General features: G+C 42.8%; 2 protein-coding genes across 2 annotated transcripts; one reads left to right on the top strand and one right to left on the bottom strand.

Moving 5' to 3' along the window:
• Positions 1 to 100: 100 nt before the first annotated feature.
• SIX6 (SIX homeobox 6) lies at positions 101 to 5045 on the bottom strand. The gene is made up of 2 exons (XM_074957197.1): positions 4474 to 5045; positions 101 to 638 (listed from the first exon to the last, which is right to left on the bottom strand). Exons 1-2 carry the CDS (start codon positions 5043 to 5045, stop codon positions 470 to 472), a joined length of 741 nt encoding a protein of 246 aa, XP_074813298.1. The 3' UTR covers positions 101 to 469.
• Positions 5046 to 20465: 15420 nt separating this feature from the next.
• On the top strand, positions 20466 to 69372 carry C6H14orf39 (chromosome 6 C14orf39 homolog). Its single transcript, XM_074957198.1, has 17 exons — positions 20466 to 20514; positions 21084 to 21140; positions 23995 to 24121; positions 31521 to 31610; positions 41398 to 41585; positions 42065 to 42107; positions 43591 to 43711; positions 47560 to 47654; positions 51940 to 52079; positions 52601 to 52680; positions 55914 to 55999; positions 56110 to 56174; positions 57939 to 58009; positions 63080 to 63243; positions 65269 to 65404; positions 67058 to 67115; positions 68922 to 69372. Exons 1-17 carry the CDS (start codon positions 20466 to 20468, stop codon positions 69122 to 69124), a joined length of 1773 nt encoding a protein of 590 aa, XP_074813299.1. The 3' UTR covers positions 69125 to 69372.
• Positions 69373 to 144179: the final 74807 nt, after the last annotated feature.

Raw genomic sequence — 144179 nt, forward strand, 5'->3', positions numbered from 1 at the left:
AATAATAAAATAATAATAGAAAAATCTACCATAGCAATCCCTTAAATAAGTAAATAAACATTATATATATAAAAACCCTTTAAAGTAAAGCAAAAAAGAAAATAACAATAATAAAATAAAATAATCATAATAATTAATAACAGCGTCTTTTCAACATGAAATACCCACGCGGGATACAGGGCAGGCGCTCAAACATTTTGCAACTTGGCATTTTTGTTTTTGAGGCATCGTTTCAGCAGATCCTTTTAAATAAAGGCGACAAAGATTTCTGTTAATAGAGTCTCCTACGGGTCTAAGACGGAATGCGCCCGCCGTTTACACGGGAAGAGGGCATGCTCATGGATCATGGCGCCCTGGCAATTTGGCAGCCCGGGGTAGGCTCCGAGTGGGAACGCGAGCCAGGGTGGTCTGTAGGCAGGCACTGTGTTTAGCTCGATCTCTCTCCCCCTGTTTTGTCTTGGCTGTTGTGTCAGATGTCACATTCGCTGTCGCTGGATGTGATGGAAATGGCAGAGGTGGCCGCTTTGCTGGACAGGCTGGCTGCGGGACTGGAAGCGGCCCCCAGCGGCTCCCCTGCGCTCTCCTCCTCGGTCTGCAGCGAGCGCACCGAGCCTTGGGATAAGACCTGCTGCTGTAGCCTGCAAGGAACCAGGAGACAGACACAATCACAGAGCAGCAACAGCCGTATATCCCACCCCAGTCATCTATTCCATCCACCAGCTTCCCCCACCCCAGTCACCCATCCCAGCCAGCAGCCACCAGCTTCCCCCACCCCAGTCACCCATCCCAGCCAGCAGCCACCAGCTTCCCCCACCCCAGTCACCCATCCCAGCCAGCAGCCACCAGCTTCCCCCACCCCTGTCACCCATCCCAGCCAACTATACCCCAGTCACCTATCCCAGCCAACAGCCAACAGCTTCCCCCACCCCAGTCACCCATCCCAGCCAACAGCTTCCCCACCCCAGTCAGCCATCCCAGCCAACAGCCAACAGCTTCCCCACCCAGTCACCTATCCCAGCCAACTATACCCCAGTCACCTATCCCAGCCAACAGCCAACAGCTTCCCCCACCCCAGTCACCCATCCCAGACAACAGCTTCCCCCACCCCAGACAACAGCCAACCAGCCCCCCACCACCTATCCCATCCACAGCCACCTAACCCCCACGCCAGCCATCTATCCCTTCCAACAGCTCCCACACCCCAGTCACCTATCCCAGCCAACCGCCAACCAGCCCCCCATCATCTCTCCCATCCAACAGCCAACAGTTCCTCCACCTCAGTCACTTATTCCAGCCAACTAGCCCCCATCACCTATCCCAGCCAACCCCTCCCCCACCCGAGTCACCTATACCAGCCAACAGCTCCTCCACCCCGTCACCTATCCCATCAAACAGCTACCCCACCCCCATCCCAGTCACTTATCCCATTCAAAAGCCACCCACTCCAGCCCAGTCACCTATCTCATCCAACCAGCTCCCCAGTCACCCATCTCATCCAACAGCCACCCCACCCCACACCAGCCACTTATCCCATCCAACCACCAACCAGTCCCCATACCCCAATCACCTATCTCTTCCAACAGCCAAACAGCCTTCGCACCCCAATCACATATCCAATCCAACCACCACCCCACCCCACACCAGCCACCTATCCCAGCCAACCAGCGCCCAAAACTCAGTCACCTATCCCATCCAACAACCAACAGCCCCCACTCCAATCACCTATCCCATCCAACAGCCAACCAGTCACCCCACCTCAGTCACCTATCCCATCCAACAGCCAACCAGCCACCCCACCTCAGTCACCTATCCCATCCAACAGCCAGCTGGTCACACCACCCAACCACAACCTCCTATCCCATCCAAGAGCCTACCAGCCACACTACCCCAATCATGTATCCCATCCACCAGGTAGCCAATCACCCCAATCACCTACCACATCCTAAGAGCTAGCCAGTCACCCTACCATTTGCAATCAAACTAATTCCAGCAGTTAACTCGCCACTCCATCCAGTCTATCCCCATCTCAACCACCTATCTCATTCCAACAGCTAACCAGCCTCCACCTATACCTCCCACCCCCATGCCTAATCACCTATCCCAACAGCTAACCAGCCTCCACCTATACCTCCCACCCCCATGCCTAATCACCTATCCTACCCCAACAGCTAACCAGCCTCCACCTATACCTCCCACCCCCATGCCTAATCACCTATCCTACCCCAACAGCTAACCAGCCTCCACCTATACCTCCCACCCCATGCCTAATCACCTATCCTACCCCAACAGCTAACCAGCCTCCACCTATACCTCCCACCCCCATGCCTAATCACCTACCTCAACAGCTAACCAGCCTCCACCTATACCTCCCACCCCCATGCCTAATCACCTATCCTACCTCAACAGCTAACCAGCCTCCACCTGTACCTCCCACCCCCATGCCTAATCGCCTACCCCAACAGCTAACCAGCCTCCACCTATAGCTCCTACCCCCAGGCCTAATCACCTATCCCAACAGCTAACCAGCCTCCACCTATACCTCCCACCCCCATGCCTAATCACCTACCCTACTTCAACAGATAACCAGCCTCCACCTATACCTCCCACCCCCATGCCTAATCACCTATCCTACCCCAACAGATAACCAGCCTTCACCTAGACCTCCCACCCCCATGCTTAATCACCTATCCCAACAGCTAACCAGCCTTCACCTAGACTTCCCACCCCCATGCCTAATCACCTATCCTACCCCAACAGATAACCAGCCTTCACCTAGACCTCCTACCCCCATGCCTAATCACCTACCCTACCCCAATAGCTAACCAGCCTTCACCTATACCTCCCACCCCATGCCTAATCACCTATCCTACCCCAACAGCTAACCAGCCACTCCATACTGCCACCCTCGCTGGCCAAACCAGCCCCAGTTCCCCAGTCAGCCAAATCTAGCCACGTTGGACCAGTCATTTAGCTTTTGGCTGCAAACACACAGCCAGGACCCCCGGTTCCTGATGCTTCAGCCTGCGCCCATGCGTTGCCCCCACTCCCTTCCTGAAGTCTTTCCAGCAGCTTTAGTTCTTTTGAAAGGGGATCCCCGTACAGAGCATGATTTTGCCATTCACACGGGCGGTGTGTCCTGCCCATGTTTAGAAAGGCTTAAATTTTTTCTCTTAAACAATTCCAGAAATAGGGATTGCGGTATTTTTATTTAATTCACAGCCGTCAGGCAATATTTATTTTTTAATTATGTAGTCACGTCTTTTCAGAACTCTTTTTGAATCAGTCCAGGGTGCGACCCATGCACTTTACCTAGTTATCTTCCTGCTGACTTCTGAAAAAAACAACAACCCAGGAATCACTGGCAGGAATTTGATCCATAATTTGGAGAGTCGTTTCCGCTTTCCAGGACATTTGCTTATGTCGCCAATTTCAGATAAATAATACAAAACAATAACATTGCAAAGGAAAAAAAAACCCAAACAAACCATTTTCTATTGAAAACAACAACAACCAAAAATAATCAAGAAACGATTCCTAAGGGTTTAAAAGCGCCCGCAACTAAACAAAATGAAAAGATTGTGTCTTGTAAATAATAAGGCTATTTTAAAACCAGATCTTGAAATATGTGTACAACATTGTTTCCTATTAGAACAATTGATGATGTTTTCTGAAAGGAGCCTGCAAAATTATACTAATGGCGAAATAGATGGGTCTATTTTATGTAGCTTTCTAAATACTTTAAAGCAAAACTTGGAATGGGGATAGATTTTTTTAAAATATATGTTTGGTTAGCTTCTTTATATTTTTGATATTTAAACGGCAAAAGGCTGGAAAATGAGTGACTGAGCGAATGTTCCCCATCTCTGTATCATATTCATTATATTAACTATTAGAAACCGTGCAGAAAATCCTTTTCTGATGCCCCACCTAAGGCGCTACTTCTTCAAGGGAAATACAAATCGTTTCTTGCAGCTAATCTATTAATTTAAGCTTCCCCAACACAGAGAATATTTCAAGTATGTCATTTCCTATGTTGCAATCTGAAGAATAATGTAAAAGGCAAAGCCATCCTCATAAAACAAAGCATCCCCGAAATGGCAACAAACCCCATGTCTTCCGCAATGGATCCAAGACACAGAAATATCGTTCAGAGCTTTAATATTTGACATGGGGACAAAAGGCGAGCAAGTACTGGAATTGGGGAAAAGGCGCAGATTTTAAGGGACTAACTGCATTAATTTCCGCCTTCCTTCTGTATTTATGCAAGTGCCAGTGAAAGCCAGCAGCGTCCATGGTACGCATTGCAACCTTTCAAAGTATTAAAAAGCAAGTCTATCGCTCAGCTGGAGGGAAATGCGGCTCTGCCAGCTTTATTCCAGCCGCCAAGCATCCCCTGCTCAGCGCGGAGGAGAAGAACCAGGCTAGGGGCAGCTTGTTCTAAACCGAAAAGCAGGAAAACAGCAAGGTACCGACCTGTTCTTAGCGGCTGCTGCCCTGTCTCTTTGTCTGCGGTTTTTGAACCAGTTGCCCACTTGTGTAGGGGTAAGTCCGGTAGCCTGGGCCAGTTCTCGCTTTTTGCTGGGGTTGGGGTAAGGGTCCTGCAGGTACCACTCCCGCAGCAAGTGCCTCGTCCTCTCCTTGAAGCAGTGCGTCTTCTGCTCCCCGTCCCAGATGGTGCGGGGCAACGGGAACTTCTTCCGGACCCGGTACTTGTCCACGGGCCCCAGGGGCCGGCCCCGCAGCTTCTCGGCTTCCTGGTAGTGCGCCTCCAGCCAGAGGGCCTGCAGCTTGGCGTGCGACCCCTTGGTGAACTTGTGGTTCTCCAGGATGTGGTAGAGCTCCCGGTAGTTGCCCGTGTGGAAGGACACTATGGCCCGGGCTCTCAGCACCGACTCGTTCTTGTTCAGCGCCTCGCATGCCGCGGGGGCCACCGGCAGGGACCAGAGGAAGCGACCCAGGCGCTCAATGTCCCCGCTCTCCTCCAGGGTCTCGCAGACCCCGGCCACTTGCTGGGGGCTGAAATTAAGGGAGGGCAGCTGGAACATCGAGGCGGCCGCGGCAGCGTCTCCGCCCGGCTGGAGAGCGACGGGAGGAAGGGGAGGAAACCCACGCGCGGAGGAAGGACCCCGAGATCCCCCCCCCCGCCCCGCACACCCACACGGGAATCTGGGGTACTGGGCGGATTTGCGGCTCCGCGTGCGCCTTTCCCCAGGCTCGCAGGGGCACTCGGGCGGCGGCGGCGGCGGCTGCAGCGGTGGAAGTGGCAGGGAGGGGAAGGAATTGGGAGCGCTTAGGCGGCGGTTTCCAGGGGGGGGAGGTGTGCGCGGGGGTGGGGGGATGGAGGAGGATGGCGTGGGGGGGGGAGGGGGAGAAGCGAGGAACACGCTGCTGTTCAGATGCTGGAGGGAATCCTGGTTTGCTCTTGGACTGGGCAGATTGGCTCCCCGGTTTCCATGGAGGGGCCTGCCACTCACTGTCAGCCTCTGCCCATCAAGGCGGAAGGCAGCGCGCTGGAGAGATTTCAGCACCTCCCAGGACTCGACAGCGCCCAGCGCCCTTTGGTGAAGAGTTTGACTTTCAAAGGTATTTGCAAAAGCAGGAGGAGGTGCACCCACCCACCGGCAAGGGGAAGGACTCACACCGGCAGAGACGTGGTGGGATGCTGTCTGCAGCTTTCCCCAGCAGCCCGTTGCTCATGCGTCTCCGCGGGCGGAGGGCTAGATCTTTCCCAAATCGCAGCCTGAAAAAAAAAACAATCCCCCGCCTCCTCCCATCCCCACTGGCACGCGTGGGAAGGCTTTCTTCCGTGGAGCGGGCACCCTAACAGGGCCGCGAAAAGGAAAATAAACAGGGCACTTTGGGGAGCGGACAATATCAAATTGCAATTGGAGTGAAGTATGCGAATGTCACCCCCACCCACCCCCACCCAAACGTACACCCCCCGCCTCTGCTGGGTTCCAGTGAACCAGGGGACTTGTCTAGCTTCTTTCGAAGGCTACTGCGCCCACCCCTGTCTCCTATAGAGCCATCCAATCCAGGAGTGAGCTTTGCACTGCCTCCCAGACAGCTCTGCACAGTCTACTGCCAAGGAAAAGATGAGATCAGGTCCAACCAAGAAATCAGATAATAAATGAAGCAGGCAAGCAACCATAATGGAATATTGTCAGAAGCACTAAATGGGCAGCCAATATTCGACAGATCAACCTCTCCCTCCAGTGATCTCCCACCCAGGGCCCTGTGACCCCCCTCGGTAATTAGGGCGAGGGATTCATTTCGGGGAGTCCAGCTCCCTCCTTTGCCCAAATAAAGCTTTATATGTTTACATTTACAACCTAATTGGTTTCGGTTGAGTGGCCCAGAATAAACACCGAGAATAACCATCGAGAGTGAGAAGTCATTTGTAGGTCAAGTCAGCAACTTAAAGCAGATTTTAGGAATCTTTTAAAATATTGATGGCCTTCTAATAATCAGCTCCGACTGTTCCTGAACTGAGGGTGATGATTCTAGTCCTGGGAGAGAAGCGAATTTATTAATATCCCTTCCACTCCTTCCCAAATAAATAAAGAGATGCATTATTATCATGGCTGCCAGGAAAGAAATGAAATCACTTTCTGAACTGTTAGGATCCGTTGTGTTTTCTGGAGGGGGATGGGGGGAAAAAAGCAGCCAAGCTTTATTCTAGGTGGGGCTGTTCGGTAGCAATTTCTTTGTGGGAACATTAGGAGCCAGGCTTGGAAAGGCAGCATATATTCGGAATTAAACTCAAGATGTTCTCTTACGCCCAGTGCGATGCATTTTTTCCCCTGGAACAGTTGTCAAAAGAAATGCCTTCCTAATCTGATTTTCTTGTGTTGTTGTTTCTTAAAAAAACAAAACAAAACAAACAAAACAGGAGGGGATCCTTTGCCAGTTGCCTATAGACTGAAATTAACCAGATTTACAGTTTCTCCCATCATCTCTCCGCAGAAAGGCCCTGGACCGGAGCTCGCCGTCTTTTCTTTAGTATCAAGTACAGTTTGTCTTTTGCTTGTGAAGATTTGGTAAATCAGAAGGCGGATAGATAGCGCAGATGGTTGGAGGTGTCGGGTCAGATTATGGCATGCCTCAGTACCGTGCTAAGCTCATTCTGACGGAAACCCCTGATATTATTTTCACAGATCTACACAGTTCACTTGAAAAAGAAACCTCGGAGCCATTTACATCATTTATGTGAGGCTCACAGCTAGCGGGATGGAAAGGCTTTCAATACTGCTCATTTTCATAAAAACCGACAGCGCAGGGGCGGGGGCGGGGGGGGGGAAGAGGGAAAAGAAGAAGAAGAGAATGAGAAGGAAGAGGAGGAGCATGCACACAAAATCCCAAGGTCCGAAACGCGCCCTAGAAACTTTTGAAATAGAAGACTTTTCGGCTTCAACCTTCTACACCAGTGTTTAATTTGTGAGGATGTGTATAAGGACAGGCCTCGGAGAAGACCTAGCTTGTAAACGCTTCTGAAACTCAGAAATCCAGGAAGAGATCCCCCTCCCTTCCCCTCCCCTCCAGTGTTGTGCAGGAGAATTAAAATGCGTGGCACAATTAAGGCAATAGGACTCGGTAAATGAAAAAAAAAATCCCCCAGACACCCCCCAGCACAAACCATCATTCAAAAGAGCATCGGAGGGTGTGAAAATATTGCCGAGCAAGCGGGGGACAAGGTGCTCGAGTTTATAGAGCTGGCAGGTTTCCTGGTATTATTTTCAGCTTTCCCCCACTGTACCTAAAGCGCCGATAACTTGCCCCAACGATTTATCTTCCCTGTCTTGCCATTGTACGTTGAGATATCTCCAGACCCTAAGTTCATCGTAAGGTGAACGAGGCAGGCTGTCCTAGGCAGGTATAAGTGACCTTCGAGCCTCATTTACCGCCGCTGAGACCTTCCTGCTTCGGTGTGGCCGGAAAGTCTGTCTGGTTCACGGTGCTAACGCGATAGTTATTCAGACTGGTCAGATTTTTAAAAACAAAACAAAACGTAGGTAGGCTTTTAATGTGCACATGATCTAACAAGTGAATTACTGGGATGCAGTGTAATGACCATGAACAGAGTGGAGGCAGTCTAGATAATGAAAGTCCAGACCGTAGGTTAAGGAAATTCTAATGAAGAGATCCGATACAGCTAGAGAGGACAAGAATCAGCACAATGTTTTGGAAGGCTTCTTCCCTTTGTCCCAGTTTTGTTTCCCAGAGCCTGGGCTGGGTGAGAAAATGCTAGCAGCCCGAAGGGGACTTTCAGCACCTCCCTGAGGGGAAATAAAAAGCACTGTACATATATAAACCCAAATCGACCGGCTTAAATACGGCACTAGCTTCCAAGAAAAAGTTCGGGTCTCCAGGGAAACTTCTGAGCATTCAGTGCCCACCCGCCATGATTAGTGGGTCTTAAATCATGAGAATTAAATGCAAACCTCTGCGTTTAAATATTGTTACAATCTGAGACAACCCGACACGGTTCTGAACTCGGTTGTGACTTTGTAAAAGAGGAGTTAAAGACGGCGCACGGAGGGACTGCTTCTTTCTTTCTTTCTTTCTCTCTTTGGCTTGTGTCACAACTGAAACACTACTTTAGAGGTGCATTAGTTTATTTTCTAAATAGATAGGACTTCCCTGATCCCTTCCTCTTTTAGGGGATTTTTTTGGGCAACTTTCTGCGAAAGAAAAAATTAAGAGCTGAATGGTAAAAATCTTCATTCTCATGCTGGGAACCCCCACAATATTTGCTCTACAACTGTCGGGGCAAAATGTTGCTCTTTGGAAAGAAAACTTTGCATTATAATAGAAGAACAATTCTGGGGGATGTATGTGTGACCAAGGCATTGTAATACAGCACATTCGCCTGCCTTTGGATTTGGCTGCTGGCACGGCTTCTAAAGCGCACTTCTCAGTACCAAATAGAGTTTTTTCATATATGCTTTTTATGTGTACCGTGTGTCTTGTTCGGTTTTCTAGTCTGATCAAGTAAATCACCTCGATGTAGCAGATAATAGATTCGCGTATCTATGAGTAGCTTCTATGAAAAACAAACGATCTTTAACTCCATGATATGTATGACTAGGAAATACCATCTCTCTCTGTATGTACTGTTTGTGATATGTAGGCGTATATATACACACACACAGAGGGAGGGAGACAGAGAAAGGTAAATGACTATTACATTTATCCATAGTTTGTATATTACATGAATATTCTCATTTTTATTATTACATAACAATAACGATAATGATTTAGAGCCCAGTTCTGAACTCAGATACACAGGGATGGCTGTGGGGAATTATCCTTGTGTAATTGAAGTCAGAATTGGGCCCTACATGAAGGATATTCTTGCATATTAGAACTGAAGATTATTATCCCTATTATATCTTTCACAGATGAACATAATCCAATCATTGGCCTATGTGAGCCAGACATCCATGAGGAAGTGCCACAAAGCCAAATTATGCTAAGGAGTGATTTTGCTGTTGTATCCTTAAATACTTTCACATGCAGAAGCAACTGTATCCCAAGGACTAGGTGCCTTAGTCTGTATCCACAACACCAACAAGGAGTCGGGTGGCACCTTAAAGACTAACAGATTTATGTGGGCATAAGCTTTCGTGGGTAAAAAACCACTTCTTCGGATGCAAGGACTGTTAATCACAGTCACTAGAGATGTATAGAATTTTAAAAATACATATGATGAGAAAATACATTTTGCCTTTCAGTGGGCCAGATGACAGCAAATGATAGGTATTCTAATATAAAAAAATCTTGGGGGAGGAATACTCCACTTTCCACTTCAGATTACACAGTATGATTGAGGGGCATAGACACACTACAGGTTGAGAGGAGAAAAATCTTCCAGAGATGCTAAACAATTTTATGTTTACTGTTCTAGAGAAAGGTAATAACATTCCATTGAATATCACAGAAGTTACCATTTTACTGTACCACATTAGCTGGCATACATTCTTTTTAGGAGCAAAACTTTAACCATAGTTAAAAAATAAAACTATATACACCACTCCTGCACAGCACATGGCAATCACATAACAGTAGCAAAGCAGTTACATGAAATAACACAAAAGTGACAGAAAAAGAAAGTTATCAGGTAACACATTTTCCATTCTCTTTCATAACATCTCTGTTCTTTCATGATGAATAAGAAGTAGCAAGCAGTGAAAAAAGAAGAGGAAGGGAAATCAGAAGGGAAAGGTGCAAGGAGAATCCCTAATGCCAAGAGGACTTCGTGTTATCTAGGGACCACTAACTGAAGCACCTTCTTTCCAAATATACATCTGCAGGCCTATCTGATAGTATCTCCTGAATTTAGTGTGGAGGACCACATTCCTGTTTTCCATATCTCCTCTGTGGATGCTGAAGTTCCTTCTGTTCAGGACCTGGTAGTTGTGGACCTGGTGGAATGCCCTCAGAAACTGGTTTGTCTCTCTTTTTATAGCAAATAATAAATCTTGATATTGTTGGTTTTGAAGGCTTGGTACCTTTACATTTTGGATGGAAGGAAATGAGAAGTACACAGGTTCTCCTTATTTGCTTCTATGCTTCAGGTAAATCTTTACTGCTCTTCAAACTTGTAAGTTTATGCCAAAGCTCCCCTTGAGGGTCATAAGAACTGCCATACTGGGTCCATCTAGCCCAGGATCCTGTCTCTGCAGTGGCCAGTGCCAGGTGCTTCAGAGGGAATGGACAAAACATGGTAAATTTGAGTGATCCATCCCCTGTCCTCCAGTCCCAGCTTCTGGCAGTTGGAGGCATAGGAAGACCTGGAACATGGGCTTGAGTCCCTGACCATCTTGGCTAATCGCCATTAGTGAACCTATCCTCCACTAACTTACCTAATTCTTTTTTGAAACCAGCTCTACTTTTGGCCTTCACAACTTCCCCTAGCAGCGAGTTCCAGAGGTTGACTATGCATCCTGTGAAGAAATATTTCCCTTTGTTTGTTTTACACAGGCTGCCAATTAATTTTATTGGGTGACCTCTGGTTCTTGTGTTATGTGAAGGGGTAGATAACTCTTTCTCTACACCATTCATAATTTTATTGACCTCTGTCATATTCCCCCTCAGTTGTCTCTTTCCCAGTCAGAATAGTCCCTGACTTTTTAATCTCTCCTTATATGGAAGCTGTTCCACACCCTTAATTTTTGTTGTCCTTCTCTCTACTTTGTCCAATTCTAATATATCTCTTTTAAGAGGGGGCAACCAGAACTGCATGCAGTATTCAAGGTGTGGGAGTATCATGGATTTATATAGTGGCATTATGATATCTTCTGTCTTATTATTTATCATTTTCCTAATGGTTCCTAACATGCCGGTAGCTTTTTTGACTGCCACTGAACACTGAGCAGATGTTTTCAGAGAACTACCCATGATATTCCAAGATTTCTTTCTTGAGTGATAACAGCTAGATCCCTCATTTTGCACGTATAGTTGGGATTATTTTTTCCAATATGCATTTCTTGGCATGTATCAACATTGATTTTCATCTGCCATTTTGTTCTTTGGATTTGGACAAAACAAGAGGAGAACAATTTATGGGGAATTGTGGAATGAAGTGCTACCTTAGAATGAAAGCAAGGGATGTACAGAAGACTTTTTTGTCTTTATGAAAAATACAATATGGCTCTTCCACGGATAATACTGAAGTTACTGATATTCCCTTGCTGGAGTTGTGGGCTATAATTAGGAAAACATATTTTAATAGAATATAGGGCTCTGCAGAATTCATAGGTTTAAAGGGGGTAGAGATAGTTGAAGAACCAGATTTAAATCCCATACTGGGAGAATATGGTATCTATGTGGTTTTACCTAGTTTAATTGCTTTCTGCATTCTAAGTATTTGGGACTGTGAAGTCAGGAAGAATAGCATTTTTTCCCCAGTATTAGAATGTTTTTGATTTCCAGATACTCTTTTGGAAGTCAGTAGGATTACATACATGAGATCATGTGTATATCCTGTTTCACATAGAATCCCCATTTCTGTTTCAATACAGTTAGATCGAGGGAGGATGGTGCAGAATGGAGCTCTGGGATAGGAGGGTTGATCTGTGAGGTAGAAGAATGTGCCAACTGGGGCATCTTATTAAGTCTGAGTACCAAGGTCTTCTTGGCCAGGCTGGAGTGATTAATATGATTGCTGCTCTTTCTGTTTGTTGTTGTTTGCAATTTGGGGAACTAAAGGTATAGGAAGGAATGCACACATGGGATTTTGACTATTGATGAAATAGGACATCTACCAATACAGATTTCTGGGATTATTCTCTTTGTTATTGCTTTATTATAAAGGAGGATATGTAATAATGGAAATCCCCTTCTGAAGGAAACACCATTTCCTCAGACAATGTGACTGCTGTGTCTATTTTTGGGATAAAAGGTGTGGAGCTAAGGGGTGCCTTAAGTTTGTAGAAGTGTAATGCCTGGTAGCTTAGCTTCTTTCCATTATCTGGGCATTCTCATTCTGATTTAATTATGTCCTCAAAAGAGGAGAACAGAGGCATGCAGGATTCTGATTTGGATTTAGAAGGAAGGTATTTGTCTGGGACATTTTTACTTACCTCTTGTTTCATTAGCTGGATGCCTATGGTGTTAATCACTTGTCTGCATATAATTTCTACACACTCTGGGGGGGAATAAAGTTTCTATTTGTCATGGTATGATTGTTTAGCTTGGGAGGCTAATAATTCTTCCTCTTCAGGAGGAGAAATAGGAGAGGACTAAGAACAGAAGAAAGATGATGCTTCCTTGCTTTCTTATAGGATTTAGATTAAATTTTCTTGGTCTTTTTCAGCTATTTTTTTATCTTTTTAGACTTTTTGAGAGTACCAATGACCTATAGACTTCCTCAGAAACAAATTTCCTATTACACTGGGATTGCACTGGATTTGGTTTTGTGTTTCCTGATCATCTCCACCATCTTGAGTGGAAGGGAAATGAAGATCTGAAGGCAGCTTTCCAGAGGACAGCTTGCTGAGGAGACAAATATATGTATGTACTCCAAAATGAGAGGGAAAGGGCATGAGTAATGAAGAAAAGAAAATTTAAAGAGTGGGTGTGTTAGAACAGTCTAACTGTCTGGTATCAGAGGCAGAACTTCTTCTGGTCATTTGCCAGATATGTGGGATGGGATCAGGTCCTGAGGACCTTTTCAAAGCACTGAACTGCCCACATCTCTCTTCAGAGGAAGTAAACCTACTCCTCATTGATTAGTGAAGATATTATGAAAAAGAATTAACTCTTGCTTTCCCACTGATAATTGTTAGTTATTTATTGCTAAGTAAAGAATGGCATTTAAAAAATATCAGGTGCACATAAAGCTTAAGATATTACAGTTTTAGAAAAATGTCTATTAGGCTTGCAGTAATGACACCTGGGTCAGGCATTTCCAAGCAATTAGTGAATCCTAGGTTAAAGGAACTCTTGGGCCATCAAAACTTCCAGTAGGGAGTTGATCCAGAAAGTCCTTACTTAAGCAAAATTCTGACTTCAGTGGAGGTCTTTGGAATCTGATCCAAAGTTTATTGAAGTCAATGGTAGTCCAATGACTTCAGGCCCTGGACCATTAACTTCAGAGAAATGCCCTTTCCGGTGACCACTGTTGTTTACATATAAAAATCACAGAGATGTGCAAACTAACATTGCTATAATTGAATGTGCACTACATTATTTGTATTACAAACTCCTATTTCTAGAAGTTTATAAGATTCCTGTTGACATTTGAACCAACACTGAACAAATCTGAAGCAATTTTTAGTGGATTTCAAATTCTAAAGCATTTTAGAGCAGTGATGTAAAATTGGAATTACTGATGCTCTAAGATCACCTACGGAGTAAAGAGCTCAAAGATGGACAGGTGTTACGGGCTACTTAAGCCCTCGTGAGTATGGAGACAAAGTCCTGGCATGATGCTATAGGCAGCAGTGATTCTTGTAGGTGACTCCGGATTAAATGGATGGACCGAAAGAGTGAGAGACTCTTAGGTAAGAGACTATGTTTACTGTAAGTTCTGAATTCCAGATATAAGGGGTGTTGGATGGTAACTCTCTTAGAAAGTTTTTGAATAGATACATCTATAAATATTTTATTTCTAGAAGAAATTACTGTCTTCTATTTTGTCCCTCTTTTTTCCCTTCATTTTTGACTGTAGGCCAGGTAAGTCAGCCCTTCCACTTTGCACCTGCGTTTCCTGATGCTTGGTTTAGTTTTATTTGAGTCAGCATCTCCTGTTTGTAATTGACAAGAGGTGCTGTTTATGGCAGAATTAATTCTCTGCCTTTTTCTTCTATCTTAACATCTGCCTTTTTTCAGTTTTTAGTGTCCTTTCTTCTTTTCCTGCTGTGTCTTCTCTCCTCCTATCTGTTTTATTTCTTCTATTTATGTTCAAGCATTTCCCCGCTATTTCTCATTTATTTCCCTTACTGTCAGTCTTGTTTTCAACCCATCTCTGCTCACTCTCTATATGCTCCTACCTTCCTTCACCCTCATTCCATCCATTTCTTCTATACTCCTGTACTCTCTCTGCTATATTTTTTGAGCACCAATCACCATATTACCTTGGTGAGTAATTCACAAACTGCAGTCCATGAACTACTGTGATCCACAATGATCACATGATGCGGACTCTCCTCTTTATGTATACTGCTTCTACTATAGGTGTAAAGGATTTTGAGGACTGATAAATGCAGCTTTTGCTCACATGTCATTGACTTCAATGGGACTGTTTGCATGAATATGGACTACTCATGTGAATAAGGGCTGCTAGATTGCATCTTATGGTTGTCAATACTCATAATACCCCAAACAGCTTTGATTTAATGTAAAATTACTGTTAAGGCACTAGCCCATGATGTAAGCTATGATACTTTAATGTATTTTTAAAAAAATCTTTTAAACTTTTTGGGCCAGATCCCTGGGTCTTGCCATGATGCACTATTGTGTAGGACTATGGTTAGGGGTGGAGGGATAGCTCAGTGGTTTGAGCACTGGCCTGCTAAACCTAGGGTTGTGAGCTCAACCCTTGAGACGGCCATTTAGGGATCTGGGGCAAAAATTGGGGATTGGTCCTGTTTTGAGCAGAGGGTTGGACTAGATGATCTCCTGAGGTCCCTTCCAACCCTGATATTCTATGAAGGTGGCCCAATGGAACCTTTCTGCTTCTCTCCTGAGGCTGCCGGGGGGGCATTTAGGACCCTGGTGTAATTAGAGCAGAATAAGGCTTGCTCTAATTTAGGGACCCAAGGCACTCCAGCCATGCTTCCTATGCTGGGCAGCAGGCTGGGGGCAAGGGAGCTAGGAGCAGGTAGCATAGGCTCAATTGTATCAACTTTTTGCCACCAAATCATGCTCATATACAAATTATAGGGCCTGAAGATACGTGGCTATTCACTTTATCTATGGAAAATATACAGGGCTTGAATCTCCTGTCATGTATACTCCATTCACTTCTCTAGAGTTACTCCAGATTTACACTGATGGAAGTGACAAGAGAATTAGGCCCTTTGCAGTAAAAGGCCAAAAGTACCACCCACAACCAAAAGCCAGTTTATCATATTAGGTAATAGCTTTTACATGTGTTGGATCAGAAAAGGAGCCCAATCCTGCAACCTTTATCACATGTGTAGTCCCATTGGAATTACTCCAGGAGCAAGGGCTACAGGATTGTACAGTCGTGTGTGTGTGTGTATGTAACATTTTAGAAAACAGATTGGATTTCAAGAAAAGATTTGTCATTGTAAATTAGTTTAATACCTTAATTTTACAATTTATCATTATGTCTTTTGTATAGTGCACCAGTACTTTCTAAATCTTTAATATCAGTCAAACCTTTTTATTAGATATTACTTTTTCAGAAAAAAAATATTTTCCTTTAAAAATGACTTTTTATTTTTGCCTTGGTCATGAATCTTATATAAGTTGCATAAAACACCTGGAATAACTTGACAACAGCAAATATTAAGGTGTACCATATGGAAATTTTTTTTGTTTACTTTTTCAGTTTTTGTTTTGAGATATATTGCACAACCTCTCCAGTAGATGGAGCATCTTCATTGCTTTTCTTGAAGTACTTGCAATAAGCATAGGGTACTCAAGGCAAAATATATTCCCCCCCCCAATTTTTTTTATCTTTTCCTTGTTAGTTAACATTCGCTGTAAGAAAACAGAATTTCTGTTTTGGGAACTCATAGAAGCTGATCTTTCAGGGTTTCCACAGGCTGGAAACAACGGGCTATGTTGTAGGAGGACTAATCCTGCATTTTCTTAACTTCTGTTACAATGGGCATACTGTGACTTCAGTGGGAGCTGGTCTGCTTAAGTAATGCAAGTTCAGGCCTTCTGTTAGTGCAGCCTTCTGTGTGTATCTGTACTTTTTTGACCTGCTCATATGAAAAATATCCTGCCTTTTGTTTTCAGTCAGGTGGAGCTCTTTCAGAATTCACAACTCAAAGCACAACCCTGTGTTATTGCAACCTTGCCTCTGGCAAGGAGGATTGGAAGCAGCTTCTTCCAGAGCCTGTTAAAGCTGCAGTGAAGGGTTACATGGGGTGTTTTGACTTCCTGGGGGCAGTACTCCCAACCAAGGATCCTGCAGTTGTGCCAGTCAGTAACCAAAGGACATGAACTTGGATTCTGTACCTGAATACCTAGCGTGGCAGCATGCTGCATTAATAATGGATACAATCCCAGTAATCCCAACCCCGAGCATTCAAAACCAGGAGTCAGATCCCCCACACTAATGAGATTGGCTTAAATATAATGCGGTTTTTAAATAAAAATAATGCATTTGGAGTTCTTTTTTATGTACTCTTTTAAAAAAAGACCGTCCGAGGTACCTTTAGGCCTCACTTTCAAGGCTTTCCTGTGCAACCATGAGGCTTAGAAACGTCTTTTCGCGACAACCCAAAAGTCGGGGGGGAGGGGGGGGGTCTCAGGTTCTGGCGTGCCGGTAGGCGCCCCGATGTAAAGACTCCCCCCACCAAATGTCGCCGGCAGCCCCGCAGTTCTTGCCACGGCCTCGACGGCGGAGGGCACCCGGGGAAGAAGGGAGCAGACAAGCCGCGGGCAAGCGCCACCGGCGTCAGTAGGTCCGATCCTGCTCGCCTTGGCCGCCCCTAGGGCTAGCAAAGGGCGGGGGCCAGAGAGAGCTCCAGGCTCGGGCGGGGCTCGCCTGCAGGCAGAGCTGAAGGGTCGGGTCGGCGGAGGGGAGATTTGGATGAAAATGGGGGAGGGGAATCCAGCCCAAACCTCAGGACTCCCGGGTCTGGATCCTTGCCCCCCAGTTTGTCTCGTCCTCTGTCCAGAGCCCCTGCCCGGCTGCCCCCCTTCACCCGTCAACGGGCAGCCGCCGTCCCGCCTCCTTCCCGCGCTCCGCAGGGGCGGGCCGGGCTTTGGAGGCAGCGCTGAGGCGGTGCCGCGGCTTGGCGGGAGCTGCCCTGGGGGTGCCTGGTACTACCGCTCTCAGCCCCCTCTCTCCACGGTGCCCTGGGGCGGGTGTTCGCCTGCCGGATCCCGCCCTCAGCGTAGTGCCTGGGATGGGGCAGGCCTGGGTATTTACGCCTGTGACCCCCCCCCCCCAGCTCTTCCTCACCGTGCCCCGAGGGGGGGGGCTGGGGTATTTACCCCCGTGATCCCCGCTCACTCCCCACACTGCCCCGAGGGGGGGGGCTGAGGTATTTACCCCCGTGATCCCAGCTCACTCCCCACAGTGCCTCGGGGCGGGGGGGGACTGGGGTATTTACCCCCGTGATCCCAGCTCACTCCCCACAGTGCCCTGAGGGGGGAGGGGCTTGGGCAGGCCTGGGTATTTACCCCTGTGACCCACCATCTCTTCCTCACGCCCCGAGGGGAGAAGGGTGGGTGTATTTACCCCCATGATCCCAGCTCACTTCCCATAGTGCCCTGGGGGGCAGAAGGGCTGGGGCAGGCCTGGGTATTTAACCTGCTTCTCTGTCTTGTTAGTATGCAGGAGGGTGGGTTTTTTACTGTATTTTATTTTTATTCTCATGGAAGTTGTGGTTTTCTATAGCATCCACCATAGTATCACCATTCCTGGGTCTCTTGTCAATACACCTTGGGTGAGGGGGCTCCCTATAGGTTTATTTTTTAAGGCCATTACTCCCTTTTATTATCACTCTTCATTAAGGCCCAGAACCCCCATTGTCTCCCCAGTGCTGGACTCAATTCATGGGCCTCCGATGAACAGTATTGTGGTGTCACCACATAAAAGTGAGGCTTCAAGTTGCCGGAGGTGGAAGATTGTATCTATACAGTGTCTTCCTCCCTCGTCTTGCTGACGGGAAGACTGGGGGTAATGTGTGTGTTGAGGAGTCTCCCCTAGGTGCCAAACATTTATGTTGCTTCTGCCTAAAGGTAAACCACAGGTGGTGCCTGCTGCTTGTGAGCAGCTTTTTGTTCCATCGTCTCTTCTGTCTTGTTCCTGAAATTCTTTCAGAGCCTGTTAAAGTTCTTTAGTGGACCACGTCCTGCTAATTTTTCAACACAGGGCCTAATAAGTGCTCCTCAAAAGTATATACAGCCTTAGCAGTTGCACCTGCAAAAAAATGTAAAATTTTGGGCCTGCAACTGGCATCCAGGCACACATTTTTGGGGGTGCACCTTTTCTATCCTGCTTTGAGAATTTAGCATAAGATGGTTAGTATTTTAGTGCTTATGCACAACCAACAGGGTGGCCTGCAAGATTTTCTTTCTAATGCTTTGCAGACAGTAGATTCGGTTTTCAGTCCAGGGAAACTTCTTCATCAAAATCCTTCTATTTGGCACATTTCAGCAGAAATAGAGCATGTCAATCAAGTGATCATTCTGATTTTGTGAGGATTTTAGGGATATGTTGTGCTGGCAGATATTAATAAAGACATTGCACATGAATGCAAAGAAAATATTTGTTAATGAAATACTCGTTTGAAAATATAAACGTTAAAAGTTGGGAAGTTCATAAATCAAGGTATCCTATAGTAATGGTTGCTCTGCCACATTAACTGTAATTATGAGTAGTCATATGAATACTATGAGGACTATCATTAACTGTAATTAATTGTAATCCGTCAGCAAAAGGACCTATATGTCACTATGGACAGCTCAGTGAAAACATTTGTTTAAGGCAAAGTGGTGATAAAAAAATCCCCACAAGATTCTAGGGTTGTATTAAGAAGGAGACAGAGAATAATACTGAAAGTATAATGCAGTTACATAAACAGATGACATGGCCCTTACCTTGAATATTATGTTCAGTCTTATCTCAGAAAGTATATGAAAGAAATAGAAAAGGGTTGGAGAATGGCAACAAAAATTATTAGACATATGAAAATAAATTGAAAAAAGATTAGAACTACTACATTTAGAGAGATGTACAAGAGAAGATATAAAAGAATCAATAATTAGCAGCATAGAGTAGGTGATGCTACCATCTCCTATAATATACAAGGGATGTTCCAATGAAATTTAAAGGCAGCATAGTTAAAACCAATAAAAATAAATACTTTTCACAACACAGAAGAATCTGTGGAACTCAGTACCGCAAGATATTACTGAGGCTAATATTGTAGTAGGATTTTAAAGAATAGAGCATCATATGAATACTATGAGGACTATCCATAGTTACTCTAGCTAGGATAAATATGTGTAAGGGATGTTATTTCTCGTGCTTCAGGTCATAATCCAACCACTAACTGCTAGAGATTAAGAAGAAACTTGTCCCATAGCCATGCTATCCACTATGAGTATTTTTCACCTTTATCTGAAGCATCTAATATTGTACTGTGCTAGTAGTTAGATAGTATATAGGGCTACACTATTCGTATTTATTATGAGTATTATGGTGGTGCCTAGAGACCCCAGTCAGGCTAGATGCTATATAAACATACTGTTGGTCTGATCCATTATGCCATTTCCTAAGTATACATTGCAAGTACAATATATGGTGTTTTTATTACTGCTTATCGTGCTAACTGGGGCCTTAACTATGCTGCAGCTTCTCCAAGAGGTGTGAACAGAGCAGGGAGTAGCCTCTTCCCTGTTGGGATGACCTTTGACAGAATGGCTAAACTGGGGGGAACAGTGGCTGCACCTTTTGTACAGGTATAACAAGGGGCACCATTCCGTGCACTGTCCTAGGCCTCTGAAGGTAGATATGTGTTTTAGAGGTATAATTCCTCCAGACAGCTTTGCTCAGGTGATGTACCTCCTTCTCTCCTCAACGTAGCTCAGAGTCATAATGGAGTCCATTACCATTTGAATGAAGTACATGTGAGAGTTCTATCAAAACAGTTTAGACAGTTTATAGTTTTTAAAATATTTATTTTCTTTTTATCTTAAATATCTGTTATTTTCTTATAATTTTGTCTTGTTTATTCTATTAATATGAGCTTTTGAATTTCTTTCTGTAAGTCCTTGTATTGTTTTTTTCTTTTGCTATAGTCCACACAATGAATGACACTCTCTTAAGCAACTTAGACAAACTTCTGCTAGAGCTTGGTAGGTCACTATATATTATATTGAGAGTTCTGGAATTGAGTAATATTTTATGTGAGGACTGATTTATAATGAAGATTTCAACTTTAAGCAGTCATTCTTCATTTAAGTAATCAGTTTTTATTTTTGTCTTTATTTTATTCTGTTATGTATGGGGTTTTGTTGGAGGTTGGTGCTAGGAGTTAGTTAATAACTGGGGCAAAGAGTCCTGTGGCACCTTATAGACTAACAGATGTATTGGAGCATAAGCTTTCGTGGGTGAATACCCACTTCTTCAGACATGCATCTGAAGAAGTGGGTATTCACCCACAAAAGCTTATGCGCCAATATGTCTGTTAATCTATAAGGTGCTACAGGACTCCTTACCGCTTTTACAGATCCAGACTAACACGGCTACCCCTCAGATACTTAATAACTGGGCCACTTGTAGGGGGAGATAATGATTATAGGTAACTCTTGCTAAGATATAATATTAAAAAAGAATAAGTTGTGTTGTGAAATGTTAATTGTTTAATCATTCAATTTCTGTTTAGAAAATGATAGTAAACAAAAAATGAATATTTTTATTTCAGTTTTCCAGCTTGAGAAAACTTCTTATGCTAAGGAACATGTGAAGCACCAGATAAATTGTGAGTAGTCTTACATTATAAGACTTTTTTCAGACATTTGAACATATTGCATTTAACCCATTAGTCCTAGTACATCAGAGCTGTTTTGAGCTCAAAGGGTGGATGAATGAATAATGAAAGCTGCCTGCAGCTACTCTTATTCCTCCAGCAGCCTTTACTTTCTCCTTTCACTATTATCTCGTGGTGCTCAGTTTCTTCTGTACATCCAGGGGCATGCTGCTCAAACACCTGCCCCTGCCCAGTTGGCTGGCACACAGCTGTAGCTCCTCAAATCTGGCTGGCATTTCTTCCGCTCAGCTTCCCCTGCTCAGCTTCTAACATCTCCCCTACCTGCCTCTCTTGTTTTCTCCAGCCTCTTTCTAGAGCTGGTGAAGAATTTTTTTTTTGATTGGTTGGAAAATGCTGTTTTGTTGAAATCAAAACTTTTGAAATGTATCAGTTTAGACATAATTTTTGTCAGGAATGTTTCTCCAAAATGGAATTTCTGGTCAAAACCAGAAAGAGATACCTACCCCAGAACAGCCAATAGCCTGGTTAGTGTGCTCACGTGGGATATGGGAGACTCAGATTCAAGTCTCTGTTTTGAATCAGTGAGGGTAGATACTTGAAGTGTGTGTGTGTGTGTGTGTGTGTGAGAGAGAGAGAGAGATTCTTGATATGATATCCTGTGGCACGTTAATTCATAATGGCTCTCTCCATTTATTTTCTACCCTTTTTGGGGGGGGGGGGTTCAGAATTTTTAGACTCCTTGCAAACCCCAGCCTCAGCTGCAGGAAATAGCCTATTCACTGCAATATATAATCATTTATCCAACCTATCTACAAATACATCAGGTTATTTCTCCACAGCTATCTTTATCAGTAAATTGTGCCAACAAGCTTACTGTATTTTGCAGAATGTCAGAACAATACAGATTAAAAATGATAGAACAGACAAAAGTAAAACACTGGAAATATTATAACTACATGAAACCTCTCTTATAGACCTTCCTCATGTCTTAGAAGACTTCTTTAAAGAACCCCTAATGCATATGGGGCAGTTCCTCAACTGGGGTAAATTAATAAAGCTCCTTTGCTCTCAGTGGAGCTACGTCAGTTATATCAACTAAAGAGTACAATTTTCCTCCACCTTTATTGGGAGACCACCTCCATTAAGCAACTTGTTTTTGTCAGTCCCTTGAGATAGGTTTTGCTATACTATGAATTATGTGACAGCAACTTAAATCTGCACCTCAACTTAAATATCACACTTTTTCTGAATGTTTACTTGCTGTTACAAGAAACACTTAAGACGACTATAACTAACAGATTAGAGTAAAATATTTTGCTAATATTTTTATCTATTTTTTGTTTGTTTTGCTTTGTTCATTTGTTATTCTTTATAGTCAATGTCACCGTTACCCCTGTACAAACAGAGTCACATTCCCCTGTTTGTGTGGGTCATTCACCCAGCAGCAGGGGAGAGAAATGTGAATGGAAACCCACAAATACTGACATGAGGATTCAAAGGAAGCTGTAATATGTGAAACTACTTTTTGCTTAATTTTAAAAACTGACTAGATTTTAAGTTGATGTAATCCATTTAAATTCTCTGCCAATTTATGTAACCACAGAATAATGGGAATTCCTTATTCATATTACAGTAGTACCTGGATACCACAGTCAGGATTGGAGCCTGATTGTGCTAAGATGATTCCTAATATAAGAGCTGATTTTATAATTAAATCTTGTGTACATAACATGCAGAAATACTGCAGCTGGCAAAACCTCAGTTTATATTTTATTGACAACCCTCCCCCCACAAATAAGGGAAGAACAGAAAAAGTAAAAAAAATGGGAAACGAGGGAAAGGTAAGGAAGGGGAGAAGAAGAGCAACATTTCAGTTTCCACCCACTAGGAATTAATCAAAGGTTTCTAAAAGGTTAGACCAAATCTTTTCAGATTTGTCTGATGTCCCTCTTCTTCAAGATTTTACCCGATCTTTAGCTGCTAGGTCAGCCAGGTCTCGGTGCCAAGCTTCTGTCTTTGAAGGCAGTCTGCTCTTCCATCTAAGCAACATGAGTCATTTGACTAAATGCACCGCTCTAGAGAACCAACTTGGAGAGTTTCCAAGATGATGGAATATATTCCAAAATACAGTTTTGGGACATAATTTTTAAGGAGATATCTATTATCATATTAATTCTTCTGTCTACTTTTAGCCAAAAGGATTGTATCCTGAGACATTCCCAAAACACGTAAGCCAATGTAACTCTGGGAGACTCACATCTCCAGGAGCAGTCTGTGGCCCATGCACTTTAATCTATGTGAGGACCAGTGTGAATGAAATATAATTTTCTGCTAGATCAGCCTAACCTCAAATACTTCGTTGTAATTGTTGGTAATTTCAGTTAGTACAACATACTGTTTCTTCTTCGAGTAGTGTCCCTATGGGTGCTCCATTTCAGGCATGCATATATGCCCCTGTGTCTTTCATAGGAGATGTGTGTCCCTGTGTGTGCTCCACTATCTGTCCTCCTTCCTCTCTGCTTCAGAGTTTTCTTTCAGGGACTTTGCGGTAGAGAAGCAACTGAAGGCAGTCCACCTGTGCAATCCTATGTATCCTTGGTAGGGGGCACAAGGATGTGTAGGTTGCATGTGTGGACCAAAAGGACTGCTGTGCTACTGAAAATCTTTGATGAAAGGTGCAGGGGCACATGCACGTTTGAAGTGGAGCATCCATAGAGACACAAATCTCAAAGAACTCCAGATACTGCACAAGGCCAGATCCTAGTATTATGTAAATCCAGTCTATTATTTTTTGTCTATTGTGAGTGATATATGGTAAATAAAATAAACGTATTCTTTATTTCAGTATATACTGCAAGTATTGTGGAAAGAAAGAATGAAATCTGTAGATTACATGAAAATATAAACAACAGTAATGATGCAATTGTTTATTTGCACAAGCATAACAAGACTAGTAAGGACAATTGCAATGTGTAAGTATGATATAAGCTGAAGTTTTTAATTACAGATGGTTGTAATCATAGAACCACAGGGTTAGAAGGGAGTGTAAGGGTCACTGAGTCTAATGCGGCAAGAAGCTTTACCAAACAGTAGTCTAAAAGTGTGTGTGTGAGTAATGGTCTCTAGTTGCAAAGGGGGAGGTTTAGGTTGGATATTAGGAAAAACTTTTTCACTAGGAGGGTGGTGAAGCGCTGGAATGGGTTACCTAGGGAGGTGGTGGAATCTCCTTCCTTAGAGGTTTTTAAGGTCAGGCTTGACAAAGCCCTGGTTGGGATGATTTAGTTGGGGATTGGTCCTGCTTTGAGCAGGGGGTTGGACTAGATGACCTCCTGAGGTCCCTTCCAACCCTGATATTCTATGATTCTATGATTCTCCCTGGTACAATGTCCTGGTTTAGCTCCTATGTAACCTAATTGATGTTTTATAAAAAAAAATCTTGTTTCTTTTGTTAATATTTTATACTTAAATAAAAATGTTGGAATAAAAAAGTATACAACATATATTTGAAAGACTTTTGATACTAGAAAAATTAGGCTTTAACTTCAGCCTTTGAATGAAAAGTGTAAGTAAAAGGAGAAGTGATGAGAATGTGAAAGTTCTTGTTATGCCTATTAGGAAAGAATAAATTAGTGCTAGAACTATCTAAAAGCCTAGAGAGGAAGGGGAAGGAGTGGAGTCATTGGTGACTGGAGAAAGGGAAGTGACTACTTGGTGGAGTTAACTGTCATTGGATACTGAGCCGCGATTATGCCATGAAAAAAAGGGAAAGGAAAAGACTTGAACTTGACAGGAAAGTTGTAGCCTTCTTTTATATTAACAATTCACCTCTAACATAGTACACAATGAACAATTTTAATGAACTATTGAAACATTTTGCTTTGAATGTATTCCTCCAGACAGGTTTTAAATTCTCAGCTCCACTACTGGACACAGAAATAGAGACAAAAGTAAAGGAGGAACTAAGGACCTGATTTAAAATCCATTGATCTTCAGTGGTCTTTGGCTCAGGCCCTAAAAAAAAAGAATAAACTTTGACATTAACACAGGATGATTGGTTGAAAATGAGAAGTGACCTGTTAGTGGCTATAGCATCCATATAAGGAAAATGTATTCAGAAAACTTCAGAATATTGTGTTTTAAAATGATGAAGAAGGCATTCAAGAATGCATTGAAAAGTATAATAAAGAAGCCTTTTCCATTTATTCAGACAATAAAAATGAAATGAAAGAAATAAGAGATCTGCTCAGTTAGAATCCCTCTAAACTTCTGAAATGTGGTCAGCACACTATTTAAAGATAATTGAGAAAGTAGGAACACTCTGGCCTCCACTGTCCTGCTATACAGAGTGAAAGTTCCTCAAGATCATGCTCATGGTTGGTTGACGTAAAAAGGAGGATTAATATACTAGCTTGTAAATAACATTCAGAGGAACTTTCAAGAAGATAGTCTCTACATTTGTATCCAAATACCATAAGCAGTGCTTAATTTGTAATGAAAGAGGTGCCAGGGCTCAAGCAATTTTTTTTTCTTTCATAACTGACTTGGCAAGCCCAGAGGAGCCGGGGCTATAAACTGCAAAGCCTAGAGGTGCTGGGGCTCAGCCCTGGCAAGCCCTGGAAACAAATTAAGCACGGACCATAAGCATATTGAAATTTGCATTGAGTATTAGAAGACTTTGAACGCAACACCGGATTCATTTTACACAATGGAATCTACAGAAAAGGAGGTCTCTGAGAGCTTTGACAGATTACAGGTAGATGATACCTATTGTCAGATCGCTGTGGAAATCTTTCTTGATCTAATTAACAGGAAAGAACTGGAATCATACAAGGACAAAACTGAAAAATTATTTAGAAACCTTAGGTAACTTTTCCATTACCTACCCACCATGGGTGATCACAAATACAAAGGTTGAGCCCAGAACTGAAAGAAGAAGATGAAACAAGGTTGATGGAATCTAATCCTGATCTTCCTCCTCCTCTTCTAGCATTTAAATTTGAAAATCCAGATATTTATCCCAATTTTTTGTTTGAGAAGGAGACTATATCACAGTGTGTTGCATCAGAGAACTTGTAGAAGTAAAATCATAGAAGACAAGACAGATCAATCCAGAATTTCATCAGTTTTTAAAAATCTCTACTCTCATTCTGCTGGCTAACTAACAATCAGATGTATTTCTAGCATATTTGGACTGCTTTGGTTGAAACTTTATAATAGGCTAAGTGATGGAAAAGCAAATAAATGTGGTAACAGTGTAGTAGTATTTAAGGGAAAATATGAAAGTGATAAGCCTAACTTGTTAGACTGGTGTCTTGCATATTGCATTCCTGTGTTTTACTTCAGAATTCCAACTCTTCAGTTTGAACAGTGTGTCTTTTTTTATATCTGAGGAATAAATATGCTTGCATAGTGAGTTTAATAATAAACATTTTGTGTTTCATTTAATAAAAGCTTCTTGTTGTTTTTTTTTTCAGTGTTATTTTGTTTTCTCCAGAAGAAAAGCAGGGTTTTTGGTTTTTGAATTGAGGAAAGTCACAGCAATCCCTGTGTGCCAGTGGGTTTTTTGTGTGTGCACCATCAGTCTCTGCTGTTTAAAAACTTGGCCCTTTTTTAATGTGGCTTTTTGTCCAATTTGCAATACATGTAGTGAATTAGAATTTTGTAATTACATTTTTAGTCATAAATAGTATCAAACATTTATTACAGTAATATTAAGTTGCCTGGATGGATATTGCATTTTTTGTTCACTTTTTATTTGCAACTTTAATGCTGTGGTGAATGTTGATTATATCTTCTTGTGTCTTCTCAGCACCTGGAATATATTATTTCTTATTCAAGGTTTTTGCAGTCCTGTTCAGCAAATTAAATGTCAGGTCTTTGTTCTTTAAATATTTGTCTTCTTGCTAGCAATTACACTAAATCAGCCATTATTGAAGTCACTATTTTGGTAACAGTCATGAAACCAACTATTTTTCAGGTTTTGGTTATATCCTCCATTTTTAACATTATTTATATAGTGGTATATGTATATATGACAATGTACAATAAGTGAGTTTCTGCCAAGTTACAGGATCTTGCCCCAAAGACCTTACAACACAAGCAGGAACAATACAGCACAATACAAATTGGGAAGATTCTTTGAATAGATGGATATTATTGTTTTTTGAAAGAAAGGCAGGGATCTTGATATATGTATATTATTCAGAATAAAAGAATCTAATTTACTGATTATATTCCTTAACCTAATATTTTTACAACTAGTAAACAATTAACACAAGAAAAAATGAAACGGTCCAAAATATTTTAAAGAATTAATTTGTGATTTTACAGACTATCAACAGGGATAAGTTCACTCTGCTGTTCTGGAGCCACAGAATCTGCTGCAGAATCTACTCCTGCTGCAGAATTGTGTAGCAGAATATCCGCTTTCATTTAAAAAAATAAGTTTCTAACTTTCTGGTTGTTAAGAAAATTTTCATTGTGGGAATGTAAATGGATGGGATGCTGTTTTCCTTTGTCTGCAAACAGAGCGTGGATCAATACCTATTTGTGATGTGAACTGCCCCATTTATGTCACTAAGGTGTTACCTCTGAAATCTAATTACAATGACATAATTCGCAAAAAGAAAAGGAGTACTTGTGGCACCTTAGAGACTAACCAATTTATTTGAGCATAAGCTTTCGTGAGCTACAGCTCACTTCATCGGATGCATACTGTGGAAACTGCAGAAGACATTATATACACAGAGACCATGAAACAATGCCTCCTCCCACCCCACTCTCCTGCTGGTAATAGCTTATCTAAAGTGATCACTCTCCTTACAATGTGTATGATAATCAAGGTGGGCCATTTCCAGCACAAATCCAGGTTTTCTCATCCTCCGCGCCCCCCCCCCCCCACAAACTCACTCTCCTGCTGGTAATAGCCCATCCAAAGTGACCACTCTCTTTACAATGTGTATGAAAATCAAGGTGGGCCATTTCCAGCACAAATCCAGGTTTTCTCACCCCCCCCCCCAAAACACACACACACAAACTCACTCTCCTGCTGGTAATAGCTTATCCAAAGTGACCACTCTCCCTACAATGTGCATGATAATCAAGGTGGGCCATTTCCAGCACAAATCTAGGTTTTCTCACCCCCCACCCTCATACACACACAAACTCACTCTCCTGCTGGTAATAGCTCATCCAAAGTGACCACTCTCCCTACATTGTGCATGATAATCAAGGTGGGCCATTTCCAGCACAAATCCAGGTTTTCTCACCCCCCACCCTCATACACACACAAACTCACTCTCCTGCTGGTAATAGCTCATCCAAAGTGACCACTCTCCCTACATTGTGCATGATAATCAAGGTGGGCCATTTCCAGCACAAATCCAGGTTTTCTCACCCCCCCCCCCCACACACAAACTCACTCTCCTGCTGGTAATAGCTCATCCAAACTGACCACTCTCCTTACAATGTGTATGATAATCAAGGTGGGCCATTTCCAGCATAAATCCAAGTTTAACCAGAATGTCTGGGGGGGTGGGGAGGTAGGAAAAAAACAAGGGGAAATAGGCTACCTTGCATAATGACTTAGCCACTCCCAGTCTCTATTTAAGCCTAAATTAATAGTATCCAATTTGCAAATGAATTCCAATTCAGCAGTTTCTCGCTGGAGTCTGGATTTGAAGTTTTTTTGTTGTAAGATAGTGACCTTCATGTCTGTAATTGCGTGACCAGAGAGATTGAAGTGTTCTCTGACTGGTTTATGAATGTTATAATTCTTGACATCTGATTTGTGTCCATTTATTCTTTTACGTAGAGACTAGAGATTATGTAGAGACTAAGATTCTTTTACATAGAGACTAGAGATTAAGGATCTACAACCTATTTTGAAGGATGACCCAACACTCTCACAAATCTTGGGAGACAGGCCAGTCCTTGCCTACAGACAGCCCCCCAACCTGAAGCAAATACTCACCAACAACCACATACCACACAACAGAACCACTAACCCAGGAACCTATCCTTGCAACAAAGCCCGTTGCCAACTGTGCCCACATATCTATTCAGGGGACACCATCACAGGGCCTAATAACATCAGCCACACTATCAGAGGCTCGTTCACCTGCACATCCACCAATGTGATATATGCCATCATGTGCCAGCAATGCCCCTCTGCCATGTACATTGGTCAAACTGGACAGTCTCTACGTAAAAGAGTAAATGGACACAAATCAGATGTCAAGAATTATAACATTCATAAACCAGTCGGAGAACACTTCAATCTCTCTGGTCACGCGACTACAGACATGAAAGTCGCTATTTTACAACAAAAAAACTTCAAATCCAGACTCCAGCGAGAAGCTGCTGAATTGGAATTCATTTGCAAATTGGATACAATTAACTTAGGCTTGAATAGAGACTGGGAGTGGCTTAGTCATTATGCAAGGTAGCCTATTTCCACTTGTTTTTTCCTACCCCCCACCCCCGACGTTCTTGTTAAACCCTGGATTTGTGCTGGAAATGGCCCACCTTGATTATCATACACATTGTAAGGAGAGTGATCACTTTAGATAAGCTATTACCAGCAGGAGAGTGGGGTGAGAGGAGGTATTTTTTCATGCTTTGTGTGTATATAATAAGATCTTCTACACTTTCCACAGTATGCATCCAATGAAGTGAGCTGTAGCTCACGAAAGCTTATGCTCAAATAAATTGGTTAGTCTCTAAGGTGCCACAAGTACTCCTTTTCTTTTTGCGAATACAGACTAACACGGCTGTTACTCTGAAACCTGTCATGTGGATGGAGTTCTCTGCTTACTCGCAAAGGTCATTCTTTCAGGTAACGTTTGAGACTGAGCAAGGTTTGAGACATTAGCTATCCCTGGCATCATTCATGTTGTACCTTTCTATGGATAGATTTTATTTGTGCTAGTTTATAAAGATGCATTTAGCCCATGTTCTTGAGAACTTCATTGTCTAGTCCTGTCAGTCAGGTTTCTTTTCTTAAGACATTGGAGATCAATTAATTATTTTAGGTGGTGCAGACAAGTAGTCTGGTTTGATTTTTCTTTGGAAAAAGAAACTAGGAGCTAGATTCACAAAAGCCCCTATGTCCAACACTTAGGTACCACTCACATTCACAAAATCACTGTTCAGCTGCCACTTAAATCCCCTTAGGTGCTTAAGTTTCTGCTGGTGGGAATGCACAATACCACCAAAGTCCTGACATTACTGAGCTGCTGGATAGCCTAGCTCACACTTGAGTTTGGGCGGGATTCTCAAACTAAGCATTCCCAAGCCTGTGTCACCTGATCTGGTAGGCATGCTCTTGAGCAAGCCTAACCTGCACAAAAGACAGCTGGGAGGCAGGTGGTGTGTACGTGCATGCATCAGAATTCCCAGCAGCTAGGGCACTTGTTACTTAGAACGTGTGGGAGAGACAGGTTTGAATCCCCACTCTGCTTGATTTAGTTTAGGGACCTGAACCCAGGTTATCTACGTCCTAGGTGATTGCCCTAACCACATGCTCTTGGCTATTCTGGGGTGGAGATCTCTCAATCTCTTCTGTTGAAGCTGTTCAACTTTATGTACCTAATTAAATAGTCATTGGAGCAGAGACTTGAACCTGATTTATCCCCCTCATAGGGGAGTTCCCTAACCACTGGACTATTTGGTTACATTGGGAGTGGTATATCTCTTCATCCTCTCCCCACCTTCCATCTAAGCCAGGTCAGCCCTAACTCCAGGAGAGGGTTCATGGCTGAGAATCCTGAGCAGAGATAGGTGCCTCCCTCTGGCCCGTCAGTCATGTAAGGCCTAGATCAATGGGAGTTAGACACCTAAGGCTCTTTGTAGATCTGGGCCCTAAGCCCTGGCTTTTTCCTCTGCATTTCAGTCCTAGGCAGGAGGGACTCCATACTCAGCTTGGTGGCTTCTGCGAATCCCTTTCTTAGGTGCCTAACTTTCCCCATGCATTGTATGGGAAGCCTGGATGCCTAACTTAGAGCTGTGAATTCCACTGCATAGAAGGCTTCTAGGAGTTAGCATTGCAACGCCTACGTCCCCTTTGTGAATGTAGCCCTATGTTTTCTTTAAATAATGAGACTCATCAAACAGTAATCACTGGCAGGTTTTCTGAGCCATGTATGCTTTTGGACTCACAGCTGTAAAAGCTTTGGGAAAACAAATTTCTGTATATGAAAACCTTTACAGAAAAAATCCTCGCTTGATTTTCAAATAATAAGATGAATAATTCGTATGAATTAGCCCCAGTTAAATTGATTGATTTCATTAATCTTCTTGATGTGCTTAATTCTGAAATGACTTTTAATTAATAAAAAAAATCATTAATACACTTTTTAACTTGTGCCATAGCTGGAAACCAACATATGTAGTTCTTAGCAAGCATGAAGAATATTTGAATAACCAACTCAAAAACTGCCAAGAAACTACAGAAAACGACAAGTAAGTATGAGAATTTGAGATTGTTTTATGTTAAGAACACTTTCAAACAATGATAATAAGCACTCTAGCCGCTAAGTGTAGAAGTCTGCAAACAGCATTGCAGGGGAGCTATCATTTTTTAATCGATACTTTTAATTTTCCGGACAATAACAAATGTCTTCATAATTGAAAGAATATTCATTAGAGATATATGAGTTCATGCATATTCAGAACGTTCTGTCTTATACTAATTTTGGGACATATTTTATCCTTATGCTTGTACAGCTCTTCATGTAAGTATACAAAAATTAAGGGTCAAATGTGGCCCTTCATTAGAAATGACTCCAACTCCTCACTGCTTTTCAAGTACATATTGGAATATTTCAAACCCTTGCTCTACTGTATGCAATTTAAGGAAAAAATTCCTCCTTGAAACAGAGACCAATAATAATTCAGGTTTGGCAGGCATATGTGGTAAAAACCAGTGAGTACTAATGAGAAACCATTTAAATAGTGTTAGCCTGATGCCTGCCGTGACTTATCTGTCATCACTATGACATATTTCTAAGTATACTGCAGTGTCAATAGTTTTAGGATAATACAGTAGAATCTCAGCGTTACAAACACCTCAGGTATGGAGGTTGTTCATAACACTGAAATGTACGTAATTCTTTGAACAAAACATTATGGTGGTTCTTTCAAAAGTTTACAACTGAACATTGGCTTAATACAGATTTGAGACTTTTTACTGTGCAGAAGAAAAATGCTGCTTTTAATCATCTTGAAATAAATCATAAATGAAACAAGCACAGAAACAATTTTTTACCTTGTCAAATCTTTTTTTTTTTAAATTTCCCTTTTTTTAGTAGTTTACGTTTAACACAGCATTTGCTTTCTACTTTTTTTTGGTCTTTGCTGCCTGATTGCATACTTCTGGTTCCAAATGAGGTGTGTGGTTGACCGGTCAATTCATAACCTGGTGTTCATAACTCGGAGGTTCTACTGTAGAGAAGTAGTTCAAGTAATCTTTTTAAAAAGCATTCAGTTTTCATTTTTTTAATGAGATACATCACTTGACTGAAGCCAGTGAAGTGGGGCACCACATTCAGATAATGATAATTACAAGTACTAAAATAATTCTGCTTCACTTTAGTGTGACTATTTAAATGTGATCATTATATTGCGTAGTCAAATCAACTTTTGTATACTTTGGCTCTGTATTTTTCAGAGTGCCCAAAGAGCATGCCAAATTGAAAATTGTGTCTTGAAGATTAGGGGATGTAGGTCAGGAAGGCCATTTCTGATGCCACGTTAAAGTTTGCTGGGGATGAGATTCTGGTTAGTTGTAACTATGCACACTGTTGAATGAGTAGTGTTCCACATAAGTTTCACTTTCACTTAATAGAGACATTTATACCTTCTGAAGACAAGAATTGTGTAGCTGCATAAAACAACTTTCATGTGATCAAGGACTTCTTTAAGTGGATCTTAAGATTCTGGCCAAAATTTACAAACCTGAGTGCCCAAAAGTTAAACTCCTGTATCTATATTTGGGTACTTAGGCTACATCTACACTACAGAGTTAAGTCGATGCAAGTTACGCTGACGATTACAAACTGTTATAATTACATCAGTTGTGCATGTTCACACAACACTTCACGTGTCAGCAGAGTGCGTTCACAGTTGACGCTCTAGCATTGACAGTGAGAGCAGTGCACTGCGGGTAGCTATCCCATTGTGGAACTTTCCACCTTCTGCAGCTAAGAGTTGTGGGAAGGTGGAGTGGATTGCGTGCATCATGGGTGGAGGCTTAATGTCCCATGATGCATTTTTTCTGTCCCATCATTCCATGGCCTTCCAGCTATATTTTTCAGCAGCCCCTATATATTGCATCCCTTCCATCTCTGCCTGAATGCATGGATCCTGCACTGCTCTCCTGTCTTGTGGTCAGTGTTATGAACACGACATGGCTGATCATGCAGTATTTCATGAGCTTCAAATCTGAACAGGAATCCGTGGTGACTGCCCTGCTGTGTGTCATGGAAAGAAACAATTCCAAGCTACTTTTAGAATTCATGGAGCAGCTGCACATAGTGGACCATTGCTTTTGGGCTCAGGAAACAAGCACTACGTCGTGGGATTGCATCTTTATGCAGGTCTGGGATGATGAGCAGTGGCTGCAAGATATTTGGAAAGCCACCTTCCTGGAACTGTGTGTGGAGCTCGCCCCTGCCCTGCCCCAAAATGAGAGCTGCCCTCTCCGTGGAGAAGCATGTGGTGATCACTGTGTGGAAACTGGCAACTCTGGACTGCTTCCGGTCAGTTGCAAATCAGTTTGCAGTCAGGAAGTCCACCGTGGGAGTTGTGTTCAAGGAAGTGCCCAGGGCCATTAATCGCATCCTGCTATGAAGGACTGTGACTCTTGGAAATGTGTGTGAAATAGCGGATGGCTTTGTGGCAATGGGATCCCTAACTGTGGTGGGGCTAGAGATGGCATGCAGATCCCAATTTTGGCCCCGGACCATCTTGCAACGGAGTACATCAGTAGAAAGGAATACTTCTCTATGGTATTGCAGGTGCTTGTGGATCACCGGAGTCGTTTCACTGATATCAGCCTAGGGTGATCAGGAAAAGTGCATGACTCATGCATCTTCAGGAACATTGGCCTGTCCAGAAAGCTGCAAGTAGGGACTTTCTTTCCAGACCAGAAGATTCCAGTGGGGAATGTTGAAATGCCCATAGCGATCCTGGAGACCCGGTGTACCTCTTACTCTCATGGCTCATGAAACCTTACACGGGAAACCTGGACAACAGCAAGGAGTGCTTCAACAATAGGTTGAGCAGGTGCAGGATGACCGTTGAATGTGCGTTTGGCAGATTAAAATCTTGCTGGCGCTGCCTTTATGGCAGGTTAGACTTCAGTGAGGAAAATATTCCCATGGTCATAGCGGCCTACTGTGTGCTGCATAATATTTGTAAGGCTAAGGGAGAAAAGTTTCCCCAGGGGTGGCATGCGGAGGCAGATCATTTAGCAGCTGATTTTGAGCAGCCAGATACCAGGGCTATTAGAGGGGCACAATGGGGGGCTATTCTAATCAGGGAGGCTTTGAGGCACCATTTTGACACTGCACACCAGCAATATGTCTTTCTATAAAGCAGTGGTCCCCAAACTTGTTCCGCCGCTTGTACAGGGAAAGCCCCTGGCGGGCCGTGCTGGTTTGTTTACCTGCCGCGTCCACAGGTTCGGCCGATCGCAGCTCCCAGTGGCCGCGGTTCGCTGCTCCAGGCCAGTGGGAGCTGCTGGAAGCAGCGCAGGCTGAGGGACATACTGGCCGCCTCTTCCAGCAGCTCCCATTGGCCTGGAGCAGCGAACCGCGGCCACTGGGAGCTGTGAACGGCTGAACCTGCAGACGCGGCAGGTAAACAAACCGGTGCGGCCCGCCAGGGGCTTTTCCTGCACAAGCAGCGGAAAAAGTTTGGGAACCACTGCTATAAAGCATTCTGCCATGTTTTCTTACCTTGCCGCCTTGAATGAAAATTTTGATCAGTGCTTCCTGACTATGATTTGTAGTCTGCAAATGTGCCAGTTGCCATTGTGTATTAATTCCAGCAGCAACCACCATGTATAGGAGACAAATAAGGATTGATTATCTTTCAGAGAGTATTTTTTTATTAAGCAGCAATAACCAACACGCAAAAAACGTTTTCTTGAAAGGGACATAGCACTGAGAGGAGCATTTTCCTGATGGAGGCTTTCATTGCTGTGTGTAACTCCAGCTATCATTTGGGGTGGAGTGAACAGGGTACTGCGATGGGCCAGGAGGATGCAAGGAATATGTGGCAGAAGTTTGGGGAGGGCATGGCAATCAGTTCTATATAGGCTGTGGGGGGAGTGGTCAGGGAGAGTTGGGGGAGCACGCATGTGTTCTTCCTGCTGCACAATTAGGGATTTCAGCATCTCCTTTTGGGCCTCCATCACTTTTATCATCTGCTCCTGGCCATCTAAAATTCGCTCCTGGCCCTGCTTCCTCTCCTGGCTATCTATTTTAAAGTTTTCATTAATTGTCGCTCTCCACACCCTCTGTTTTTGATCTGCAGCATCAGAGGATTGGAGCACCTCCCGAAACATGTCCTCCTTGCTCCTTCTGGGTTGGTTCCTTATCTGGTGGACATGCTCTGCCATAGAGTAGAGGGTTCCCCTCAAGGGCACATCTGCAGAAGCACAAGAAACAATAAACAGAGGCAAGATTGTTAGTGCACTCACAGCATTAAATCATAATAGTAAACTACACCTCTTTCTCACTGCCCCTTGGCAAGCACACAGCTTGGCGGAATGCCCTAAACATGGTGAGTTTCGCCTGGGGTCGGGGTGGGAGGCACAGTCAATATGGGGAAAAGGGTCTAGGTCAGTGGTGGGCAACCTGCGGCCCGCGGTCCATATGTGGCCCATCAGAGTAATCCACTGGCCGGCTGCAAGACAGTTTGTTTATGGCCTCCCAGTGGCCATGGTTTGCCGTTCCCAGACAATGGGAGCTGCGGGAAGTTGCGCGGGGTTGAGTCAGCTGGCTGCTGTCTCCAGACCCCCCAAAGTATTCACGGAGCTCTTGGCGGGGGAGGTGGGGTCGCTACCGAGGATGGAGTCCGGCTCCTTATAGAAGTGGCAAGTATTCAGTGCAGCACCAGAGTGATCGTTTGACTCCCTTGCCTTCTGATATGCCTGCCTCAGCATCTTGATCTTCGCACAACACTGATGCCTGTCCCATTCGTAGCCTTTATCCAACATGCCACGACAGATCTTCCAATAGGTATCAAAATTCCTATGGCTGGAGCAGAGCTGAGATTGCCCAGCCTTCTCTCCCCACCAAGCCGGTAGATCTAACAACTCCAGTGTACTCAAGGTGGAAGATCGTTTAGTGCATGGAGCCATCATGGTCAGTTGGAAAGATGTGATATGAGCAGTCCACACCGAGCAAACAGAAAGTGGAATTTCAAAAATTCCCGGACCTTTAAATGGGGAGGGGCGGATGCCTGTGTACCTGGGTGCAGGGCAGCAAAGTTTGAATGGCTGAGCAGAGCAATCAGGATGGGTATACCTCCTAGGGGCCATTTACAGTGACATAACCAAGCGCAGTGTCTACATTGACATTGTGTTGATCTAACTTTGCCGCAAAAAGCTCTATGCCTCTCGTCGAGGTGGTTTTATTTTGTTGGCTTAGCAAGAGAATTAAATCAGTGGGCGGAGCATTGTAGTGTGTACACCTCCACTATTTTGTTGACAAAAGCTGACTTTTGTTGCCAAAACTATGCAGTGTAGACAAGACCTTAAGTAGAACTGGGCTTCTTTTTCAAGGTGCTTTCAAGTTCCCTTGAGTATCAGCAGAAGCTGAAGTTGCTTAGCAACGTAGAAAATCAGGTCAGATCTATTTACTGCCTAAATACAGATTTAGGAACCTAAGTTTAGGCACTCAAGTTTGAAAATTTTGGCCTGAATTCATATCTTGTTGTAATTGTGCTTTTTGCCAATGGAGTCTATGATTACCAAAATAACATGATGTGCCTGATAGCCTTTAATTAACTCAGCTAGTAGTTTATCTGTCTTGTTACTCTTCAGAACTGTGTATTTGGTGAAAAACAAGTCCAAACTGGCTTTCGGTGAGTTTTTGATTAAGCCATTCTAGCTTTCATTAATTTAAGGTGACAAGCTGGAGAAGCATTACTTTTAAATTGCTTGTTTAGTTGACTAGTTTCAATTCTAATATAAAAGTATTTGATTTAATTTATTATTTTTCTGTGTCAAATTATAAGTATTGTGACTATTTGTAAATTATAAAATAAATGTAATGGATTTAATAAGTATTCTTTAAAAGTGGTCCACAATTTAAAAAATATTCCATTTATAGTTGTATGTGAGGAGTGATTCAGAGTCACATGATGGGCATTCAGCAAATTCTAAAGAAAAATAAGCACATTTAAAACTTAATGTGTTGAATGCCCCACTTAGCCTGGCTGCTGGAGGCATTCAGCACATATTTGTACAGTCGGAGGAAATTTAAAAAAAAAAGATGGCTAGGTCAATTTGCATTTTCAGTTATTACAAAGTGAACATTTAATTAGGCTTGTCGTATGAAGGCTCTCCATTCTAAAAACGTTGCATTCTAAGAGAGTGTCTCTAATAGTGTTATTGTTGTCTGTACAAGTAATTTTGGAATTGAAAAAATAGTCTGAAAATTAGTGATATAAAGCAGGAAAGAAGGAACAATCATAGAAATGTAGGGCTGGAAGGGACCTTGAGAGGTCATCAAGTCCAGCCTCCTGTGCTGAGGCTGGACCAAGTAAACCTAGACCATCCTTGACAAGTGTTTGTCAGACTTGTTCTTGAAAACCTCCAATGGTGGGGATTCTACAACCTCTTTTGGAAGCTTATTCCAGAGCTTTACTATCCTGATAGTTAGAAAGTTTTTCCTAATATCTAACCTAAATCTCCCTTGCTGCAGATTAAGCCAATTACTTCTTGTTCTGCCTTTAGAGGACACAGAGAACAATTGATTCCTGTCCTCTTTATAATAGCACTTAACATATTTGAAGACAGTCATACATATAACTTTAAGGTTTTTGATGGGTCCAATCTATGCCCATTGATGTTAACTGGGTGTTTTGTTACAGACTTCGGTGGGAGCAGTATCATGCACTAAATGGCAGCCTTTAAATCACTGAGTCTGAAAATTTGGATTATTCTTAAGGAATATTAAAAACTATGACAGTCTTTCAAGGCTACTGGGGATATACTGCCAGAAATATTCATTTGGCTGGTGGTATTCTGGGAAATGTAGTCCTCTAAGGATTTGTGGGGATGGCTGAGTATTCTGACATTATTTTCAACAGCTTGCAATTTAGTTTTCTGAGTTATCCAAAATCTCTTTATTTTTATTTTATTGGTAATTTTTAAAATATCTCTGGGAATCAATAATTGGCTTGTCAACAAATTATTTTGTTGTTCTGCTACAGTCATCTTTATTTTTACGGGCATCTATTATAATAAACAAAATAGTGTTTTATATTATTTGTAATATTATTGATGTACATTTTCCAACATACATTTTCTAACTGTCACATCCAGCAAATCTGATACAGAGCCCAGAAACATTCAGTGAATCAAAAATGTGTTTGTAACCAAGATTCAAAACTATTCATGTACAAGATGGAAGGCTTAAGGATTTACACATCAGATTTGAAATACCTAGCTTCCCTAGATTCACAGATTTGAATCCTGGAAGGGTCAATTTATAGCTTTAGTCTTAGACTCATAGACTTTAAGGTCAGAAGGGACCATTATGAGCAACTAGTCTGACCTCCTGCACATTGCAGGCCACAGAATCTCACCCACCACTCCTAACCTCTGGCTGAACTACTGAAGTCCTCAAACTTAAAGACTTCAAGTTACAGAGAATCCACCATTCATATTAGTTTAAACCTGCAAGTGACCTGTGCCCCATGCTGCAGAGGAAGGCGAAAACCTCCTACGGTCTTTGCCAATCTGACTCCGGGGACAGTTCCTTCCCGACCCCAAATATGGCTATCAGTTAGACCCTGAACATGTGAGCAAAACCCACCAGCCAGACACCTGGGAAAGAATTGCCTGCAGTAACTCAAAGCCCTCTCAATCTAGTGTCCCATCACCAGACATTGGAGATACTTGCTGCTAGCAGTTGCAGATCAGCTACATGTCATTGTAGGCAGTCATCATGCCATCCCATCCATAAATTTATCAAACTCAGCCTTGAAGCCAGATAGGATTTTTACCCCCACTGCTCCCCTTGGAAGGCTGTTCCAGAACTTCACTTCTCTGATGGTTAGAAACTGTATACTTTCAAGCCTAAACTTGTAGATGGCATTTGTTCTTGTGTCCACACTGGTGCTTAACTTAAATACTTTCTCTCCCCCCACGCCACCCTCGGTATTTATCCCTTTGATGCATTTATAGAGAACAATCATCTCTCTCCTTAGCTTTCTTCTGATTAGGCTAAACAAGCCAAGCTCTTGAGTCTCCTCTCATAGAGTAGGTTTTCTGTTCATTGGATCATCCTAGTAGTTCTTCTCTGCACCTGTTTCAGCTTCAGTTCATCTTTCTTAAAGATGGGACACCAGAATTGCACACAGTAGTCCAGATGAGATCTCACCTTCGTATAATGGTACTAACACGTCCCTGTCTCCACTTGAAATTTCTCGCTTGATGCATGCTAGGACTGCATTACTTTTTTTAACAGCTGCATCACATTGGTGGCTCATAGTCATCCTGTGATCAGCCAGTACCCCCAAGTCTTTCTCCTACTCTCTTGCTTCCAACTGATAAGTCCCCAGCTTATAGCAAAAATTCTTGTTGTTAATCTCTCAATGCATGACCTCGCACTTTGCACTCTTAAATTTCATCCCATTTCTTTTACTCCAGTTTACAAGGTCATCCAGATCACATTGTATGATATTCCAGTCCTCTTTTGTATTGGCAATATCTCCTATCCGTGGCAATATCATAGCCTAATTCATAATTTTCAAATATAGGAGGAAATGTGAAAGCATTGTTAACTCTGCATCTATATATGCACTGCTTTTTATTACATTGATTTTTGAAGGCCGTACTAGTGAAAATTTTATCTTTGTAACAGTATAAACTTCCTGTAGACCCACAACTTGTATTATTTGTGGGTGGCCTTAAGAAACTAGAACTAGTTTCTAGTTTGAAAAATTTGCAATGGAAATGGTCTGTAATACTTGAGATATATTCAGCCAAATTATTGGCATACATTAAAGACTTATGCCAATGAGACAGTTGGAGATATGATCTGTCATTAGCCATCTATCCTATAAATAACTTGTAAGGATGAAGAAACAGACCAAAGTTAGTCATTTGCAACGTGCTTTACCTTTATTGATTTAACACAGGATGATTACCTTTCTATGCAACGCTCCTTTTCTTTCCTGTGTTTTCCAAAGATGATATGGATCATGTTAGCACTTTTTGTGCTGAATGCTTCCAATGACATGTTTTCTATATTGTGTTTATTTTCTGTTTGTAGTAATGCCTACAAAAGCATTCCCAAACATTGCTGGTTTAAATTTAGAGAATGAAATAATTTTTTAATGTGGCCTTTTTTACTGATGCTATGTATTTTTTTAATTTTGGGGATGTGTACTCAGATGATTTCACTGGATTTATACCAGCATAAAATTGATTTCGGGGTCAGTCCTGCCAACTGGTGAGTGTTCTGGCCTTATCCAGCAAAATGTTTAAGCAATGTGAATAGTTCCATTTAATGGGACTAATTTGTGTGCTTTCAGAGTGCTCAGTACCTCCTAAGAGAAAGCCCTTAAACCAGTTATGAACTAGGCCCCTGTTTGTTAACATAGAAAGCTGAGAAGCACTTAAGGAAGCTGGGCCATAAATTGGTTCAGCTCCATTGAAAGAGAATTTGGCCTCCTGTATGTTTTATGTTAAGCCATATAAAAATGAAACCATCTGAATGCTGCAAAGCTGTCTTTGAACATGTATATTCTGCATCACTTTCAGAACAATGAGAACCTATTGTTTTCATTTCACAACTGTGTACTCTGTTTTGTACTGCATAGTATTCCATGAAAGGGAATAATTACAGCCAGATAAGGTTGTACTAATTATAACCTGACCTTTTTCAACAGAGTAACAGATCTAATTTTGTTGATTTTTTTTTACATAATTAACTTCTTTCTTCTTTCAACTTCTTTGATTCAGAAATATTCTGAATCAAAACATTATTCCACTTTGTTGTTTTAACAGGAAAATGTATCAGGATCACATGAATCAGTATAAAGAGATTTTGAAACAACACAAAGCAAAATATTCAGAAAATGCTCTTGCTCAGGAATATTATATGAAAAAAAAAGAGATTGAAGAAATCCAGAATAGAGTTCTGAAACATTCTGAACAATTTAAATGGAAGGAAGCTACCCTTTTGGATATTTTAGGTACCAGTATTACCATATTAATACCAATACGGTCCAATCTAAATAATAATAATTTATAGTGCATTGCAAATTAAAAGCATTGTACAAACATTAACTAATTAATCTCCTTCATAGGTAAGAATTATTTTCTCCATTATACAAATGGAGTCAGTGGCAAAACCTGGATTTCAACACAGGGCTTTCTGAGTGCTCATTCCTCTAGGCCACATGTCCTTTGGCTTGTGGTAACAGGTCCTTAGAGTATTCCATTGCACTGGAGGCTTCTTTTACTATTTTGAAGCTAATTTTCAAACATTTATTTTATGCTGTTCCTAGTATTACTGTTATTCTGCATGTCTGTATTATATTGCTCTTCTGTACAGCACTTCAGCACAAATGCAAAGTGCTTCCCCAACCAATTAATATTATATATTAATTGTCTTTGCAAAGAATATGACATTAGTGAATGAACATCCTAAAATGCAACTTTATTTTTTCAGAGCCTGCTCCTTTTAGGTCACTTTCTGATTGGGCATTACAGATGTATCCATGACACATTCTCTATGCATTCTTTACTGGCTGGTTGGTAGGAAAGTTTGTTTGGTTTTTTCACTGTCTTTGTAGCCTTGAATGTGATAATAGCCACAAGAAATTACTGTAATTAAATTACAGCTTTACACTTAGACATTATTTCTGCAGGAGTTTTGACCTAGGGAAAATTGAGGGCCAAATAATACCCTCCATGAGTGGGGCCCCTGGAGGAAGAAAACTGAGGTTCCTTTCATGAAGTTTTTATCAAAATGTTCCAATAGAGAAGGGTGGGGCTTTGCTACACCATGGAAGAATAAGAAGATTTAGTCTCCAAACCTTGACTCAAGAGTCTGCTGAGGCTATCTGCACATATAGCATGTGCCTCTGCACTGGCTCCAAGGCCCCCGAAGCACCCAGCTGCATAACTACATTGTAGCTGCACTACAAGGTAACCTCCAGAGCAGCTTGGGGGAGGAAATGCTTTTCTCCAATCCAAAAGGGTTCCGCTGAACCTCACTGTCTCTCCACTGTGGATCTGGAATCCAAAAGGGCTCCAGGAAATAGGTGTGTGTGCGCACACATGTTGGAAACAGTGCTGTGTAGCTGGCTGGACCCCTCTTCCCACTTACTGGTCAAATACTGCCATTTCTTACCCATTCACACCCCTTTTTAGTTAAAATGGCAGTTACATGCATACAATTAAGGAAACCTCTGGCCCTCAGAACTTACTCATACAAAACTCCCATTGGCTTTAAAGGGAGTTTGCCTAAGAATTGAGTAAAAATTCTGGGCCAGATCCTTACCTCAGAGGGGTTGCCCTTTCATGAATCTCCCCATTTCTGCACATTATGGGAGATCAGCCAACTCTTCAGCACCCCCACCAGCACCTGGGTGTGGCAGAACTCTTTCTGTATATCCAGTGCCTGCACTGAGGGGATAAGGGTGTGATTGGGTGGGCTGGGACTCCATGTACCTTATCTGGAAAAGGGAATACAGTCCCAGAGTACTTCTAGTGCCCAGTCCCTTACTGTGACCAGCAGGGAGTCCCTGTTAGTGCAGCTCCAGTGGATTCAACACTAATGTGGAGGCACATAGCCTGCACGTAGATGACCCTGGTCTCCTTGATTCTGCAGGCTTGTGGGTGGCCCTTGTACCCTTTTTTGTGAGTGGACACACTCTACTCCCCTGACAGACAATGTAGGAAAATCTCCAAAAACAAATCATCACTAAGATTTCCTCCCCCAAATCTCCCTACAGCAGATTTTAACAGTGCAGGTGACATTCAGACCCTGAGTATAGGACTTCAGCATATGACCCAGTGGGAATTTTACCCCTGATAGGGATCATATAGGTGTAATTCATAGACTGTGTAGATAGAAACTTTTTCAGTATAATATACATACAGATTTAATAGTTTAATGTCTGTATTCTTTGACATGCCTGTCAAACATGTCATGTCATACATACGATACTCACTGATTCTTTAACATAAAAGTGCTTATCTGAGGGAAAAAACACAAGACGTCTTCAAGCATGCTGCAGTTTTTACCCAGAAATCTTTTGAACTAGAGAAAGAAGCAGATGAAGTAGAAATGAAAATTAATTATTTCAAACAGGTAACAGTGTATTAATATATAATTTAATTATATACAATTGTATTTTACATTTGTATATGCATGGATATACACTAATATGTCACTGTGTCTTTCTGTAGTGATAACAGTATATTGTGTTTCTTAGCACACAGGATGACTCCAGAATGAGTAATTACGGTATTGTTTCTGTTGCATTGTAAGTGTTCTATTTAGGAAAGGGGGTAATATGACTCCATGAATTTATGGACTCTTGAGGATTCCCTTATATTGATCTCAGCTTACACCATCATTTTCCTCAAGGCACAGTGTCATGGTGGCCTCTCTTCCAGCTCAAGAAGGCTAAACCTATCAGTGCCATTCCTAAATGAGTCACAGTGCTCCCAGCTCCTGCTGGCATTTAAGATGTTTCAAGTTAACCTTGTGAATATGAATGCATTGTACCTAAATATGGAGTTCATTGTCAGAATGGTAAACATTCCTGTTCTCTTTTGAATAGATGTAATGCTAGATAATTCTCAGTCTCAGATGATCCTCATCTCCACAGCTTGTGCCTTTGCACCAGAGATAAACATAATCCCGTTGGGTAGCAGAAGCACTGCTCCCAGCTAGGACCGCCTTCTGGACGAGTTTCAGAGTAGCCGTTGTGTTAGTCTGTATTCGCAAAAAGAAAAGGAGGACTTGTGGCACCTTAGAGACTAACAAATTTATTTGAGCATAAGCTTTCGTGAGCTACAGCTCACTTCATCGGATGCATTCAGTGGAAAATACAGTGGGGAGATTTATATACATAGAGAACATGAAACAATGGGTGTTACCATACACACTGTAAGGAGAGTGATCAGTTAAGGTGAGCTATTACCAGCAGGAGAGCGGGGGTGGGGTGGGGAACCTTTTGTAGTGATAATCAAGATGGGCCATTTCCGGCAGTTGACAAGAACGTCTGAGGAACAGTGGGGGGTGGTGGGGGGGAATAAACATGGGGAAATAGTTTTACTTTGTGTAATGACCCATCCACTCCCAGTCTCTATTCAAGCCTAAGTTAATTGTATCCAGTTTGCAAATTAATTCCAATTCAGCACTCTCTCGTTGGAGTCTGTTTCTGAAGTTTTTTTGTTGAAGAATTGCAACTTTTAGGTCTGTAATCGAATGACCAAAGAGATTGAAGTTTTCTCCGCGGGTTTTTGAATGTTATAATTCTTGATGTCTGATTTGTGTCCATTTATTCTTTTATGTAGAGACTGTCCAGTTTGACCAATGTACATGGCAGAGGGGCATTGCTGGCACATGATGGCAAAAATCACATTGGTGGATGTGCAGGTGAATGAGCCTCTGATAGTGTGTCTGATGTCATTAGGCCCTATGATGGTCACATAAACACCACCCTATACCGGAAACCTACTGACCGCTATTCCTACCTACATGCCTCCAGCTTTCATCCAGACCACACCACACGATCCATTGTCTACAGCCAAGCTCTACAATACAACCGCATTTGCTCCAACCCCTCAGACAGAGACAAACACCTACACGATCTCTATCAAGCATTCTTACAACTACAGTACCCACCTGCTGAAGTGAAGAAACAGATTGACAGAGCCAGAAGAGTACCCAGAAGTCACCTACTACAGGACAGGCCCAACAAAGAAAATAACAGAATGCCACTAGCCATCACCTTCAGCCCCCAACTAAAACCTCTCCAACGCATCATCAAGGATCTACAACCTATCCTGAAGGACGAGCCATCACTCTCACGGATCTTGGGAGACAGGCCAGTCCTTGCTTACAGACAGGCCCCCAATCTGAAGCAAATACTCACCAGTAACCACACACCACACCACAGAACCACTAACCCAGGAACCTATCCTTGCAACAAAGCCTGTTGCCAACTGTGTCCACATATCTATTCAGGGGACACCATCACAGGGCCTAATCACATCAGCCACACTATCAGAGGCTCGTTCACCTGCACATCTACCAATGTGATATATGCCATCATGTGCCAGCAATGCCCCTCTGCCATGTACATTGGTCAAACTGGACAGTCTCTACGTAAATGAATAAATGGATACAAATCAGACGTCAAGAATTATAACATTCAAAAACCAGTTGGAGAACACTTCAATCTCTGTGGTCACTCAATTACAGACCTAAATGTGGCAATTCTTCAACAAAAAAACTTCAGAAACAGACTCCAATGAGAGACTGCTGAATTGGAATTAATTTGCAAACTGGATACAATTAACTTAGGCTTGAACAGAGACTGGGAGTGGATGGGTCATTACACAAAGTAAAACTATTTCCCCATGTTTATTCCCCCCCACCACCTCCCACTGTTCCTCAGACATTCTTGTCAACTGCTGGAAATGGCCCACCTTGATTATCACTACAAAAGGTCCGTCCGTCCCCCCCCCGGCTCTTCTGCTGGTAATATCTCACCTTAACTGATCACTCTCCTTACAGTGTGTATGGTAACACCCATTGTTTCATGTTCTCTATGTATATAAATCTCCCCACTGTATTTTCCACTGTATGCATCCGATGAAGTGAGCTGTAGCTCACGAAAGCTTATGCTCAAATAAATTTGTTAGTCTCTCAGGTGCCACAAGTACTCCTTTTCTTCTTCCTAACAAGGTGTGTGTAAGGACAGAGCCATAGCCCCGCACTCCTAACACACTGCCCAACTGAGCTGGCTTGGTGTGGAGGAAGGCACACTGTATACCTGTCAGTGGATACTCCAGCATGCACTGCCCAGGAGGCATTTTGGCTAACTTAACCAAAATTCCTTCTGTTGCCCTGTGGCTCCTCTGGACCCCGAGAGTGTGGGCAGTGGCAGTAAGGCACAGTATGGCCCATAATATCCAGGTTAGCTCACGGTCAGTAGTGTTTCATCCAGAATACTTTTAGCATAATAAAATATATACTGTATGGGAATTTGGAATTCCTTAAATGCTTGGGAAATTTTCTCCAGTCCAGGACCTCTTGGTGATATCTTCCTGAACAGTTTATCCTGAGTTCTTCCTGAAGACTTCCAAAACTTTAGAAGCTGGGAAATTAGTCTCCAACCTGAGTATAGCATTATGTAGTTGATGCCTTGTTGGAATTATTGTAATACATTTATGCACGTTAACCAAAAAAGAATTAAATGTTAATGAATTTTTAATATAGACTCTTATAGTTCCACTATGAAGGTGTGAGAATTGGAAATCACATAAAAGGATCGGATTATCTAAAACATACACATCTCTTTGTAAATGTGGAAGCTATGGGAAGAAAGATTATTCTCCCATGTAAAGATTTAGCATTAGGACAGATATTTTTGTTTCATCGGATATTGGTTTCATGTTTCCTGTATATATTAGTCCAATTCTTTATTATTTGCTCTTCTTTTGATATATTTCTATTAATTTGCTACTTGCTGGCTTGCTGCAGATTGATAAAGGATTTTGAAGGGGAACAATAGCCTTAAACTGATCCATCACTGAAACATACTTCATTGTATCAAAGGCATAAAAATGATCAAGAAGCTGCACTGCAGTTCTATAAACTAAGGGACAGTCCTGATTCCATTAAAGTCAATGGCAAAAATTAAGTCAAAACTGCAGTAGGAACAGAGTCAGTCCCTATTTGAGTTTTAATTATTTATTTATTTGTATTACCGTAGTGCCTAAGGACCCCAATCAGAGAAGGTCCCACTGTGCAAGGCTCTGGATAAACACTTAATAAAATGGCTTAGGGACAGTCATGTTATAATAATTAAAGAGCTAAAGAGCTCCTAACTATGAATGGATTTAGCAACATCAGCAGACGTCTGTGGCAGGCAGTTAATATTTTTCAACTTTTGACATTTATTTTATTCATTAATTTTTAAGCAGTTTGGAAGGAGTACAGAAGATCAAAATCATTCTAAAATTATTGAAGGAAAAAATAAAAAAAATCTAGAGAAAAGGAAGGAGTTTAAAGAAAGGTAAACTTTTAAACTCAGTTCTACAGTCTGTAGATAAGTGTGATGGGGCAAAGCCTGGAACCCTGTATAGAGCCTGGGATCTCTGTGGCACTAGAATTTTCCCTCAGTCCTGTGCAGAGAACCAGCTCAGCTTCTCCACAGTGGCTTCACCAGCCCATTGGTGTAGTCTGACTTCTATCTATGGGGGGGCAGCTCCTGTCAGGCAAATGGGGCTATGCGTCGGGGAGGGGGGGGGTGGAATTCTGTGCCTGCCTGAGGCTTGCACTTTCAGGGGACAGTACACCTCCTGCTCCCCAAACTACACCCATGGTTGTGGCTATGACTGCTGCACATCTCAACACAAAGGGATTTAATTATTTAATAAAATTTCGTATATCTTGGGTTTTTAGTAAAAGCTGGGGAAAACTTGATTTTAAAAAGCTGAATCTGTCTGAAGACATCTTATTCAAATCTGTTAGGTGTTGGTCTTTGATTCACACCACCGCTGCTTAGATTTATGTATACATGTTGCAGCTGTTGAATATTGCTGCAGTTATTGTGAAATCAGAAGTAACAGCCACATCTTCTTTACCACACAAAAAGAGTTGTAAATATTTGGTGCATAACTAACAATCCAGGTTTTATAGGCTTCCAAATGTCATCTGTGATCAGTTCATTTTTTGAGCCACTTAAGAAATCTAAACCCTAATTTAATTCTTAAAAAAATGCATGATTGAAAGCTGTATAGACAGGATTAATGGCTTAGTAAATTAGTCAGTGGTCATGTACACCTAGTATGTCTTAAGGACTTGGCCTGATCCTTGTGCATTAAAGTGTCTTGCATTATGATCTCCTTGTAAAATGAACATGATATATTTTTAAAGCTTTTAAAGTAGTGTTTATGAGGCAAAAAATGGAAGCATTTATCATTTTTACTATCCTTGAAATCTCTTCCAGAAATCTCCACTCATTGAAGTCTCTGTTTATGTCTTCTCACAGACTTAGGATGTGTTCAAATGTTTGATTTCTGATTATTTGGACATGTACATCAGTTGCACCTGAATAAATATGTTAGCGTGCATCCCTGTCTCCTTTTCCCCCCTTTTGTTGGTAAGACTTCAGGAATAAAGGGAAGCAAAAAAGGCTAACGGTAGTCAAGACTAAATAAGAACGAACTGAAACTCTTCAGGTGGGATTGTCAAAAACACTTAAGATCCAGATCCTCCAAATTTCTCTCATTCATTTAAGTGTGAATTAGGTACCTAAATACCTTTGAGGACCTGGACCTAAGTAAGTTAGGAGCACAGATTCCTTTGATTTTTCAAAGGGATGTGTGCTCCCAAGTGACTCAGTCTCTTTTGAGAAATCCCACCCTCTGTTTATCAGTTATAGATAATGTGCTATTGCTCAGAAAGGTCAAAGTATTAAAAAATGACACTGACACATGTAGTGTTCATGCTCTAGGTCAGGGGTCGGCAACCTTTCAGAAGTGGTGTGCCGAGTCTTCATTTATTCACTCTAATTTAAGGTTTCGCGTGCCAGTAATAAGAATGAATACGATCCACGCTGAGCTGCGCCCCCTCTTGGCCCTGTTTGCACCCCTCACTGCCCCAGGCTGGGGCCAGAGGGCCACAGCTGGGGGCGGCTGCAGAGCCCCGGGCCAAGGCCAGGAGCAGAGTCTCGGGCCAGCGGCCGGGACACCAGGCCGGCAGCAGAGTCCCCCAGACTGGTGGCTGGGACCTGGGGCCGGGCAGCGGGCTGAGCGGGACCAGCAACCGGTACCCCAGGCCAGCAGCAGAGCCCCCCGGACCGGGCTGAGAGGGGCCGGCAAACCCCGGCTAGCAGGGGGCCGGCGGCCGGTACCCCAGGCCAGCCGCAGAGCCCCCCGGACTGGTGACCAGGACCCGGAGCCAGCAGCAGGCTGAGCGGGGCCGGCGGACGGAACCCCAGCTGGCAGGGGCTGGCGGCTGGTACCCCAGGCCAGCAACGGAGCCCCTGGGATCGGTGGCCGTGACCTGGGGCTGGCAGCGGGCTGAGTGGGGCCGGCGGACAGAACCCTTGCTGACAGGGGGTCGGTGGATGGTACCCCAGGCTGGCAGCAGAGCCCCTGGGACTGCTGGCCAGGACCCGGGCAGTGTGAGTGCGACTGAAAATCAGCTTGCGTGCCGCCAAAAGTGTTTGAGAGACAAAGTGCACAATTGTTTCCCAATTTGACTAGAGATTTTAATTCTCCCTTTGAGTATCTACAATATTTGTTTCCCAAATAAGAGAGTTTTGCCAAAGCTGTCTGGAAAGCCTATTCCATTGACTGTAATTGTAATTCTTTCATCCTCTCTAGATCATGACTGATTAGATTTTATTTACTAGGAAAAAGGAAAAAGTTCATGATATGTTCCAGAATAAAAATATTCATAAGGGGCTTGTCTGTACTATGAAATTTAGAACATGACCTTGAAGAGTCAGTGCCAACCATGAAAGCACAGGCGCTGTAGGTAAGGACAAGTCATGTTCAGCATCATGTCAGCTAGTCATGGTTAAAAATACTCAGCACTACTTGTCTTTGTCTATGCTGACTGCAAAGTCACCGTGAGCATTGTGTTAATGAGGCTCTTCAAGGTTGTGTTCTAACACAATAAATATTGTAGTGAAGACAAGGCCATGTTCACTGATGTCTCACAGCTTCATCAAGCTAGGATAAAGAAATTACTGCTGTGGACATGAGATTTTATTTTGGCTTTAGAGCCTCTACTTTTGCCATCTGCAAAAAACCAAAAGAATTATCTGTTTTGCAATTATGGTCAAGATAAAGATTTCTTATCTACTCAGATGACTAATAACAGTATAGCTGAAGTAGATACTGAAGAAAAATTATCCTTTTTGTTTGTGCTGCAATTTTGAACCTTTTGAACTTCAGTCTGTAGTTTGATTTTTCATTTAATGATTATCAATTAAGTCGGAGAGAAGGAAAGACCATATGATTCCTATGGATTTTTCAATGGCATTTTTAGGGGGGAAGTATATAACCACCTTGTATATGTGTTAAGTTTAACTCCAAGCTGATTTGAAGGTCTTTATTCCTAAGACTTCATTTAAATATTTATCTTTGTCATCTTAAGAAATTATGACATGTCACTGAAGTCTTGTTTCAGTAGCTGTGATTGAAAGATGTATTTTCCTGGAATGATAAATAATGTAAAAATACTTTATTCCCATAGGGCCGGAGTGTTAAAGGTATTTAGGCACCTAAAGATTTCAAAAGCACCTCGATGCCTAGCTCCCACTGGCTTTTGAACATCCCACTAGGCACCCAATTGCATCTTTAGGTATCTAAATACCTTTAAAAATCTGGCCTGTAGTATCAGGTAGTTTTTGCTCATAACCACCATTATATCACAGCCTTGTTCAATTCAGTGCAGAATGAAGGCCTCAACAAGGTGTCACCAAACAGACTAGTCCTGAACAAAATGCAGCTAAGTAGTCCTAGCAAAAGCTCTCAGTTTATCTCCAACTTTATCCATGGTTGCTTTTCATCACTTGCCATGCATTGATTTCTATGGCATCTTAAAATGACACCATCAGCTTTAATATCACACTTCTTTTGGAAGATTTAGTATCCACTATTGCTAGAAGTAATACATATGATTACTATAGCCGAAAGATTCTTCTCTTTTCCCGCAGTTTGTTTATTTTGTGCATTAGACAGCACTTGGTGTATGGTCACCTGTTTAGTTCGTTATGCCTCAATCCAGCAAAGCAATAAGCATATGCGTAACTTTAAGCCTGTGAGTAGTCCCATTGACTTCACTGGAGTTATTCACTTGCTTAAAGTAAACACTTGCGTTCATGTGCTTCAGTGCACTGATAGATCAAGTCAGTTTCCTCTTTTGTGTGTTTGTTGCTGTGTTATGTGGATCTTTCAGACAGCAACAGGGAAAGAAAAACTTTTGTTTTTAATTAGGAAATTTTTATTTCAAAATGACAAAATAATGCAAAGAGGACTTGAGGGCAGGTACCTGAAACTACTTTTATTTTTTTCTTTTATAATGACATACTTTCAAATTGACTGTGTCCCTTTAGTTATGATCAAGCCATTGCTACTTTCAGCTTCTGCTGTCTTCAAGACCTCTTGATGCTTGGTTTGCAAGCTTTAAGGAAAGTTTGAAATCTGATGGATTTCTGGGCTAAAAGGGTTTGGATCTTTCTTGAAGTGTGGCTCTTGGGAGGAAAACACCTTTGAAAACTCCACTTAGAATAGTCATGTTTTACTAAATTTCATTTTTAATTGTTAACTCCATTTTTAATTTAGGATGTTTGAAGAGATTGGAAATCTACATTTATTAAATGGGAAACATCAACAGTATAAACCATTACATCTGCCTTGCATTCCTCAGAAATTAGTCCAGTCTGTACAGACCTTTAGACTGTCTTCGCAAAGGACAGAAACAGGTGCAGTGTGTGTTTCTAATGATATTCTTTCTTTTATTTGTTTTGTGGGGGGGCAGCGGTGTGTGGAATTTGGTTCAAAAAGTAATGAAAATATAGAAACCATAGTAACTTATCTAATCAACAGTCTCTACTATGGCACTAAATTTGGACTTTCAATGGGAGTTGGACGCCTTACTGCCCTTTGTGCTTTGAAAATCTCCCCCTACCTCTGATTCTTGTCTCTTCTCTGCCATAAGGGACATGATAGTATTTTACTCATTTTAGGTAAATCCAGTACAAAGTATTGAAATATTTGAAATTTTGCACTGATAAAATTTTTCAAATACAAATAAAATACAATAACAGCATACATTAGTTTACAGTAAATCGCCTGGTACTTCTATACTGTGCAATACATTTCCCTCAGATCCATATTAAATGCCAAGTTGATTAGTTTTATTCACAAGTTCAATTTAATTATGGCACACTGTTTAAATATAATACTGCTAACAATGTTAAGTAATGTTTATTGAATAATGCAGGTGGAGAAGAAAGAGACAATTCCATGGACCATTCAGGCATTGCTAGTATTTCCTTGAGCCAAATGGACAATGAAATACAGGTATGCAGTTCTCCACTTGAGGACATGATGCCACAGAATGTGTTTTATTTGTTTAAATTAAAAGCACTTAAATATTTCCAGGGATACTGTATCTTAAAACTAGATAACACAGGGAGGTAGATGGCTCAGGATTTGGTAATAGGGTAGAGAATCTTTCCCCCTAGGGTTGCTATTTCAAATCAAACTCAAGTCACTAGTGACTGAATGCTTTTAGTCTCTGATGGCCATTATGAAATGAGATTGGTGATCATACAATGCATTCTACCATTGCTCTCTTTTTCAAAATCCAGGTCTATGACTATGCCTTACCCACTCATACATGGTATCCAAGTCTTTTAAATGACATCAGAAGATTCACTTGGGCATGTTTAGCAAGATCTTGGCATCCTAAAACAGGGGCATGTTCCTGACTCACTGAAGAATCATCAGTTGGCTACCCCAATAAAGAATTTAATAAAGAACTGACGCCAAGACGCATTAGACTCTGTGGTTGACAGCTCAGTTTTGAAGATCAGACAGGGAAAATAAACCAGGGCCCTATATCTTAAAGGCACAGACAGAGCCTCTCCATACACTGGAACAACCTATACTTACATTTTGTCTCTCCCTCCCATGCCCAGAAAAACAGATTTTGTGGTATATTGAAATATATTACAGCTTAAAGCACATCCAGTAACTTATTTTTTATGGAACTAAATATTAAAATAAATAGCAATCAGTAAAATGTACCTAGCATTCATATTTATATTAAATTGTGAATACAGGCTTTTCATTTGGAAAGCTGCTTATTTTATGCTGCCCCCGAATGTCGAAGTGCTGCTGCAGAATTTAATATTAATAATACATAACTGCAACAGATATACATTGAAGCAATTGTCAAAGGAAAAGGTAGACTTATGGGCAGCTAGGTGTGTGGTGAGGGTGGCTTTTTGCATTTTTAGAAGAGTGAAAGAGGAGTATCTTTCAGCACTAGAAGGGTGATGGGGGCTTTCTTTTCCCTACTGCTTGTGGCAGTTTTCTTACCTGCAATTCTTCCTTCCAGGAGAAAGGAGTATTTCCTGTCTCTCTGTAGAGGGAGAGGTATACATGGCTCTTTTCCCTCCTCTTCTTATCAACCCCAGCATTCTCTATCCCTATAGGGGAGTGGGATTTTCTATTGGCTCCTTCTTTCAATTCAGGCCCAGAAAGCTCTCATACCACTGGAGTCCACTGTCTTATGGTATGTCTGCACTGCAAAAACAGGGTATGTTCTTAATTTAGGTTAAAGCAGCAATGAAGACATGGCAACTTGGCTTTTAACTTTGGTTAGCAGCTACAGTCAAAGCCTGTAGAGGAGCCCGGTATTAAACTGTTAACCTGAGTTAATAGCCAAGTTGCTGTGTTTTCACTGCTATTTTAACCTGAATTAGCTAAACTCTGGAGAGCTAACCTGATTTAAGAAAGACATTCACACGTGCATGCATACACACACACAATGATCCTAGTGTTTTGAGGTTTTTTTCAAGCCAGTTTATAATTCAGCCCTCAGATCCACCTACTTCCCATCGTGTCATTCCTTCAAGGACCATGCAAAGTATTATTCCAATTATAGTATTGATTTCTGGATTTCATATATGCCTTTATAGAAGAGTGAAAACCGCAAATGCTGAATAATGATTGTTTTTGTTTTCTGTCAGCAAAGGTTTACACTGAATCAGACTATATACAGTATTGTAGCATTATGAAATCAGTACAGATTTTTTTTATATTCTATAAGTTTTCTCTTCATCAATTTTCTGTATTTAATGAGTTAAGTTCTATTCCCATTTCTCCAAACATTAAGATAATTGACGGAATAGCTGGAACAATACAGTTAAACTAGTTCTTTCCTGGGTACAGATTAGTTCCAAATACATATAATATTAATTAAGGCCCTGTTTATGCAGAGGCTTAACATTAAGCATGTGAATAGTCTCTATTGACAGAGTTGAGCAAATGTAAATGCTTTTGCATGATTGGAGTCTAAGAGGTCTCGGCATAATTTAATACACCATAATAGAACAAAGGGGGCTAAGCAGAGAAAAAGTCCAGTTAGTTAGTAGAAACACAGTATACTGATACTTAACATAGGGTGTACTTTGGATTCACTGTTCACTTTGAGTCTAGTGAATCAGTTTTGAAAATGTCTCATAGCTAAAATATTTCAGATAGTGAATCTAGAGGTACGCTGAACCACAAGGCTATCTAACCCATGAGTAAATTAGGTGTATTTTGGCCCCACAGCACTTAGCATCCACTAAACTACCTGGTTCCAGAATTATGAAATACTTTCTGGAAGATTTTAATGATCAGAATATGTAAAAGTCATACATCAGTTGCAGGATAATGCTTCACAGGGCAAAAGATGTAGAGAAACAGGAAACACACAAACTTAGCCATATTCTGCCATCTGTTACACCTGTACAACCTCACTGGTTTAAAAAGTGTTGCCCAGGAGTACCTGATCTTAGAATTTGGCCTATTAACTGTATTCTCTAAAATCCCAAACAGGTGAGATAAGTTAATGAGTGTCCTCTATTTGGTGCTCAGTTCATTTTGGTATGTGCTTTGCAAATAAAAAAAAGGCTTTAAGCACCTTATAAAGTACAGTGTTTCTGCTACGTAGGCATTCCATTAAGGCACAGACATGTGCTACACACAGCGTGTAGGACCACCCCAGGGGGAACTCTGCTGGGCGGTATTAGTTCTGCTTTCTGGAACTCCCCAACACACAGGAACTGCAGGCTCACTGTATCTCAGCTTAGGAGTGTGCACACATCGGCCTTTAGAGATAGAGGCAGGCTATGGCCCCACTCTCTCCATGGCTGTGAAGGAATAACTACCAAGAATGATTTGGGTTTGCTAATAGACAAATCAAACGTGGGCATGGAACATGATGCTGCCACAAAGACGCCAATGAGGTTTTAAGAGGGAAATTATAGTATTACTTTAGGAACCAGGAAATATTCCCCTCTATACAACATTGTTGAGGTCATATTGGCAAAAGGACATCATTTGGGAATCCATACTGTAGAAAAAATGCTCATCTGGAGGTAATCCAAAGAAAAGCAGCAAAACAACAAGGTTTGCATGTTATGACCTATAAATAGAGGTTAAGAGGACAGAATTTGCACAGCCTAAGGAAAAGTCAAAATATCATTGCTGAAGTAACAATTTTGTAAATGCCTTCATTTGAAATATTTCCTGTGTTCTAGAAATTTAATGAGACTGCAGGGTCTAACAATCCCAAAATTGCCAAAGTTCCATCCATAGCAAGCTTGCAAAACCAAATGCAGTTCAGGTAACTTTTTTTAGTAAACTTGTTTTCATAGCTGAAATTATAGATGAAGATGAATTGCATGGAAATAATCCACATTCAGACAAACAGCAGCATTATTTCTGTTTTCTTAGATTGCTAGTTCCTCAGAAGCAAACAACTTGCAAGCAATGGTTTGAAAATGAAGCTACGGTAATAGGTAAGGGGCTATTTGAGATTTTTGGATGGAAGGTGCTATCAAAATGCAAGCTCCTCTATACCCGGATAAAACATATGACATAAAAAAAGATGAGAGGCCAAATTTTCATCCTGGAATAAATTGGGCCTCCATTTTTGCACCTGCAATTTGGTTACTTAGGCAATTTAGGTTTGAGATGCAGTGAGGTTCTGAGACATCCAAGTGACTTAGAAATTATAGACACAAATTGGCTGCATAAAAATGGAAGCCAGTGTCTAAAACAGTGGCCAGAAAGGTGTAAGAAAATGGCAAGTAAAGGGCTGTAACAAATTCAGTGATTTTGCTGTCAAGAATGATCGAAGTAAGATCTGATAAATAACTTATAAATAGAAGGGAAACAAACACTAAATAAGAGAATAAAAGACATAGGAGGGCAAAGAAGAATTGGGAGAATAGGCACAGTAACTGTAGTTTTTTTGGTAAATTGTAAGGGAATAGGAATTTATTTGTGGGATACATGCTGAACAGGTACAAAATTAGAACAGAAATAAGAGAAGATAACCAATAATTTTAAAATCACAAGTCTGAGTTTTGGTTTCAATTGTATTTCCATGGTATTGTCAGGTTAAATCCTTGTCAGAAGTTGTAGTGCAGTTTGTATATGTGAAGATCCTACCTAGACCTCCCAGTACTGCAATGTGGGATCAGGACCCACAATATGTGGGACACTGCAAGTCTCACATTGTAAATCCTGAAATTTAGGACAAAAAGTCTGATAACATTTCCCATTTCCCTCTGTATCTTTTATCTTTCCCATCTTGTTTTTTCCCTTTCGCTAGAGATTCCTCCGTCACTCCTTGTATGGGGGTGCTTCCACATCAGCAGATCTGCTTCTATTCTTGTGTCTGCTACTAACATTCTCAGAGAGTAGTAGCATCAGTCAGGAGGAACAGAGCAAACCAGGCATTATGATAGCAGCCTAAGCAGTGCTTCCGTAATATTGGAACAAGTGGCAGAATGATGGAAAACTACTTGGAAAATGGCCACAAAGTGGGATTCCATTAAGATTACAGGACACTTGAAAAGCATTGTCATGGAATTTGAATTGGTTTGATCATCATCAAATGCTTTGCAGAATCAGTAAGATGAATATACAAATTCAGCAGCTTCAATACAAATGTTACCCAAACTAGTGTAAATGGTGGAGTCTCTGTAACTTGAAGTCTTTGGCTATGTCTACACTACAAACCTTACAGTGGCACAGGTGTACGGCTCCAGATGCGCTGCTGTAAGATCTCCTGTGTAGCTGCTCTATGCCGACAGGAGAGAGCTCTCTTGTTGGTATGATTAAACCACTGCCAATGAGTGGCAGTAGCTATGTCGATGGAAGAGCATTTCCTGCCAACATAGCGCTGTCCGTACTGATGCTTTTGTCAGTGAAACTTATGTCAGTTAGGGATGTGTTTTTTTCACACCCCTTACCAACAAAAGTTTTACTGAGAAAAGTGCTAGAGTAGACATACCCTTTCAATCATGATTCAGTAACTCAGCCAGGTCTATTCTAGGAGTGGGTGGGTGAGGTTCTGTGGCCTACAATATGTAGATCATGGTGGTCTCTTCTGACCTTAAAGTCTGCGAGTCTATGAATAGCAATATAAAGTTAGTAAACATTTTCAAGTACCCTTTTCCCATATCAGGTTTCTCATTTAGCTACAAGAACTATCTTTTTTAAAATAAATGCTATTTTTTATTTGTGATACAAACAATGCCAACTTCTTTGTATAGGAAACAAAGATGCTGAATGTGCAGATAAGGGAGCAGCAAGTAAGTCAAAAGATTCTGCATATATATCTCAAGTAAGTTAAACATTTTTCTTGTTTAACTAGTTATTTTTTTTAGAATAATGAGATTACTCTGCCTGAAATGAGACTACTGGCAAGAACAAGGAGAGCAGGATTTAGTCCTTGGTTTTTACAGCCTTCAGTACAATCATTTATCTGCACATTAAAGATTTTTTTTCAATTTTAAAATGATATGTTCCTCCAATATCCAAGTCACCCCTAAAGATAGCTTAAGTTCACTACACATCCTCCAAGATGTGACAATTTTTTAATTAATATACTCATGATACTTGTAAAAAGTAGAGCTTTCTGTCAGGGCAAGAAAGTTTTTGGATAGTGGTCAGATCGCTATGAAATACCATGCATTCTTTTGGCACAGTCAGCTTGTTCGTGACTCTAAGACCTCAATGAAATGACTTACTTCTGTAGTTTTATCAGGGAGGAGAAAACGTGGTTACTATAATATATGAGTGTCCCTGAGATTCTGTTTTGTGGCTGATTGAACAAAGGAGTTGTTGCTGTACCAAGCAAGTTTTAGTGTCTTCTTTTGTTTTGGATTATTAAAGATTAGTCCTCCTGGAGGGAATTTTTACTGAAAGCCATATCAGCTGGTAGTGAAAATTGTGCATTTTATATCTATAAGAGCTCTGAACCTTTCTGTTATAAAATTTTTCTTCAGGAGGCTATGGGTTTTTTGTTGCACAATGAATTTCAGGTGGCTGAATAAAGAACTTTTATTAAGAAACCAGGGACTTCTTTAGTTTTTGTTTGTTTGTTTGTTTGTTTGTTTGTTTGTTTTTTAGAAACAACAAGTGGGCCAACATTAACTTGTGAAATTTTCTGGTACATGTTCGTGGATTTTGGTATTAATTAAAGTCACTAAATAATTAGAGTGTTACCTAATATGAACCTATTTTGATTTATTACTGTATTTGTATTATGGTAGAGATGTGCTACATTCAGATTGCCATTGGACTAATAGTTTGGGAATTAATTGTATACAGAGCCTGGTTCAAATAAGGTGGTAGAATGAGGTACAAATTATATTTCCATATAACAGTTGATTTCTCTGCGCAATACAGGAAATTTACCTGGTGTAAGGACAGATGGTGATACTTCCTTGTTCCTTTTGCTGCATGAAGGCCATTTATTTTCTACAGAGGGTAGATGTTGAGAGGATGCACTGATTCATCACATACCTCAATCATCCTGCCTATATGCCCCTTCCTGAGCCAGCACTGGCCAATTTTTGGGCTATACTGACTCCTATAGTCCCACAGCTGAGTGGTGCTTGTGGCAGCTTTCAGCCACTTCAACCTCTTCCCAGAAACTTTCTATCTTGGGGCCCCTGTATCTACACTGGCAGAGGCTCAGAAGCTGTCCTATAAAATAAGATATTAAACGTTTTTGTCCTTTCTACTTCATTATGTACAGACACATCACAGTGGCACCTAGAAGCCAGTGCTTAATTTGTGCCAGAGCTTGCCAGGGCTGAGCCCTGGCACCTCTAGGTGTGGCAGATCATAGCCTGGTGCCTCTGGGCTTGCCACATCAGTTATGAGAGTAAAAAAATTGCTTGAGCCCCAGCACCTATTTGCTTGAGCTCTGGCTGGCACCTCTTTCATTACAAATTAAGCACTGCTAAAGGCCCCAGCTGAGATCAGGCCCCATTTTCCAGCCATGCCAGAAGAAAGACAGGAGGCAATGCATGTGGTTTAATTAGGTTGCAGCTTTATTCATTTAAAACATCTGGGCGCATCTGACAGTAAATTGTACAGTGCAGGTCATCATCATTTTCTTAATCATTGGCACATAATCCCCAACCTGGTACCCCGCCCTCCCCTTGTTTGAGGCAAAAAAGGAGCTAAAAAAGAGGTGGGACATCTTCCCACTGTACCAGACATAGGAGCCCCAACCCCCGCTTACTCAGATCTCTTTACAGAGAATTCCCTTCAGATCCTCTTCTAGTCCCTTTTGTCCGATAACCATATTCTTTCCATAATGAGTACATGCCTTGGACCTCCACCATGAGTTTTACTTACTGAGATGCTACATTATAACTTATCCCCTCAGCCCCAGCCCACCGGGTCCCAGAACTGCTGTGGGGAAGGCAAAAAAAATGCATTCCGCCTCCTCCAATCACGAGGTGAGGGAAAAATTTCTTCCCCACCTCCAGAAAAAAAAGAGTATCTAGCATAAGCACACAGCAGGTCCTGAGGAAACATGGTCCCTAGGCAGATTTTATGGGTGGGTGCTACCAGCCCAATTCAGGTAAAAGAGAGCGTCTCCAGGGCTGCATTGGGTATAAATACCACCCTCATATACTCTTCCAGTCAGCAGATCCCCTGCCTGGTCCAGTCCTTTCCTGCTTGTCCCTGCTCTGTACAAGTAAACTTTCCTCCCTTTCTCCATCTTTGCTATTAGTTAGGTAGGGGACCCTAATGGGACAACAGCCCTTTTATTTGAGACAGCTGGACAGGGACGCACCACATCAAACTGAGATGAGCACATTGTGCTAGGCGCTATAAAAACACATAGTAAGAGACAGGCCCTGCCCTAAAGAGCTTGTAGTTTAAATACACAAGATACACAAAGGAAGTGAAATGACTTGTTTGAAGTCACACAGCAAGTCAGTGGCTAATCTAGATCTCCTGATTCCCAGTCCATTGCTCTGTCCTCTAGCCCATATTGTATCCCCTGACTCCCTACAGTACCTTAACTATGCGGAGTTTGTGGCAGCTTTCTGCTATATGTAAAATCTCTCTCACACACATTAAATATAGCTTTATAAAATTGGTGCACATCAGCTTTTCGTCAAAGTGAATTACAATTTTTAAATATATATTTTTTTAGAATTGCAAATAAACTGGAGTGAAACCCTAACCCTTCCCTGTTCCCACAAAGCTAGAGCAAATAGACTCTGTGCAGCCCATGTGAGTGAGAGTATGGGGCAGCTTCACAGACCCTGCACAGCTTCTCTATCATTGATTTCAATAGGAGCAGGATCCAGGACCGCTTTCTCTTGGCTTCATTCGATGCATATCCCTTTGTGGTGTGCTGTGTACAGGTGGTCACTTCTGCCATGTACAGAGGTTACAGAGCCCCGTTCACCCCCATGCAGGGGAACAGCCATGTGCACGGGCAAATTTCACCCACTCAGAATAATTAATAATTAAGACATCTTCTACCAGATTAAACTAAAGTGCTAAATCCTCAGTTGTAATGGACAAGGTTGCTATAGTGAAAAGCAGCCACAGCCTCCATGCCACTAGATATGCTCTAGATCAAATAGGAATTATTTATGGAAGTTATATTGTCTGTGTTATGCAGGTCAGACTTGGTCCCTTCTGGCATTAGAACCTATGAATTTCACTGGGGTCTCTGGGAAGAGCCAGCACAATCTAGAAGAGCAAATAATGCTGACTGTGAAGGAGGTATGGCCGGGTGGTGAAAGGATGTGCTGATTCAGTGTTTTGTACACAGATCTAAAAAACAAAAGAATTTGGTTGCTGAACACCAGGACTGCTTATTTCACTGAAACCACCACAGCCAGATAAAGGAGTATACCATATTCAAATATATATGTGCTAACAACCATCCCCCAACCAAGTAATGATCATCCACAGGTTTCTGAATCCTTAAATTGCACAATCTAGACAAAGGTGGGGAAAACTGAACTTTAACTGTGTTAAACTACCAAGATTGCACTTTGCAACTTGTCATGGTAAAGCTCATTGAGTTTTCAGATAAATGCAATTTTTGCCTGAGTAAGGACTGTAGGATTTGGTTAATTAAGGACAGGCAGCAAAGGCCTCGATTCGTGGGAAAAGAGTTACATAGTAGAGGTCAGCTTTAACTAAATAAGCCAAATCCTGGAATCCTTAATCAGGTTACTGAAACCCGGAGTGTGTTTGTACCTTTTTATTTCATAACCAACGTCCCATACAGTTATCACAGTAGAATTTTTGTAGTTATTCCACTTGACTCTGTCTTCCAAATATAGGATTCCATTTATTGAGGTTCATAGATTCCAAGGACAGAAGGGACCAAGTCTGATCTCCAGTATAACTCAGGTCATAGAACTTCCCCAAAATAATTCCTTTTGACTAGACACAGCATTTAAAAAAAAAATCCAGTCTTGATTTAAAATTTGCAGAGATTTAGATTCCACCATGACTATTGGTAAATTGCTCCAATGCTTAGTTACCCTCTCTGTTAAAAGTTTACACCTTAATTTCAGTCTCAATTTGTCTAGCGTCAACTTTCACCCATCAGAACTATGTTTTAAGTTCTATTAAAAGCTCTCATTTTGAGTGCTGCTTGTAGAGAAGGATCTCCTTTACAAAAATATCACCTGTGTCCTGGTGGAGATTTCCTGTTCAGAGTTCAAGTGTCCATTCTCATCTAACCTTTCCTTTGGGAAGAGAGAGTCTCGGTGAACTGAAGTATGTTCTCATGGTGATGTCCCCTAATTCCACTAGAGAGTATTGAAAGGTTATCCCTTTCCACTGCTATTAAAAGCATTAAATCTAAATAGTTCCACTGTGAGAAATATAGTGATCTGTTAGAGATGGGTAAGGTTGAGGTGGCTCTTCCATTCTAAATCCCTATTTTCAGTCTTTTTATAAGTTTTCCCAATTCCTTTTTGTGGTGCAATTTTTAATGTATGGTCTCAATCCAGTTGTGATTTTTTGTAAACCACATAGGTTAATATGCAAAGGTAACTATAGTGTGCATATGTAGTGGTGTTGGTCCCAGGATATTAAAGATACAAGGTGGGTGAGGTAATATCTTTTATTGGACCAACTTCTGTTGGTGACAGTGAAAAGCTTTTGAGCCCTGTGTAAACTTGAAAGCTTGTCTCTCTCATCAACAGAAAGTGGTCCAATAAAAAATAAAATATATTAAAATGTTAGCAGTTTATTAAAGTCTTCCCTTATTTTTTATGAATATTAAACTTTTTACCTAAACAAAGGAGACAAAAATACAGTCAATATATTTATTGATAAAAGGACTATTGACATGTTGTAAAAGATGAAAATGCCATAAGCTTGTTTTTTATTATGTGACATTTCTTTTTAACAGAATGTACACACAGAGTGTTTTATTAAGTCAAGTGAGGATAATCCTGAAGCAACAGAAGGAAGTAGTGAACATTTTCTGCAAACCCCTGAGATGCCTTTATTTATAAGAACACCAAAATCTAATGGGAAGAAGGCCCAGTTCCCTAAAACTCCTCCTTTTGAATTGTAGGGTTTTAATTTTATTGATCTTTTATGAATCATGTCATGTTGATGTGCATTTTATAAACATTTTAATTAATTTTGCTATGCAAAAACACACTTCTTTTCCTGCAAGACAGTGCTGAACAATGTTCGGGTTTTATTTAAATTATTATGATAGCAAATAGAATTTTGTTTTAGAGGGACGTTCATACTGAAGCAGACTTGAAAGAGAACATTTATACATTCAACAGTGTACTGGGCACTTATTCTTTGTTTTTCTTTTGCTTTATTTGAGGCATTGATACCTAAATAAGGGCCTTCTACCCCAGAATCTAACTTCTTACTCTCTTTGATACTGAAATGATATCATAATCCTGCATTTATGATCTCACACTCTATTGCCATAGAAATGATTGGGAAAACATAAATCTGATATTATTTCTTAACTACAGAATCTGCAGGAGAAAAAGATCTGCCTGTTTATAGGTTTCAGAGTAACAGTCGTGTTAGTCTGTATTCGCAAAAAGAAAAGGAGTACTTGTGGCACCTTAGAGACTAACCAATTTATTTGAGCATGAGCTTTCGAAAGCTCATGCTCAAATAAATTGGTTAGTCTCTAAGGTGCCACAAGTACTCCTTTTCTTTCTGCCTGTTTATGTAGCCAAAAATTGCACTGGCTTCTTTTGCTGTCATGTTAGATTTGAAATTCATGTCTAACTAGCTCTCCAGCACACTAAATCTTTTTCAGCATTATTGCTTTCCAAATAATTCTCTTGTTGAGAATTTGTGTATATGAGATTGTATTTGATTGTTTATTTTTTTGTTTTTTACTTCCAATTTCTTGCCACATATTTGTAACAAGTTTGAATGTTTCCCCTGGTATGAAAGTCCTTCTGTTAAGGGATATTTTTACAGTATATTATTGATTTTAGTATTACAGCATTTATCTGTAAATAAGAACCAATGTTTGATCTTTTGCTCTGACTGGCTACAATGAGCTCACTCTGCTTCTCCTGGTGGAGAAAAGCTCCATAGACAGGGGTTATTTATGACTGTGGGAAACATTCAAAGGCTGAACGTTTTTTTTTAATCTAGTGAAAAAGTTGCTAGACTGTGTTTTTTCTTTCTTAAACTCTTTGCTTGGGGCATCTGTTCGGGGGAGAAACATGTGACATGCTTAGAGTTGCCCTGTCTCAAAAAAGATATATTGCAATTTGAAAAGGTTCAGAAAAGGGCAACAAAAATGATTAAGGACATGGAACGGTTTCCACATGAGGAGAGGTTAATAACACCGGGACTTTTCAGCTTAGAAAAGATACGACTAAGGGGGGATATGATGGAGGTCTATAAAATCATGATTGGTGTGGAGAAAGTAGATAAGGAAGTGTTATTTACTCCTTCTCATAGCACAAGAACTAGGGGTCACCAAATGAAATTAATAGGCACCAGGCTTAAAACAAACAAAAGGAAGTATTTCTTCACACAGTGCAGTCAATCTGTGGAACTCTTTGCCAGAGGATGAAGGCCAAGACTACAACAGGATTCAAAAAAGAACTAGATAAATTCATGGAGGATAGGTCCATCAATGGGTCCAGGTTCAGGAATGATGTCCCTAGCTTCTGTTTGTCAGAAGCTGGGAATGGGTGACAGGGAATGGATCACTTGATGATTACCTGTTCTGTTCATTCCCTTGGGGGGACCTGGCATTGGCCACTGTCAGAAGACAGGATACTGGGCTAGGTGGACCTTTGGTCTGACCCAGTATGGCTGTTCTTATGTTCTTATAAGTAATACTGTTACCTGCTTGCTACAGGAAGCAATTGTTGGTGTAAGGGCCAGGAATTAATGCCTGGTTTTGATTTCACATAGGTGTAAATCAGGAGTAACTCTGTTAAGGTCAATGAAGTTACACCAATGTAAAACCATTGTGAGATCAGAATCAAACCCAGTGTACCTAGGGTCTTTTATTAAATCATAGGGAGGACTCTGTTTTATAACTCTCAAGATAAAATGCTTTCTTAAAATGTTTCTTCCTTTCTTTCATTACAGGAGTCATAATTTAGGTTGTGAAGGAACAGCCCCCAAATCACCTGCTTTTTCTTTTCTTATGCCCTGTACCCAGAAGTCACCTGGCTTTAATTTATTTGACTCATCTGTATTTGGAGCAGAAAATTTATCAGACCAGGTAATATTGAATCTTAAAGATATGATCCGTTGATTTTCTCAAAGTGAAGTATTCTTAGAAAAATTCATTGATTGCGTAGAAGGTTTCCAGCATCCTTTGTGTTCACTTATATTGTCACTTGTTTACTAGCTTGTTTACTTTTATAAAATATAACCTTTGGCACTGCTTTTCTACTGCTAATTCCAGTATGAGAATTTCAGTTCAGGTATGAATTTTTTCTCGCTGGGGCTGGCCCTTGTGCATTTGGTACAATGGAAGGCAACAGGGCTCAGATTCTCAAAGGTATTTAGGTGCCTAATTCTGATGGAAATGAGGCACTTAAATACCTTTGAGAATCTTGGCCAAGGACCCTTCTGCAACTTTTGGCTCCTAAACAGGGAAAAGAGGAGATGGTTCCGCTACTCTTCCCTTCCTTCAGCCTTCACTGTTGTGTCCCCCTCTTCAGTGCATAGCTCCAGTGCCAGCCTCTGCTTAGGTTTCCTAAGAGGCAGCAGAAGGAAATTGCTTAGATTCTTATCAACTTGAAAAACAGCAGTGAAAACTGACAGGACTTTGCAGATACAAGCAAACAATGCATTAGTAACACTCAGTTCCAGTTTAGAAAGTTTACTTTGCAACCATATATTCGGGTTTTGTTTTTTTTTTTTAATTATTTTAAAGAAAGCTTAGTTTCTGCAGAAGGTGATATCATTTACATGGGAAAGTTTCCTACTCATGCAGAGCAAATGGATTTTTCAAGCCCTGAATATGAATATGATGTCACCCCAAGTTATCTTTTGGTTGAGTTTCTGTTGTGTAGGCCCACTGCCACGTGTAAGCCTGGCAGATCAGGCTGGGGCAAAAGGACATGGCTAGAACTCCATGGAGTACTTAGGCACTGGGAGCTGAACCAGCCCCCTGCTGCTCCCCAGGATGGAGAGTCACAAATGTAGCATTGAGCCACTTTTACCTTCCTGTTCCCCATCTTCACACCTCAGCTGCATAGAGCATCTGAGGATTGATCCCCTCATGTTGTCTGGTCTATAGAACTTTTCAGAAGCCATAAGGAAAGATTAGTAATTAATCGGAACATCTGTATAAGATGGCTTACAAGAGTAGTGAGTGCTTGTGCTCAAACTTCATTTAACAGAAGAATTATAGAATTGTAGAACTGGAAGGGACCTTGAGACCATCTAGTCCAACCTCTGCACTCATGGCATGGAGATCAACAACATTTTACTGCAGTAGCTCTTTGCAGTGTAGGATATAGCTTCATACACCAAAGAGTAGTCATATAAAGGCTATCCAATAGGGTGACTTTAGATGCCATCTTTCTATGAGTTATTGATTACTTTTTGGAATTAAAGATGGAATGATAATGACAGTATTAGCCCTTTGCAGGCATATGCTGCCGGAATTAGAAGCTGGTCAAAAGTTGATTTTTTGGACTGTAGTTTTACTGGTTACCACTGCAGTGGTTGAATCATCTGTATCTTTAAATATTGACTGAAGAGGTAAAACACACTATTTGAATGTCTTTAAATGTAACAATTTAGCTAAATTAAAAACTTTAATCATTATGAAATTATGTAAAATTAATCAATACTTACATCAGTATTATAGTTTATATTGTAGTTTTCTCATCTGCTAAACATAATGGCTTCTATGTTTCAGACTGATGAAAGTTATTCTGCAGGAAACATAAACCCTATTTCCCCACACAAAGATATTGGTAAGCTTTGAAAGTGAAAAGTAGTTTTATATTTCATATTCATGTAATTGATAATTTAACTACATGTGGCTCTGTTCAAAAAGAGATCCCTGATTAATAGAAATGTTGTTCAATAATGGTGCAATGGTAAAACTGTGACCCTGTAATTAGTGGCCCATTGTATATATGTGTATTTGAAACAGCACAAAATATGTCCCTGAATATTACATCAGAGAGCTACAAAAACTGGACAACATTTACATGAAGGAGGAGGCAAGAAGAAGTGGGAGGAGAGAGGGAGGCAGTGGAGGGGCTGGGGGAAGTCTGGCATTAGATGTACTTGGAACAATCCATGAGATAGAACACCAAGGTGAAAGGAGCAATTCTGAGAGCTGTGTCACTCATTAAAAAAACCTCATTTCTGTCCTATTAAATGTAAAACAGCCATAGCACAGCTAATGCCTATGGGTTACCCCAAGGCTTCCACTTAATTGTAAGTGCACGTTGGTTCTGTTAATAACATTTTGGGTTATCAATGTAAGAAGGAGAAGTTGTGTATCTTTGGGCATCTCTTTCTAAAGTGCAAGTAATGTTTCCATGTTGTTAGCGAAATCCTTGGACCTGACTCTGCTTTCACTTCCTGCTGTTTAAATCAATGTAAAATTGATGTGAATGAGAGGAAAATCAGCCCCTCTGGGCCAGGTCCTCAACTGGTGTAAATCAGCATTGCTCCAGTGAAATCAAGGATGCTATTCTGATTTGTACCCTCTTGTTGACATCCTGCCCTCACTGAAGTCAATGGAAGCTTTGTGCCAGGATTTCACCCTCTCTCTCTCTCTAACCTCATAGTTGGGAATTATAATCTCATCTCATTTGGAGCACTAGAACTTCAAAGGCCAGTCATTATCTGTTAGAATATAGCGAAGCAAGTATATATAATTATATACATATGTGTGATACAAGCTCATCTTTATCACATTTCTGTATGTGCAGGGGTCCCCTTCACCAGCCCTCAGCAATCCCTCTTGCTAGTGACAGGTGCGTCAGACTTGGGTTGGGGAGCACATTTGGGAGACCTCAGAATACAAGGCCTCTGGTCTCAGGCGGATCTCGCGCTATACATCAATGTCAGAGAGCTGAGAGAAGTGCGCCTGACATGCCACACTTTCAGAGCCCACCTAGCAGGGAGATGTGTATCAGTCATGACAGACAACACCACAATGGTGTTTTATATCAACAAACAGGGGGGTGCATTCTCCTCTCCCCTCTTCCAGGAAGCCCTCATTCTGTGGGACTTCTGTATAGAGGACTCCATATACCTGCAAGCATCGTACCTCCCTTGAGTACAGAACAAGTTGGCGGACCATCTCAGCAGGTTGTTCCACGGCCACAAGTGGTCCCTTCACCCGGACGTAGTGAACTCAATCTTAGAATATCATAGAATCATAGAATAGTGGGGCTTTTCATTTTGTGACCACTTTGTAAGAAAAGAGATCTTTTTACAGAACACCTCCCCTCTCAACACCCAATCCCTCTACAGCTTGTCTCAAAATATTTCATTCTGTGGACCATCAGGAAGGGCTCTATAGAACGCCATGAAAGACTCTAATCAATTAGATGCAACTGTCTTGCTAGCCTTCATTGAATACAGTGTCTCGGTAATGGGAGCTCCATTTCTAATGCATGAATAAACATGCCATTGTATGCTGATATTCAACAGGATGTTAAAATACAGTACATTATTTCAGAAATACAGTCAATTGCAGTTGTCTTAAAATAAGATTTCATCTAATTTAACAGATTAATTAAAATATGTATTCCCTCTAGGAAGCTTATTTGGGAAATCGGAAAATGAAGATGTATTTACATTTTCCTTTCCGTCAGAGTCGTCTTCTCATGCATATGGGGATGGAAAAGATGACTTCAGCTTTCCATTTGCATTTGGACAGGATCAGAGATCATCACATTCTTCCTCTCTGAAAGGTTTTCACTCTTCATCACAAAATACAAAGCCATTTACACTCTTTTGAATACATTTCTTGACTTCCTTTTGAATATTTTTGCTGCTTAGCCTTGACCCTTGTTTTCAGCAACTTAAGAAAAATTCATAACATTTCACTTCTCTGTCATTTAATGTAAGGTGACATTACTGTACTTGCATCAAGAGTATTTAAATATTTTCCACTGATCATACATGCTCTTAGATGTTTTTATTTTTTTTATCACTTTTAATGATTTAATGTATTGTTTGCATGAAACCTTTTGATAAGCTCTCCTTTAACCTGCACACGTTAACATAAACAGAAAAAATATCAATGGCAATAGCATATTCCGTTTATTCAGTACCTCTTACTGAGTATTAAACCTCCGTGTTGAATAAATTAAATGTACGATATCAAAAAATGGAGGCTGGTTTTGGTGTCAGTTATAGCAACAGAACACTTGTTGTCAGTGGTATAAATACTGTTTTGTATGGTTTTAGTTAACTCATTTATTGTAAAAAAAAAATAACCATTTTACTGCAGCATTATACACTGTTTGAATTTGTTTATTGGGTTAAATACAGCATTCAGAAATTGGCTGATTGTCTCATTTAAATTAAAAATTTACACATTTTTAAAATAAACTTGTTTGTCAATTACCGTATATGTTTTTGTGAATGAGTGTTTTAGTCAACTTTGCAAACTGAAATAATTCTGTAATTAGAGTATTTGATATTTTGGCCAGAATGCACAAAAGGAGTTAGGTGCCTAAATCCCAGTTTTGGTACCACTGTGGTGCACAAAACACCCACTTTAACCCCAGAGCAATTCACAAACCCAGGGAAGACAGGCATTCAGCCACCTAAGTTGTGTATGAAGTTTGATGATTATCTAAGTATTTATCCACAGTGGAACAGTTGTTGGGCCAGAAAGAGAGAGAATGACTGTGTAGCCCAGTGGTTAGGGTACCCACCTGTGAGGTGGACACCCAGGGTCCAGTTATCCTGCTCCACACACTCTTTCATTATTTTTCCACAGTGGAACAGTTTCAACAGGAGAGACTGATGCAGTCCCACATCAGAATATTCCATAGCTCAGTTGTCTGAGCACTCTCCTGAGAAGTGGAAGACCCCTTTTCAAATCCTTGCTGCCCCTCTGGCAGAGAGGGGGGAACTGAACCTGCGTTTCCTACATCCCAGTTGAGTGCTCGAACCATTGGGCTATAAGTTGGGTAGCAGCACCACCTCGTCCAGTGATCATATTTTGAATGAGACCTGGTAGGCAGCCTCTCAGCACACCTATGGGAGTGGGTCCAGCACACAAGATAGGCATTCATCTGCCTGCCTTCCCCCAGTTTGTGGATCGCTCTGGAGCTTAGCTGGGAGATAGACATCTGGACACCTAGAGTTAGGCAGCTGTGTGCATGCCCAGAGTCAGTTAGGTGCTGAGGGAATTTTTACCCTGAAAATATAGGCACCAAGTGAGTTTAGGTGCCTACAGAGTTTGGTGGGAGTTTTGTGGATTGCAGTGGAGCCTAAAACTGGAACTTAGTGCCTTAATACCTTTGTGGTGTGGGGCCCAAATGGTGTAGGCCTGATCTGTCTCAACTCTCTTTCTGACCCACCATCCAATCTGTACTTATCGGGAACGCTTAAGGTAAGGGTGAGACTTGAGGGAGCTGGAGTTAGGTCATTGTAGGTAGAAAGCTTTGGAATATGCTACAGCCAGAAAGTCTCCTAAATCCAATACTGGCCACATTTAGAAAGCCTTGCAAAATGTACCTATTTGTCTAGTTATTCCATAATTGACTCTTGGTTTCCTCTGTCATCTACTCTGTCAATGTCATCCTTGTCTCTATCTTTTTAAAGTTGCGTCCCTGGAAGTGGAGGAAAGAGGGGTGGTGTTACAGAATATTAGCTACATACATGGGAATTGTTTTTGTCTCAGTGTAAGCAATGTACAGTGCTCCTAGACATGGGTATGTCTGCACTGCAATTAGACATTTTCAGCTGGCCTGTGACAGCTGATTTGGGCTCCCAGGGTTCAGGTTGCAGGGCTGTTTAATTGCGGTGTAGACATTCCAGTTTGTGCTGCAGACTGAGATCTGGGACCCTCCCACCTCGCAGGATCTTAGAGCCCAGACCCCAGCCCAAGCCTGGACATCTACACTGCAGTTGAACAGCCCCTTAGTCTGAGCCAACTGGCACGGGCCAGCTGTGGGTTTTTAATTGACATACCCTATAATGAAAAGCACCATATCAATGCCTGTAATGGATACTATTAGTCAAATTCTCTGCAGGTGTAAAGTGGTATAACTCCATTGACTTCACTGAACCTGTGCCAATTTACACCCAGCGGGGACCTAACTTTATATTTCAGTTATTTTTTAACTGTTAGTGGCTGTCTGAGGTTTTACTTCGTGCCCATCAGCATAGAACCTACGCACTGTTAAATACTTTCTCTGTTCCAAAGGAAACATTTAATAAAACTAAGCAGCACACATAAGTCCAACAAAGTGTTAGTAAATATCAAGGTATTCAGCTACTTTCCTTGTATTTGAATCTATTGAATACAATATGTATATACCATAGAGTATCGTTATCCTGTTACCCACCCGGTGCTGCCAGGAGGAAAACCCTGCATGCCTCTCAGTCATCTTTCTCACAGAAAAATACCCACAGAAATATGTCAGTATTCTGGTATTTCAACCAGAAATGCCACAAGAATATTTTCCCATGATATTTACTTCAAAATGAGTTTTTACTGTCCAGAAGAGGCTTCCACTTAGTACAAGGATGTTTGTATCCATCATTTAAAAAAATTTAAGGATGAGAAAGGAGTTAATGGGAAAACCATGGGGGGGGGAAAAAACTCTCCCTATCCTCCAACAATGAACGAGATGAGTTATTTGTCCACAATAAGCCCCTTAAAAGAGGGGTGCCCAAACTTTTCCTCTTGCACCCCCCTTACCAGTAATGGAATGTGTCCCCGCCTCCGCCAGCTGAGAGCGGAGTCTCAGCCAGGCTGTGGGCTGGGAGCCAGGAGTGGAGCCACAGCCAGTGGGCGGGGGCCGGGGGCCGGTGGTCGAGAGTGGGGGCTGGCGGCTGAGCAGGGGCCAGGAGCAGAGCTGGGGCTGCAGCTGTATCTGGAGACTGGGACCAGGGGTGGGGCTGGCGGAGAGCAGGAGGCAGAGTGGGCCTGGTGGGGCTTCCCTCCACGCCGGGTGGTTGGCCCTGGGCATGCTCCACAGTTTGGGGACCACTGCCTTAAAAGGTCTGAAGTTTGTCAAGGGACATCACCTTAAAGTTGGGAATTCATTGTCATTATTTATTTATATGGTGGCAGTGTCAAGAGGGTCTGATAAGGGGCAAGGGCCCCAGGCAATAAAGAAAGATAGTCTCTGTCCCATAGATCTTACAAACTGTATAAATAAGACACAACATGTGCATAAAGCAAATAAATGACAGGAGGACAAGTTGGATCGTAAAGGATGAATTTCAAAGATAAGTGAAGAGAACTGGGAAGTCTCTGTGCTCCTCCTTGTATACAGAATTTACTTTGCTGAAATGCTGTTATATTATGGCGCACTGCACAGCTGATACAAAATTGGACACTCACAAAATTGTTTTCACTCAAAATACAGGTTACCCAGATAGCAGCTGCAGTTTGTCTTCAGTCATTTTGTGGTTGACATTCACACAATAAAAAAAGTGTTACATTAATATTCTTCACTACAAAGTTTTTGTGATGATTAAAAATGCTTACAAATAAATACAGGAGCACCTGGATTTTACATCAGCAAAAACTTTAGCACTGACACATGAGAACATAGTTTGCTTACTCTCAAATAATAGTGTTAGAATTCACAACTGGTTCATTGCCATATTTGTTTTTTACTGACAATGACAAGTCAATATTTTGAGAAAAATTGTCCCCCTGGATTCATGCTGTGGTTCTCTGTCACATAATTATTCATTCATTTCATGTGTGAAATACCCGTCAACAGGAGATCTGCGTTTGGAACAAGTTCAGAGCGTACAAGGGCTACAGCACTGAGCTTTAATCCAAAATGGTGATGGGAGAGAATGTTAATTGTTAGTAGTGGTTTTCATTACCTTTATCTGTTGAGAATATTTTAAAATGCAAAAATACGACCTGACACTTTACGATATTAATCAGCTAATTAAAAGACTGTTTTCAGTTTGAGCTATTTAAGGCCTGATCCATTACAATCAATGGAAATTCTGCATGTGCGTTGCTGGCAAGATCAGTCCCCTAGTAAAGAGAATTTTTGTTCTGGAACATCTCTCAAGAGTTTGAACATAAGTGAGCCTTGGTCTACACTAGGAGTTGAGGTCAAATTTAGCAGCGTTAAATCGATTTAACCCTGCACCTGTCCACACGAGGAAGCCCTTTTTTTTGACTTAAAGGGCTCTTAAAATCGATTTCCTTACTCCACCCCCGACAAGGGGATTAGCGCTGAAATCGGCCTTGCTGGGTCGAATTTGGGGTACTGTGGACACAATTAGACGGTATTGGCCTCTGGGAGCTATCCCAGAGTGCTCCATTGTGACCTCTCTGGACAGCACCTCCATGATGGAGTCCCAGAACCGCAAAAGAGCTCCAGAATGGACCGAACGGGAGGTACGGGATCTGATCGCTGTATGGGGAGAGGAATCCATGCTATCAGAACTACATTCCAGATTTCAAAATGCCAAAACATTTGTCAAAATCTCCCAGGGCATGAAGGACAGAGGCCATAACAAGGACCCGAAGCAGTGCCATGTGAAACTGAAGGAGCTGAGGCAAGCCTACCAGAAAACCAAAGAGGCAAACGGCCGCTCCAGGTCAGAGCCCAAAACATGCCGCTTCTATGATGAGCTGCATGCCATTTTAGGGTGTTCAGCCACCACTACCCCAGCTGTGTTGTTTGACTCCTTCAATGGAGATGGAGGCTACACGGAAGCAGGTTTTGGGGACGAAGATGATGATGATGATGATGAGGTTGTAGATAGCTCACAGCAAGCAAGCAGAGAAACCGGGTTTCCCGACAGCCAGGAACTGTTTCTCACCCTGGACCTGGAGCCAGTACCCCCCGAACCCACCCAGGGCTGCCTCCTGGACCCGGCAGGTGGAGAACGGACCTCTGGTGAGTGTACATTTTAAAATACTATACAGGGTTTAAAAGCAAGCATGTTTAATGATTAATTTGCCCTGGCATTCGCGGCTCTCCTGCATGTACTCCCAAAGCCTTTGCAAAAGGTTTCTGGGGAGGGCAGCCTTATTCCATCCACCATGGTAGGACACTTTACCACTCCAGGCCAGTAGCACATACTCGAGAAACATTGTACAACAAAGCATTGCAGTGTATGTTTGCTGGCATTCAAACAACATCCGTTCTTTATCTCTCGGTGTTATCCTCAGGAGAGTGATATCATTCATGGTCACCTGGTTGAAATAGGGTGCTTTTCTTAAGGGGACATTCAGAGGTGCCCGTCCCTGCTGGGCTGTTTGCCTGTAGCTGAACAGAAATGTTCCCCGCTGTTAGCCACGGGGAGGGTGGAGGGTAGAGGGGCTAGCCACGCGCTGGGGGGAGGCAAAATGTGACCTTGGAACGAAAGCACATGTGCTATGTATGTAATGTTAACAGCAAGGTTTACCGTGAAAGAGTGTACCCATTGTTCTATAAAATGTGTCTTTTTAAATACCACTGTCCCTTTTTTTTTCTCCACCAGCTGCATGTGTTTCAAGGATCACAGGATCTTCTCCTTCCCAGAGGCTAGCGAAGATTAGAAGGTGAAAAAAACGCACTCGCGATAAAATGTTCTCTGAGCTCATGCTGTGCTCCCACACTGACAGAGCACAGACGAATGCATGGAGGCAGAAAATGTCAGAGTGCAGGAAAGCACAAAATGACTGGGAGGAGAGGTGGCGGGCTGAAGAGAGTAAGTGGCAGGCTGAAGAGAGGGCTGAAGCTGAAAGGTGGCAGCAGTGTGATGAGAGGAGGCAGGATTCAATGCTGAGGCTGCTGGAGGATCAAACTAATATGCTCCAGCATATGGTTGAGGTGCAGGAAAGGCAGCAGGAGCACAGACTGCCACTACAGCCCCTGTGTAACCAACCGCCCTCCTCCCCAAGTTCCATAGCCTCCTCACCCAGACGCCCAAGAACGCGGTGGGGGGCCTCCGGCCCCCCAGCCACTCCACCCCAGAGGATTGCCCAAGCAACCGAAGGCTGGCATTCAATAAGTTTTAAAGTTTTAAACTTTTACAGTGCTGTGTGGCCTTGTCCTTCCCTCCTCCACCACCCCTCCTGGTGCTTCTCTCCTCCACCACCCCTCCTGGGCTACCTTGGTAGTTATCCCCCTGTTTGTGTGATGAATGAATAAAGAATGCATGAATGTGAAGCAACAATGACTTTATTGCCTCTGCAAGCGGTGATTGAAGGGAGGAGGAGAGGGTGGTTAGCTTACAGGGAAGTAGAGTGAACCAAGGGGTGGGGGGTTTCATCAAGGAGAAACAAACAGAACTTTCACACCGTAGCCTGGCCAGTCATGAAACTGGTTTTCAAAGCTTTTCTGATGCGCACCGCGCCCTCCTGTGCTCTTCTAACCACCCTGTTGTCTGACTGTGCGTAACCAGCAGCCAGGTGATTTGCCTCAACCTCCCACCCCGCCATAAACGTCTCCCCCTTACTCTCACAGATATTGTGGAGTGCACAGGAAGCAGTAATAACAATGGGAATATTGGTTTCGCTGAGGTCTAAGCAAGTCAGTAAACTGCGCCAGCGTGCTTTTAAATGTCCAAATGCACATTCTACCACCATTCTGCACTTGCTCAGGCTGTAGCTGAACAGCTCCAGACTACTGTCCAGGCTGCCTGTATATGTCTTCATGAGCCATGGCATTAAGTGGTAGGCTGGGTCCCCAAGGATAATTATAGGCATTTCAACATCCCCAACGGTTATTTTCTGGTCTGGGAATAAAGTCCCTTCCTGCAGCTTTTGAAACAGACCAGAGTTCCTGAAGATGCGAGCGTCATGTACCTTTCCCAACCATCCCACATTGATGTTGGTGAAACGTCCCTTGTGATCCACCAGTGCTTGCAGCACTATTGAAAAGTACCTCTTGTGGTTTATGTACTCGCCAGCTTGGTGCTCCGGTGCCAAGATAGGGATATGGGTTCTGTCTATGGCCCCACCACAGTTAGGGAATCCCATTGCAGCAAAGCCATCCACTATGATCTGCACATTTCCCAGGGTCACTACCCTTGATATCAGCAGATCTTTGATTGCGTGGGCTACTTGCATCACAGCAGCCCCCACAGTAGATTTGCCCACTCCAAATTGATTCCTGACTGACCGGTAGCTGTCTGGCATTGCAAGCTTCCACGGGGCTATGGCCACTCGCTTCTCAACTGTGAGGGCTGCTCTCATCTTGGTATTCTTGAGCCTCAGGGCAGGGGAAAGCAAGTCACAAAGTGTCCTTACGCATGCAAAAGTTTCGCAGTCACTGGGAATCGTTCCAGACCTGCAACACTATGCGGTCCCACCAGTCTGTGCTTGTTTCCCGAGCCCAGAATCGGCGTTCCACCGCATGAACCTGCCCCATTAGCACCATGATGCCCACCTTGCCAGGACCCGTGCTTTGAGAGAAGTCTGTGTCCATGTCCTCATCAGTCTCATCACTGCACTGACGTCGCCTACTCGCCCGGTTTCGCTTTGCCAGGTTCTGGTGCTGCATATACTGCTGGATAATGCGTGTGGTGTTTAATGTGCTCCTAATTGCCAAAGTGATCTAAGCGGGCTCCATGCTTGCCGTGGTATGGCGTCTGCACAGAAAAAAGGCGCGGAACGATTGTCTGCCGTTGCCCTGACGGAGGGAGGGGCGACTGATGACATGGCTTACAGGGTTGGCTTACAGGGAATTAAAAACAACAAAGGGGGTGGCTTTGCAAGAAACAGAATGGCCCCCTCAAGGATAGAACTCAAAATTGGGTTTAGCAGGCCCTTGATTTCACGGAGGGAGGGAGGAGAAAATGAATACAAAACAAATCTGGTCTATTTCTTGTTTTGATCCACTTCATCTATCTTTATACATCTTGCTGGCAGTAGACTGTGCAGTACGACCGCTAGCCATCGTCATCTCCTGGGTGCTTGGCAGAAGATGGTGCAGTATGACTGCTGGCCATCATCTTCTGCTGGCTGCTGATTAAAAGACAGTGCACTGCCAGTAGGACTGAATCACCATGAGACGAAACTTAAAAGGGAAATGACCTGGCTGAGTCACTCCCATGTTTGCCCAGGCACCCGTGACCTCATCGAGGTCGTTTAAAAGAGCACCCAGGACTACATCAAAGACAGCTACCAGTCATACTGCACTGTCTGCTGCCAAAAGGCAATAAACTGCTGCTGTGTAGCAATGCAGTACCGTGTCTGCCAGCACCCAGGAGACATACGGTGACGGTTAGCTGAGCTCCATGCTTGCCGTGGTATGGTGTCTGCACAGGTAACTCAAGAAAAAAGGCGCAAAACGATTGTCTGCCCTTGCTTTCACTGAGGGAGGAAGGGAACGGGGGCCTGACAATATGTACCCAGAACCACCCGCAACAATGTTTTAGCCCCAGCAGGCACTGGGATTTCTACCCAGAATTCAAATGGGTGGCGGAGACTGCGGGAACTGTGGGATAGCTACCAATAGTGCAACGCTCCGGAAGTTGACGGTTGCCTCGGTACTGTGGACACACTCCGCCGACTACATGCACTTAGAGCATTTGTGTGGGGACACACACAATCAACTGTATAAAAACGCTTTCTACAAAATCGACTTCTATAAATTTGACCTAATTTCGTAGTGTAGACATACCCTCAGACTTAGCTACATGTGAGAAGTAAAGTAGCATCTGAATCGGAATCCTTCCCAGGCATGACCAGGGCTCTACTATCTCTGTCTATCTTGGGCTGCTGTTTGCATGTCCTATAGTTGTTAAGGCCCACACGTTTTCTTTTGCTGAGTAGTGTTCAATGAAGGAATTCTTTTGGTTGGCACCTTTTGCATGTCCCTCCAGCAGCACAATGGCATGCCTGTCATGGCAGATTCTCTGACTTCATTCTTAACACAGCCCAAATTTTTCCATTGTTTTTTCTGGATAACTTTAGAGATTATGAACAATTGACCCTCTGACAAATCTTGGCATTTGTTATAAATTGATTCCATTTCACACTGTGACCTAAGAACCTTTCACTACCAGCTGGCAAGGGGAGGTGCTGAGTGATTACAGGCATCTCATGGGTCTGCTGTGTACATTCTAGTTCACCAAAGTGTGTCATGTGAGGTCTCGAATACAAGCCTGTGTCTTCTGGGAATCACTATCCTTGTGCAATGTATGTACAAATATTATGTAAGGAGTTATGAATATATACTGAAAATATGGTCTTAAAGTCTGTAGGAACTGGTGAAAAGCAAAGGTGAAAAACAGGTTTTCTATCAGACGAGTCATTTTGTCCATCTATCCGTTTACACGTACGTTGAGTATTGGCTCATTCACAGTGGGCTTCCTATTGCCATTCTGCCATGAATGCAATTAAAGGATTGTCAGAACTTAAGAAAGAATCTAACAGGAAGAGTAAAAGAGCAGGTGCAAGAACCTTATCTGGAGGTGCACGCCAGAGGTTTGCTTAACTATATGTGGGGGCTGGGGGTGGGGGAGGCATAGAAGACTCCCAGGCACCCTTCAATGAGGAAGTAAAAAGGATGGAGTTTTGCTTATGGGAAAGGGGTCAACCAGGCTTGGTTGAAAATACTGAGAAGAACTTTGGCTAAGATAAAACTTCTTTAGACAGACGGTTGAGCTGTTAGTTGTTTGGTCTCTCAAAAGTTTTATGTTTTTGTTTTATCTGTAACCATTTGTTTCCAATATTCTGACCCACTCTTCCTGGAAGCTCTGTTCTTTGATGATAAATTTATTCTTGTTTTCATTATAAATATATCTAAGTGCTGTGGTGTTAAACAAAGTGATGGTTTTGCACTGAATGTTACAAGCTGGTGTGTGTTGTTCCTTTGGGGACAGTGGGCCTGATAATTCAGGCACAGACAGTACTACCTAACACTAAGGGCAGGTAGTGGTGAGGTACCCTACAACTGTGGGTAGCTCCAGGGAGCATCACAGATCCCTAGTATTTTTTCTAAGACATTTACTTTCAAAGAGACAAGGCGGGTGAGGTACTCTCTTTCATTGGGCCAGCTTCTGTGGCTGAAAGAGACAAGCTTTCGAACTTTCACCCAAAGGTGTTGGTCCAATCAAAGATATTACCTAGCCACCTTGTGACCAACACAGCTATATCAACGCTGAAATTTACTTTCAAGGGCATTTGGGGCTAGATTCGCAAAGGGGCTTAGGTGCCTAGCTGCAACTTTAGACACCCAAGTCCAGCATTTAGATGGCACTGTCATTCACAAAACCTCACTAAGTTGCTGCCTGAAGTCCCTACATTTTGGCAGCTGGGTTTGTGCACAGTTGCCTCAGTTCTGCCACCATCCAGTGCATAACACCCCCCACCCCCGCCGCCCCCATGGCAGAGATAGATTAAGGTTTCCAGGGGCCCTGGGACAGAGCAAGTGGGGAGCCCCTCCCCACCCCTTTCTGCCCCTTCCCCAGGGCCACCCCTGTTCCATCCAGTATTCCCCCATTCCACACCCCGCACTGCAGCCCTACAACCTCTTTAGGTCCTTTCTGCCACCCCCGCCCCGCAGCTCCAAGGCTGGAGAAGCTCTGTCCCAAGGTCACTGCCCGGGGCCTCAGCAGGGAGGGAGAGCTCCTCCAGTCCCAGGGCTGCAGTGGGGGTTCAGGACTTCCCCTGCCACCCTCCCGGGGAACCAGGGTCGGGGTGCTGGGGCTTTTCCTGCCTCACCCGCCAGGTGCTTCTGCCAGAGAGCAGGTCCAGTGCAGAGGCTTGCCCTGCTGTCCCATGGCTTCTGCTGGGGATGGTGTCTGGGGCCACTGGGGGGGCTTCTCCCTGCCCAGTGCTGCTGCTGAGGAGTGGGATTGGCATGCAGAGGCTTCCCCTACCCTGCCCGCCTGGTGGCCAGGACTTCAGGCTTCTGCCGGCAGTGGTGGGTTTTTCCAGGAGCCCCCCAGTTGGCTGGGGCCCCTGGGCATGGGCCCCGTTGGCCCAGGGGCTAATCCGCCACTGCCCCAGTGCTCAAACTAAGCATTGTCCCACCTATCTTGCTTTTGGGGCCCCAGCTGGTGCTGTGAGCACACTTAAAGCCATTCAAAGTACACCAGAGGAGGAGGCAGTGCCCCCCTTCTGGCTTTAGATCACTTGTCTAGCTTCAATACCTTTTTCTGCCTGATGTAGAGCACTGATTTGAATGTGGGTCTCCCACGTCCCCAGTGGGTGCCTTATCCCCTGGACTATGGGGTATTCTGGGACAAACCTCTCAATCTCTTCTGTGGAAGCTGTTCCACTGTGTATAAATACTGAAATATTTATTGGGTCCCACGTGTACGAATGCCTCTGGAACAGTAGTTAGGGTACTCACTTGAGAGGTTGAACACTCAAGTTAAAATCCCTGTCCTACACCAGGCAGGGGAGAACTGAACCCAGGTCTCCCTGTTCCTGGGGCTAGTGTTAGCCACTCGGTTAAAGGGGGCACCACCACCACCTTCATAAAGGGCTGACCTGGTATAGGTGCCTAACTTCAGGAGAGGGCTCACAGCTGTGAACCCAAGTGGTGATAGGTACCTCCCTCCAGCCTGGACTTGGGTGCCTAACTCCCTTTAAGGGGCAGGACTTAGGCCTCAGCCCTCCCTTCAGCATTGGCTAGTGTAGGCTGCTCCCCAAACAGTGTGTTAGCTTTTGTGAATCTCATTTTAGGTGCTTAGCTCTCCTGATACATTGGATAGGGAAGCTGGGCATGCAGCACTGGGAGTTCCACAAGGTGGCAGGGTGCCTAGGAGTCAGGCATCGCATTACTCACTACTTTGTGAATCTAGCCCTTAGATGTTTGGCTGTAACTTTGACGGATTTCCAGCTTTTGCATCCTTTTGTCAAGATGGAAATGACATTTTGGGGGAAATGACATTTAGCTGCCCCCTTACTAATTTGGCATAGTTAAAAAACGTCTTCTGGGAAATAGTGTAAATACAAAGTTTAGTTGCAGTGACAAAGGAATCATTGCATCGTAAGAAAACAGTCGTACATACTACAGCATTAATACGCTTAAGCATTTCAAGGAACTAAGCTTTAAATGCTACTTACTGTAACAGCTTGGAATGTGTAGACTTACTGTATTAGAAGGCAGTAATCGCCCTACTACAAGGCTGATTGCATGGGTAGCAAGAGTTGGTTAATCCTTTTCGGTCAATGGCATAAAATGAGGATTAGTTTTTCATTTACTGCAACTGAGTGGGTCATTAGGATCCTAAAGACACTAATGAGCCTGAGCAGGTGATTGGATTCTGCTTTCAAAAGTATGGGCTAGTCTAAGACATAATCATAATTTAAAACTTGACGTGTTAGTGATTTTTTTTTCCTGGGGGGAAAGAAATGAATGAAGGCTTTAACTGTAGAACACAAACTTGGCATGTTGACTTCTCCCCTTGGAATTGGAGTTGTTGCCAGATTACTTGCCTTAGAGGCTGAATGGCTCATTTAGAAATATCGCTGTTGCCTTGGTTTTCTGTTTTTCTCTTGATGTCTCCAGAGTTGACACAAGTCACATGCAATCAAGTCTATATTCCTGGTGGACAGGGCCTGTCCTAATATTCTCTGACTCACACCCAGGTTGTTTGCAGCTCAGCAGTTCTGCTTCCAGACACATCACTTTCTGTTCTGATGTTAACATCTTGCTGAGAAATTGCCTCTTGGCACAGTGCTTCTTGAATCCTGTACCTAGCTTGATTTGATGTGAAGATGATGCTCTTTTTAGCACTTGTAACACTTTACCTTTGAAAAGGTAACTTCTTATTTTTCAGTATTTCCTTCTTTCCAATAGTCTTTATTATATTCCTTAGAAAAGTATTTATGCCCTGTACTTGTGTTCTTTTCACAAGATGCTGCTAAAGGATTGTTAAATCAAAGAAAAGGTGGACATTTTTCAGTTAAAGAAGTCTAAAAATACACAGTATACAACTAATTTAAGCTACAAGTCTCACAGAAGTAGAGCAACATACAATATTTTAGTAGCATAAATTTGGTAACCATAAACATTATCCAAAAGGCATTTCCACAACCCACAAAATGGTCCCAAAAATGCCCCCCAAAACCCCACCCCATTATGTGCCACACTATATCCCACAATCCTTTTGGATTTGTGTCATGGGAAGAAATAACAGGAGGTCTTTGTGTGCCATGGGCGAGGGATAATCACAGGCAAGAGGCCTGGGTTTGAAATTGCTGAGGGTGTTGGCTGGTGAAGGTTTGGGGATTGCCAGTCCAGGGCTGAGTTTGGGGCTTGGAAGGCTTCTCTCCTCTCCCATGTCTGCTTAGTGCTACAGCAGAACAGCCTGGAGCTAAGCACCGTCTCTGCTTCCTTTTCTTTCCCTCTTGAGACATGGGAATGGCAAATTTTGCTCTCTCCACAAAATGCAGCATGCTGCGATGGCTGACGCTGCCTTGTTACCATGGCCACAGAGCTCTGCTCCCCCAGAAGTTATGGACTCCACTGGAGCTGGTCTAAATATGTTTTCCTTCAAAAGTTTCTCTGACAAATTTTTTAAGTGAAATTTTCCATGAAAAATTATTCGTGGACGTTTCAAACACTTTGAAGCATTCTAGCCTGACCCAATCAGGACAGGTGTGTGACCCACTTCCACATCGTGCCTCATGGTTCAGAGATACCACCCTATCTAAATGCCATATTTTAGGGCATTTTCACCTCTAAATGTGATAATCTTGCCCCAAACATTTGGCCCGCTCATGCCTCTTCCAGATCTGCATGCAGAAGGGGCTTGCCACATGCAGTTTTCCTCCATCTTCTCCCCGCCCCTCCCACCACACAGCAGAAAGAGGGTCTCAGCTGCCTCCACTGAAGTTATGCCCCAGAGATGACATTTTACAGATGAGATGTAAACGTGAGGCCCTGATCAGCTATGGTAATTAAAGATCTCATGGCAATTTTTATTTTATTTCTGTTAATAGTAGAGATGATAATGCTGGCTTCCTAGCCAGTTTTGAACCCTAGTAATTACATTCCATCTAACTACATTCTCCCTGTATTTTCAATTAAATATAGTTTTTATTCTGTGTGCATTGTCTAAGCTCATATCCCCTCAAATCATGAACTAATGTTCATGAAACATAAGGAGAGGCCAAGCAGCACTCGTTTATCCAGTAAACTAGAGTTTAAATCACAGATCATATGGAGAACTTCAGCATTGAACTTCAATGCAAAGGTCCTTTAAACTCAACTTGTCATCGGTTCCAGAGTGCTCAAGAGGAGTTAGTTTTGAGGAGTGGGTAGCTGTGTCCTGTAAGTCTCCACTTCACCTTGGACTGTGCCATTAAGAGATCTCTCAAGATAAGCAGGCTTGGTATTAGCATAGGCGATGCAGTCTGATGCCTAAAGGTATATTGGATATACATTGAATTTTTAGCCAACTTTACATGATTTAAATAGGTAATATTAATTTGGCTCCAGCAATTGGCATTTTTGCTACAGAATCTTTGACTTCTAGATTGCGAGTTCAAATTTAGCACTGGGCAGTAGTGTCTGAAACATGGTTATTTGGTCACTGATATGATAAGAGCTTAGTGGCCATCTACTTCCAGTGGGTGTCCATATCCCAAAAGCCACCACTGAAATTGGTAGTTAGAGAATAAAGGTCAACAATTTAATGGCCATGATGGAATTACTTGCTCAGCTTCCTAGAAATTGCCCTCCTGGGGCAAGGTTCAGGGACGTCAATGGGGCACTAGTGGTACTGCTTCTTCTCCTGTATCTGATCTGTGGATCAATCTATCTATCTAAGATACTTTTATTGGCCTGCTACCATAGTATCAACACATCTTGTATCTTTAATGTATCCTAGAACTGAGGCACAGAGAGACTAAGGGCGGAATTCACAAAGATATCTAGGCGCTTAACTCTCATGGATGTCAGTGGGAGTTAGGCACCCACTGTACTTTTGTGAATCCCACCCTGAGTGACTTACCCAAGGACAGGAAGTCTGTGGCAGTGAACCACTTGACCCTCCTTCTTCTCCATGCATAGGTGGAGAACATCACTCTTCCTGACTGCTAATTTGGTAAATTTCACAAGCACTAAATACAGATAAAAATCTTTAAAAATTAACCATTGGCCTGGCAAAAAGGGGCCATTAAAGTGCTCTTAACTGGGCAGCCATGAATACGGTAGCATGGGGGAATCCTCAGCTGGAGTAGAGCACCACCACTTCTCTCAGCTCCCTTGGTTAAGGGACAGGTTAGGGCTGTTCCTGGTTGCAGCACTGCTGCATTCTGGCAATCTCCAGCTTGTGTAATGGCCCCTGAAGTGGCTCTAGCTTGTGCTGGGGGGCTGAACTGTCCCTTAACAATCCCAGGGATCGGGGGAGCGCAAAGGTAAGCATGCAGCATTCTGTGTCCCTCCTCCCACACCGGGTGCTGTGTCACACACACTCACCTGGAATCAAAGATTGGTCCCACGAGCCTAACATACTATACATAATCTCTTTCACATCCAGTTATTTGCATCATAGCTATTCAAAAACACCTTGGGAGCTGGGACATTGTGGCTCAGGAGTGACACATTGTGAATAGGCAGAAGGCTTGAGTGAGCTTTGTTGATCCTCATGTCTTTTTGCTGAATGTTAATTGTGTTTTCCCTTATGGAACAGTCCTATAGAATGTAATGGGGACTAAGAGCCTCTCTTTAGAATGATTAAACTAGGCTGTAGAATTCTGTAGCAATCATACAATTCTCAGTTAAATTATAGTGGCTTGTTTACTAATATTGTACAATAGATCTCATTCCCTCTCAAATTCCACAGAATAGCTTTTGGCTCCATTCCTATTAAATTCTATAGGATTTCTCCAAAGTCATGAGAATAGATATAAATGTGTACATGCTGTTTTCCAGTAAAATGGTTTATGTCTTATTCCAGGTGTTGAACAAGTGGGGCTGTTAACTCTGACCATACGCCATCATAATACAGTGCGGGGTTGTCAGCAGGCCAAATTATAAGGTAGCTGCAATTCCTAGCTGCAGCTAAGACACCATAGCACTATGAGCAGTGGGTAGCGTGACTGGGTGCCAGGCCAGTTCCCCATGTAGAACAGCCTCAGAGCTGTTCTAAATTATGCTGGATGCCCATGGCCCCAGCCAAGGATTGCTGGGGTGGAGGAAAGCCCTGGCCATGCCCCCTTTCTCTTGGCCACACCCTGATGCTGGTTGCAGAAAGAGGATGGCATAGAGGGTCAATACCGGGGTCATCCTTCTCTGGCCAAACTGGATTTAGGATGACCTTATGTTGCTGCATGATGCAAATGAGAGGGCAAGGACCACGTCTTTCTCTGTGTGTAATTTACAGTTGCCAAAAAAAAAATAAGCCTGACAGCTCTATGATTCACATTGTGTTTTTTTAACAACTAGCTCACATATCATAATGTCAGCACAGAACACTTCACATCTTACAAAAAGATAGAGAGAAATTCTAAAGGGTATTGTATTTCCATTCCTTTTGTTGAGCCTTACCTAAGATGACACTATTGGAATAAAGTAGATTGTCAAAGGCTGGGCAGAGTGCTTAGATCATTTGCAAGTATTGGCATAAAGTAAAATAATGATTTGGATTTCTGTTTTCTGTCTTTTGTTGCTTACATTGTCAGGTACAGGGATGGTTTTGACAAGGAAGTGCTGCGGGCTTAGTGATTTCTTCCAAGGCTTCAAAAATAGTTACGTTATCTCTTGTTATTATCATATCAGGGGTGACAGTTGATGGGCAGTGCTTTTACATTGTCTTTGTAGATTATAAAGTGAAGTTAGGATCAGTGTATATATTTCTCCTTACTTATAAGGTTAATTTCATTGAATCAATTGTCATCTGTTTATAATGCAGTATTGCTAATTATCTTGGTATCTCATGTGCATGCAAAGCAATTTTAAAATAAGATTTTTATTGCATTAGTAGAGTAGGAAAGATGATAGTACTTAGCACATACTCTTCATCCTCTAAGCATTTTACAAATACCTATTAATCCTCAAATCTCTGTGGGGTAGGGAATTATTTCCCTTTCACAGAAGAGGAAACTGAGGCAGAAAGATGAGGACCAAACTTTTAAAATGGGTGCCTGAAGTTAAGTATGGATTTAAATGCCTAGGTGCCTAACGAAGAAACCTGATGTTCACTGGTGTGCAGTATCCTCGACTCCCAGTGATTTTTGAAAAACAAGGGCATTTATTTAGGTTGGATAGGGGACTAATTTTAGACACCCAAGTTTGAAAATGGTAGCTTCAATGACTTTCCCAAGTCTACAAACAGATCATCAGTCCTGTATTTAACTGTGGTAATCGTATTGCACCTGACAGGTGGTAGATGGTGTTATATCATTTGTTTCCAGACCTACCAACTCTCACAAGCTAAAAAAACTTCCATGGAAAAACTCAGGTAGCTTTGGGAGGTTGTTTCTGTGATTCAGCAGGTGGCACTTCCCCCTGCAGAGTCAGTACTAGACTAAATGCAGAGCGGTACGGGGTGGGGAGTGCGTTGCTACAGGTGCTGTTTTTCAGATGAAGTGAAAAACTGAGGTCCAGGTTGATCACTTGTGATTATTAAAGATCTGGTGGCATTTTCCCCAAGAGCAGTGATGTTTACCCCAGTATCCCAGCCAAATTACTATTTGAGTAATTACCATTTGGATCTATTTATATCAGGGTTTTGGCCTGTGTATGGTATAGGGACTGCTCTGCTAAGATGTTTAGCTGATCTAGGAATGACCGCTAAATGTGGAACAAATATTTGAAATTTTATTTCATTTATTTGTTCCCTTTTATAATACAGTGACTAATTATATAGTAAGAAGAAAAGGAGGACTTGTGGCACCTTAGAGACTAACAAATTTATTTGAGCATAAGCTTTTGTGAGCTACAGCTCACTTCATCGGATGCATTCAGTGGAAAATACAGTGGGGAGATTTATATACATAGAGAACATGAAACAATGGGTGTTACTACTCTGAAACCTGTAATTATATAGTAGTTACCTGGCAGTTACACTCTAATTACACTAGAGCAGTAATTACCACTAATCCTTATAACTGGAGGGTCTTACATGATTGAAAGTTACACTGTATATACAATTTGATTAATGTGCCATTGTATTAATTTAGGTGGAATAAAGGGGACCCAAGGAATCAAAGGTGTTAACATGACCCTGAAACTGTCCATTTTAAACAAGGTTCTGGGTTGGGTATACAGAGACTTCAGCCTTCTTAGTACCATAGCGAACACACCATTACAAATATTTTAACCATTTATTAAAGACACAGAAAAGAAGAGGGGGCGGCTAAAGTATCTGAAATGTAAAGTATTAACGAAGGCTTTCAACCATATCCCAGGTTTCCTTTTCCTTTAGCTGGAGCTAGTCTTTAGAAAGAAACCCTCCTTATCTGGCAGTCTCTTAGATCAGGGGTTCTCAACCCTTTTTTCTCTGAGGCCCCCACCCGCCAACATGCTATAAAAACTCCACGACCCACCTGTGCCACAGCAAACTTTTTTCTGCACATTAAAGGCAGGGCCAGCATTAGGGCAGAGCAAGCCAGGCAATTGCCAGGGGCCCCACGCCAGAGGGAGCCCCGCAAAGCTATATTGCTCAAGCTTCAACTTCAGCCCCGGACGGCCGGGCTCAGGACGGGGCTCAGAGCCTATGGCTTCGGCTTTCTGTCCTGGGCCCCAGTGAGTCTAATGCTGGCCCTGCTTGGCGGACCCCCTAAATCTGCTCACAGCCCTCCCGGGGGGTCCCAGACCCCTTGCTGAGAACCATTGTCTCAGATGGTATTAAAGGTGGTAATAACGGTCTGTTTGGGGGAGAGAGAAGAAGTTAGTTGAGATGGGCGGGAGTTGTTGTTTTTAAAGTCGGATCCTGCTTTCTTTCAGACCAAACAAAACATACACACACAAAAGAGAGAAACTGCTGCTTCTATCTCTGATGTTGATTCTCACTTGCAGTCTTGTTGATGGAAAAACATAGGCACAGCAGACGATCTGATCAGCCACTCCAAGACCCCGCAAACTTGTACCAGCATCGGGCTGTTTAGGACATTGCTTTTAGCAGCCCCTTTCTTGACAGAGGCTTACAGCACCATTGCAAAATATACAGTCTTGCCTGGCTGAGTCAGACTCTTATTGGACAGAAGGCAAAAAGGAGGGGGAGAGGAAAGAGGCAAGACAAGGTGGGGAAGGAAAAGGACACACACAGAGAGTGTGTATGTGTGTGTGTGAGAAAGAGACAAAGTCTCACATCCCAAGAGGTGTTTGGGGTATAGCTGGAGCCCGAAGCAGCGGCGGGGGTGGTGGCATGTGGGTCCCACTCTCTGGCCGGGCCTGGTCCGGAGAGTTCTCAGGATTAGGACTGTAAATGAGTTGGCTTCTCCCGCGCACCTTCTCAGAGCCAGGATGCCTCTGCACTGGCCTGCCCTTTATTCTCCCTCTTCCAGGCCATTTTACAGCAACCCACACACTAGCTCAGCCAATCACCACCCTTATTGGGCTCTGGATTTAGTCAGACAACTAACTCAAAAGTAAAACTCAAAGTCCCACAGACCTGTCCCCGAGGCCTGGGTCTTACCTCAGAGCCTGGGTAAGGACTCTTCCTTCACAGAGTCCTTTTTTAAAATGAGTTCTCAGGGGGTGACTGCCCAAAGTCAGCCCTCTCAGACAACTGTTTCAGCTCTCTTATAAGGTTCTGGCTGCTTGAGGTTCCCTCCCCATGGCAGGTGTCTCTGGCTGGCTCATTTAGGAAGCCTGCTTCTGGCTTCTAGACTCCTGCAGGCAACTGCCTCATGCCCTCTCACTCCATTTGCTCTCTCACCAGGACAAAGAAGGTCCAGCATCTTAGAAGATGGCGGGGTGGCAACCTGATACAGCTCACTCCTTCCCCTTCTTTCAGGCAGCCAGGACTGTGGTAACTTCTGTCTGTTCATTCATATTTTCCCCCAAATGTCTCTTTTTTTAAAAAAAAAGAGCCCCAAAAGGGGGTGATGGGCGTGAATAACCCATCTCCTCATTATTTTGTCCACCAGTTAAGCCTAGTACCCAACACACCAATTTTAGTTCATTGATTTCTGGTCTCATGTTGTTCTTGTTTATCAGGCATGGTCTCAACACAGTCCTTGACTTATGTCCATGCTGGATCATCTTGAAGACTGGGTTGAGCTTCCTGGGACACCATAATGTTGGTCTGAAGCTTATTTTTATGACACCAGACTTGGGGAGTTAATTTGCCCTTTCTTTTCTTTTTAAGTGGCAAAAGAAATCGGCCACTGAGTTTGCTTTGAATGATAATCCAGCAGAACTGTAGGAATTATTATCTATGTTACACTGATGCCTAGAGACCGCAACTGATTTTGGACCCTCATTGTGGTAGGCACTGTAAGATTTAGTTCCTGCCCCTAAGACTTTACAATCTAAATAGACAAGGCAGACAAAGGATGGGCTTGATCACACAAGGTGCTGGGTGCTTCCCAGAGATGCTAAGCACCCTGAACTTCCAATGATTGTTGAGGGCACTGGAGACATCTCAAAAGCATTCATCATCATGCTGGACCAAGCCCAGTGGGCTAACTGAAAAAACTGTGTAAATAAGTGATTTCTTTGCTAGTTGCCCAACAGCTGAAGTGAAAAATGCCACGACTTAAATGTTTGCAATTTCCAAATCATGCAAAATAAAATCAAGAAACTAAGAAAACCAAGATCCATACCTCCTTTCCTTAGGATACCTGGGAAACACATTGTGCATCAAATTCAGATTGGCCTTTTCCACTAAATCGATGCTACTGCATGACAAATAATGCTCTGAGCAGAGTTGTCATCAAGAACTAAGCTGGGAGAAATTTATAAAACTTGAAAAACAGCAGCTTCCAAAGTGTTGAATGTCCATTCAAGTGTATGTCAGCCTTGGAAAATGCTGAAAAAACAAATCTGATGAGGGAAGGAGAGACCAGTGGCGAGATGGAAATGTGATTTTAATGATTGAAATAACCCTTAATATCAGCTAACAATAAATCATGACACTGATATGGCACGCTGCTCCTTGTTGTGTACAGAGCTGGTTACCAGAAAGATCAAACCCTGCCTAGACACGCTGGTGATGGGTGCTTTCCAAATAGAGTTAGGTAGAGTCACAGCATAGTGGAACGTGCCCCTGTATTTAAAATGTCCCATTGTACCACAGTGGTGCAACACAGTAGGCCTGTCCTTGACTGCCATCAGTTATATAATGTGCCATGAGGTATGGAGCAGAGGGGTGTGGGCTTTATGTGGAGATGTGAAGCACGAGGATGAGAATACCTGGCATGCATGAGAAGAGGGGCAGCATGATAAAAAAAGGAATAGAATCCAGAGTGGGAGGAGGCAACAAAAGAAACATAAGGATTGAGGCCTGAGCTAGAGCACATATCCTAAAACGGAGGGCTGCTCATTTCAACTCTGTTTCTTTCCTTTATTTCCCGTGTCTTCCTGCTTAAGTGTTCTTCCACGGGTGTACACTGACTGCTGTGGAAGGCTTGCTCTGCGCCTAATGAATGGAACTATTGCAGTTAGGCAAGGAGTCCAGCTCTTTGACTGCTTCTCCTGCTTACTGTCAGTAGCTAGATACAGTTGATTGCCACCACTAAAGCAACTTAGATGAGGAGTAATCTAAGGAATGACTAAAATCCAGCTTCTCCTACAGCACAGATGTTAGTTGTATAGTGTTTGTTTAGCTTCTGTTTTGCTTATGATGTGATTCGAGCGTATGAATTACTACACTACATTGCTCGGGAACGCCAGGGCTTTTTGTCAGTTCTGCATTTTTGACCTGAGCAAGCGAAGGCTGTCTCTCTTTGCTTGTGAAATAGACTGCATTCAAGCTTGGTGCCACCCCAGTTTGACATGCTGGGTGGAATGTGACTGCTCTGTTAATGCTGATCTCCACATTGCAGGGGTTTGCAGACTAAAAGAGTAAGAACACAAGAATGGCCATACCGGGTCAGACCAAAGGTCCATCCAGCCCAGTATCCTGTCTACCGACAGTGGCCAATGCCAGGTGCCCCAGAGGGAGTGAACCTAACAAGTAGTGATCTCTCTCTTGCCATCCAACTCCACCCTCTGACAAACAGAGGCTAGGGACACCATTCCTTACCCATACTGGCTAATAGCCATTAATGGACTTAACCTCCATGAATTTATCCAGTTCTCTTGTAAACCCTGTTATAGTCCTAGCCTTCACAACCTCCTCAGGCAAGGAGTGCCACAGGTTGACTGTGCGCTGAGTGAAGAAGAACTTCCTTTGATTTGTTTTAAACCTGCTGCCCATTAATTTCATTTGGTGGCCCCTAGTTCTTATATTATGGGAACAAGTCAATAACTTTTCCTTATTCACTTTCTCCACACCACTCATGATTTTATATAACTCTACCATATCCCCCCTTAGTCTCCTCTTTTCCAAGCTGAAAAGTCCTAGCCTCTTTAATCTCTCCTCACATGGGACCCATTCCAAACCCCTAATCATTTTAGTTGCCCTTTTCTGAACCTTTTCTAACGCCATTATATCTTTTTTGAGATGAGTACGCAGTACTCAAGATGTGGGCGTACCATGGATTTATATAAGGGCAATAAGATGTTCTCCATCTTATTCTCTATTCCTTTTTAAATGATTCCTAACATCCTGTTTGCTTTTTTGACTGCCGCTGCACACTGCGTGGATGTCTTCAGAGAACTATCCACGATGACTCCAAGATCTTTCTCCTGATTAGTTGTAGCTAAATTAGCCTCCATCAGATTGTATGTATAATTGGGGTTATTTTTTCCAATGTGCATTACTTTACAATTATCCACATTCAATTTAATTTACCATTTTGTTGCCAATCACTTAGTTTTGTGAGATCTTTTTGAAGTTCTTCACAGTCTGCTTTGGTCTTAACTATCTTGAGCAGCTTAGTATCATCTGCAAACTTTCCCACCTCGCTGTTTATCCCTTTCTCCAGATCATTTATGAATAGGTTGAATAGGATTGGTCCTAGGACTGACCCTGGGGGAACACCACTAGTTACCCCTCTCCATTCTGAAAATTTATCATTTATTCCTACCCTTCGTTCCCTGTCTTTTAACCAGTTCTCAATCCATGAAAGGATCTTCCCTCTTATCTCATGACAACTTAATTTACATAAGAGCCTTTGGTGAGGGACCTTGTCAAAGGCTTTCTGGAAATCTAAGTACACTATGTCCACTGGATCCCCCTTGTCCACATGTTTGTTGACCCCCTCAAAGAACTCTAATAGATTAGTAAGACATGATCTCCCTTTACAGAAACCATGTTGACTTTTGCGGAACAATTTATGTTCTTCTATGTGTCTGACAATGTTATTCCTTACTCTTGTTTCATTTAATTTGCCCAGTACTGACGTTAGACTTACTAGTCTGTAATTGCCAGGATCACCTCTAGAGCCGTTCTTAAATATTGGCATTATATTAGCTATCTTCCAGTCATTGGGTACAGTAGCTGATTTAAAGGACAGGTTACAAACCATAGTTAATAGTTCTACAATTTCACATTTGAGTTCTTTCAGAACTCTTGGGTGAATGCCATCTGGTCCCGGTTACTTGTTACTGTTAAGTTTCTCAATTAATTCCAAAACCTCCTCTAGTGACACTTCAATCTGTGACAATTCCTCAGATTTGTCACCTACAAAGGACGGCTCAGGTTTGGGAATCTCCCTAACATCCTCAGCTGTGAAGACTGAAGCAAAGAATTCATTTAGTTTCTCCGCGATGATTTTATCGTCTTTAACTGCTCCTTTTGTATCTCGATCGTCCAGGGGCCCCACTGGTTGTTTAGCAGGCTTCCTGCTTCTGATGCACTTAAAAAAACATTTTGTTATTACCTTTTGAGTTTTTGGCTAGCTGTTCTTCAAACTCCTTTTTGGCTTTTCTCATTACATTTAATTTGGCAGTGTTTATGCGCCTTTCTATTTACCTCACTAGGATTTGACTTCCACTTTTTAAAAGGTGCCTTTTTATCTCTCAGTGCTTCTTCTACATGGTTGTTAAGCCATAGTGGCTCTTTTTTAGTTCTTTTACTGTGTTTTTTAATTTGGGGTATACATTTAAGTTGAGCCTCTATTATGGTGTCTTTGAAAAGTGCCCACGCAGCTTGCAGGGATTTCACGCTAGTCACTGTGCCTTTTAATTTCTGTTTAACTAACCTCCTCATTTTTGCATAGTTCCCCTTTCTGAAATTAAATGCCACAGTGTTGGGCTGTTGAGGTGTTCTTCCCACCACAGGAACGTTAAATTTTATTATATTATGGTCACTATTTCCAAGCGGTCCTGTTATAGTTACCTCTTGGACCAGATCCTGCGCTCCACTCAGGACTAGATTGAGAGTTGTCTCTCCCCTTGTGGGTTCCTGTACCAGCTGCTCCAAGAAGCAGTCATTTAAAGTATCGAGAAATTTTGTCTCTGCATTTCATCCTGAGGTGACATGTACCCAGTCAGTATGGGGATAACTGAAATCCCCCACTATTATTGAGCTTTTATTTTGCTAGCCAGGGGGAAGGGATAGCTCAGTGGTTTGAGCATTGGCCTGCTAAACCCAGGTTTGTGAGTTCAATCCTTGAGGGGGCCATTTAGGGATCTGGGGCAAAAATTGGGGATTGGTCCTGCTTTGAGCAGGGGGTTGGACTAGATGATCTCCTCAGTCCCTTCCAATCCTGATATTCTATGAATAATCTCCCTTAGTATTTCATTGTCAGTATCACTGTCCTGGTCAGGTGGTCAATAATAGATCCCTACTGTTATATTCTTATTAGAGCATGGAATTACTATCCATAGAGAGTCTATGGAACATGTGGATTCATTTAAGATTTTTATTTCATTTTATTCTACATTTTCTTTCACATATAGTGTCACTCCCCCCCCCCCCCACCTGCATGATCTGTTCTGTCCTTCCAATATATTTTGTACCCCGGAATGATTGTGTCCCATTGATTGTCCTCACTCCACCAGGTTTCTGTGATGCCTATTATATCAATAGCCTCCTTTAACACGAGGCACTCTAGTTCATCCATCTTATTATTTAGACTTCTAGCATTTGTGTACAAGCACTTTAAAAACTTATCACTGCTCATTTGTCTGCCCTTTTCTGATGTGTCAGATTCTTTATGTGAATGTTTCTCGTCTGATCTGGCCAATACTTTGTCCTCTTTCATCCCTTCCTCCTGACTAAAACCTAGAGAATCTCTATCAATAGACTCTCCTCTAAGAGAAGTCTCTGTCCGATCCACATGCGCCTCTGCAGCAATCGGCTTCCCCATCTCCTAGTTTAAAAACTGCTCTGCAACCTTTTTAATGTGAAGTGCCAGCAGGCTGGATCCACCCTGGTTTAGGTGGAGCCCATTCTTCCTGTATAGGCTCCCCCTATCCCAAAAGTTTCCCCAGTTCCTAATGAACCTAAACCCCTCCTCTTTACACCATCGTCTCATCCACACATTGAGACTCTGAAGCTCTGCCTGCCTACCTGGCCCTGCGCGTGGAACTGGAAACATTTCTGAGAATGCCGCCATAGAGGTCCTGGATTTCAGTCTCTTTCCTAGCAGCCTAAATTTGGCCTCCAGGATGTCTCTCCAACCCTTCCCTACGTCATTGGTACCTACATGTACCACAACCACCAGCTCCTCCCCAGCACTACACATAAGTCTATCTAGATGCCTTGAGAGATCCGCAACCTTCGCACCAGGCAGGCAAGTCACCGTACGGTTCTCCTGGTCATCACAAACCCAGTGATCTATGTTTCTAATGATCGAATCTCCCATTACTAACACCCGCCTTTTCCTAATGACTGGAGTTCCCTCCCCCAGAGAGGTAACCTCAGTAGTACTGGTATTTTGACGTCTCCCAATATCTACTGTTAAGGATTTAAGGACATTCAGAGCATCGGATATCAGCGATAAGCATGGAATTTTGTTTGGTTTTTTTTTGCATTGCTAGTCTCCTCAATCCCAATCTGCATGGATTCAGAAGTCACATTGAAGTTTATCTCCTTGTCTGTCCTCTGGTGACAAAAACAACTCCTCAAGCACTATAACAGTTTTAACATGGAGTCACAGACAGGCCTCTTGGGCACTCCAGTCTATCTTGCCACCCAGGCAAGCTTGCCTTTGTGATAGATGGCCCCTTACACCAAAAATCACAACAATGTTCAGGCTTGGGGATCCCTTGCTTATGCTTAGAAATATTGCACTCTCCAAATTCCAAGCAGCACAGTGATGACAATGTCTTCTTGACAGGAATTTTTATTCCCTTTCCCTAGAATTCAAGCTGTGATGGGACAAGACCCTTCATCCTGGGTGATGAGGAAAAACAATCAACAAAGTCTTTTGTCCACTGATATTCCACAATGGTTTGACTAGTGTCTATAGGCCTTCTTTCGTTGGGCAGGAGATACCATCTCTTGTGATAAACTGCTATTTCACACTTGGTAGTGCTTTCATAGCAAACACTTTTATAGTTACTCAAAACAATCACCCTCCATCTGACCTCAGTCCTCATTCTCAAAGGAAACCTGCCCAACACCCTCAAGAGATGAGCCTGGGAGCATAAATTCAAAACTTTGCTAGACACTAAAAATCATGGAGTAAATAGAGACCCTGGAACTGATGGCTTATTACAACAATCTCTAACCCACTAACAACTCCCCTCCCGCTCTCCCCCCACCAGCTGCCTTCCCCCACCCTTTCTTTCCCCTTTATGACTGGAGGGGCCGCTTCACTTTGTCCACATCAGTGTCCTGGTGCCAGTACATAGATAACAAGATCCTGCTGAACAAATGGAAGAGCTTTGGGGCCCTCTTTTTTATTTTTATTTATTTTATTGCACAGCGCTGAGCACACTGCTGGCATTAAACAAATACAGAATAGTTTACGTTGTCTCAGCTGTTTGAAGATACGGCCCGAACCCAATCCTACTGAAATCAGTGGCAAAGTTCCAAATGAGTTCTCAGGGAGAAGGAATAATTCCCTTAATTAAGTTTGTCCTATACAGATCTCGGTTCATTTCCCAGCTCCATCCCAGACTTCCTGTCTGCCCATGGGCAAGCCACTGGCTTGTCTACACCATGCAGCTTTTAGCGACAAGGCTGTGTCGACACAGCCTTGTTGCTAAAAGTCAGCGTGTGTAAAGGCTATTTGTCAGTACCTTGTCGGCACTTTTGCAGACAAAATACTTCCAGCCCTGCAAGCGGCATTAGCTTTGTCGGCAGGAAAGTGCTCCTGCCGACAAAGCCGCGTTCACACTGCCACTTGCGTCGGCAAAACTTTTGTCTTTTGTAGGGGGGGAGGGGGTTTAAGTACCCGTGAAAGACTTCACAGTGTAGACATACCTTTAATATTTCTGTACCTCAGCTCCCCACTGGTAAAAATAAAGGTACATAAATAATAACAAACAGGAACAACTTATTTTCTCACCCCTTTTGTCTTGTCTGTTTAGGTTGTAAGCTCTACTGGGCAGGGACAGTCTCTTGCTATGAGCATGTATGGTGCCTACAAGGATAGGGCCCCAATCTTTGCTGGAGCCTTTAGATACTACCACAGTAAAGTTAATAAATAATAAACAAGCCTCTTCTGAATTGGTGTTAAGTAATTAGCATCACTCACATCAGGGATCCAGGTCACAACTGTCCCTTTAAAAATAAAAAAAACCCTCACAACTCTCTACTGACATGATCCAGCTTGTCTCACTGACCTTGTCTTTCTCTACGCTTCCTGCTCCCTCCCTTTGTCAGTCAGCATCCTCCTCCCTGGCCCATTGCAGAGCATGGATGTTGACTGTGCAAGAGACCTCTCCACAGGAGCTCCTGCCCTCAGGAACGGCCTTTGTGTACATCTCTGCCCCTTAGACCCTCCGTCTGCTTTTCGAATCCCATCTGGAAGCATGTCCTTTCCTCATTCTTTATGCTGGCTGAACTGAGCTCCCTCTCCATTCCTTGTTCATTTTGCCTTTGTGATGGTCTTCTCTAACCCTGTAATGCAGCGTGAGATACAGTTTGTAAGAAACATGTGGAAACTTGGAGCAGCATGAAGGCCGCTCTTAAAAAACAAACCGCACCCCCACCCTCCCAAAAACCCCGATGCCAACTGGAACTACTCCCAGGTACTGACCTCTTGGTGAAGAGAGCTGGAGCACAGGCGTCTGCGGCCATACTCACTCCCAGCTTTCCCCACCATGCCAGGAGGTGGTGTACGAGCAGCTCACTCCAGCGGGGGCACTGTGGACATCCTCCAGGCCTTTAACATTAAGATACATTTTTATTTATTCATGGTGACTAATGCTTCCTATTGTACCTGTCAGACTGCTGGGCTGAGGACAGAAGTGTTTATAAGAATGCCACTCTCACATGAGCTTGTTAATTGAGACATACCTTTGAAAAGCAATTGAAGAATACATGATCTTGGGGTTCAGAACCTGGCATAAGAAGCAGAAGGTGTGAGTTCTTCTTCCCCCGAGTACTTGTGGGGCTTTGTACAAGTCATTTATACAGTTCTCTGCCTCCAATTCCCCACCTTTAAAATGGGGATGAGGACACTTCCCCTACCTTGCCAGGATGTTGTGGGGATACAATCATTGGTATCTGAAACCTTACAAACACTCATCAAGACGTCTATACAGTCCTACAATAATAAAAACAGTACAGCATTGTTCAGATGCTCAAATGGAAGCCAGTTCCTAAAGTACGATGATAAAGATTATACATGCACTCTAGAGATTTAATTATGAGCACATTTTCACTGCAAGAGGCCCACCCAGTCTTGTTCACCTCATTCAATGGAATGTTTAGTTACTGTTACAAAAAGTCCAGCACTGTCCTCAACCAGCACAGCTGAAGTCATGCTGAAACAGCCTGTCCCTTTCCACGCCTCTTCCTCCTGTAGGGGCAGTGCCTGAATCTTTGAGAAGTCAGGATTTGTCTACACTACCCACTGGATCAGTGAGCAGCGATCGATCCAGCGGGGGGTTGATTTATCATGTCTAGTATAGACGTGATAAATCGACCGCTGAGCGCTCTCCCATCGACTCCGGTACTCCGCCAGAATGAGAAGCGCAAGCAGAGTCAATGGGAGAGCGTCAGCTATCGACTTATCGCAGTGAAGACACTGCAGTAAGTCGATCTAAGTACGTCAACTTCAGCTATGCTATTCACGGAGCTGAAGTTGCATATCTTAGATCGACCATGCGCGGTAGTGTAGACAAATCCTCAAGGAGAAGATATTTGTATTTGGTTTTGTATTTGTATTATTTGTATGTGTAGAGGCCTGTAGGGGCTTTGTGTTGGGAGAGAAGCTGAGCCCTGATTAGGGGGTGGGGCTTCTCTGACTAGGGGATCCTATAAAGGTAGTCAGGCAGTGGCACAGACAGCTGTAGGGGCACAGGAGCTAGCAAACAGAGCTGTAAACAGGGGAGTTTCAGTGGGAGTTCTGTTGGAGGGGAGTTTGTGTTGTGGTGCTTGTTTGGGGTTTGTTTTTGCTATGGGTGGTGGTGTTTGGGTGTGGTTTGTGTTTCCCAGATTAACAGGATTTTAGGTCGGAAGGCTATGACAGATACAGAGGCAGCAGTGGGAGTGACTCATGTCGTGGAAGACATAATGAAGATGACTGGATGTGGAAGCTGCGGTATGTACGTGATCCTGGAGGGGGTGCCTGGTAAGAGTTTTGTCTGCATAAAATGCCCTCTGATAGAGCTGATGGAGGAAAAGATCCGAGGTTTGGAGATGCAGGTGGAAAGTCTGGTTGAGTTTAGAAAGGGGTTCAAGCAGATTATGGAGCAAAGACATGAGGTATCTGAAGGGAAAAGCTCAGACTTGCAGATGGAAGCAGGACTGAGGAATTCTGAGGGGAGACTGGGTGAGAAAAGTGGTCAGTGGAAGCATGTGACTAAAAGAACCAGGCAGAGGAAAAGACGGGCTAGTGAAGGAGAAATGGAGCTCAAGAACAGGTTTGCAGAGTTGGAAAATGAAAAAGGGGCTCAGCAGGTAGTCACTGAAGGTGGAAGGGCACGGAAGAAGAGAAGAGTGGCTAGTCCTATAGGAAAAGGGGAAGAGTCAATGGAGACTACACCAAATATGAGCCCCAGGAGGATACAGGATGGGTTGAAGAGGATTACAAGGGAGAATAGGAATGGAAAGAACTTGCAGCCAGAGGGAACAGGGGATAGACTGGAGAATAGCACCGTCACCAGGAAAAGGCAGGTCTATGTGATCGGGGACTCTTTACTGAGAAGAATAGACAGGCCTGTAACCAGAGCTGATCCAGAGAATAGAAGGATGTGCTGTCTCCCAGGTGCTAAGATACGGGATGTAGACCTGAGGTTGAAAAGGATCCTAAAGGGAGCAGGAAAGAATCCCCTAATTATCCTTCATAATATGGCTAGATTCTCACTGGAAAGTATTAAGGGAGACTATGCTAGGCTGGGGAAGATGCTTAAGGAAATTGAGGCTCAGGTGATCTTTAGTGGGATTCTGCCTGTTCCTAGAGAAGGGCAACAAAGGTGTGACAAGATTATGACTATCAACAGATTGCTTAGGCAGTCATGCTATAAGGAGGGCTTTGGGATGTATGGCCACTGGGAGGCATTCATGGACAGAGGACAGTTCTCTCGGGATGGACTTCATCTGAGTAGGGAAGGAAATAGACTTCTAGGATGGAGGCTGGCACAACTGATTAAGAGAGCTTTAAACTAGGAATTTGGGGGAGATGGTTGAGAGATGTCCAGGTAATCTTCTCACCGGATTTTAGCATTGAGAGGGAAGAAAATGAAGTAAGAAAGGATACAGCCATGGGTAGGAGAATGTATATAAGGAGGAAGGGCAGTGTGGATACCAGTCTAATAGGTTACACTGGCTGTAGAATGACCATGCCTAATAGGGTACAGAATGTGAGCGACGCCAAACAGCAAAAATTAAGATGTTTGTACACCAATGCGAGGAGCCAAGGTAACAAAATGGAGGAACTAGAGCTACTGGTGCAGGAAGCGAAACCAGCTATTATAGGGATAACAGAAACATGGTGGAATAGTAGTCATGACTGGAGTTCAGGTATGGAAGGGTATGTGCTGTTTAGGAAAGACAGAAATAAAGGCAAAGGTGGCGGAGTAGCATTGTATATCAATGATGAGGTAGAATGTAAAGAAATAAGAAGCGATGGAATGGATAAGACAGAGTCCATCTGGGCAAAAATTACATTGGGGAAGAAAACTATTAGAGCCTCCCCTGGGATAGTGCTTGGGGTGTGCTGTAGACTGCTGGGATCTAATTCGGATATGGATAGAGCCCTCTTTAATGTTTTTAATGAAGTAAATACTAATGGAAACTGCGTGATCATGGGAGACTTTAACTTCCCAGATATAGACTGGAGAACAAGTGCTCGTAATAATAATAGGGCTCAGATTTTCCTAGATGCGATAGCTGATGGATTCCTTCATCAAGTAGTTGCTGAACCGACTAGAGGGGATGCCATTTTAGATTTGGCTTTGGTGAGTAGTGAGGACCTCATAGAAGAAATGGTTGTGGGGGATAATTTTGGTTCAAGTGATCATGAGCTAATTCAGTTCAAATTGAATGGAAGGATTAACAAAAATAAATCTGCAACTAGGGTTTTTGATTTCAAAAGGGCTGACTTTCAAAAATTAAGGAAATTAGTTAGGGAAGTGGATTGGACTGAAGAACTTATGGATCTAAAGGCAGAGGAGGCCTCGGATTACTTTAAATCAAAGCTGCAGAAGCTATCGGAAGCCTGCATCCCAAGAAGGAGGGAAAAATTCATAGGCAGGAGTTGTAGCAAGCTGGATGAGCAAGCATCTCAGAGAGGTGATTAAGAAAAAGCAGAAAGCATACAGGAAGTGGAAGATGGGAGGGATCAGCAAGGAAAGCTACCTTATTGAGGTCAGAACATGTAGGGATAAATTGAGACAGGCTAAAAGTCAAGTAGAGTTGGACCTTGCAAAGGGACTTAAAACCAATAGTAAAAGGTTCTATAGCCATATAAATAAGAAGAAAACAAAGAAAGAAAGAAGAAGTGGGACCGCTAAACTCTGAGGATGGAGTGGAGGTCAAGGATAATCTAGGCATGGCCCAATATCTAAACAAATACTTTGCCTCAGTCTTTAATAAGGCTAAAGAGGATCTTAGGGATAATGGTAGCATGACAAATGGGAATGAGGATATGGAAGTAGATATTACCATAGCTGAGGTAGAAGCGAAACTCGAACAGCTTAATGGGACTAAATCGGGGGGCCCAGATAATCTTCATCCAAGAATATTAAAGGAATTGGCACATGAAATTGCAAGCCCATTAGCAAGAATTTTTAATGAATCTGTAAACTCAGGGGTTGTACCGTATGATTGGAGAGTTGCTAACATAGTTCCTATTTTTAAGAAAGGGGGAAAAAAGTGATCCAGGTAACTACAGGCCTGTTAGTTTGACATCTGTAGTATGCAAGGTCTTGGAAAAAAATTTGAAGGAGAAAGTAGTTAAGGACATTGAAGTCAATGGTAAATGGGACAAAATACAACATGGTTTTACAAAAGGTAGATCGTGCCAAACCAACTTGATCTCCTTCTTTGAGAAAGTAACAGATTTTTTAGACAAAGGAAACGCAGTGGATCTAATTTACCTAGATTTCAGTAAGGCGTTTGATACCATGCCACATGGGGAATTATTAGTTAAATTGGAAAAGATGGGGATCAATATGAAAAGTGAAAGGTGGATAAGGAATTGGTTAACAGGGAGACTACAGTGTGTCCTACTGAAAGGTGAACTGTCAGGCTGGAGGGAGGTTACCAGTGGAGTTCCTCAGGGACCACTTTTGGGACCAATCTTATTTAATCTTTTTATTACTGACCTCGGCACAAAAAGTGGGAGTGTGCTAATAAAGTTTGCGGATGATACAAAACTGAGAGATATTGCCAATTTAGAGAAGGACCGGGAAATCATACAGGAAGATTTGGATGACCTCGTAAACTGGAGTAATAGTAGTAGGATGAAATTTAATAGTGAGAAGTGTAAGGTTATGCATTTAGGGATTAATAACAAGAATTTTAGTTATAAGCTGGGGACGCATCAATTAGAAGTAACGGAGGAGGAGAAGGACCTCGGAGTATTGGTTGATCATAGGATGACTATGAGCCGGCAATGTGATATGGCTGTGAAAAAAGCTAATGCGGTCTTGGGATGCATCAGGCGAGGTATTTCCAGTTGAGATAAGGAGGTTTTAGTACCGTTATACAAGGCACTGGTGAGACCTCACCTGGAATACCGTGTGCAGTTCTGGTCTCCCATGTTTAAGAAGGATGAATTCAAACTGGAACAGGTACAGAGAAGGGCTACTAGGATGATCCGCGGAATGGAAAACCTGTCTTATGAAAGGAGACTCAAGGAGCTTGGCTTGTTTAGCCTAACTAAAAGAAGGTTGGGGGAGATATGATTGCTCTCTATAAATATATCAGAGGGATAAATACCAGAGAGGGAGAGGAATTATTTAAGCTCAGTAGCAATGTGGACACAAGAACAAATGGATATAAACTGGTCATTGGGAAGTTTAGATTTGAAATTAGATGAAGGTTTCTAACCATCAGAGGAGTGAAGTTTTGGAATAGCCTTCTAAGGGAAGCAGTGGGGGCAAAAGACCTATGTGGCTTTAAGATTAAATTTGATCAGTTTATGGAGGAGATGGTATGATGGGATAACATGATTTTGGTAATTAATTGATCGTTAAATATTCATGGTATATAGGCCCAATGGCCTGTGATGGGATGTTAGATGGGGTGGGATCTGAGTTACTACAGAAATTCTTTCCTGGGTATCTGGCTGGTGAATCTTGCCCATATGCTCAGGGTTCAGCTGATTGCCATATATGGGGTCAGGAAGGAATTTTCCTTCAGGGCAGATTGGAAGAGGCCCTGGAGGTTTTTTGCCTTCCTCTGTAGCATGGGGACTGGTCACTTGCTGGAGGATTCTCTGCTCCTTGAAGTCTTTAAACCGATTTGAGGACTTCAATAGCTCAGACATAGGTGAGGTTTTTCGCAGGAGTGGGTGGGTGAGATTCTGTGGCCTGCGTTGTGCAGGAGGTCAGACTAGATGATCATAATGGTCCCTTCTGACCTTAGTATCTATGAATCTATGATTTCCATTTATTCTAAGGCCCCTCCATGTTGCCAGAGTGGTGTAAGAGGGTCTTGTGTAACTGAGAATTCAGGCCAGTATGGGCATGCAAATCCCATTTGTCCAACCTTGTGGAAGCTAAGCAATTCCTTTATAAAAGAGATTGTATTTCAAACATCAGCATCTGGCGTTATGCTGTAGCTTTAGATTTTTAGTTATTTAGATTTTTGAAGTGGTCTGATAATGGAGTTTACTAGCATTGGAGAGTCTTTCTGCTCTTTCCGTACTGTATTTGAGTCTGATTTTCAAAAATGCTGAGCACTCAGAGTTCAAACTGGAAGATACTAAGCACATCTGAAAAGCAGACCCAGATTTGTGCAGCAGTTCAGTGTGTCAGCGTTGGGCTTACTTTTCCTGTACTGTATCATACTAAAAAAGCAACAGACATTTGACTGATGATGATCACTTCTTAGACTGTGAAAAGCTAACAGTTGACCTTTCCTTAGCAAACTGTTTACCTCTTAAATGTACACAGTAAACCAGATTTTGCTCTACTTTCATTATGCTTACTGAGTATGCACATGACATAATTTAAACAAGCTTATCTTACTCAGGGGAAAAACATTCCTACTACAGTTTAGGTAAAACAAGCAATTATTCTGTTACTAAGTGTAATTACTGCCTAATGATTTGCTTTGATTAATAGGACAATCAACATCTGCTCCTACTAATAGGGATTAGTAAGTCCAAGCTTTTTCTTACATAGGAAGGGATGCTTTTTTCCAGTATAAAGATTTATTTTACTCAGGCTCATCTCCAAGCAGAAAAAAAACCTTTGAGCTGTCTTCTCTAAGAAATGTAATAAAGAGAGGACACTATCTCTTTCAAACAATACTTCCTAGAAATCTTTACATGCTTCTCCATTCATAAATATGTATTTTTAGGAAGCAAAGCAAATACTTTAATTTTCATCTGTCATTAATTAAAACAGTTACCCGTAATGGTCAGGAGCAGGAACTATATCAGATCAAATGAAAATTACTGACAATTTTAAATTGTTTATCATTTTTAATGGAAGGGTTAGAAGAAAGAACTATACTGGAATCAACATTTGATATTACTTTACTACTAATCATTATTAAATACTTTTTCTACCTACTTAGGAAATGAAAGAATGGAATTTCTAGGGATATTTGACATTTTTCTAAAGCTACTTTTTAGTTTCTCTCTATTTTCTTCCTGTGCTACTCTGAAAAATAACAAAATACGAGTCTACAAGGCTAATCATTCTTCACTGCCACTCATCTTCTATTGATCCTAAAGACTCTCAGATGGAGGGTAGTTAGATTTGAGTGCTAATCCAATCGGATAACAGACATCCCCATATGGTTAGTCACCAGCTTTGCCATAAGCCAATCAATAATCACTTTGATGAAGAAAAATAAGATTTTTTTGTGTGTGTGGAATGTTAGTGGCCAATCACTAGGACTCTGACAGAGACAAAGTACTGGGCAATACCTAGATGTTATTTATTGGACTTCTCAATTTCTGCTGTGTCCACATGAATACTGTTCAACTCTTGTGAAAAGACTTCTGACTGCCTGGGAGTTTTTACAGATACTAGAACTGAGTTAGCTTGGGCCACACAGAGTCTAGCATCTTGCTTTTAAAGAAAGGGACTGAATACTTCATATAAGCATATTAAATATATATATGTTAAAACAGGAAAGTATCCCTTAGGAATCTGCATAACCATAAGTCATTGAACCCAGAAAGTTTGAGATTTATTTTTTAACCTCTGGAAGATGGATGCTGCAACAATGAAGAGTTAACGCATAGTAAAGTATTCATAAAGCTCACAGATTTTTCACTTGCAGATCTGACATCCTAATGTACCATTTGAGCTGGGTCAAAACAGCAAAGAGAGTCCAGTAATACTCAAATTTTTAAATACATTTGCTCTAGACATGCTAATGTCCCTTTACATTTGCGTTCTGTAAGCAGTTGTGTGATATCAGTTTTGCTGCCTTGAACTTTTACAGAAAGTGAACTTCAAAGTTGCATATGCAAGTCCTGTATTCACAGAAAATGCATTTCAGATTCTCCTGCATGAGAATTCATGCTGGAAATGTTTATGTACTCATCCAGTAAAAGGAACAGGAACAGAGATTGTCTCACCAATCACAGCTAACCAACTCCTCTCCAGGAGCCAAGACTGAATACCTACAGAGAACTGTCCAGAATTAGGCCATACAGTAACAAAAATAAAAAATAAAAATAAAATTAGTGTGGTAAATAATTTCAAATACTTACTAAATTCAAGGAACTCGAGCTGCTTGTCCACATTCAGGCAGCAGAAAAAGAAGCTGAATTAACTGGTTGGATGCATTACCTGTTGCAAATTGTTTGCTCAGTTTTTCATGCCATTGTTCCTTGTAGGTCCACATGTGTGTTAGACAGGCTGTCCTCTTTCATAAATCTGTGTCAGTCACAGGCTTAGGATCTTCCAATTACTTCCATACCCTTTTCCTTTTAGAATGTGGTTTAAGCAGCGCAATTTCCCCTACTCCCAGTCACAAGGGTACAGTACTGGTGTTTTTTCTGCATTTGAGAGTTGGAGCTGCCAGGTTATGTGGTCTCTGTGCAGGCATTTTATTAATATGTTAGATTTTCAAAGCAGGACAGATGATTTAGCCACATATCAAAGGCACATCTTAGTCTGCCACATGCTGATAGATATATAGCTAAAACCTCTGCATTGCTTTGAAAACCTTAACCTTTATTATTATTATTATTTATGTGTATTGTGGTAACGCCAAGGAGTCCCAGTCCTGGACCAGGACCACATTGTGCTAGGGGCTGTACAAACTAAAAGAACAAAAAAGACTGCCCCTGCCCCAAAGAGCTCATACATGTTTGCTAAGTTACAAGTCTCATTCACACAAGAATGGCCACACTGGTTGCATTGCAATATAGTCCTAAAAGAACATTCAGAATGAGTAACCTCACATCAGCATCTACATGTACTTTCCCCAAGCAAGTCTCCAAATAGAGGTTCTCAGTATTGGAGGTACACAGATCTCTGGACACATTTGCAAGGGATTTGTGAGTGTGTAGTGTTTGCAACAAATGATTTGAACAGCTGTCAAGCTGCAATAATGTTTCAATAGTGACTCAAAAGGGAAAAGTCCCACATGATCAAACCACACTGCTCCCTGAAGCATCTAGATGCTCCTGGTACTTCACCCATCCAACTAATGACCATGCCTAACCTTGCTTAGTTTACAAAATCTGATAGTATCTTAGCACCGGCTGGTTACAGGTTAGAAAACCAGATTCAGTCATGGTAGCATGCATGAAACACAGCAGGTTCAGCTATTGGATGAGATCTGTTCTAATAAATGTTCTTCCGTATGCCCTACATTGCTGGTTTGCAGTGAGTTAAACTTGGTATTGTTCTACTTTATTTTCTTCTTAAACCCACTTTCTGGTCAGTCTTGACAGCAGTTTGAAGTGGTCTCTTTGTTAACAAATGGCACAGAGGAAGGTAATTCATAGAGAAATGTATTAAAAGCTGTGGAGCCCCCACATGACAATAGTTACTCTCCCATGCACCCTCTTCAACATAAAGGCACAGACAAGAGGTCCCACATATTTCCTTCTTCCCTTACACTCCATCTTTTACCACAGTTATTTCCTTTAACAGATTGGTGAGTGGCAATCACTATTTACATGTTTAATATTGAAAAGCATTTCTTAATTCATTGTTCTGAAAAGGACACCTCCATTCCCCTAGGTCAAGGGAACAAGTCTCTTTTTTCCCCTAGCTGACTTTCTCCCCAATTGTCTTTTTTTCTTCCTATGAAAAAGCTGATAGAGAGTGTCCTTCTATTGAAGGAGCTATTCAGAAAAGTTGACACTGCTAATCAAAATTCTCGCTATGTCATTAAACACCACACCAAGAATAGCAATATTCATATTCAGCATGAAGGCATAAGAACATATACAGGTATTTAATTAAATAAATTCCACAACAATCACCGCTTACACCTTCATAAAAGAAATAATCTGCATGTGGAAAATTGGCTCGTAGGCAGATAATTTAGATGGAGTATAGAAAAACATACGGTTTCTAAACTGGAATTAATGAGATGAAAAGATAAGAATGGACCTATACATGAGGCAAGTATAGATCTCTGTATAGTAGTTCTACAGCAGACTACAGCCCTCCATTTTCCCATCCGCTGAATAGGTGGCCAAACTTACTGACCCTCCAAGCCACATACAACAATCTTCAGAAATTCAGAAGCTAGGCCGCATCTGCCGGGGCTCGGGGCTTCAGCCCTGCGGGAGGTGCCTGACAGGGCTCAGGGCTTCCTGCTGAAGCCCCGAGCCCTGGCAGGTGCACCCTGCAGGGCTGAAGCCCCAAGACCTCCCTCACCACTGGGTAGAAGCCCCTACCTCACCACCCTGCCACAAGGCAGAGGTCCCAAGCTCCCCACCACCCAGTCTAGTAGGTGGAGAATGGGGGGGGGGTGAGGGGCTCCACAAGCTGCACTTTAATGGCAAAAGAGTTGCATGTGGCTCGCAAGCCACAGTTTGGCCACTCTTGAATATGCCATCAGTCCGCCCATTCTCTTAATTAATACACGTCTACTAGAGCCCAGAAGCTTATTGCTTCTGGTAGTGACAAGGTTTGCCAATGGGAAAGACAAGTTCAAAAGATCCAGTTTAAGATTCACCTAATTAATTTTCCTCCCACATCTGAGATGCGAGAGTACGTACAGTAGGCAGTCTAGACTAAGGGGGAATGGCCTACCTGACAGTCTTTCTGCTTCCCCCTTGTAATACTGGAAAAGGCCAAGATTTGCAGCAATCAGCTATATAAATGGGTTACACAAATTAACACATAGTATGGCATCCATTTCTGAGAAACAGGGACACTCTGCGAACACTCACTGAAGCAAGTGTAAAATATAGACATACCATGCCGAGACAGATGTGGAGCACTGCACTCCTATATATTACACACACACACACACACACGAGTGCACACAACAGCATCTGGAACAGGGACCCAAGACATTTGTAACTACAAAATGAATGCTTAACAGAGCCCCTTGCAGCTTGAAAAGAAGCCCACCAACCCACCATTTGCAGATGATCCCTTGCATACCTAGGAACCTAAGGAAGACCATATACCAGGGGCACCTCTCTTGATTGTAAAGAGCCAGGACTCAGCTATTGAAGTAAGGGAGATTATTTATTAAGGCTGCTGGACCTAGCTGGACCTTGTGGTTTTACCTGCTTGCTAGTTTTGGACTGCTTACTACATTGTATCACCACCCCAGTCCAAGGTGCTGATGTTTGTCTAGAGAAAGCCATCAGAGCAGCAATAGCTAATTACATTTTCTTTCTGGCACATTATTTTTCAGGTTATTCTACCTACAAGTTCACCTGTTCCCTGCTTCGGTAGCTCTGTAGGCCCCACCCCCATCTGTGCTTCTTTGAGGATCTTCTTAGTAAGCCAGTTCCTGTGTTGTAAATTGATATGACCTCATCCTTACCAAATAAGAGGTTTTGGCTCATGGTCACGAGTCCAAAGCTGTTGTAGCAAGCGACCATGCTTTTGAGGGCTAGAAAGATATAAGCAGGCCAGAGACGGCTGAAATTGAGAAGGCTAAAACCAGGGCTGGATTAACCTTTTGTGGGCTCTGGTGCCCACCCCAAGGCCTTACCCCCACATTCCACCCCGAAGCCCTGCCCCTGCTTGGCCTCTTCCCCCCGAGGCCCCACCATTCACTCGCATGGGGGGAGGGAGCGGAGAGGAGCGAGCAGCGGGTGGGGGAAGGGAGAGGAAAGAAGTGAGTGGTGGCCAGGGCCTCAGGGGAGAGAGGCCAAACGGGGGCAGGGGTGGAGGCATGGTCTGGGTGCTGGGACCCCTTCTGAGTGTGGGCCCAGCGCCATGCCATCGGTGGCTCTAAAATGCTTCACAATCCATCACTTACTATGGTCCAAATGAAAGGGTTCTGCAGGATGCAGGGACATGCTGGATGTATTTCATATCTTCAGAGGTAATTATTTCCCACCAAATCTACCTACCCCAAATGCGAAGTCCTCTCACTCTTTTCTTCTGCAGACTAAATAAACCCAGTTCCCGCAGCCTCTCCTCATAAGTCATGTGCTCCAGCCCCATAATCATTTTTGTTGCCCTCCACTGGACTCTCTCCAATTTGTCCACATCCCTTCTGTAGTGGGGGGACCAAAACTGGACGCAATACTCCAGATGTGGCCTCGCCAGTGCCGAATAGAGGGAAATAATCATTTCCCTCGATCTGCTGGCAGTGCTCCTACTCATGCAGCCCAAAATGCCATTAGCCTTCTTGGCAACAAGGACACACTGCTGACTCATATCCAGCTTCTTGTCCACTGTAATCCCCAGGTCCTTTTCTGCAGAACTGCCGCTTAGTCAGTCAGTCCCCAGCCTGTAGCAGCGCATGGGATTCTTCCATCCTAAGTGCTGGAATCTGTGCAGTCTCATGGGTGACTCAGTGGAGTTCTGCAGAACCATGCCAAAAAGGATTGGTTCCTGGGGTCTGGTTATACAGTTAAACCTCCATGTGTACATGTTTTACAAATCATACAGTCTTACAGCCAAATTCCATTTTTAGAGATATACAGGCACAACTCCCATTGATGTTCATGAGTGTAGTTGAGTGAGTTTGGACACAAGTGTGAAAATGAAGACGTCATTAGATGCACCAATTGCCATCCCGTCTGCGGTGTCAGTACTTTAAACAATAGGCTGTGCCATATGACAGCAGTAAAGAATCACGTAAGGATTCACTTTCTTCAGATGCTGAACATGGAACCTGATTAGAATAAGGAAAACAATATCATCCCCAAAGGTAGATGCTCTCTGCTTCACTTAGAACCTCTATCAGCTCCTGCCTTGCCTGCCTTTCCTCATACAAGGCTAAAGAAACAGTACACAAATCTTCACAGAGTGTAAGGGCAAAACACTTCTCTGTAGCCTACATTGCATCTCTCAATCCTTATTTGCAAATACAGACTTTATTATATATTCTGCACTCACTCCACACAAGTGGAAAAGTTCATGTATGTATCGAGAGCAGAACTGAGATATCCTAGTGCAGATGAGAAAGGCGAAATCTGTACTCACATATCATGCACTACATGCAGAGAGAGGGGGAGATTCATTCTGCTCACATGTATTCTGGTAGTAAGGGATGTATTCATTATATTTCCTAATTATTATATCTCATTCCTTTCTTAGGGACAGAAAATGTAGAGTTAATAAGATGTCAACAGACAAGGAGTATAAAGTAATTGCCCATTACACTATAAATGTGTGATAATCAGTGGCCGGAGGAAAAGAAGTCTAATTGCATGAAAACTCTTGATGGTTTCATTATGCTTCTACTAAGAGGAGGCCATTACCCTCAATCCAAATAAAGGACTGGAGTCTCTGTGCACTTATACTGGTGCAAATAAGAGGTTGTGCCACTGAGGTTACACTGCGTAAAGCTGATATAAATGAGATCAGAATGAGGCACATAGATGTATTGGCCAGTACAGAATGCAAAATTTTATAACCAGTTTGGCTGTGAAAGAAAAATTAAACAAAAATGAAAGCTTAGCTAAATAAAAACTAGAGTTCTGAGCAGCGCTTGCAGGAAGTGGACAGGGAATTGTAGGCAATGCAAATTAAGTGCCAGATTCTGCTCTCTATTACGCGGCTGTAAATCCAGAGTAATTCCACTGAATCCAATGTAGTTATGTATTGCAATGTAGTCATTCCTCTTCTCTGGCTTCCCTGATACGCTGCTCGCCCCTTCCAGATTGTCCGAAACACAGCCGCTAACATCACGTTCTTTGCTTGCCAAAAGGCTCATCTCACCCTCCTCTTTGAATCCCGCACGGTCTCCCCCCTTCTCTGCTGCATCACACTCAAGCTTCTTGTCCTTGCCTTCAACACCCTGCATAATTCCACACCTCTCCACTGATCTGGTATAGTCTCTATTCATGCTGCTCCTTCACCCACTCCACTAGGGGACGTCTCAGTGTCCCCTTTATCTGCTTCTCTCAATACTTCCCTGTGCTCCCTCTTGTGTCACTACTCACGCCCTTCCTGAGCTGCTCTGCAAAGTTATCACCCTCAACTATTCTTATTTTATTTTATTTCCTCTTCGTCCACAGGCCCTCAAGGAAACCAGCTGACACACAGATCCACTTAGCAATTTTATCCTCTCAGCACACAAGAGCAAGAATTGTTGCTCCTTCCTGCTATGCATTAGTGTCATTGAGTATTTGCATAACCTCAGTGATGTGCCCCTGGTCTTTCCTTTCCTACATTTTTTTAACCCTCTTCATGTCGTCTCTAAAATTGGTTGTAAACCCTTTGGGGCAGGGATTTTAATGTTTTAGGTGTGTGTGTCTTTCATCTTTATTTGGGAGGCACCTCACACAAGTTTGGGTGCCTTTATTTTAAATAGTAGCCGTAGCTAGTAATTGAAGATTAAATTTGGCCCTAAGATGGCATATGTTAGGGAGAGCTCCTACCACCACCTATTAGTAAAGTTCCCTAGTGCTTTATGATAAGACCCTGTCTTCAGCTGCTTATAATTCTGCCAAACTTTAAATCATTGGGCTGAAATTCTCTATTCTGGATTCTCTATTCAGGCTGAAGGTTTGGGGTTTTGGTTTTGGAAAATTTCAGCCAAAACAGTGCAGCCATTTCCAAGCACGAGGTTGGGGGAAAATGTCTTGTCCATGTTAAAAAATTCTCGAGAGCTTTGCATTTAGCAGCTCTAGCTCCTCCATGCTTTAGAGCTGGGGCTTGAATTTGCCAAGAGGCTGCTGGCCTTTGAGTAAGGGATGGGACTCTTGCTGTCCCCATGCGTATCCGCCCAAATGTGGCCAAGTTTTTGAAAAAATTGCAGCTAAAATCTTTAAAGATTTTGTCCTCACTGTGCATGCTTGTACCTCTCACACCTTCGTGTCAGTCCTGGGCATGTGACATCCCTACAGAGCGTGTCCCAACCCACAGCTACAGGGCACAGAAGGACTTTCCCTGTAATGACTGTGCCTGCTCAACAAGATGTTAACACTATAAGAAATGTGACAGACATCAGAGAAAATGACTTAGCACATGGAATACAGACCAAGTGTCTGACTGGGCTCTCACATCAGTGTAAATCAGGAGTAAATCCGTTTGAATTCCATAATCAAAACTTTCAAAGCTGGGCACCTAAAATTAGGCTCCTAAGTGTGGGGTTTTCAAAAGCATTTTGGCTTTTAATAGGCGTTGGGTTCCTAAATCCTTCACAGGTTCTTGACCCCCCCAACCCCAATTACCTTCCTAAATTAAAAGAGGCCTGCTGCTCTCATTGATTTCAATTTTGAAAATCAGTTTTCAAACAGGTCAGCCGTTTTGAAAAAACGAGGCTTTTGTGCATGTGTGTTGAGGGAAGGAGGGGCTAAATCTGGATTTAGGACCCTAATTTTAGGCACCCAGGTTTGAAAATTTTGGCCGAGGGGGTCACACTGGGGTAAGTGAGATCAGATTCATGCCCAAACCATGGGGGAAAATAGCAAATCAGAAAGATCTTTTCAAGCACAAGGTTACATCCATTTCTGCAAAAGCTGCAAAAGATTCTTATAAGGCAATGATTAATGATCAGTGCTGCTAGGTCTTTAGCAGATGCAAAGGGAATATTGATATAATCCTATTAGTACACTGCACTCATTATACCTACTTATGTCAATTAGCTGAGCATTTTAGCAGAAAGGTGAATTTAAGAAATACAGTTTTAAAAAAGCCTGTGCAGATTTCCAGTGCAAAAATCAACTCTGAACTACCCCAAAACATCAAGGTCCATTAATGAACTTAATCTGACACTAATATTGTATAATTATATTAAGATGTCACAACTAATTTAATGACATAATTGCGCCCTGTTCCATAAACAACCACAAGTTTGGTTACATTTCACTACCAAATAGAAAAAAGTGACTTTGCTACTTTTAGTTTTTGATCATCATCATTTTATATTGTCTATTGATACCATTTTTCAACCTGGCTTTTTTATTGTTCTGAAATAAAGAATTTCAAATCATTCAGGGAGTAATTGAACGTTTACACTAACAAAAGTTAGAGACCATTTCTTAGTGCACCTAAAAGAATTGTGTAAGCTTTGTCATTTTTCTTCAGGAAATGCAGTCTAGAAGCTGTTGGTAAACAGAACATGGAACCCAGTGACATACCATTTGATGTGTGAACCCTGGAAGATCAGTCAGATAACCTGGATGATGAAATGTGTACATTTTATTCTTCACTGGCTTGTATCTTGAGTAGTCACTTACACGCATGCACACTGTATGTAAAATGATACTATTCTGACCATTCACTTTGCAGGACTGTTTCTTACTCCGTGTCTGTACAATGGGATCCTGATCTCAGCTGGAGTATCTATGTGCTACTGAAATAAATATTACATTAAAAAAAAAACGATGTTAAAAGAAAATGCAGGTTGCACTGAAATGTTAGGAAATGCCAGAACATAGGCTGCCTGTGCAATCAGTCCCCTGTGTATCGGCAAAAAGCGTATTTTTCCCTAGACTCATTCTCAGAAATGGCCAAACCATTTTTGCTGAAGCTTCCCGAAACAAAGCAGCCTGTGGCAGACCTCCAGCATGGAAAATTTCAGCCTTAATGGTTAAAGTTTGGCAGAGTTAAAAGCAATTGAAAACAAGGTCTTATATGGGAAATGTTGGGCAACCTTAACAAGAGGCAGCTTTACCAGCTCCTCATATAAAAATAATTTGGCCAGGTGGAATTGCCTGCTTGACATACAAGCACAGTTGCCAACTCTCACGCGGTAAATAAGCATCCCGACTTTCATTATAAGCCAAAAATAAACCTAATCCCATTTCAAAACAAGCCAATCCCTAAGAACCCCAACACCCTATATGACTAGATCCCCCCGGCTTGCAGTCTGGGACTGTGGTGGGCCCGCTGTGCATCCCTGACTGTCTCCCCCCCTGCCCCTGCTTGCTGGGAGCTGATCAAAAAAAAGAAGCTACAAGCAACAAGCTACAAGCCAAAAACTAGCTAACAACAACTCACAAGCCAATGAAGCCAAAAACAAGCCCAATTTCTGCGTTTTTTCTACAGGTTTGGCATGTCTGCATACAGGGTCCCAGAGATCCAAGTCCTGGAATGGGAGTCATAGAGCAGAGGAAGTCAGTGGGGACAGGGTAGGGGTACAGTATGCTTTGAGTATAGGCCAAGAAGCAGATGAAAGAGAGGGTCTCCTTACTCCAATCAATCCAAAGGAGTCAACTTGACTTTGAGCATGGGCAATGATTCACACTGTGAATAACTGACCAACAACTGAAACATTTGGTAGTGGCATAATTCCCATTGCAGTCTCCCTCAAAAAATAAAACAGCAAATTCCCTATGTGTGGCCATATTTTGGATCTGCGGTAGTCAACTACAATACATATGATTATTTCTTTGTATTATCGTAGTGCCCAGGAGCCCATTGTGCTAGGTGCAGAACAAGAAGATGGTCCCTGCCCCAAGGGGCTTACATTCTATGTATAAGACAAGCGACAACACATGGCTACAGACAGACTGGAAGTGAGCAAATACAAAATCAGATCTTAAATATGGCTGGTCCAGTTCCTCAAGATGAAACCCTGTTATGAGAACATGGTGCCCACAGTATGCAATGAAACACAAAGAAGTGTGTGTGTGTGTGTGTGTGTGTGAGAGAGAGAGAGAGAGAGAGAGAGAGAGCGGGGAGTGGTGGGTGGGGATGGTTTGATTTAATTGTATTTATTTCATGTTTACACAACTGAAATGTGCTGGGTGTTTTATAGGCTTCTTAAAATTCAGCATCCTGCCTCAAAGAACCTACAGTTTAAGGTTCCAGCCCAGTGTCAGAGTTTGCTACCACCCACAAGCCTCTATTTCACTTGAATCCATTTTCAGGACAAAGCATTGTCTCCCTGGTGTCTCTGTGGTGGCATTGTAGCAGGTGGGCTCAGGGGCTACAACAGGTTGACTTTAGACTAGGGGGCAAGTTGTTGCACAATGAAATTTTTAAGAACGTCCTCGCCCCTGTGTGGGTTTAATAAATACTTTATTCCTGTTATTTTCATGCTGCCATTTTTCACCAAAATATGGGTTTTTTACCTCCTATGCACTAGAGATTAAGAAAAAAATTCCTAATTTTTTCTGTTGCAAAATTTTCCCCCTATAGTTCCCATGCCATAAACCAAAATGATTTCTAAATACAGACCTGAACGCTGCTGGTTAATGGTGGGCCAAAATCATCTCTGAATCCATAATTTATTAATATGTGATATAAAGATAACTTAAGGAAGAATACAGAGCAGCCTCTACTTTAAGTGGATCTAGGGTAGTTCAGGACATTAAATAGATGTCATTCTCTGCAATTTATAATTCTAAGTCAAATTGGTTTGTTCAGTTAACTATGAAAAAACTACTTTAAGCACTAATGACTGGCTAAGCAATTCTGAACTGGTCAGTCACAAGCATGTGGCAGGAGAGGAGTTGGACAATTTTTGTTTCATTAATAATACATCTTTCTTATTTGCAAGCTCTACCCTTAGTGCATTACATTTATGTCACACCTTAAGAACGAGAGTCCCAACTTTAATGCATTCATATTTAATTGTGTGTACATACTGATGTTCTGAAAATAAAAGGAACATTAAGTACAGGAGGGCAAGAGTACCAGACTACTTTACAAGCAGTACCTTATACAGAACAAATCTGACAAAAATCTACAGGAGAATCTATTCCAGATTCTGCACTGTTCATGTGTATTTAGTGTTTGCAAAGCGGGGGAAACTACTGTTGTCTACATGGCAAGTTACTGAGTGGCAAGCCAGAGAATGAATCTACATGGCACCAACTTGCCCTCCAGTAACATCCCATGTGGGTATTGCTACCACACCATGTAAGTCCTGAACTCTGGGACTTCAGTGTGCTCTAGCAGTGTCCATTGTAACTGCTAATGGTTCCAAGATTGCTTCAGCTAGTTCCTTAAGTATCCTAGGATGAATTTCATCAGGCCCTGCTGATATGATTACATCTAACTTATTTAAATATTTTTTAACTTGTTCTCTCTCTATTTTGGCTTGCATTCCTTCCCCTTTGTTGTTAATATTAATTTTGTTGCGTATCTGGTGACCATTAACGCTTTTAGTGAAGACTGAAGCAAAATAGGCTTTAAATACCTCACCTTTCTTGTTATTAGCTATCCTTCCCTGCTAAGTAGAGCACCTACACTTGCCTTCATATTTCTCTTGCTCCTAATGTATTTAAAGAACATCTTCTTATTGCCTTTTATGTCCTATGCTAGTTGTATCTCATTTTGTGCCTTAGACTTTCTGATTTTGTTCCTACACGTATGTGCAATTCTTTTGTACTCCTCCTTAGCAATTTGTCCACGGTTCCACTTTTTTAGGATTTCTTTTTGATTTTCAGATCATTAAAGAGCTCCTGATTGAGACAGTTTGGCTTCTTACTATTCTTCCTATCTTTTCTTCACACTGGGATTTGCAGTTGGGTCTTTAATAGTCTCCTTGAGAAACTGACTTCTCCTGTACTCCTTTATCCCTTAGATTTTTTTCCCCATTGAACCTTACCAACCAATTCTGAGTTGTTAAAGTCTGTTTTTTAAAGTCCATTGTCCTTATTCTGCTTATTCTGCCGCTTTCACTGCTTTCTTTCCTTAGAATAATTAAATCTATCATTTGATGATCACTTTCATCCAAATTGCCTTCCACCTTCAGATTCACAACCAATTCCTCCCTTTTGGTCAGAATCAAGTCTAAAATGACTGTCCTCCTGCTTACATCCTCCACTTTCCGAAACAAAAAGTTTTCCCCAGTATGTTCCAAGAACTTATTAGAAATGTTGTGGTTTTCTGTATCACTTTTCCAATTCATTTCTGGATAGTTAAAGTTCCCCATTACTACTAGGTCTTGTGTTTTGGATATTTCTGTTATTTGTTCTAGAAATGCCTCATCCACCTCCTCCTCCTCATGTGGTGGTCTATAGTAGACTCATACTATCACCTCACCCCTATCTTTACCCAGAGACTTTCAACCAGTCTGCCTCTTGCCTCCTTCTGCACCTCAGAACAAGTGTATATATTGTTGATGTATAATGCAACACCTTCTTCCTTTTTACTATGCCTGTTCTTCCTGAACAAGCTGTACCCCTCTATACCAGTCTTCCAGTCATGAGACTTATCCCACCAAGTCTCTGTGATGCTAATTAAGTCATAATTTAGCATATGTACAAATATTTCCATTTCTTCTTGTTTATTCCCCATACTACTTGCATTTGTCTGCAGACATCTAAGATAATGAGCAGATTTCCCCACTGATTTCCCTGTTGTTAGTCCATGGGTGCTTTGCACATCTTGGCCAACCAAGTTTTTACCCCTCAAATTACACTGCTTGCAAAACACTAGTTTGGCATGCCCATCTCAGCATACTGCTGCCCGCTGCTGGCCTTCCATACTACTGCCTACTTCGCATACCTTAATACTTCCAGACAGATTTTGTGAGCTTTCTTCATTACGTACCTGTGTTGGGAAGCTCAGCATTGCACCCATTACTGCCCAAAATGCTGCTATGAATTTTAGTCCCTCCGCTGCACATGCTGGAGGACACTGGTACAGACAAGGAGCTTGAGATGTTGAGGACTGTAGATGCAATAAGAGAGCACTCTTTACACTATACTTTTCCAAGTGGCTGTCCCTGTTCTCATGGACGCTGGCATACGGAGGTATAATTTACAGCTCCTTACACCACAGAGGCCCTCACACTGGAGGCAGGAATTCACCAGCAGGAAGGGAAACCAGTGGTCCCACCACCTTTTCTCTGTTGGGGTTCTCTGGGAGACAAAGGGTTAATTCTTGCCAGGCGCTCCCTACGAATTGCCCCACTGAAACTGGAGACAAGAACTGAATTAGCAAATCCCCATGCCATACTGACCATGACCTCTATCTGCCATGCTGACCACAGAGTGGGACATCGATGATTTCCACTGGCAACCTTGCCAGCCCTGCCTCAGGGCTTTCATCTACCCATGCTGAATCCAGGCCAATAGCCAGAATTGTAGTAATTTGATAATATGAAGGAGAGTTTTGCATTGTAAGTCCTCTGTTGGAAACATCTGCATTTTGTCCTTTTCTTTGAATTCTTTGGGTCAAATCAGTGCTTAATTCATCATGAAAGAGGGGCCGGTGTTCAAGAAATTAGGTGCCGGGGCTCAAGCAATTTTTTTGCGTTCATCACTGATGCAGCAAGCCCAGAGGTGCCGGGGCTATGAACTGCCAAGCCTAGAGGTGCTGAGGCTCAGCCTTGGCAAGCCCTGGCACAAATTAAGCACTGGGTAATTGGAATGGCATCCCTTTACACCAGGGAATTTGGCCCTTTGTCTTTTTTTTTTCCTTTTTTAGTTTTAAGTTACCCTCTACTTTTCATATAAAGTATGACACCTACACACACACACACACTCATACACATGAGATTCAGGCCTTGCTACAAGCATAAACAATAAATAAGAGCATCATGGTTATTTTAATCCATCCAAACCAGGGAACTCAATTTCCCAATAACATACATACAAATGTCTCAATAAAATTAAGGTACTGCATCTCTTTCCTCAAAGACCAAACCTGAAAGAAGGACAAAGTGTATTTTCATGTCATTTAATAAAGAGGAAACATGCTTCAATAATAATCGGTATGTCTGATAAATACACTGTATTTTGCATCAATGGCTAAACACAAACTGGAATAAGATAAAAGACATTTTTCTCTGGGTGACTGAAGAACATAAGCCAGTAATGCAATTCTTAAACACAAATCCATACGCAAAACACCATGGAGCCACAGAATTATAAATCTAAAATGGTTCATCTGAGCATGAAAAAGTATTTTCTCAGAAATAATCACGGCAAGAACCATTGTTCCGTTTACAGCTACCACTGGGAATCTAGATCAGATTCAATCCTTGACTTGCAGTCATTTAAGAGAGACAGACTGTTACGAAGGAAATCTGTTTTGCAAAGTATATTAGTGGAAGCACTTGGAAAGTCACCCACCCCAAATGGTTAAAAGCAATTGCATTTTAATTAAGTTGCACCAGAACAAACAGGCCATGGAAATAATGGCAAATGGACAAATGTTTCATCGAGCATTATGATTAACAAAGAACATATCTTCTGAAACATCCCTTAAGAGCCATATAATGGCAGAGCAGACATGAGACATTGCGCTGCATAATATTTCAACTCATCTAAGCCAAGCCAAGCACAAACATTAAATAGTTCTCTCTCAGTTTAAGATTAAATAATGGTAATTTGGCCATCTGAAGCACAGTAAAAGGGAAACAAATGGATACATGGTATTAACAGAGTTAATTATAGATGCAGATTAAAAGGCAAGACTGAGTAGTGGAAGAAAAGGAAAGAGTAACCTCCGGCACAGAGATACTGACATGCAGCAGTTGTCAGTCACCTAGCAACAAGTTTCCTATCCCTGCTGTGCTCTTTAATTCAGCAAATCTGCTCAGGATGTTGGGCTGTTCTCCTGACAAAACGCATTATGTAGTAGACTGAAGGATACAAAAATCCACTGTACACAACACTCTGCTCCCTATTGACCACTGATCCTTTCTCTCAACCCACAAAAGAGGCTTGCATAATGCTCTGAAAAGAGGAAAGTCTCAGCAGAGAAAACATTTGCTTGTAATTGAGATTGACTACATAATGGTAATGATGTTCTTTTTTAAATTCGGCTTGTTGAGGCCACACTGTTTGTCTCCTGGCACTCAAAACACATCCCTGCTGGGAAAAGGGGCAAACATTGTAAAAACTCAACCCAGTGGGGCTTTTTCTTTTCATTGAAAACACAAACACATACACACACTTTGTAACTAAATGGGCAAGTCTGTTTCCTAAGAACTTAAACAAGGGGAGGGGGAAAAAAGGCAGCAGCAAAAAGGAAAATTACGCTAGTTTCTGCAAAAAATTGGTTGGCCGGCTTAAGGACAAAACCATAATGCAGGCAACATAGTTTGTAATTGGTTTGGATAACTAATGAGCACTTGTGGCGGAGAAAGTGTCTTGTTTTATTCCTGTGTATCCTCAGCTACAAGGTACAGGCAATACCCCATGACTCCCCTGGGTACATCTATATTAGAGTTAGTTTTGGGCTTTGGCGTACTGGCTATGTGAATGGGGGGGAATAAACTGGGAGCTGGTTTTCAAAGACCTTAGTCTTGATCTAGTGATCTACAGTCAGTGGCAGAGGTCTGGTTGGTCTCTCCTCTAGAGGAAACTTATAGAGATGTTGCTATTGCCCCCATGAGAGTAAAAATGGTTATTGAAACAGCACTCCAGGAAGGGAACAGACTGGACACAACCAATGGGACTGCAAGAAGATTGTTTTATTATTACATTTTAGAAAATGGTAGATATTACACTGTTGATTTCAGGAGCGAGTTGGGGGTGGAGGGAAACGTGGTAGGTCACGAAGCAAGATTATGGTCCCATCTGGCTCTCCTTGATGCCTATAGAAAAAACTCACTGGAAGGGAATAAGCCCTCACAGGAACTAAGGGCTTGAGCCAAAGCTCATTATTTAGACTATAAGTTATATGGGGCAGGGACTGTCATTGTTCTGTGTTTGTACAGCACTTTGCACAATGGGATTCTGGTCTATGACTAGGGGTTCCAAGGTACTGTGGTGATACTAGGAATGATAAATAGTAATGCAGTCTTCCCATTGACTTCAGTTGTCTTTGGATGAGGTCCTAAGAGTCAAACTCATGTCTCGTGTAACGCCATCTAAATCAGGGGAGTTGCCACGGCAGAGATGAATTTGTCCCAGTCGGTAGAATTTGACTAATCAACAATGATGAGATAGGGGCACAATATCTGCAAGTATTTGAGCACTGAGGACAAAAATTATTTAGGTTGGTGCCAGGGCATGGTATAGCTAGGTATAATGGGATGAAGTTAAAGGAAAGTTTAGGTAGAACACTTGAGAAAAGTTTTTTATGCAAAGTTCTCTGGGATTTTGAAATAGCCATCCAAGCAGAACGATAGAAGTCCCATCACTTGGAATGTATAAATCAACCCTTATCTATGATGAGTAGTATCACACTGCATGAGTAGCCACTGATATCCAGTGGGACTGGGGAGCATGGGGATCAGAATCCAACTCTGTTTTGATAGTATATTCTTTATACACAAACAGATGGGCCTGCATACACAAAGGAAGTGTATGCTTATGATTTCTCTCCAAAACAGCTACACAAGAGAGAAAAATATCTCATTGCTCCACAAAAGAGCTCCCATTCAGATTACAGAATAACTAATCCTTAGTATTTATGCAGCAGAATCATATAAGGAATTTATGTGCAAATGGATGATTGGCAGCAAACTTCTAAATGACAATAATCAGAGCCAAATAAGTACCCATACAGATCAGATATTGCCACGTGGGCCTCCATCCTACAAACACCTCTATCTACATGTCTAGATAGCTTAGCTTCTTCATCACTGTTATGTCTGATCACTCCCCAGTCTTTAATAATATCTACCCCCATGAGGAAGGCAAGGCCTCTTATTCCCCTTTGACAGATGGGAAACTGAGGTACCAACAGGCAACGTGATTTATCTGTGGTCACACAGGGACTCAAACCAAGGTCTCTGAAGTCCTAGGTGAGGTGAGGTGAGGACCCTAGCTACTAGACTATCCTTTCACTCTAACTTTAGTCTTGTAAGCCGTCCCATTATACTCAGTTTTCAGAGTAACAGCCGTATTAGTCTGTATTCACAAAAAGAAAAGGAGTACTTGTGGCACCTTAGAGACTAACAAATTTATTTGAGCATAAGCTTTCGTGAGCTACAGCTCACTTCATCGGATGCATTCTCAGTCAGACCACTCATTCATTTTCACAATATCATTGACAAAGCAGATGATACATACATCCAAGCAGTCCATCTCCATGGGCCCACAGGTTTTTGTGGGACTCGTGTAAATAGATTTTACACTAGTAAAACACTCTTCACTCAAATTGTGGTTCATGTTCTGATTTTGTCTTCTGAGCTCTGTCTGGTAGTATTTGACGCAGAGAGAGTTGACGCAGGCTCTCACCAAGAATGATTTGTTGTAATAAGGTTCTTTTTCTGTGCTTCATTAATAATTATGGAGTATGGATAATTTCTAGTTTATTCTCTTCCCTAGAGAGCACACATTTATACTTTCTATTTCATCTTGACCTTGTTTGTCTAGTTTTACTTTCATTTTGTGTATTGAGGATCAAGCTGGATGCTTTATTTCCCTAATTTTAATAAGTAATGTGCAAGTATTCTGACATGGATGATTTTTGTTGGATTTAATGCAAGTAGCATTAAGTCTGATATTTGGTATGACATGCGTCATTCAAAAATGAAGTTTCAAGGGTTGTGAAGGTCTGCTCTGAAGGGAGATTGGGAATTATACAAACATGCCATTTGCTTGCAATTATGAAAATGTAGTTTCCTTGATTTATCTAGAATTATGACAATCTAAAGCATTTCAAATGCTGTATCTTTAAAATAATTACTACTTCTTTTTTAAAAATTCAGATGATTTTCATCCTTATTTTAAAGAAAGCTAAAACAGGTTTTCTACCAGCAATATGCCTGTGAGAAGAATGTAAAGACAACTTCAGCCAATGAGTACAAATTTCCATGAGATCGCTACATAGCCTTATGAAAACATCAGGAGACTTTACATAGCATCACTAAAAGGATAAAATGACTTGGCAATATGGATGCCTCAGAAAGATCCCAACAGCTTGAAACTATATAGGACTTAGGGCAGGTGGGAGAATGTGATGGATGAAATAGCACAAAAACATGAGGCCAGTAAAGCACTGGTAAAATAGATCTTAGTATTCTACAGGAATTATCCAAGTGTCCAAACCACTATAGTTTACTGAAGATTTTTTTAGTCATCATCACTGTAGAATGCTGTCAAATATGTTGTAAGGGAGATAAACAGTAGAGTTTATAATAGCCAGTATACAGGTTTTCTGTTGTAGCACTTGGATTTGAAAAAGGGACAGTTAAAATAGAATTACTCTAGTAAATAGAGAATTGTGGGATCAAGCTTAAAATACATAAATCAATTGGGATTTTCCTGTTGATATTTTAAACTTTTGCTCATGAAAGTTTTAATCAATTAAAATGTATTATCCACCCTCTTAACTTTCCCAGAGAGGATTACCTGACATTTACTATTCACCAATTTTGCTCAAAAGGTTAATAGTTCACAGGCTGAAGTTAGAAGTAAACAGAATTGGTAATTCCTAATGCCTTTGGTTGAAATACAAGGGCTTTCATTACGAGGGAATGTAATGAGTCTCTAGTACATTCTTAAGGCTTGTTTCATTTTGCTCTGTGAATAGGGAGAGTAAAATTATAGTCTATAGGTGTTTTCCATGGTTCTTTCATAAGCAGGCCTCCTGACACCAATTAAAGAGATTATGTCATCAACTGAAAAGAAAGCTATAACGTTGTATGGTAATGCTGTGATTACTAGAGACAGGGTCACTGGGCCCAATAGAACAGTGGATGACCTTGGTGAAATTAACTTCAGAGCTCAATTCCTAATTAACTGTTTTCAGTGAAAGAATGTGCGATTTCAGACTAGTGGTCAAAATAGTCACTTTTTTCTGTACAAGGAGTTTGCCATCAGAAGTTAGTCTCCAATAGTCTCGAAGTTGAGAATAAGGTTGAGGTCTCATGAACATTGTGCCTTTAGCTTTATAAAGTCAACTATTGTTTCTCAAGATTTTCCTTTATATTGGCTCCAATCCAGTATTTACTTGCTTGAATAATATTCACTCACAGTGGCATGAGTAAGAGACGCAGTATTGAGCCCAGCTGCAGGAAGGCTAAACCTGCAAAACAAAAATCCTGCCGTTGTTCCTGCTAAGTGTTGTCCCATACGAATGTTTAAGTAGCTTCATGAAATACTTTCCAACTGAATTGCAACCTGCAGGAAAGTTCGATCATGTTATTCATTGAGCATTTTTTTTTAAACAGAGTCTGAAATGGAAAAGGGCAAACATTTTTAACTAGTGCTACTAACATCATCATCCTTATGTAAAGACGAAGAGCAGGTGCTCAGCTGGTGGAAGTTGTCATAGCTCCATTGATTTCATCTGCCACACATCACATGCTTGTGTTTTGCTGCAGAAATTGTTCTCAGATACAAATGCAAGTTACACTAGAGTTTAGGTAGCAATAGCTGAAACTCACCATTAATGTAATACACATTTCCTAGCATCGGTGATTGTTTGTAACTCAGTTACATTTACACACACACACACACTCACACACATATATATGCTGGAGAAAAAAAAAATCCATGATTTAAAAAATGTTTTAAAGCCAACATTGATCAACTGGTAATCCTTTTGTAATTTCTCTAGAGCGGAGGAAACTGTTACTACTCTCTGCTCATGCAGGTAGTTCTATTGAGATCAGCAGTCCAGCTCCTGAGGCCCTTACTTATTCATTACTTTGGCAAACTACTTTCTAAGTCACTGTAAGGTCAAAGGGGTTTATCTGAGCATGGACTAAGTAAAAACTGTAGGCAGGCCTCAAATTTGGCCCCAATCCTTCTACACATATGAGTTAACACTAGCAGCATGGGGATGAGTTTGCAGAATCACATTTTGCTTTTAGGGTTATTGAAAATCTTTGGGGAGATAATTACATTCAGGTATAATCATCTTTAAAGGTAATGGGCCTAAAGGTTAAAATATATACCCAACTTTAAGACCCATATACATAGCTAGGGTGGGGTAAAGAAATAGAAGAAAGGGGAAGTCGATAGTAATAAATATAAATCAGAAGCTAGGAAATGCAGGAAATTTAGTAAGAGAAGCAAAGCAACACAATGAAAAAGCGATGACCACTGCAATTAAGCATAATAAGGAGTTGGGATTTTTAAAAAAAGTATTTTAGGAATAAAAGAATCTTAACAATAATAGTGGTCCATTACTAGGCAGAAGTGGTAGAATTACCAATAATACAGAAAAGGCAGAAGTGTTCAACAAATATTTCTATTTTATATGTGAGAAAAATCAGATGTGGTCATATCACATGACAACACTCTTTCCATTCCACTGGTATCTGAGAAGGATGTTAAACTAGTAGCTACTAAAGTTAGACATTAAGTCAGCAGGGCCAGATAATTTGCATCCATGAGTTTTCAAATTGCTGGGTGGGGAATTTGTGGGACTCAATGTTGATTTTCAATAAATCTTGGAACACTGGGGAAGCTCCAGGAGACTGGAAGACAGCTAATGTTGCACCAATATTTAAACAGGGTAAACAAGATGACCTGTCAGTCTGATATTGATCGAGGGCAAGATAATAGAGAAACTGATATGGGAGTCTTAATAAAGAATTAAAGGAGAGTAATATAATTAATGCCAATCAGCATGGGTTTATGGAAAATAGATCTTGTCAAACTAACTTGATATATTTTTTGATGAGCTTGCAAGTTTAGTTGATAAACATAATAGGGTTGCTGTAATATATAGACTTCTGTAAGGCATGTGACTTGGTATGGCACAACATTTTGATTGCAAATCTAGAACAATATAAAATTGACATGGCACATGTTAAATGGATTAAAAACTGGTGAAGTGATAGGTCTCAAAATGTAATTGTAAATGGGGAATGATCATAGCATAGGTGTATTTCTAGTGGGGTTCCGCAGGGATCGGTACTTGGCCCTATACAATTTAACATTTTTATTAATGGCCTAGAAGAAAACATAAAATCACCACTGCTAAAGTTGGCAGATAACACAAAAATTGGGGGAGTGGTGAGGACAGGTCACTGATACAGAGAGATTTGGATCACTTGCTAAGCTTGGCACAAGCAAACAAGGTGTTTTAATATGGCTAAATGTATACATCTAGGATGAAAGAATGTAACCATACTTACGATGGGGACTCTAACCTGGGAATCAGTGACTGAAAAAGATGTGGGGGTCATGGTGGATAATCAGCTGAACATGAACTCCCTTTGTGACATTGTGACCAAAAGGGCTAACCTGATCCTTGGATGCATAAACAGGGGAATCTTGAGTAGGAGTAGAGAGGTTATTTTACCTCTGTATTTGGCACTGGTGCAACTGCTGCTGGAATCATGTGTCCAGTTCTGATGTCCACTCTTCAAGAAGGATGCTGGTAAATTGGAGAAGGTTCAGAGAAGAGCCATGAGAATGATTAAGAGATTAGAAAACATGGCTTAGTGATTGAGGTCAAGTCTATCTATTAAGCTTACCAGAGAGAAGGTTACCGGGTGACTTAATTACAGTCTATAAATACCTACATGGGGAACAAATATTCAATAAGGGGCTCTTCAACCTAGAAGAGAAAGGCATAACAATCCAATGGCTGGAAGCTGAAGCTAGACACATTCGGACTGGAAATAAGGTGTACCCTTTTTAACAGTGATTGTAATTAACCAATAACTCAATTTATCAAGGGTTCTGGTTGATTCTCCTTCACTGGCAATTTTTACATCAAGATTGGATGTTTTTCTTAAAGATCTGCTCTAGGAATTATTTTGGGGAGGTTCCATGGCCTATGTTATACAGGAGGTGAGACAAGATGATCACAATGGTCCCTTTATGGCCATGGAATCTATGAATAAAGGGGCCTTAGTTTAAATGAAAATCAGGCCCTGTGCATGGAACAAAGCATGAGCACAGTCCTGAAAACTCTGGCGGCATTTACTTCAGCTGGACTATTTGCATGAGAAAGGAGCACCCAACAGAACAAGCATATACAGGGTCAGGCCTAACATTTCCTAAATTGGATTTTAATGCTTGGTGGTGATAGTAGTGCAGGTATCGCACCACTCATTTCTAGTGAAGATAGTCAAGCGACATGGCAAAGCCATCTAGAGGTAAGACTCACCGTTGGATTGCACGTCATGTAGTCACTAGTCAGACCTGTTTGTGCAAAGTCAGTGTTTACTACTACCACACCAGAATGGTAGCCTTTTACAGCCATTGTGCTTAGGTGGGAGAGACCACACTAGATGCAAGAAGGGTGGAGAATTGAGCCCTATCTTTTATATTTGTATTTATTTGTCTTGTGTGTGTGTGTGTGTCTCTCTGTGTAAATCTACATATTGCTGTCTTGGCTGTGAGAGATACTGTATGGTAACTACTTATTTGTGTTTCAGCAACACCTAGAGGCCACGACTGAGACTGGGGTGAAAGATGTTTAAAAATGCTCAAAATCAAAATGAAACACTTTGTTTTGGGTCAAACAAATGTTTCATTCAACTCAAGATGATTTTTTTCTTTAACCTCTACATTGGCCAGAAATTTCAGTAAAGAAATAAACCAGTTTTCTCTTTGGTCCAACCTAAAACAATTTTTTTTTTTTTAGTGTTTGAAGTTGCCAGTGAACCAAAAAATCCATTATTTGCCCAGCTCTAGACTGGGGCATAGTCATGCCCTCTCCTGGCCACAGCTCAATGTATCCTGGTTGTGCAGGGGTAGGAACTCACTGCACCTTTTTAGCACAAGTATGGACAGATTTAACAAAGCCAGCCACAGCTGAGGTTATGTTCCCCTTTGCTAAACACACTTAACAGAAACAGGTCAAGATTTTGTGGCTGACTTTCTCTTCAGCAACCAGTTCTGTGTTAAAGCCTCAAACTCACACCTATCCTTCAGGTAAGACCTAAAATGGAACCCTTGATTTGTAGTCAACAAAGGATCATGAGGTGCTTCTCACAGGATTGGGATACTAAGGTACATCTAACACAACAATGAGCTCAGAGCTAGGGTTGCCAACTTTCTAATCACACAAAACCAAACACCCCTGCCCTGCACCTTCTCTGAGGCCCCACCCATGCCCCACCCTGTCTCCAGGACCCTGCCCCCGCTCACTTCATTCCCCCCTCCCTCTGTCATTCACTATTCCCCACCCTCACTCACTTTCACCGGCTGAGGCAGGGGGTTGGGGCTATGGGCTCTAGGCTGGGGATGCAGGCTCTGGGGTGGGGCCAGGGATGAGGGGTTTGGAGTGCAGGAGGGGGCTCCAGGCTGGGGTAGGATGTTGGAGTGCAGGGCGGTGAAGGCTCCATCTGGGGGTGTGGGTTCTTGGGTGGGGCCAAGGATCAGGGGTTTGGAGTGTGGGAGGGGACTCCGGGCTGGGGCAGGGAGTTGTGGGGGTGAGGGCCCAGCTGGGGGTGGGACCGGGGATGAGGGGTTTGGAGTGCAGGACAGGACTCCAGGCTGGGCGAGAGGATTGGGGTGGCGGGGGGGTGGGATCCCAGCGGTGCTTACCACGGCTCCAAGGAAGCAGCTGCCTCATCGCTGTGGCCTCTAGGCGAATGGGCATCCAGGCGGCTCTGCACGGTGTGCACTGCTTTTGTGCCCACAGGCACTGGCCCCCGCAGCTCCCATTGGTCACGGTTCCTGGCCAATGGGAGCTGCGGAGCTGGTACTCGGGGTGGGGGCAGCACGCAGAGCCTCCCAGTCCCTTGCTGCCCCAGTGCCTAGGGGCTGCAGGGACCTGGCAGCCGCTTCTGGGAGCAGCGCAGAGCCAGGGCAGGTAGGGAGCCTGCCTTAGCCCTGAGCCCCCGCTGCGCAGCTGACCAGACTTTTAATGGTCAAAAACGGACTCCTGGCAACCCTACTCTGAGCCCAGGTCAATTGACTCAGACTCTCACTGTGGGGCTAAAAATAGCTGCATAGACATTCAGAGTGGAGCTGGAGCCCATCCAGGCTCTTCGACTACAGGGCTAAGACCTTCAGCCCCGTAGCACAAGACTGAGTCAGTTGACTTGGGTGCTGAGACTCACTGCCACAGGATGTTTTTTTCCTGTGTAGGCAAACCCTGAGTTATTTCACACACCTGAGCAATTACCAGGATAATGTTACACTCGCATTTTTCATCAGCCAGAAGCTGGGAATGGGTGACAGGGAATGGATCATTTGATGATTACCTGTTCTGTTCGTTCCCTCTGGGGCACCTGGCATTGGCCATTGTCGGAAGATACTGGGCTAGATGGATCTTTGATCTGACCCAGTATGGCCGTTCTTATGTTCACTGTCCTCATAGCACTTTACAAAGGAGGCAAATATCATTGATCAGCTTCTCCATTTAACAGAGAGAGATGGAGGCACAGAGAGAAGTGACTTGTTCGAAAATCAAACACCTAACACTAGCAGACCCAGGACTAGAATTCCTGTTTTTTAAGTCCTAGGCCAACAGCCAAGCCACTGGGCCACAGTACAGCCTCATAACTAAAGAGATCTATGAGATCCTACTGTCAGCTTGATCTCTGCTAAGCAAACAAATAAAAATACATGGTTTATCTAACAAAACAGTTAAAGAAACATGTTAATGTTTGAAAGCCTCCAGGTACTTTAATTGATTTAGTTTACTAATGATCAAATTGAACTGCTTAAATTTGGCAGGATTGTAGTCAAACAAGCAACAGAGCCAGATACCGCCACCGTTACTAGGATATGCCAAATAACTAGCTTTTCAAAATGCTTTCCCCCTGTTAATGAATGGCACCAGAATGGTTAGTAAACTCACAGCAAGGTACATGTCATGAAAAGCCATCAGGACATTCTGCTTCCTGAAAGCACTGTATTCTTTACTGCTGTTTGTAGAGGATGGAAAGAAAAAGATTTCTCTCCACTTGTGGACCACCCATGAAACTTTGTTTTGTCCCTTCATTCTGACACGGTAGAGAAAAGAGATACTTGTTGCCTATGGCAGTTCCTTGAGCCCCGTGTACTTTTCTCCCAGACAGTAAGGGTTTTCAAGCTAATTGTATGAACACCCTGACAGAGTAACAGCCGGTGTTGCAACACCTGCATTTTCTAAAGCTCAGTTTCATTAAGATCCTGTACATTTGCTCAGTGGTGGAGCCTGCACTCCATGCTAAGGTAGCATTCAGGGGGTTGGATGCAGTGTGTATCCATTTAATTGGGGGAAGTTAATAAACTGCACCACTAGAGTACCAGAAATCTGCTGCTATGGCTCCATCTGACAAGGTGCTGAAAACTCTGGCCTGATCCAGTGAAACTAACTTAAAGCACAGGAGAAGTCCCACTGAAGTCAATACGTCTTACTCGCATGCTTAACTTTAAGTGCATGCTTAAGTGCTTCACACCAGATGGCTGAGCACCTTGCCAGATTGAGCCCCATATGCTTTCAGAATCTGTAGCGTTCAAGCCAGTCAGGGCTTGGCCATTGACTTCAACGGGAAGATCAGATCTGGGGTGAATACAGGTAGTTTTTACTACATAAATGCTAAGGTAGCTGGTTGCAAAAAATGTGACACTAGCAATGCGGAGAGGAAGGCAGGCATCCCGGCATCAGAGAATCAGTGCCTTCTACCTGGCAAGTTTCTACGAACAGGAAGCTGCTTGCAGACTATGAGGCCTGACATGGACTATCCAGAGCTATGGCCCAATCCTCCCACGTGAGCAGTGTCATTGAGACCCATGGCACTGCTTGCACAAGTAAGGATTACTGACACAAATTAAGGGTTGCAGGATCAGGCCCATAAGGAATAAAATGAGAACAAATCGGCCACAGAACTGCATGCGGCCAGATCCTCTCTGGCGCAGCTCCATGATTGTATACACCAGCTTGGGATCTGGCCCAGGAGGTTATGTCATCACTGCAGTCTACCATGCAAACCTGGTGTGCACCTGTCCAAATGATGACTACTAAGTTACCTGTAAAATGAGTATATCATTCATGTTGCTCCCAGGGGGGTCACCAGGGTTAGCTGTAAAACACTTCCATGTCAGGATCTCAAAGGGCTATAGACATACAAAACATGGCTACTACTGATGGTCGTTACCACAGTAACACAGTACATGGGAATGCTATATCTGGTGTGAGGTCTTCACCACCACTCTGACCCTGTACGCCGCGTAAAAGGGCTGGAACCGTAAAGAGGCCCTAAAGCCCTTTTTACAGCTGGGGTAGGATTCCCCTAGAGCAGGCATGGTGAAAAGCAGCCATATGCCTGCCATCCAAGTGCCCTCTTGCAAGCTCTGCTGCAGGGGACATGCCTGAGGAGGGAGGGACATGTTGATGGCAAGCTCACAGCCCTGTGGCCATTAGGGCAGCCCAGACAGGTTGCCATAATGTTCACAGGCCCCCAGAGCTGTTTAAGTTATGCCAGGTGCTGCTCCAGAAGATGCAAAGGTTGTTTAATGCCACCATATAAGAACATAAGAGTGGCCATACTGAATCAGACCAAAGGTCCATCTAGCCCAGTATCCTGTCTTCCGAGAGTGGCCAATGCCAGGTGCCCCAGAGGGAATGAACAGAACAGGTCATCATGAAGTGATCCATCCCCTGTCTTCCATATCCCCACCCTGCCTCTGCATGGGCTGAGTTCTGTGCTCAGTCTCTTAAAGCCCAGGTCCAAACCTCACTCCTTGTGTGTAAAATAGTCATTTCACAAGAGATCAGAGATTTTCCTCCCCACTTGTTCATTGTTAGTAATGGTGCTGGTATCATTCTCATTCTTCACTTTGGGCCTGATCATATGCCTTGATCTGTGCCCAGGATGCCGTATGGTTTAATTCCAACTCACGACATCTTTCAGCCCAGTCCTGCAAGTTGCCAAGTGCCCTCAGCTCCCAGTGACTGTGGTGGGAATAGAGGAGTCCTGGTGCCATGCAAAAGGTGCCTACGCAGCTTGTAAGACTGGGCCCTATCATGGGAGGATGGAATAGCTATAAGGGGAGCAAATATATTTATCACTTATTGCACAACCTGAGGAAAGACCAGGAGGCAGATCCTCAGTTGGTGTCAATTATAGCTTCATTGACGTCACTTTGTACCAGCTGAAGATCTGCCCCCAGTTCCCAATTTATACAGTTCCTGTGGAACAAGGCAGACACACTCATTGGAAATCGAGTCACTTATGCACATATACAAATCCTACCAGAGTGTCTTATGAATGTGTCTCGTACTTATATTAGCAACATGTAAGTGAGAGAGCACCATTGAGAGCAAGCACCATTTGTCTGTCTTGCCTGGTTAGGCCCTGATCCTGCATTATGCACCTGTGCATCATGTTACACAATGCAGAAAATTGATGCCTAAGATTGTAAGCTATTCAGGGCAGCGACTCTCTCTTACAATCTGTTTGTCTAGCACCTACCACAATAGGGCCCTGATTCTATTACACTGTAATAGAAACAAAATAAAGAGGATCACTTGGGGGAAGGGAATATCTACTTAAGTCAGAACAAGACCTCAATTCTTCTCTTGCTCCTGCACTTAGCGATACCTTAGCTGAGGGTACAGATGATCCAATGAAAGATTTTATAAGGACATCCACCATACATTCTTCAACATTTCCAAGGCAGAAAGCTGTCAAATCTGCCTAAATCAGTATTAGGTACCTGAAAGGAAACTAATGGTACTGCCGGAGTTCAGGGAGCTCCCTCTCCCACCAAACCAGCATTATCCATTTGTTGTTAGAGACCACATCCATGTTGTTTTAATTTCATTCTTTCCTTTTCACCAGATTCCCCATCACTCTTACTTGGTAGCTGCCCCTATAGACCAGGTACATATTTGTTTGCTCTTTTGGCTTTTATTTTTGAAGTCTCTCTTGTACACTGCAAGGGGTTTCTCTTTTGTTGTTACTTTCAGAGGCGGATCCCTTGCAGAGGAAAGCTGTTTTATTATTAATAGTGAGTTAAAGATTTAAAGCAGCTTCTCAACAGTGCAGGAAAGTATTGGAGAGCTTTTACAAAAAATTACATGAAGCAACTAGGCTTTTTAGCTATTTTTGCGGAGTGTCTAGTTTTAAAAGTGGGGGATGAGCACTTGCTCTGCAGCAGTGACTGAAACCAAAGAATTTCCTTTCAGTTGTGGGCTTTAATGTACATTTCACCACTTGATCTTTCCTGTTTCCAGCTCTCATATTTATAGCCAGAGGGCCCCTGCCATGTTTGGGTGCTGATCCCAGGAATTAAAAATTAAAAATATGGGCAGTCCTTTGCTTGTTTTAGCTCCACTGCAACCCACCTCCTCAACAGCCTTAGCAAAAGGGAAAAAAAGATGCCTGAAAGATTAACAGCTTTGGAGAAGAGAGAGTCCCAAATCAAAGGACCCTTCTCAGGAAATGACCCGTCAGTAGCTTCAGCTTATTTATATGATGAGCACACAAATCCGATAAATCATCATGGCAGCATTTTAGCAATGGAAAAAAATCAAGCCTGTATAAAAGCAGCTGTGATATTGCTCTGATCCACCGAAGTTAGTGCAGTTAAATCAGAGCTGTTTAAATCCTGATTGGCAACAACTAAATCAGCAGGAGTAGGACCAAGCAGGTAAGTGGAGACCGGTCAAACCTATGGAGGTCAGGCTTGATTGGACTACAGACCCCTGGGGGCCATAGACATTTACCAGCAGAGTTATTGTTATTTAGGGCATTAAATGTCGGTGTAACAGTGATATGATGCTTAAATTATGTGAGAGACTGGGGTCCTTCAGAGCTTGGAGCTTTTGGTCATGGCTCCTGCTTATGGGTATATTCTCCCTCAGTGCATGTGTAAATAGATAATATACTCCTGAGGGAATTCGGCACCAAAAAAATAAAAATTATGTGCACAGTATTTTAAAATTCTGCAAAATTTTGCAAATTTTATTTGTCAATAAATAAAATTGGAAGCTCCAGCATGCAGTGGGGAGTACAGGCCACTGATTGCATGGAAGTGGGAGATCACCCTGCAGGCACCCGCTCCCCAGGACCTGGAGTGAATGGTGAGGCTGCACCCGATCCTGACACAGCACAAGGGCCAGGCCTGCCCCAGAAAGACCGCGGGGCCCTGCCCCTCTGCACCAGGCATGGGCAGGCAAGCTCAGCCCAGCCAGATCCACCTGTGCAGGGGCTCCAAGTGTGGGGTAAGAGGGTTCTGTGTGGGGGCAATCTGGGTGCAGGTAGCTCAGTGGGGGATCTGGATACACAGAAGCTTGTTGGGGAGTGTTCCAGGTGCAGGAACAACCGAACTCTGCAGGGGGGTCCAGGTGATGGTGGCTGGGACTCAGCCGAGGGGGTCTGGGGATGGGGGGATGGGGCTGGGCAGGGTGGGTGTGGATGTGGTGGACTCAGAAGGGGGGGTCTGGTAGCTGTGGGAGTGGGTCTTGGTGGGGTGGAGGTCCAGGTGTAGCTGGTTAGGGTTCAGTAGGGTGGGGGTCTGGGTGCAGGGAGCTTGTTGAGATGGTCCAGGTGCTTGTCGGGGTGGAGGTTCAATGGGCTTTCTTAACGGGGGAGCCCCAGCTACTGCTGCTGCCAAGGGGATGCTGCATACTGGGCTCCTGCTTCCCCCACAATTCCCCAATCCCCTACTCTTCGCCATCCCATCCTACTGTCCCCTACCCAATCCCCTCCCCTCTCCCCATTGTCCCCTGCCCCATCTGCCTCCCCTCACTCCCACATCCCCTTTCACCTGCCGTATCCCACCCCTTCCTTCCCCCCTACTCTCCCACCTCATCCCTATTTCCTCTGCCCCACCCAGCGGGCACTCACTGTTGTACAGAAAACAGGATGGCTCCCAGCGCACAGAAGGGGAGCACAACTGGCACTAGGACCCATGAGGCAGCATCCAGCTGCGAAGCCAAGCAGCACGCTCCTTCAGCCCGCAGCTCTGCACTCGCAGAAATGGGAGGGAGCAGTGGCACGTGACCCCACATGCCTCGCCTCTGTTTGGGGGTCATTTTCTGTGGGGAAGCAAATAAATTCTGCAGAGGGTCAAGAATTCTGCACACGCATAGTGACTCAGAATTCCCCCTGGAGTAATAGTAGTACTGAATGACATTACACATTGCATGATTTGAGAAATAGTATGTGATCACCTAATTAAAGACTGTAGCATGCTTGTAATGGATATATGCATCCATCTATGTTGCTTTGCAATCTGCTCTCCTGGGATCACTTTATAGTCTTAAAAAAAAAATCCCTTCCTCTTGCCAGGAAGTAATCTGGGACATGTTGGCACTGCTCTGGTCTATAGTTAAGTGCTCCTTCTTTACAAAGTATGTATTGGCAACGATCAGACCATGAGCTCTGGCTCTTTAAGATATCCTAACCAGCTTCATTTCTGGTTCCAAAGCCTCATCCTTGGTGCCAATTATTGTAACCCTCACTGCGTTCTCCCACATCTGGTGAGAGTGGTTCTGGCAGTCAGGTACTCAGACTGCAGTACTTCACTTATCACTCGGTGCAGCACCAGCTGGAATTCCTCCTGCTCCTCAAATCATGCAACTGACCTGCATCACGTGCTGGCATATAACATGAAATATTTCTTCTCTGCTCAGTGCAATTGTACCTTTCATCAGCCATTCGCTCTTCCTTTGTATGTTCACTACCTTATCCTTTAGGTATTTCTGCTACAATTATTCCTACTCTAGTCTTCCTTGCTACTCAGCTATGATAATGTAACTCTCCGATGTTTGTGGATTCCAACCCCTTCCATTTTGTCTCTTATATGCTGGTGACATGCAGTCTCCTTTTCAATGTCTCAGCTACTTCTTTTGATTTTTCCAATCATTGGTCCCACATTCAGGAAAACCAAACAGTTCTTGGGCTTTCTTGTTTTGCCACACCCACTTGGAATGCAGTAGCCTTTTCCCATTTTCCACAGCCATTGTGCATCATTTCTGGGGAATGCCTTAGTATTGTACTGATATGCTCCTTGAATACGAAGACCCATAGACTATGTGTGATTGGCACAACTTTTACAAACCACCTGGACACACCAGAGGTTCTTGGTTTGAAACTGGAGTCCCTTCCCTTAGGTGGATGGCCTGCCACACCTGCAATCTGGTTCTAGGGGACATAATACCTACCCCACTTTCTGTTAAGAACGTCTGTGTCGTGGTTCTGGGGTGTCACCTCTTACCATCCTGCAACCCTGACTGTCTTAGAATGCTTTTCTACTGTTAACTCCTTGCCTGGGACATTCATAGTCAGCAACAAATATGCAGGTCACACCCGGAATGTCTGTGTGCTAAACAGCCCTGGTTCAGCAGCACTGACCCCAGCAACCTGTCTACACTCTGGCTTCCACCAGCCTTGATTACAACCAGCAAGGCGATCCCAACACACTCCCAGTCCCAAATTTTCCCAAAACCGCGTGTCCTATAATGTCCAGCCATCTCCAGGACAGTTCAGAGAAATAATAAGGTTCATTTGTTTCTCTAAAGATACAAAAACACATCACAGCTTATTAATTTACCTGGGGTAAATACACCCTTCCATTTAAACACAGCACTGAGTTGGTTTCTAGTAAAAATAAAACAAATGTATTAACAATAGGACATAGGTTAAGTGATGCCAAGTAAAAGGAAAAAAAGTAGAGTTTTTTACAAGCAAATAAAAGTGAAAACACTCATCTAAAAGTTTAACACAATCTAGCAAAGTGCAGGCATTGTTCAAGATGGGTTCTCTCACTGGTCATTCTTTTTCCCAGCCATGGCTGACTTTCCCTCAGTCAGGACCTTCCACAAAAGTACAAGGTGCTGCTTCCCTTGTCTTCCTTGGTGAAGGATCTTTGCCTAAGCCGGTTTCTCACCTATATCCCAGAGACTTCACCCCCACCCCCACTTGGTTGAAGGATGCATATTTTTCAGTTTCCAAGAGCTTTGTTCCCTCATATCTGTCTCATGATGGATGCCAAAGATGGATTCTGTTCTTACTTGTCTTCCAAAGTTCAATGACCTTGGTTCAAGACTCAGGATGACCTCATGCTGTTTTCCCCTGTGGGCTTCCATGCCCCTGCTGATTCCTATGTAAATGGAGCTCCCATTGTTTCTGGTCACACCTTGGTTAATGTCACTGGAGACTGGTAGATAGCCGTCTGCCCTCCTGTCTGGGAGGGAACCTGCTTCTCCCTCTTTGGGCACAGCCCTTAAAGCATAGGTATCCATATTTCTTCACATAGTGTTAATACATACGTTTCACAATGATACTAATCACCAATGTGCCACAGGTTTTCAGCAAAGACCTCACTCCATACACTTTTATAATACGGTAATATTGTATACAATCAGTTAATTCAATTGCTTATCACCTGAGGATCAGCTCCTCCCCCCGACCCCATCTTTACATGCCAGTAAACCTTTGCAATGTAGACTTTTGAAAAGTAAAACCCAGACCAAGCTTCTCTCTCTCCTGCTGGCTGTATATGCCATGCTGTCTCCTTCCCAACTCATGAGCTTGATACCTATGTAACCATTCTGCCAGGTGGAGTCAGCAGCAGCAAGGGCCGGGTTTGATATCTAGTGGGTCCTCTTAATACAATACAGAACCACAGGGCCATAAATAGGGCAGGGTGAGAGGGGCAGCCACCCAGGGCACAAAGCCAGTGGGGATGCAGGACTGGGCCCAGCAGCATCGGCCAGAGGCCAGGGTGCTCAGCACCCGCAGGCACAACAGTGACCTGGCTGGAGCAGGCTCCCTGGGCACTAGTACCACATCAGTGGTGGCGGCTGCGGCAGGCAGGCAGGGCTCTGAGTCCTGGCTTGGTGGGAAGGCAGAAGCAGGATGGCAGGCTCCTGGGCTGGAGATAGGAGGTTGGCTGCACCGAATGCCTGGGGAGAAGCCTAGATCTCACGCGTGGTTAAAATCTGCTACCTGCTGTGCACAGAAGTGCAAAGGAGGGCAAATTGGAGGGGGGGTGGGCAGGGTCTGAGCAGAGGGTGGAAACTGACTGGCACGGGGGTCAATCAGCTGAAGGCAGGGGCAGAGAGGGGCCTAGGGACAAAATCAGGAATGAGAGAGGGAAGTAGGAGCTGGGGTTAAGCCTGGTGCAGGGGCGGACACAGGAATAAAAATTTGATGGCTTTTGGAGGGGCACGTTCTGTGCCCCCGCCGTGGCCCAGAGGATATCAATCCCATCCCCGTGGCCCCAGGGCCAGAGGAGTTCTGTGCCCCCGCCAGCTATTGGGGGGGGCACCACTGCTTGCCCCCCCTTGTGCACACCACTGCCCATGGGTGAGGTGCTGGCAGAGGGCAAAACCCCGGCACAGGGAGTGGCAGAGGGGGTAATAGTTACTCTGATGGGTTGAGCCACCTGCCGTGTTTGCAAAAATAAGGTGTGGGGCAGAGGGGCTTTTTTATTTTCCCTGTCACAGGACAGTAGGTCATAGCACATGCTTCCCTGGGCTGTGTCCTCAAAGGCACAGGGTATCCCAAGGCCTAGACACGGCAATTCCTCTCTATCTGATCTAGCGTATTGAGGTGGTGCAGGAGACTCGATTCAGTGAAATATTTTACATACGCCGCCCAAAAACTGAGTCACACACTGTGAGTGTTTGAGTCCCTTATCGGTCTATATTTCTGTATAAAGTCTCCTGGCAGGTCACAAATTTATCTTTGCTGCTGCTGATTCTCTGAATGGCCCTCCCTTCCTGCTAATCCATTTTAAATATAGTTTTGATCCTTCAAATTGTGTGCTTTTATTTCTATTAGCACTTCATCATTTACCTCTCTCAGCATGGTGCAGATGGCTGTCATTGGGCTATTTCATTTATAGTTTAATAGCAAATAACGATTGAGAAGATTTATAAGTAAAGAGTTGCTAGTAGGTTTAGCAATGACATCTGTTTCTAGGATACCACGTCCTCGGTTTTTAACCGTGATTTTAATTTTTAATTCTAATTTTTTTATAGCACAAGTTTATTCTGTTGGCCCATGTGTTTTCCAGTCTGACTGATTTTTCTGGTCGGCTGTCAAAACTTCTTCATTTTCATTTGCTCCACCAATGGGGATGGCCTTTCCCAACTCTTGTTTTGCCTCTCGATCCAGCCCTTAGTGCTTTTTCACATGTCATTGCTTGTGTGTAGAACTTGGTGCCCAAATATTCACTAAGGGCAGTATACTATCTCCTATTAAATCCTCCTTAAAGGCAAAATTCTCAAAGGCAAACATCAGTAAAAATGACAGTAGAACATAAGAATGGCCATACTGAGTCAGACCAATGATCCATCTAGGCCAGTATCCTGTCTTCTGACAGTGGCCAGTGCCAGGTGCCCCAGAGGGAATGAACAGGACAGGCAGTCATCAAATGATCCATCCCCTGTCGTCCACTCCCAACAGCTGGCAGTCAGAGGCCGGGGACACGGACACCCGAGCATGGGGGTGTGCCCCGACCTTCTTGGATAATAGCCATTGATGGACCTATTCTCCAGGAATTTATCTAATTCCTTTCGGAACCCGGTTATAGTTTTGGCCTTCACAACATAGTGAACACACATCTACAACCCCAAGATTGCTGGACAACCACAAGAATTCAAAAATCATGAGTTATACATCCCCGAGTCATGGAATTTAAAATAAATAAATAATTGATATTGTGTTCTCTTTATGTGCCTTTTTGTTCCTGAGCCTTTATGGTGCAGGAGGCCCAGATCCACAAAAGTAGGAGCTTAGTCCCCTGACTGAATCTTGGCCTAGCCTCATAGTGTTGCTGTTACCTCTCCAAAATAATTCATAGACCTAAGGCCATATCTACACTACAAACTCCTGTTAACTCAAGGTATGTCAGCACACAGTTGCTGCAGTTAGTATGTCACTTGTGCACATGCCTACTTGGCGCCTTGTCTTGGTGGTGAGTGTACTCACCAGGAGTGCTTGTGTTGATTTAGAGTGTGGTGCACCAGGGGTATGTATCAACCATCTGTCACAATTTACTACCCTTCACCTTTGTCATCCTCGGGTCTAGGATTAGCAAATTGTGACAGACCGTTGAAGCTCTGTCAAAATTTGCTATTCCTGGACCAGGGGATGACAAAGGTAGGGGTATCAAAATGTGACAGGCAGCAAAAGAGAGCATCCATCGATGTCAGTAACTGTTATTGGTAGCAGAATCTGACCCAGGCTCCTGGCAGCAGGCGACAGTTTTCAAATGGTGGGGCGCATCCCTCTAGGGAGGTGAACTCCACAGTTTGAAGATGTCTATGCTAAATGGAAGGCAGAAATCTGGGGGAGGGGGCACACAACCCTACATGCTGCCCCCACGCATCTCCTCTTGGGGTGCAACAATGCTTGTTCACCGCAGCTGCTAAAATGCTTAGTTATGGCTCTGGGGAACCAGCTTGAGCCCCAAGCCCAGTCATTTGGGAAAATTAAACACCAGCCCTGGGTGCATCTAAGAGTCAATATTTCCTCTCTTGCAAGCTCTGAGTCTGTATATAGACAGAGTAGATTGAGTAGTGTCCTTTGCCTAAGTTTCTCATCTTGAGGTGTGAAAATCTAACAAACAAATGTTCCTTTAACACACCACTCCCCTCTCCCTCCACTGCACCCCCCTCGCAGTTGCTGTCCTAGGTCAGCAAAGACCCAGAGTTGCATTCACATGAGTTCACCCCCCATCCCAGGAGGCAGGGGGAAGGCACTGAGCAACGTCTCAGCTGCTGCAGCTGCCACAGCAACTGGTTCACAGTGGCCACTGTTCATTCTGCTGTCACTGCCTGCCGCTGTTCACTCCACCACCCCCATTGGCCACTGCTGCCACCCACTGCGTCTCTGCTGCCACGTCACGTTCTGAGGTTCCACCACTTAACCCAGCTCTCAGTGATTTCAGCAGGTAGCTGGGAACCTCACTGCTAGTGCCAGCTGTGCAGTCTCTTTCACTGCAGCACTGTCCCACACCAGGTCTAAGGCTCAGCACCTGGTTATCCGTGACCTCAGCTATAGTTATCATTGAACAAAACAAGGACTCTCAGTCACGTTTACTCAGCTTTTTCTCCAAACAGTAAAGAGGGGAGAGTCAAATATTGTTTAGGACTCTTTAGGCAGCAGATAAGAACACCTTTCCTCCCCCCTGCAATTAGGCATCCCTACCCCTTGCTTAGTGAATGAGGTTCAATTTAGGGTGACCCCCCTCACTCAGGGCAGGCTAGGCACAGTTCTACTCTCCTTTACTCATACAATAAGAATAACAATGTTTCATTACCCCTGCACTTAATACTAAAGTGAATTGTAACCCAACACCAGCCAACATTGATGACTTTAGGAAAGCAGCTCCACCATGCTGTGTACCCATGCAAAGCAGGCGTGACTATGCAGGAACATGGTTTGTTCCTGAAATCTTTCCCCACACCCCTACCCCAACGCATCATGAAATGTCAGGAGAGAGCTCATTCAGACCCTGCTTACATCTAATATGTAAAAATGGACCTTCATTGTCTCTGCCTGATGACCAGGCTGGTCAGAGAAGCACACATTCCTTTGTCTAGGGCAGACCTGTTTAAGTCAGGCATATCCGGGGGGGGGGGGGGGGGGAGAGGGGGTTGGTAAACACACTTTAGTAATAATTCCAGCATACATCCATAACTTAGTCTACACCGCGAACATACATCATGCAAGAACATTAATGAGTGAATTATTAGTTCTCAGATAATATCTCACAAGGCTTATTTTGTACATAGATTATTACAACAGTGTGTAGGATGTGAATACAGGCCTGCTTAGGATCACAACCTCAGTCACAAGAAGGCAAGTGATAGGAGTTTAACTGCCACAGGTGATATATTACGCTGGCCACATGAGGCATTTTCTAGGGAGTGAGACCTCATCTTCAAACCCACCTCGACCAGGAAAAGTCTTCAGGAGAATTTAAGAATTATGAAGCAAAGACTTCAGGAGGAGATGGAGCATGAACCAAGCAACAATCAAGTCAAGCTTATGCTAGGAAAGTCAGCAACGGATGCCATGTTTGCCGCCCAAATAGTGCAGAAGAAATGCAAGTAATTGCATTTAGAGTTTGTGGATTTAAAGAAGGCTTATGACAGAGTTCCCAGAGAATTGTTGTGGTGGTGACTGGAGTCATGCAAGCTGCTGGAGATGTATGTTCAGACTATCATGGACATGTATGAGAGTAGTACAAAGGTAGCAAGGAGCTGCTGTGGCTATAGTCAGTCATTCACTGACTATAGTCACGGGGAAGGTCTACCTCAAGGATCAAGGTCTACCTTAAGGTCTACCTTAAGACCATTCTTATTTGTGATAGTAATGAACACCTTGATGCAGCAGATTAGGTTAGAGGCTCCATGGGTCATGCTTTTCACCAAGGACATTACGTTGTGCCATGAAGATAAATATGAACTGGAAAGGGATCTAGAGTGATGAAGGGCTGCATTAGAAGAAAATGGCTTACAAATCAGCTGGCAAAAGACAGAATACAGGTGAGGCTTCACTGAGAGGACAACAAGAAGCCAGTAGAACTAGCTGGTATAGAGTTACAGTCTGTGCAAATATCTCAGTTCAGTGTTGAGCCATGATAGGCATGTGGATACAGATGTTAGGAGCGGCATGAAGAGTGCTTGGCATAAATTGAGAGAATTCCTGTTAACTCCCTGAGATAAGCATATGCCAAGTAAACTAAAGAGCAAAGTGTATAAGAGCACCATTAGGCCAGCCATGATTTATGGGTAAGAATGCGAGCCAATGAGGAAGAGAGAAGAACTACTTCATACCGCTGAAATGAGAATGCTCAGGTGGACGCTAGTAAGACAAGAGCAGATAGGCTACAGCCAGGGGTCGGCAACCGTTCAGAAGGGGTGGGCCGAGTCTTCATCTATTCACTCTAATTTAAGGTTTCGTGTGCCAGCAATACATCTTAACATTTCTAGAAGGTCTCTTTCTATAAGTCTATAATATATAACTAAACTATTGTTGTATGCAAAGTAAATAAAGTTTTCAAAGTATTTAAGAAGCTTCATTTAAAATTAAATTAAAATGTAGATCTTATCAGTTTAATGTGATCCTTGCCCTTGCTTTTCCTTGCTGAGTTTTCCGATGACTGGCACGTATTTGGATACTTTAAGCTGCACACAGGCTTCTGAGTGATCAGTTGTAACCGGCTCCGAGAGAGACAGAGGACAGATTTCATGTGTGAAAATACCTGTTCAAACAGGTATGTGGATCCAGATGCTGACAGAATTGCAAACCAATTTTCTTCAAACAGTTAAATTTCACTGGCAGGAACATGCAGCAGGTCAGAATAGAGGCCCCATGATCTCTCTCAGTAGCTTCAAGTGCACCCCGCAGATCTCCAAACTTTGATGCCCACAATTCTGAGCTTTTTAATTGAATGAGCTGCATTTTGAAATCTTCAACACCCATCCACTGAAATACAGACAAATCCAAGTCGCTTTCCTTGAACTTTTCAGGTTTAATTAGAAAAGAAAGCATTGGGCCAAATCGCTGGAAATCTTGAAATCTGTCCGAAAATTCTGATTCCGGTTCTTGCATGTACATTCTAATCTCAACGTCAAACGCAGTGCACTGTTCCACGTTGCGTGATAGTGATGTAAACAGCAAATCAGGACTTAAAAATATCCCAGTACAGTGGCGCTGGAACAATTTTTAAGGTGGGGGTGCTGAGCTGCACCCCCTCTTGCCCCTGTCTGCACCCCTCACTGCCCCAGGCTGGGGCCAGTGGGCCACAGCTGGGGGCAGCTGCAGAGCCCCCGGCTGGCGGCCAGGACCCCAGGCGGGCAGCAAAGCCCCCTGTGCCGGTGGCCAGGACCTGGGGCCAGGAGCAGGCTGAGCAGGGCCAGCGGACAGAACCCCAGCTGGCAGGGGGC

This window comes from Natator depressus, chromosome 6 (genome assembly GCF_965152275.1).
Source record: "Natator depressus isolate rNatDep1 chromosome 6, rNatDep2.hap1, whole genome shotgun sequence".
Taxonomy (NCBI): Eukaryota; Metazoa; Chordata; order Testudines; family Cheloniidae; genus Natator; species Natator depressus.

Coding starts and splice junctions, on each gene's coding strand:
- C6H14orf39 (XM_074957198.1), top strand. CDS start 20,466: ATGAATGACACTCTCTTAAGCAACTTAGACAAACTTCTGCTAGAGCTT. Junction 20,515..21,083: donor CAAACTTCTGCTAGAGCTTG/GTAGGTCACTAT, acceptor TTTTTATTTCAG/TTTTCCAGCTTGAGAAAACT. Junction 63,244..65,268: donor AAAACTCCTCCTTTTGAATT/GTAGGGTTTTAA, acceptor CTTTCATTACAG/GAGTCATAATTTAGGTTGTG.
- SIX6 (XM_074957197.1), bottom strand. CDS start 5,045: ATGTTCCAGCTGCCCTCCCTTAATTTCAGCCCCCAGCAAGTGGCCGGG. Junction 639..4,473: donor GCAGCAGCCGCTAAGAACAG/GTCGGTACCTTG, acceptor GGTTCCTTGCAG/GCTACAGCAGCAGGTCTTAT.